The 144,179-nt window shown below is 41.7% G+C and overlaps 3 protein-coding genes, 2 non-coding genes and 1 pseudogene across 6 annotated transcripts; 3 read left to right on the top strand and 3 right to left on the bottom strand.

Annotated features, from left to right (window-relative positions):
* Positions 1-24,895: 24,895 nt before the first annotated feature.
* NDUFS1 (NADH:ubiquinone oxidoreductase core subunit S1) lies at positions 24,896-57,553 on the bottom strand. The gene is made up of 19 exons (XM_075529032.1): positions 57,400-57,553; positions 53,653-53,717; positions 53,029-53,120; positions 50,104-50,211; positions 47,307-47,383; positions 46,584-46,665; positions 46,361-46,491; positions 45,773-45,958; positions 40,892-41,026; positions 39,741-39,855; positions 38,801-38,946; positions 38,232-38,360; positions 35,548-35,677; positions 33,385-33,545; positions 30,899-31,053; positions 27,487-27,662; positions 26,703-26,837; positions 26,506-26,578; positions 24,896-25,201 (listed from the first exon to the last, which is right to left on the bottom strand). Exons 2-19 carry the CDS (start codon positions 53,711-53,713, stop codon positions 25,110-25,112), a joined length of 2,184 nt encoding a protein of 727 aa, XP_075385147.1. The 5' UTR covers positions 53,714-53,717; positions 57,400-57,553; the 3' UTR covers positions 24,896-25,109.
* Positions 57,554-58,001: 448 nt separating this feature from the next.
* Positions 58,002-61,133, top strand: EEF1B2 (eukaryotic translation elongation factor 1 beta 2). The gene is made up of 6 exons (XM_075529414.1): positions 58,002-58,159; positions 58,607-58,729; positions 59,550-59,676; positions 59,961-60,027; positions 60,408-60,533; positions 60,934-61,133. The coding sequence occupies exons 1-6, from the start codon at positions 58,080-58,082 to the stop codon at positions 61,086-61,088; spliced, it is 678 nt and encodes a 225-aa protein (XP_075385529.1). The 5' UTR covers positions 58,002-58,079; the 3' UTR covers positions 61,089-61,133.
* LOC142425190 (small nucleolar RNA SNORD51) lies at positions 59,809-59,887 on the top strand. The gene has a single exon (XR_012779547.1). It is a non-coding gene; the product is annotated as a small nucleolar RNA SNORD51 (small nucleolar RNA).
* LOC142425210 (small nucleolar RNA SNORA41) lies at positions 60,166-60,303 on the top strand. The gene has a single exon (XR_012779564.1). It is a non-coding gene; the product is annotated as a small nucleolar RNA SNORA41 (small nucleolar RNA).
* A 26,340-nt stretch (positions 61,134-87,473) lies between the features above and the next one.
* Positions 87,474-138,369, bottom strand: CMKLR2 (chemerin chemokine-like receptor 2). 2 transcript variants are annotated; one of them, XM_075529492.1, is made up of 2 exons: positions 138,055-138,369; positions 87,474-91,487 (listed from the first exon to the last, which is right to left on the bottom strand). In XM_075529492.1, exon 2 carries the CDS (start codon positions 91,457-91,459, stop codon positions 90,392-90,394), a length of 1,068 nt encoding a protein of 355 aa, XP_075385607.1. In that variant the 5' UTR covers positions 91,460-91,487; positions 138,055-138,369; the 3' UTR covers positions 87,474-90,391. The 2 variants fall into 2 exon arrangements, with proteins under 2 accessions (XP_075385607.1, XP_075385608.1); XM_075529493.1 differs by lacking the exon at positions 138,055-138,369 and adding an exon at positions 113,892-114,272.
* LOC142425001 (U1 spliceosomal RNA) lies at positions 132,549-132,694 on the bottom strand (annotated as a pseudogene).
* Positions 138,370-144,179: the final 5,810 nt, after the last annotated feature.

Raw genomic sequence — 144,179 nt, 5'->3', positions numbered from 1 at the left:
GGAGTGGGATTAAGTATTTTACTTTTTCTTTTCATTAATACATTATCACATTCTTTGTTGTTTAAAAAAAGTACTTCCAATGTATAATATTATTGGTTATCTTTTAATGATCATGTAGTTCAATATTAAAAATATTAGAGAATCAGAGTAAAGAACAAATATGTCAGAGGAAAAAAGACACGCTGTTCATTACAGCATTTTATATGGAAACTCGCTAGCATGTGTGAGCAAACACTATCCTGTATTCCCTTTCCCCATTTTATGAAACATTATCAATTATACTACCCATCTGCTCCTCTATGTCACTTGGCAGCTGTTCATTGACCAACGCTGCTCCCTGAATTTTGCTGTCACCATAGCTGGCTGAGATATAAGAACAAAAGACTTGTAAGAATAGCTTTGTTCACATACATTTCCTTTAAATTGTAGCATATGTGAGAAAAAAAATCAATATTGACCCACTGGAAGAGACTAAATAAATAATTATAGTCATAAATCATTTCACTTTTCACAGAGGTAATTACCATGTTTCGTATACCTGAAGGTTTTCAATGTATAACGAGCAATTAAGCAATTTGATACCAACAGAGTTTATACTTCCCACGGGGAAAGAACAGCCAGCTCAGTGTGTGGTAAGATGCACACATGCTTCCTGTTTGCCGGTCAAATGTTGTTCATCTTAACCGCAGAGGAGGCCATCAAGCCAACCGGATGCTAGATGGTAAGCACTAGCTTTCTCCCTATTGAGGAAAGAAGGAAAGAGGACCACAAAATGTAGGAGCAGGAAAATCTGAGTTCATACATTATCATTGACGCTGTGGTACATTATCATTCAATCTCAACAGAACAAGGAGGTACCCTCCCCCCCCCAAAAAAAAAATCCGGGAATGTGCTGGGCAGAGCAGAGCTTTCATAGCACATATTTTTCCCACTAGGCAAGCATCAAGCAACTCGCTCTGAGTTAGTGCGCCCAGTCTCCTGGGAAGGTTCTCTCTGGCCACAGTGATTTTTTTTTTGTAAAAGCAGTTTGGCTTGGACCTCATTTTTTGTGATGGCTGATTTAAGAGAACAGTGTGGAGCTGTGAAATGTTTTCTGCTCAGGACAAATGCCGCAGAAACTGTTGTGATGTTGGACACAGCTGACAAGGACAGCACTATAGGAAAAACTCAAGTGTACAAGTGGTTTTCTTGCTTTCAAAAAAGGTGAAATGTCGATTGATGACAAACCTCGTTCTGGACGTCTGTCAACTTCCTGAATGGATGAATATGTCAACTGGTAGTGCATTTGGAGTTCAGGACTTCATTCCCCCAGGTCTGACTGTTAATCAAGCTTCTATTTAGAGGTTCTGAAAAGATTGCATAATAGTGTGCAACCAAAAAAGCCTGATTTGTGGCAGATGGGGGCTTGGTTTTGCCAGCATGACAATGCACCTGCTCATGCAGCCATCTCGGTGCGCCGGTTTTTGGCAAAACACAACATGCCTCTCTTGCCCTAAGCACCTGACTCACCTGACATTACTATGTATACTTTTTTGTCTCGTCGAATGCAGAGGGACATGAAAGGACAGCGATTGGAGGATGGAGAAGAGGTGAAGGAAAAACGAGGGGGGTTCTGTCAGCCATCTAAACAGATGCATTTGAAAAATGTTTCCAAGAACAGAATCACAGATTTGACAAATGTATTAAGTGTAATGGAGAGTGCTTTGAAGGTGATAAGGTTGTTTTTGTAAAAGAAAATTTTAAATACATAGCTTTGGGTAGGGGTGGAGGGTGGCAGGATTCCGGTTAGTCTAGTTATTTTTGGGTACCCCTCGTGAGTGTCTTCTGCTCTGACAGGAAACTAAGAAAAATACGGTAGAAAATTACAAATGCAGATATTCAATGTAGCTCGGTTGTGGCACTTTGTCTCCTCAATTGGTGAAAGTTTTGAATTTCTCTGAATTCAACTCTTACGATAGCATATTAAAATCAGATCAAACTGCTTGGCCTTGAATAGATTTCCACTCATAATGGATGGTAAGCCAGGGACTTCCAAAAGTACATGGAAAATGGAATTAAAAGATATTAAGAGCTATTATCTTTGTGAGGATTTTGTTTCCTTGATAGTCATGTGTAATCTCTACTGAAACCTCCATTTTTACTGAAGTTATTGTTTGCTTTTCTCTGTATCTTGACTTGAGCTCTTTGAAGTTCTAGGTAGACTTCAGTAAAAACCTCCACAATGTACTTATATTGTCTAAATTTTTATTTTGGCATTACATCCATTAATAGTATTTTCTTTTATTAAACTATACTATTGCATCACAATCACTATGATGTTGAAGAAGACTAAGCATGTAAGAAAAATATAATTAAAATGACTAAAATGCAAATAATAAACAGCCAGGTTTAAACTGGGTTCTCTAAGGAGGCAAAACCAGTTGTACTTGTGTACAGTGATACCTCAGTTGTCAAACATAATTTGTTCCAAAATTGTGTTCGGGCATTGAAAAGTTCGAGAACTAAACATATTCTTCCCATAAGAAATAATGGAAAACCAACTAATTGGTTCTGAGGCCCCCAAATTACACTTATAAATTCATTTTTCCAGGACTTTCACACTAAGTTAACAGCCCTACATTGTGGAAATACCCCCTAAAATATCTAAACACAATAAATATAGTACATGAAATATAAAAACATAATATAGTAAATAAAATCACAATGTTTTGTACACGCACAACGACGTGTGTTAAAGCAATAACGCGAGCACTACAGTCTGAGTAGAGTGTCGCGGAGACTGACACGTCACCCGGTTCGGCAAGACTCACTGCATAACTTGCTTTCAACCTGTACAGATGTTTACAGTCAGATTTGCAGGTGACTATATAGCAAAATTATGAACACCAAACAGGTTTTTATTTTGGGTTTTTTTCGCCCAAATTTTGCTGTTTGAGTAGTGGACATTTTGAACTTGGGGAGCTGTTTGACAACAAAGTTCAAAATCACTGTATATGTAAATATACAAACAGAAATGTGTATCATTTGTAGAAGCAGGATAGTCTAGTCCCTGGGTAAGATTTTAAGCCGGCGGCTTCTGATTTGAATCACTTCAGGGACTAATGGACCCGAGGTCAGTAAGTAGACCGCTGGTTGGTGGCTGCAGAGGTGGATGAATCCAAAATCACCAGGTCAGACTTGTGACTGGAGAAGCAAATGAGCCCAACGGCAGCAAGTCTGATGGCAACTTGCTGATGGCTCGCATGACTGGCAGGCAGAGGCCAGTAAGCCAGCTGCAGGATCCAGTGTCAGCAAAAAGCAAGCAAGCTTTTCTACAATATCTACCTGTAATAGGAAGTAGGCCACGCCCCAGAGGAAGCTTCCTTTCAATTGCATCAGAGCTGTAACCTGCAGAATGGCATTGCAGGCCACCCTCATCTCCCCACTGGTGGGCCGCTCACTGCAGATCCTATTACAGAATTGATTACGTTAGGTCAGATTGTGGGGGATTACTAGGGCTTCACTGCCAAACCAAGTTGGCAAAAAACTAATTTCCACACAGTCCATACTATCTCATTTTAACTAACAACTGGGAAAAATAAGACGAAAAGATACAACATCAGAAAGTTAAATGTGCAAGACTGCCTAGACTAGTTCAGTTCTAGGAATAAATAATCTGCGGGGGGGGTGTGTTTTGATGTAATTTTGTTGTATTTAATTAAACTTTGTTCAGATTTCACTCATTTTCCCACTGTGCCCTTTTTCTGTTCCAGGACCTCACAATACATTCGGTTGTCAGGCTTCCTGGGTCTCTCCCTCTCTAGCACACTCGGCCTTGGTCTCTCGGGACCTCCGCATTTTCCATTTGGGTGCGTAGTGTGTTTGGGGCAATAAGGTTCCAGATGGTGTGTGTCCTTCATTTCCTTCGTCCATTTTAGCTACTCTTCACTCAAGAGCAAGTTTCAGAGTCTCTTCTGACAAGAGCAACTTTTAGAGTGTCTTTTGACCCGCATGTTGCTCTCATCTGTATTGTCCTGTGCAGCACCTTTGTTTTCTTCATGTATGGTGGCCTTGACCCCATCCCACAGCTCATCAGGACTTCAGCCTTCAGTGCATCAACTCTGCTCTAGAGACGGTCCCTAAACTCAAGTAGGGCACACTCATGGATGTGCTGAGGCTCTTGGACTGGTTTCAATTTCCTCCAGCGTCAATTTGACTTTACATATGAGTGAGTGATTGAAGTTGTGTTCCATAGTTGGCCCCTTAGGCTTCTCCATCATTTCTTTTCACAGGTGTCGTTGGTTCTTCTGTATTATATTTGGCAAGGGTCCATGTATAAATTCGCTATTTATGTTTTTGAAAATGGTATTCCAAGAAATATATTACTTGTTTTACAAAATTCTACCCAAAGATTTCTAGCATCATTTCTGTCACCAAGGCTATACTAGGTTTTCCAACTACAGATCTTTTTCGTTTCTAACTTTTACATTCCAATCTAGTAATTATCAATACATCCTGGTTGCAGGTTTGATCAGTTTGCTTCTGGAGAAGTTGATAAAAATATGTGTCTAGTTTCTCATTGTCAGCCTTAGTGGCCAATGGATAACTTGGAATAATAGCCATTCATTTTTCTTGGCAATGTATGGATGTTATGACTGACAGCACTGACTTCGGCAATGATCTAGAAATGCCCTTTTGACAATCAATATGACGCCGTTTCTCCTGCGTTTGTCATTCCTGGCATAGTAGACCACGTGAGTGCTCTGATTCAGAAAGGCCAACATCATTCCCTTTTAGCGATTTCAATTTCATTTTTGACAATCCTCAGTTTTCCTGTTCAGATTTTGTACATTCCATCTTCTAATTACTGAGGCCTATGTGCTACTATTCCCCCCCCACCCCCCTCATTTGGGAACTGAAGGTCCCAAAAGCCTTATTCCATCTATGTCACTAAGGTCAACTTTACTTGGGGAGGCAACTCTTCTCCAGTGATATTTTGAAGGCCTCCCAACCGGAAGGGCTCATCTTGCAGCATTAAAGCATACAGTGTTCCATTGTTATTCACTGTCTTTTTCTTTTCCAGAAGTAGATTTCCAGCTCCTCCTTCCTAGTCTACATCCAGGTAAGAGCTCATTGAAGCCTGCTGGCCCTGTGTGACCCTGCTGCCATTCCATCTGCTGGTGGCACAGCTTCCTGCATCACAGCACCAAGCAAGTCACCACAGTAAAGCCAAGTGACAGGCGGATGATCACACAAGAGTCTTGTAACCCAGGGGTTTCTCTGGGCAGGCTTATAACATAGAAGTAGGGGGTAGCTTTTACACTTCTAGCTGACACACTACTGTGTAATAGCAACACGGATTACTGGTTAAGATGTATCTGCGAGTTTCCGCATTACAACGTTGTGCTTTTATTTTTCATTTATAATAAACAAAAATACCTTTGAGGAGATCATTTGAGATTGTATATATTCTGTTTATCTTCAAACTTTAGTAATTTTACTTCAGTCTTAATCAATGGAACTATTTTTTCTTCCTCATGCTTCATATTGTATTTGGTGATTATGAACCAGTATTTCTATTATAATTTTAGCTCTGGCCATTGAGAGCCCTTTCAGGATGGCCTCTATGTCCTTTTCTGAGGTATGTATGTATATTTTACTTCCTGATACTTCAAAATGCTCCACATTAATTTTGCATTTTTCCTGCCCCAGCCCTAGAGTAAATCCACTTTTCAAGGATAACCCCTACTTTAAGAGAACTAGAAGTCCATTTCTTCTTGTATTAGCTACACTTCTGTGTCCCCAGCCCAGGTGCAGTTTAATAAATGTACCAGTTTCCAAAATATATTGTTTAACACTTTTGAAGGTCAGAAGTCCAAGTTGAGTTTTATTAGACTAAATTCAAGGTTTGGACAAGGCTGTGTTCATTCTGAAAAGTTTCTAGAAGGCATCTGCGTGCATTCCTTAGTTCATGCCTCTGCCTCTATGTTCTAAGGCAATAAAATAGTTTCCAGTGGGCTTTGACTCCAATCACCTCACTCCACTGGATCCTTACCTTATCCAAATAATCCAGGGTAGACTCCTGGTGTAATTCTTAATTACATCTGTGAAAATGTCTTTTGTCGACATGTACATGCAAATATATATATGAGGATGGGGAAATAGATCTATGTGTCTATATAGGTTTAGTATTAAGGTGGCGGAAGTACCTTGGGCCTCTACTGAAGCACTCCCTCAATGCATGAATACTTTCTTTTATTAAATTGGCACTCTACGATGCTCACCTTCCCGACACAACTGCTGAAGCTAAAGTGGGTGAACAAGTAAATGTGGTGAAGAAAGCTGATGGTGCCCGGCTATCAAAAGAGATAGTGTCTGGGGTCCTAAAGGCTTGAAGGTGAACAAGCGGCCATCTAGCTCAGAAGCAACAAAGCCCACATGGAAGAAGCACACCAGCCTGTGCAATCACGGGGTGCCAAAGGGACCAGGTATAAGGCATCATGCAAAAGAAAAAAAAAATATATATGTATATATACACACCATAGTGAATGAAGGGGGAAGTGCAGAGTGGAGACCCAAAGCCCATTTGTCAGCCACTGGAGATCCCCTCACAGAGGGGTTTAGGAGAGGAGATGGGTCAGTCAGGGTGTGATGTAGTACCAATGAAGAACACAGCTTTCCCCCAGATCCTGGATGCTTCCTCCCCCCAACTACCATGATCCGAATTCTACCTTGCAGGACTGGATAGGGCAGAGGTTGTACACTGGTGCATGTGGGAGCTGAAGGTACGGGGAGTCCGGGGTGGATGATACCTTCAGGACCAGGGGTGTGAGGGGCGATACTGGGAGAGTAGAGGGTGAGTGAGTTGGAAAGGGAACTGATTACAAGGATCCACATGTGACCTCCTCCCTGCGAGACGGACGGCAGAGAAGGGGGGGAAGGGAGGCTCCGGATAGGGCATGATATGACAAAATAATAATCTATAAATTATCAAGGACTCATGAGGGAGTGGGGAGTGGGGAGGAAGGGGAAAAAAGAGGACCTGATGCAAAGGGCTTAAGTGGAGAGCAAATGCTTTGAAAATGATTAGGGCAAAGAATGTACAGATGTGCTTTATACAATTGATGTATGTATATGTATGGATTGTGATAAGAGTTGTATGAACCCCTAATAAAATGTTAAAAAAAATATCTTTTGTCTTATAAAGTAATTTGGTCACAGATGCTGGGAACTGAAATGTGAACATTTGGTGGGGGGTGGTGGCTATTATTGCTATTTGCCAGATGAATATATTTGGACAAATGGAATAGTAAGAGTCCCTAGGCGGTGACATCATATTCCTTGGCTGCTGCTAGAGTGATTGGCAGTCCAAGTCCATAACCAGGCACCTTGAAAGGGAGGCCTGGCAATCTACTTCCCAAAAATCGGTGATTGAAGTCCCATGGAGCAGTCTATTCTGACACACCTGAGGTCTCCGTGAGTCAGCCAATACAATCACAATGGCTTTTTTAAAGTAAAATAATGTGTGCACAAGCAAATGTGGTGAAGAAAGCTGATGGTGCCTGGCTACCAAAAGATACAGTATCTGGGGTCTTAAAAGGCTTGAAATTAAACAAGCGGCCATCTAGCAGGAAAGCAGTAAGCCCACATGGAATAAGCACACCAGCCAGTGCCACCACGAGGTGTTGACAGGATCAGGTAACAGGCATCAGAAGATCCAAAACTAACAAATAAAAACGTATTGTTGACAACGAGGTAGGTCAGAGCAGAGACCCCAAACCTATCTGTAGACAATGCTACATCTCCTCACAGAAGGGCCAAAAGGAAGGGTTGAATCAACCATAGTACAGTAAAGCACTGATGAAACACACAATATTTCTCTGGTTCCTTGAGGCTTCCTCTCCTCCCACTGTCATGACTACAACCCTGCCTTTCACTGTGGGGTAGGCCAGCACGTGTACACAGGTATAGAGAAGAGCTCAGGACATACGGAATCCAGGTCAGATAAACCCCTTAGCAACAGATAAGGGAGTAGCCATACCGAGAGGATAAGGGTAAGGTGGGAAGAAGAATAGCAATAATTTATAATATATCAAGGGTCATGAGGATAGGAGGGGAGTAGGTAGGGTAAAACGAGGAGCTGATACCAAGGGCTCAATAGTAAATGTGTAGAGAATGATGGCAACTTAGGTACAAATATGCTTGATACAATTGATCTATGGATTGTTAAAAGAGCTGTAAGAGCCCCCAATACAATGATCTTTAAAAACAGTAAAAGTAGAATAGTCAGGTCTTGTAAGGCACCATAGTGGCGCAGTGGATTAAGTATTGGCCTGCTAAGCACAAGGTGATCCGTTTAAATACCTTAGGAGAAGATGGGCCTTGGCTCGGTTAAAGATTGAGTCTTGGCGCCCTACACAGCGGTTCTTGCCTGTTCAGCCGGGGGGTTAGGAATCGAAACTGATGCAGTAAAAGTGGTTTAGTGGGTCAGTTCATGTCAAGCAGGCAGAAGGAAAATATGTTTATTAAATTGCTTCAAAATAGCTCTAAAAAAACTGCAATATATTTGCTGATTTGTCTAAAACCTTCTTAAAAATACATGTGATTACTCTCCATTGCTTGTGACTTGCCCTCCATCAACAGTGAAGAACTCTTGTTGATCCATCTGTCCCCGTGCACTTGTTAGCAAGAGCACAGATTGTTCTAGGATCATATCCAGTTGGATAAGGTACATTTATAATATCCCATGATGCATTGCTCTGTTGTCCCGAGAACTGTTTATGTAATCTCCATATACACATAATTGAGAATTACCATGCCAGAATTAATGTAAAATATTAGATGTTCCCTGCATGTTCTTAGCCCATAATTGTATTCACTTTTAATTAAATATTTATTGAGCAAATGCTTTTTTAATATATTTGACTGTAAAAGATCTTTTTTTTTTAACTGTAAAATCTTGGTGACAAGCAGTAAGATATAATAAGTCATGATCCAAAATACATGGATATTAACATTGTATTTAATATCTCCACCTCAAGGGGCCATTCAAGTATCTGATAGTTATGTTCTTACGTTCTGTCTGCCTAGTTTCTGAAATTAAAAGTTTCCCCATTGCTGTTATTTTCAACTGGCCAGACAAAATTTTTGATGTACTGTATAGTGTGTAAAACAGTTTTCTGCTTTCTGTCCTTGTGCTAAAATCTAGATTTGGCTGCCTTCTCAAATGCAGGCTTCTAAATACCCACTCTCTTTTTTGAATGGTAAACTTTCTGGAAGAGTTTTGAGAGTTTAATGCAATAACAAGGAACTGTTTTAAAGCCCAGTGCAGTATTGTATTTATTAAATAAGTTCATCTCTGAACAGTTCTCTGGAGGCACATGATTCTGTTACTATCCTTACCTCGCAGATAAAAGCACTAGAGGTGACAGAGGGGGGATGGGATGGGACCAGGGTTTAGCTATAGGGAACTGATCCCACAGCTTTGTTCCTCTGAAACCCAAGTGGACTCCTGCCCAGTGGGACACAAGTAGAACTGCTCCTTCGTTTCAAGGTTGTCCATCTTTATGGAATGCGGCTGCCGCATCTTTCTTGCGTGGATCGAGTGTTAGATCAAAACATTGACCTTTCAGTTAGCAGCCAAGCCCTTAGCTCCTTGCCGCCCAAGGCCCCCTTTCCCCCTCGAGCACTATGCTCTTGAAATCAGTGTGGACGATATTGCTACTCAGTAAATGGTGTTGGATGGCATGGCCGTTACCAATCTTGCTCTTAACTTGGCTACTTTCCCTAATTTTGGAATATAGCTGAAAAACTGAAATCCCAATGGAGTATGAAATACACAGTGTACAGAAATAACAGCATTATCCCAGACACTGGGAAAATCAAAATCCCTGGGCCAGCATAGTCAATCTAAGGTCCTGTTAAATGCACTACATAACTCGAGCAGAGGCTATTGCCCATCTCAATTCACTGTTGCTACACCGGAGATCTTTCCCAACAGTTATTTGGAGTAAGGTGCAACCCTGTACAGGGATCTGTTTTGCCATCAGCAGCTACTTTTCGACCATTGAGAACTTCCCTTCATGTAGCTGTTACATTTCCAGTCCTTGCCAAGTGCTGGTGTTAGAAAATCCTGCCCTCCCTCACTATCGTCTAGCTGATTTAGAGTCCTAGCAACCCTGTAACCAACAGGTGGATTGAGACGGGAACACTCTACCAGAGCAGACAGCCTCTCTCTCACCGTGAAAACCCTTAGGTAAACAAACTTTGATTGTCTAGTGATAGATTCTAGAAACAGTTTCACACACACCTAGTCAGAAAGAAGAGTCTTCATCTTTGCTTTATTTCTGCATGTTTCTCCCATAAAAAAGTATATGCTTTGATTTTATGTCAATTTTAATTTGATAGGTGGAGTCCACCCTGTCAATCAGGGCACAGCCTGATCTATAGCCTTTTCTACAGGAGATATTGGGGAGTCTTCTCTTTCTCTGTACGTTTGCCTGTCTCCTTGCTCAGACTCTTGCCTGCCTCCAGGGGTGGCACCATAAGGACCACCCAACCCTGAGGGCTATCAACTCTCTACCATGTTTCCAATGACCTTGGGTCCACAAGACCTGGTCTGTGCTCACCTGCCGCTGATCTTCCTGCATCCAGCCTCACCTTTCTGCATCCTCGGTCTGCAGCCCTGTGAGCCTGCAGAGGGCTCCTCCAGCATCTGAGCCATAGACCTGGGTTGGACTGGGCTGAGAGGCCTTTGTTATATAAGATTCCTTCTTGCTATAAAGCTCTTATACTTCCTTGAGTGTCACTGCTTTTGTTTCTCTAGACAACCCAGCCGAACACACTCACATATATAGTTTCCTATCCAGGGACACTGAAGTCTAAATGTTTTCATGTTGAAATTCTTAAACGTTCTCTAATGCTATCTTTTAATCCATACAAATATAAATAAGAGGGAAAATATAATGGTTTTGGTTCTGGTCTTTAGGAAAGTTTTATTTCAGAGTAATTGAAATATATCTCTTGGCAAAGTGATAGTGTGTCTGAGATTGACTTCTGAGCGAAAGGGATGGTGGGAAAGGAGCTAGGAGACACAGACAGCGTAAGCTTGGCCACGGCTTGATGGGGACTGGAGCTCGGCTGTGGGTACACAGTGTTCATATTACTTTGCTTTTGTGGATGTTCAAAATTCTCCAGTTTTTTAAATGCTTGAAAATGATATAAATGTTCACCATTGTTTGGATGATTAACATATTCACTTGATTCACCTATCAAACATTTTTGGGGGAATTTATAATATGTTCATGTTAAATATTAAGTGAAAATTCAGAAAACAATGTTTAAACTAGATTAAATAAATGCACATATCTATATAAAAACAAAATTAAAAAATCGATGGAAGTGTTGGAAGATGAATTATTTTCCACATTTCTTTATTTTAAATTTATAGTCAGTTAGTCAACAGCCGACTTACTAGATGACTTCAGATTCTTTGCCTTGGGTGATTTGATTTCTGACTCGCCCTAAATAAAAATTTAATACTCTTATCTTTCCTTAAACACAATCATGTTTTCTTTTTCTTTCATTAACCTGATTTCTAAATGCATTTGTTTGTTGTTTTTCCCCCATAAAGGACAGATTTCAACCCTAATGTACAGTGACTGTGTAAACCTTTTCTTTTGGTGACAACCTGTAATCTTTAAAGTCTAGTAAACGTCTAGTCTTTTTGAAGGGTACGTGGCAGTAAGTCTACCAGAGGGGAATCCTGTTAAAAGTAGAACGACTAGTAATTTACTCATTGGTGGTGGTTGTATCCCTTTTCCCCTCCTGTGACCTATAATGGAATTGTTGTAGCCGTGCAAAATAAAGTCCTATCTATGAAGAAAAAATTTAAGACTCTAAAGGATCTTATTCACTACTATCTGCAGATGCCAACTCACAGTGACCTGCAGGGCAGGGGAGAATGGCCTATACCTTTTGAGGCTGTAACTCTTTGTAGGAGTAGGAAGTCCCTGCTTTTCTCTCAACGGGCGGCTGGTAGTTTTGAACTGGTAAACTTTTGATTAGCAGCCTAAATGATAAGTACTGTGCCGCCAGGGCATCAACTGTACCTCAGGAGAGAGGATGGGGTTTTCTACTTCCTTAAAAGTTTACCGTCTCAGAAACTCCAAATAGGGTCACCATGGCTCCCCGAAAGGAAGATTTAGAAAAAGTATTAAAATTTTTCTTTTCTTTTTTTTTATAGAACATTTGCCTTGAGTTTGGGACACAGATGACCAATCTTACAACTTTATTCCTTACCTTTATTCATCACTATAAAACATTTAGAGTGAGTTTACCTGCTGAAATGTCCTGAGTCTGATCCATGCGAGTTGCTGTAAAGTCCGTTCTGACTCATGATGCCCGTGTCTCTCACAGTAGACCTGCTCCACAGAATCTTCAAAGCCTGTCTTCCCAGACACCTCTGGGTGGTGCAAACCAGAGCGCTGCTAGGCATGACTGCCTCAGAGACAATAGTTTCTCCACCACCTCTAGTGTGTCACCCTGCTGAGTCAGAGTGTGAGTCAGCCCTGTCTGCCAGGGAAGTGCTCCCAAGGAGAAAAGAATGACCTCTTCATGGGCAACAGAGCCAATTTAGTAAAATTCCCTGCCCGATGCCCTAATTAGTATCTTGGTGCTAGGAAAGTGAACTGTTATCCTCTGGGGTGAGCAGTTGGCTCTCATCAACGGGGACTCACTCAGGATAATTTGAGCTGACGGGGATGTTCACAGTTAAGCGCATGCTGGGCTCAGCCCCGTGTATGAGATTGAGTAGGCATAATCCTTACCTACTAGCCTTAATTGTAAAGCTACTAGGGATAACAGCAGGGCCATGCATTCACGCTCCGGGCTGTTAATCATCTCTTTAATGGGTTGTCTAGCAGAAAGGTGTCTGCTCCCTTTAAGAGTGTTTCTTTTTTCATTTTCCTTTTGAAAATTGCTTTCCTTGCACATGTACTTATTGAATTAAACCCAAAGCATGAATGGAAGAACCTACTACAATAAAAAAAAGTTCACAGTGAAACAAGGCGTAGATTTTCAAGACTCAAAAATATTACTAGATATCCCCATGTTAAGAAATAGATACCCTTAGGTATACTTGAAGGAAACACTTCCTAGTTTCATTAAAAATTTGTTCATTTAAAAAATGATTAGGTATTCTTTTCTGTCAATCAACAGATTTATAAAATGGTACCAAAAAAATAAAATAAAATGGTACGAAAAAAAAGTACATTTTCCGAAAACTAGATCTCTTAAAAGGTATTGGTCCTAATATCCCAATGTTGGATGAGAAACTCATCCAGAGCTCTAGTGAAGGACACGTGAAACTCCGGGGCGCAGTTTAGCAATAATACATGATATCATAATCACAATGATGAACCCACAGAAAGCACACCCTGCAGACAATTAGAAATCATGTGAGAGAGAAATATCGGATAAGACTGTCTGAGGCCAACCTCTAGAGACTTTTTTAGAGGGCTACATGAGTAAGACGCCCATCCTGTCTCCAGTCATAAAAGGTTTGAAGAGATGGGTGCTCGATGGCTAGGCAGTGGAGGATAGATAGGCGAGGGGCTTAGGCCAGAGTCAGGACCCACTATTACCGCATAACCTAATTTCCCCAAGGGCATGTAACACCCATCTACTCCCTCAGGCCTGCAGATGTCAAACAAGCCCCATCCCAGGAAGGGGTGTGGCTGCTTAGTTCCTGTTACTGAGCAAACACATTTCCTCTCCACTTTATGAGAACTGTAGGTTGAGATCTAGAGGAAGATGTGTTGTTGTGTGCCATGGAATTCATTTTGACTCATACTGCCACTCTAGGATAAGGTAGAACTGCCCCATAGACATTCCAGGGCCAGGATGGAGAGGGCAATCCATTGTGGACTGGCAGAAGCAACTCTGTGTTGGAAGTACAGCCAGAATGCTCCTCAGGATTGACAAGTCTAGACTTTTTCTCCACACTGGACATGATATCGGGAGAGACCAATCTCTGGAAAAGGGCATCATGGGTAGTAAAGTCGAGGCAGGCCTTCATTGAGATGGGTTGACACTGGCTGCCATAATGGGCCACAACACAGCAACAATTCTGTCACATGTAAGGCCTCTACAAGTTGGAACTGACCCGACAGCACCTCACAGCATCTGTCCAGAAGCAGTGACACGTCTGTGTCTCATGGAGCAGTGTGTTTGAACTCCCCACCTTTGTGTTAGCAGCTAAGTTCCTACCTGTCACCAGGGCGCCTTACACAAAGGCCTATCTTCTCTGATTAAATAACCAGCCATATAACAACACATTTTGGATCAAGACCAGGTTGCTATCCGTTTTAAAAAGAAATAGAAACAGGTCAATGCTTATTTGGTCTTCATTCTGTGTGGTAGGAGAAACCGACTAGTGAAGGTAAGTCTTGCTTGACTGCTCTTTTTAGATGTCCAGCAGAGTCCCAGGGCTGGCCACAGCAAACAAGTGCTTCTGTGTGGACAGTCACCCTGCCCTCCCCTAGCAAAGGAGGAAAGGTGCTAAGGTCCCGTCAGCTCCTGTCTTACCTTGGCCTTGTGACTTGCCACTTTTTTTTCTCCCATTTCAGATGGTAAGTTGTATTAGTAACAAATGGTATGTTGTCTGTTCTTATACTGCTACTAAAGATGACTATAAAATGAAAATGGGACAGAAGAGACTGGCAAAGTACAGTTCGGGTTACTCAAACTGAGGCACACAGCTTCATCTGGACTAAAGACTTACCCAACCTGCAGCAAACTAGGGAGGACCATCTGTAAGCTACTTAATCACCTAATAATCATTTTCTCCCACAAGTACTCAGTCCCACAGAGTGTGGTTCAGTTGCATGTGCCCCAAGCTTCTTGGGCTATATTTAAAAGTTTGAGCCAAAGGGAAAGGGACCAACTTTATCGTCCAGAAGTCTTACCGACGGCACCGAGTACAAAAGTAGATTTGAGTATGTGGTTAAGTGATGAGAAAATAGTTATAAATTAATAAATGAATTTCATTTTACATTATGTTTATACTCTTTCCCCCCTCTTTATCTACCTTCTCTAAGTAGGATACATAGTATAGGGCTTATGGCAGGAGTGAATTGCCCCGGAATCTTTCCCCCTGTGGTGGCTTTAACTTCTCCCATCTGGAGGTGGACTAATGCCTTTCTCCTTGAATTTGAGTGGCCTCTGAGGCAGAGGGAATGCTGTATGACTTCGGAAGTGATGGCGTCAAAAACCAGGCATCTTCCTCCTGAATCTCTAAGAACACTCTTGCTTTTAGAGCCCGGGACCTTCCTCACCTGTAAGAAGCCCAGCTGCCCTGACACCTCCATGCTGTGTCGGTTACATGTCGGTAAGACTGTCTGGAAGGCAGTCCGCAACCGGGCGCTTTATTCTAGGCCAGGTACCAAACATGAATGAAGATGCCATCTGGGACTTCACTCCTCCAGCTGGAGCTGTTCCGATCCCCAGACTTCGTAGACATTTGAGGGATTCTGCTTAGGCCCCAGACTTTGTGGAATAGAGAACTGCCTATCTCTGCTGTGTCCTTTCTGCATCTCTGACTCACCAAATCTTGTGAACACACACAATAGTTGTTTTGTCCCACGAAATGTTGGAGTTGTTAAGCCACAGAAAGCCGGAACACCTCTCGGGCTGTTTGGTTGAGTGGCTTCCTAGAGTCCTCTCTTGCAGGTGGACTGTGGCTCTATGGCGTCTTGTTTATGGCAGTGATGCAATTTTTAAGTCTTGCCGGGGTCCTTTCCCTCCGGACTGAGAATAGTGACAACTAAAGGCAAAACAGAAACATAGGCCAAACCTGTTGCCCATTGAGTCAGTCTGTTCTGATTCACTGCAACTGCATAGGACAGAGTCGAATTGTACTCTGGGGTTTCTAAGGTTGTAATCTTTCTGAAAGCGGGCCGCCACATCTTTCCTCTGCGGCGCAGAAGGAAGGGTTCACAAGGCCACTGACCTTCCAGTTAGCACCTGAGCGCTTCGACTCTGACAACAGAAGCAGTTGCCCAGTACAATGGGCAACTTTCATTGACTGTTTTCCCAAGAATATGCCCTGATTGTAGTATGCAGAATGCTCATGAACGGGTGCCCTGGGGCCAGCACCTGTGTAGAGGAGGGCCACAAGCACAGGTGGGCAGAGAGGATCTCAGAGCCCCAGCCAACCTGAGACAGGGCTAGAACTGGTGCCAGGTGGGAAGATTATGTAGGCCACCCCTTAATGCATGTGCCTGCATCTGCAGTGATAGGGCCTTGGTTATCTACTACTGTGTAACAAAACAACTCAAAACTTTGCAGCTGAAAACAAATAATTCACAATTTTCAAGTATCAGGAACATCTTACTTGGGAACCTCTGGCTCTGGGTCTTTCACTGGGTGGCAGTTGACTAGAGCTAAGTCCATTGATTGGACAGTAGCTAAATGACTCCCTTCCAGGTCTCTCATGTTTGCTAGTAGGCATGGTGCTTACCACAAAGGTGTCTTCATATACTGTACTGCCCAAGTGTCCTCCTGACATGGCAGCTAATGACCTGAGAGTGAGAGCCCCAGACAGACATCAGTCTTTTTGTAATTGACTATCAGAATCTGCCCTGGTATTTCATTAGAAGTGAATCAATAGGCCCAGCCCACACTCAGTGAGATTGCAAAGGGCATGAACACCCTGGAGGCAGAGGTCAGCGTGGGTATCTTAGAGGCTACATACTAAACACAGAATGCAGTTTTATATCTGTTCCATGTGTTCATCAAATGTCCTTTAGAATTATAAAAGCAATATATCTCAGTTGGGAAAACTTTTAAGTGCTCAAATGATAGAGCAAGGTGCAAATCCATTTCCTTGTGCCATTCCCATTAGTTGAATGACCAGAGGTAACCATAATAAAGATTTTTCTGTATCTGTTAAACTACTTCACACACACATACACACACTGTGCAAATTACGCCATCCCCTTAATCAGTGTTGGGAGCTTTTTATAGCAACATGCTGAGATATAGCTCTTTCTCATAAACATTTGCATATCTCATGAGTACACTCCATTTCTTGGTTTCTTTTAAACCAGTACTTTCATTCCTACTACGGAGCCCTGGAGTAGTGGTTATATGTGCTGGGCTGCTAACCACCAAGTCCACAGCTGAATCGCTACCGTGAAGAAAGACGGGCGTTCAGCTTGAGTGAAGAATGCCTCCCAGTCCTGCCTTTTACTGCGAGCTAGACCGGAGCATGTGCACAGGCACAGATAGGAGATAGAGCTGAGGACACACGAATCTAGGAACAGGAATGAGTAGCAAGACCAGTAGGGTAGGGAGAAGGTGGGGAGACGAGACCAGGAAGGGGGAACTGATCACACTGATCGACAGATCACCCACCCCAACCCCCCAGGGGGACAAACAACAGACACTGTGGCGTCAGGAGGGTGGGAAGGGAGGGAAACATGAGGAGCTGACACTAAGGGTTCAATAGAAAGTAAATGTTTAGAAAATGATGGTAACATATGTACAAATATGATTGACACAATTGATGTATGGATTATTATAAGAGCTGTAAGATCCCCCAATAAAATGATCTTTTAACTCTAAAAAAATTAGTCTCGGAAACCCACAGGGGTGGTTCTCCCCAGTCCTCTAAGGTCACTGTGAGTTTGAATTGACAGTGAGTGAGTACTATTAAGGAAAAAATGAAAAAAAAGAAAAAGAAAAAAAAATTAAAAATAAAAAGAAAAAATGTTTTTAAATGACAGGAAATGCCCATGTCCAGTCTCAGCCACACACTTCTGAAAATGCATGTAGGTATGTCATTAGGGTATTCCCCTAGAATGGAATTGTTGGAACTAAGGAATACGCTTTCTTAAAAAAATGTGCACTTGATTGACATTGTACTGTGCATGACTGTGTGTTCCCCAGGTAAGGGGTAGACTGAATAGGAGTAACTTTTAAAGTGTCAGAGCTAGTCCCGGCCGTCCCTGTCCTATGTACATATCTTTATCAGAATGTGTGACATGGTAATCAAAATAAATGATGGAGATACACCCCCCCCCAGTAATGTACTATTAACTACTGAAGGGCATGGAATACTCTATATTTCTCTGTAATCTTAGAACATAGTACTTGACACAGTAATCGGCAAGCATTTTAAAATTAAAAACAAGAGTTCCAATGAAGACTTTGGGATGTCACAGAACAAATGCTACACCTGCCCCTCGGGGATCTTGCCTCTTTCCCTCGGCTTCTACTTCCTCAGTTACAAAGTGTATGCAACACAAGATTTTCTCTACGGTCCTTTTGGAGCCAAAATGATGATTCCAAAAATGGAATTTATTAATACAACTTACTAATCTTAGGATCTTTTTCAGTGCCTATTCAAATGAAGTAATATTAAATTGTGCACATGCCCTATTTTTCAATGCTAACTTTTCAGTATAAATGGTTTTTAAACTCTTGTATCAAAGATTCTGAATTCTGTACGTTTTACAAACGGAATGAATTTGATACAGATCTGCTGTTAGGGGACGGTACAGACAACAAAACGAGGCACTGCTGAGCCCTGCCCCATCCACCCAGCTGCTGCTGGGGCCACTGTGGCAGCCACTGAGGGTCTCCTGCCGTTTCCTTGACCCGGTAACACGGACTTCATCCATGCCTAAGTCGGTCTGCCAACTTCAAAACGTTCATAGTATAATCATGTAAAAATACTCAGCAGAGAATATGTGGTTCTGAGACTGTTGTCTTAATATAGGACCTGAGAGGATTAGTCACAGTTTTCTCATTAACATACTTCTCACTTGGGCTAAATTAAGTAAGCAAAACCAATTACAGTGCTAGGCAATTGTTAAGATATTTTAAAATAATGGTTATTAAACAGTATTGCAGAATTATATGACATCTTTATAGAAAAATACTCATGCATGTGACTATGGAGGAGCATCAAAAAGTTTATAGAAAAATTGCATATTTCACTTTCATTTTTTTCAAGAACTTTTGAAGGTCCCTTATATACAACTGTATGTTAATGAAGATAAAAATAATCTAGTCCAGTATGGCTTACGCCTCAACATTCAGAAAACAAATACCCTACACTTGGCTCAATAATCAGCATTATAAACAGAGAAAAGATGGAAGTTAAGGTTTTTTTATTGCATCTATAATCAGCATCCACGGAAGAAGCAGTCAAGAAATGAAATGACATAACGCAGCGGGCAGATCTGCACAAGACTTCTTTTAACTGTTAAAGAACCAAGACATTTTGAGGACTAAGATGCACTTTACCCAAAGTATTTTCAATCAGCTCATATGCCGTATGCATGTGAAAGCTAGATACTTTGCATGTTGTCCCTGGGAGAGACCGGTCCCCGGAAAAGGGCATCGTGCGTGGTACAGGAGGCCAGTGAACCGGGAAAGCCCTGGCTGAGATGGACTGACGCGGGCTGCATAGTAACTGTGGAAGGGGCAGGTCTGGGCTGCTGCGGATAGGGGTGCTGACTCAGGACTGACGCGATGGCACCCAGCAACAGATATTTATCCGATCCTTTTTACCCCCGTCTACATGTTTGTGAAAGTGAATCACAAGCATAAGGTCTTACAAAATGGTTTAAGACAGCTTGTCATACCCCTCAATTTCTGCTTGAACCCAATTTTTTCAGCTACATTGGGGCCTTTGGTGACCACACTTTGTAATGACGATGCGCGTGACATTTAACAGCATTCATGAAGGATGCTAACATTACCCCCCCCCCAAAATGCATATTACCACCGCTTTGGTTGCTAAGCTGTTTTTTAGTTTCCCTCTTAGTAACTTGAACAGTGATGGAGTAATTTGCTTGGTCAACAATAAATGGTTTGTAATAGCCAAAGGTTTATGTCGGGGAAGAATCCATCTTTTTCCATTTGGACCCATCAGTAGCTCTAATCGCGTGCCATTTGCTTATCACTAGGATGAGAAGGCTTCAGCAAGTTCATGGAAAGAACAAACTGGAAGATGGTATTTTTTCATGAACTTTTCCTGCTTGAATCCAATTTAGAGACAAGAATCCCATATATATAATTTTCCTCTTCTGAAAGTGATTTGGTAATATTTTCTAAGGGTTAGAAGCCAACCGAGGCAGTACATTTTACTACTATAGATAAGAATCCTGTCTGAAGTTCTATGTAATAAATTTACTTTCACAAATCTGTATTAGCATTTTGGTCAGATTGACCTTGGAACAGTAATTTAATACCTCTGAGCCTTAGCAGATGAAGTACATTTAAGAATGAAAAAAAAATACAAAAGCATTAGGACAGCCCTTAAAAACTCAGCTCCAAATTTTTATTACAAAACTTAAGAGCAATCTGACTCTCTTCTGACCTTTAAACCAGTTACTTTCAATCATATTAGTAATAAGGGAAAAGGATGAGGGCCTTTCATTTTGACCCCAAAACAAGTCTCCCTTTCCTTGCTCCATCAAAAACCATTTTCTTTTAACATATATGAAGGAGCCTGACATTATTACTGAAAAAATAGAATCAAAATATGGAATTTCTGATTGACATATAATCCCTCCCAGGGGGATGGACAACAGAAAAGTGGGAGAAGGTAGACAGCAGTCAGTGTAAGACATGAAAAAAATAATTTACAATTTAATTATCAAGGGTTCATGAGGGAGGGGGTGGGGGAGGGGGAAATGAGCTGATACCAAGTAGAAAGAAAATGTTTCGAAAATGATGGCAACATATGTACAAAGGTGCTTGACACAATAGATGGATGTATGGATTGTGATAAGAGCTGTAAGAGCCCCCAATAAATATATATAGAATTTCCCCATAACATTTTTTCTCTCCTACAACATTCTTGAAGCCCCCTTTTAATTTTTTGTGTTTACACAAAATGGGTCTATATTTGCCTCACCATTTTCTCACTGAAGAATACCTGTAGAAAGCCTTCTGAGGCAATTTTTACTTTTCGGTTTCAACCCAGTCATTTTTAATGAAAAATCCTTCCTAAACTTCTAAGTAAAATTGAAGAGGACTCAAAAATATTTGAGAGCGGGGGGTGGGGGGGTAGGGGGGGAAGGAAGCTGGTGTTCTGACACGTCTTCCCTTCATACTACGTGGAACTTAGTTTCCCCTGAATGCGAGTATGTAACTTTGAGATCGAACACTCACAGCGAGCTTTAGCTGGAAGCTTCTGGAACTGAAGCACCATCTTGAATGTGCATTTCTTGTAGTGGTGTTGGTCCTCATCATTTTATGCAGTAAGCATCTACTATGCATCAGGAATTAGGATTGGGAGTTTATAGGCTCATTCAATTCTCATGACAACCCCGTAATTTTCACTTTTACAGATGAAAAACCATCTTAGACAGTAACTTTTTGAAAGTTGAGTAATGAGAGAAACGGAGGAAAGGGAAGAGTGGATGCAGACAAATTCTTTACAGAAGGCTGGCAGGCCAGGCTGCCGCGTGGAGGAAGGCCTTCACAACTCGTGCCTTAGATGTGCGTCCCCATCACATTCTCACCACTAACACAGCTCCCAACCCTTCCCCGTAGTGCTACCTGAGCTCATGGCTGGTTGCCATCTGGCCGGCAGCTGTAACTCCAGCAGCACTTGTGGGATTGCTCTCCCTGCTCGGGGTAGTCACGCCCCTTTTCAAGCGCCCCAGCACTAGGGTTGGGCTACAGGCCCCACGCGTATATAAGATGCTGCTAAGAATACAATCTCTTTCTGTGCGGACCTGGTTCCTGAAGTCATGGCAGAGGTCGAGTACCCCCAAACTTTTGTCTGTCTCTTTTTCCCTCAATTACACAATCACCCTTTAGGAACCAGCCAGATGTCAGGCTGGATCTCACAAGCAAGATCTGTCTGTCCTGGCATGAAGTGTTTCAGCAAATGAGTCGTCATAATGTAAACATAGATGTTAAACTAGTTATTGATAAGAAAAGGAATACTATTTTATTAACAAATTCATTATAAGATACCCAACAAAATGCTGAGGGCATTTCCATATGGAGTACAGGTTCTAAGATTTTTGCTCTTGTGTCTATTAGACATTGCTTTGGCAACTGTCCAAACTATTTTCTCAGGTAGCATGAATAGTGCAAATACTACGAATGTCCAGACGTTCTTCCCCTTAGTTCCACACGTTATCTGACATTTTATAAAGATTACTCATAAAGGATTTAAAATTGTGAAGGCACACAATTATAAAGCCCTCAGTAAGTGATTTCCAGATATTGCCTTCTTCATCCATAGCTAGCGTTCTCATTGCTGACTTCGGTGATTTTATCAACTCGTGTGGCAGTTACATCATCTGTCAACTTGAGTGAACGGGTGAAGTCTAGCCTGTCAGTCAGGTCATAGCCAACGAGGCCTCTGTGGGCATGGCTTTTTCCTAAGGATTCTGGGAATTTCTGACTTCTGGCACCAGGAGACAGGACACACACTCTCCCTGTGAGACATACCTGTTGACAAGCCACATGGAGCTAAGCTGATGGAGCCAGAGCCCTGGAGCTGGAGGAGCCACAGGGAGACCCACGCCAACGCTGAGATGCCTCCACTGCCACTGGATCCACAAGACTTTCCACCCACTGGTCTGGGATCTTTCTGCATCCGGCGTCATTGCATGGTTGTGTGTCTGAAGAGGAATTTATAGACTGGTATTGGATATGTGGGCTAATATTGGACTTATGTACTTGATCTGGACTGAGTTGGGATGTTTTCTTAATATACAAGTACTCTTTTATATAAAACTCTTTTCTTGTACAAAGATGAGTGTCTATGAATTTCTCTAGTCAACCTGGACTAACACAACCAAGTTATTCTTTCTTCATAAAGTCTTTTTACTAGTGGGCATCTTTTATGTTTATGCTTATACTGGCCTTACTATATAGCATTACATAACAGGTGCCCTTGAGGCAGATTTCCATGTTTACATAGACTCCAACAGATTTTACTGAGCACTACTTACTCCATTGCTTACTATTGCTAAAAAGCCATTAGAGATAACGTACCAGCAAAGGGCGAATAGACCATGTGAACCCCAGCCACTAGTAGACTGAGAATGGAAATAGCTGGTGCCTTTCCGACATTACACGCTGCTGTGATGGAGATCCCAACAGGAGGTCCTCAAGAGTGAGAGAGAAAGATAGGGCACACCTACCACCTAGCACTCAAAGTTGACACTTTAAAGTCCTCCTCCCAGCCAGTTTAATACCTCACGGCCCCCACCACCCCAAGTGCTGTCGCGAATGTTTTTCAATATCTGCTGCCTTGGGATGGACAGGATTCTGAACTTGCTTAGTCTATAGATATGACACTACATCATTCATATTCCTTCACCAACAATCCTAGGAAGTACACACACATCTGTGTAAAATACAGAAGACCTGGGAGTGCACATGACTGGTCACATCCCACTCATCGCAGCCCTCCTCTGACCCGAGAGCGCTCCCCACGTCTCCGCGGCTGAGATCTGTGTGTGAGTAGACTGCCAGGTCTTTCCTCCCGCAGAGGATGGTGGTTTTGAACTGCTTTTCTGTTGGTTGCAGTTGAGCACTTTAACCATTGTGCCAACAGGGCTCCCTGACAGCACTAGAGAGGATAAAATACAATGTTCTAAACAAGTATTGTTATTTTTACACAAACAATGTCCATGACATCCTATGTTTGCAAACCACGCAGTCTCTTTCGGAGAAGCTCCCGATGCATATTACATGTGCGCACTTAACACGCACTCCAATTTCACAAGAGTCTTCAAATGAAAGCATTGGTGATAGAGCACTTTTCTAAAAAGAAGTGTTACATCAGGACAATGAAGTCCTAGAGTTGGGCTGTCTTTACAAGAAGATAGTTATAAGGATTATGAAAGCACGAGATTATTTGAAAAATATTTAATCTAGCTTTAAGATTTTCTCCTTTACTTCCTTTTTGTTCTGAAAATAGAAAATTATGAGAGCAGGTAATTTGTCTTCGATTACTAGAATAATTTAGCTGACTTAACATGACAGGTGGTGCCAATGAATATAAGAAAACAATGATATAAATCATATCTTTATGTCTGTCCCATTCCAAGGTTTTGCTAAATTGTAGCAGTTTCCCTCAATCCCTTGAAGGACTGAGGTTTATAAACAGATTGAGCAAACAGAAAAATCTGTTATCAAGTTTCTTTATATTAACTCTTAGAAGTAACTAACTACAGAATCATTATTAATGGGAGAAAATTACTTGTAGCAGTTAGGAAAAATACGGAGTCAAAGCAGGCTTGAGTCTAACTATTTAAAATACGTGGCCTTGGACCACAGATAGGAGTTGCTCTTTAGTAACTCCAGTGCGCTCGTTTCTATTTGTGCAATGAGATAACCCACCTGCGCCCAGTGTCTCCCACCCAGAGCACTGGCCGTGACCCACAGGCCCGAGTAGACTGCCTGTGTGGGTTTGTGAGACTTTAAATCATTACAGGAGCAGAAGTCTTACCTTTCTCCCTTGGCGCAACCACGGGTTTCTAACTGCTGGCCCTGTGGTGAGCAGCCCGACCCACCAGCCACTGCCCCACCCCAGTGGAGCACCCAGACAAAGCTAGTCATTAGCTGTTGTTAGTAAGAACTATGGTTAGCCAACATACATATACGAAGGAAATTAGAAAAGTTCATGGAATTAAAAGATAAATGGAATTTTCCATTCGTTTTTTGAAGTGCTCATGTCTAATTACATATTTTTTCTTTTTATTGAGCTTGACAGAATGCTAAAATATTTTCTTTAATATAAGAAGTAGGTCCTAATGAGAGCTCTTCCAGTGCATCCATTTTATAAAGTGAAACATGCAGGTAACGAAATACTCCTATTTTAAGGACTTTCTTTGTATCTGTCACAAAGATTGTCATTGCTCTTACACAAAAGAACGTCTGTGTGCATTTTTATTAACTGCTTAACAGTGTTAACACATAATACATGAATGTCGTTGAAACCTTAAAGTTCCTTACTAAATGCACTATTTTCATGGTGTAACCTTACTTATTACATCATTCAGATTTTTATTAAAGAGGTTAACCTCTAAGGGATCACTCCAACGTCACTGTCCATTGGCTAGAAATCTGGGTCCCTGGTGGCTGTTTCAACATATGGATGGCTCCTCTACAGCCTGGGCACCCTCCGTTACAGCTTTGACACACTTGGCCATCGTCTGCGAGGCTCTGCTGATAGAATCTGTAACAAAATGAAGAACATTAGCATTTTGTATAATAAAACATTTAAAAGCCAGCAAAATTTTAACGACGCGCATGTTCATGGGGGTGTGCATGTGTGCACACATACACAATTAGGGTTTAGGTACTTATATGTACATTTCATAAGGTTGACTAACAAATTCAGAAAATAAGCTCCCACTTGGCTAAATGCAGGAACGAAGCTCCATTGAATGTACATTCCTTAAAAATACCCCTAACACTGTACAGCTCACCGCTGTCTCATCTGCAATTCTCAGAAAGTCCTTCACAGGTGTTACAACTTAGAAAAACTCTCTAAAATCACTAAACAAATAGTACTTTTCCAAGGGGGTGAAGGGAGATGTCGGACAGGGAAAGATATGACAAAATAATAACATAAATTATCAAGGGCTCATGAGGGATGGAGCAGCAGGGAGGGAGGAGATTAAAAAAAAGAGGACCTGATGCCAAGGGCTTAAGTGGAGAGCAAATGTTTTGAGAATGATGAGGGCAAAGAATGTACAGATGCGCTTTATACAATTGATGTATGTATGGATTGTGATAAGAGTTGTGTGAGCCCTCAATAAAACGTTAAATAACCAAATAGTGCTTTTCCATTTAATAGTAAATATTTCATATTTAAAAGCTGTTAATAATGCATTATCAAATTTTGCTTATATTTCTATCGACTAGTTTCTAAACAAAATACTAAAAGTCTAAAAGTATCAAACACTACCAATCATGATTATAATTTATTAATCGTTTTATTGGGAGCTCTTACAGATATCGTAACACTCCATAGTTCAAGCACAGTGTTGTAGAATTGTTACCACAATTAGCTTCAGTGTATTTTCTTCCTTCTTGAACTCCCTGATACCTGCTCCCTTTTATCCCCTCCCTCCTCAGCATACTCCCCAGAAACCCTTATTTATTTTTTGCCTTATCGTACACATCCAATATACCCACTCGCATACAGTTCTGTTGTCCGACCCCTCGAGTGGGGTTAGCAGCCCTCAATGCTATCAGCTCCCCATTCCCCCTGTGGTTGGGATGAGAATGCTAAACTCGTCGTTGCTATGAGCGGATTCCAACTTGTGCCATCTGCCTGTGTGCAAGAGTGGCACTCTGCTCCCCTGGGTCTTCAGTGACTCTCCATTTCACCACCCAACGCCTTGTAGGCCAACCGGGGGGGGGGGTGGGTATTTCTTTCCACCTTCCATGGTTTGTAGTCATAGTGACAGAGTTAGGAATATTCATTAATGAGTTACTTAGATAAGAGAACTGGTGAGGACCACAGCTACATACCTGTCATGTAGAAGTCTTTTATTGTTAGCTGAGGTGGGATAAGTGGATCAGCAAGCAGCTGCTGATTCACAAGCTGCCACACACACATTTAAAAAAAAGAAGAAGAAATTAGTGATCAATGACAATGGTAAAAACTAGTGTTATTCCACTAATGGATACATCATTATGCAAAGTGTACACAGAGAAGTGCTTACTACCTTTGAGAGCTCATTTGATTGCTGAAAGTAGTTGGCTCCTTCAACATCATCGTATCGAACAAGATTAGGAGAGACTTCTTCCAGTCTGTTCCTCACTTGATCCAGAGTATCATATGGAAGAGTGATACCAGCAATCTGCAATATATGGAGTACCCCAAAATGACATAAAACTTGAATACTTACAAATTTCAAGTGACATACAGAGTCTACAGATGACAGTAATCTCATGACGCTTGTTTTGATACCAAAAGGAGCTTAAAAGGAACGTCTACTATTCCCACGAACCTTTATTTTGTTATGCATCATCGACACGGCGAGCACACAGCAGTTTAGTGGCGCTGGGTATATTCCTTACTGTGTGTGACCGTTCCCACTCTCTCTTCTGGGGCTGGTCCTCTCCTCAGCGTGGACTCTCTCGCTAAGGTTTCTAGCTAACCTTTCAATTTGCTGTTTTCAACCTGATTGTATGTAGGTACTTATTTAAAGAATGCAATGCTTAAGGCACACATTTTAAACTAGTTAAGCCATTACTAATTAACCTAACAATTATTCAGTTTTAAGATAGGGGATATTTCTGGCTTAAGATCTAAAAATTATCTCAGGGCACAAAAGGAACTTTTAAAGCAAAAGCCAAATCAGCTATTTTCTGAAAGTAGTTTCATGTCGAGATAATTTAAATCACTTCTTACATTTCAGACTGGCACCTTAACTTTAAAAATTATTTTAAAAACTAACGTATCAAAAACTCTGGTAGCACTAATAAGCAGTGCCTCAGAAGCAATACCTCAGAGAGGGCTCTTATAATCTTCCAGTCTTCTCTCGCCAAGCCAGGTGGCATCACAGCTATGTTAGTCTGCTGAGCTCTGCCCTCGGTGTTGACGTAAGTGGCAGACTTCTCCGTGTAAGCAGCTCCGGGGAGAATAACATCAGCCATAGGAGCTCCCACATCACCGTGATGGCCTTTGAGAAATGGAAAATGGCAAAGTACATTTTAAATAATGGGTAAGCGATTTTACAATAAAGACAGCATGACACTTTTTAAATCCACTTTTAAAAATTACCCAGGGAATTTAAAAAGGTACAACATCGTACTGAAGTATTTGGAGTAAAAATTAAAACCCATACCAGCCCTAATTCAGCTCCTTTCCCAAAGAGAAATACTGTTAAAGAGATGGTATATATCTTTCCTTTAACTACTTTATGCAACTACACGATGCTGTAAAGATGTGGCTAATGAACAATTAAGCATACAATTTTTCTTGATGTTTCCAAAGTAGAAATCCTCAAGATGTACCAGCTAGTGGAGTCTGATGACTGGGATGGTGGAAGAATGCACAGGGTAAAAGATGACTAAGACAATAAAAAACGGAAAAGGGCAGAGGCAGAAAAAGAAAGAAACAGTATTCTAAAAGACTGTCACCTATTAATTTAATAGAACTACTATAAGTTAAAAAAAAAGAAACAGAAAACTTTAAGAACGAGAGTCCAGTCAAGAGAGATTAAGTTAAAGAACAATTTATAAGGTGGCTGAAAATAGTCCTGGGGGAAATTCCATGATCTTTTCATTCAATTGTTCCTTGGACTTTTTGAGGCACCGGGGTATAAAGTTTGATCTCATTTGTGTACGCATGTCAAAGGTCTCAAGTACACACATCAAAACTGTTACCAGACATTTTCTCTGAAAAGCATTAGCAAGCAGGATTTGTTTATGCATTTTGGGGCAACCTTACCAAACTAAAGATACAAAATATTGTATAAATGCATTTTATGTGTCATGGCAATAAAACAACTATTATGAATTTTTGTGTATGTGAAATAAAGTAGTAAGTTACATAATACCTTTTTCTTTTAAAAATGTCAAACAAAAAGGCAAAGGAAGATGTATTATGATTAAATGTAACTTATTAAATGTTATGTGTACATAACAAAAGTGGTGCAGGCTGAAACGTTTAGAGTTCGATGGTTTCCACATTTTTTGTTGTTCAAAAACTGACATGCTAAAGAGACAAAGTTAAAATAGTCTTACTTATCTCTGACTTTTTCTCTTCGAAATTATTAAGTTGGATTTTGCTTTCTTAAATTCTGAATTTCCTCACTCAGAAATAATCTAATTTTCTTCTAGGACTCAAGTGGTTTTAAAATTTTTCGTGATGAATAGTGGAGCTAATAATGAGTATAAGCACAAAGAAAATGTTTAAAAAGTGATTGTGGTGATGATTGTACAACTCTTCTTGATATGCTTGAACTATTGAATTGTACGGTGTGTGAATTATATGCCAATAAAACTATTAACAATGTCGATGGAGTCAGGTAACAGGTAGCAGAAGACCCAAAACAACGAAAAATAGTTTATAATTGAGAACGATGGTGGGTAGAGCAGAGACCCAAAACCTGCCTGTGGACAACAGGATGCCCCCTCACTACAGGGTCACAAGGAAGGAAGGAAGGAGTCAACCAGGACACAGTACAGTGCAGATGAAACTATTAAGGTTCTTTAAGCCTTCCTCACCCCCCACTATCATGACCCCAGTCCTGCCTTTCAGTTCTGGTTAGACTGGCACATGTGCACCATGACCTCAGTTCTGGTTAGACCGGCACATGTGCACTGGTACAGATAAGAGCTCACAACATACGGAATCCAGGTCAGATTAACCCCTAAGGTCCAGAAATGGGAGTAGCATACCAGGAGGGTAGGGAGAAGGTTGGGGGGAAGGGGGAGGAAAGAGGATCTATCACAATGACTGACACATAACCTCTCCACCCCCAGGGGACGAACAACAGAAACATGGGTGAAGGGAGACAGCAGATATGAAAATAATAATAATTTATAATAATTTATCAAGGGGTCATGGGGGTAGGAGGGGGGAGGGAGGGAAAAAAGAGGAGCTGACATCAAGGGCCCAAATAAAAAGTAAATGTTTAGAAAATAATGATGGCGACATATGTAAAAATATGCTTGATACAACTGATGTATAGAATGTTATAAAAGCTTTAACAGCCCTGATAAAATGATTATGTTAGGTAAATGTGCTCCTGACTGTACTAACTCTAAGTGTTCAACATGAAACATTAAAAGGCAACATAAGGGAGGGGAAAAGAAAAGGAAATTGAGCTGATTCCTGGAACCCAAGTGGAAGGCGAATTTTGAGAATGACGAGGGCAACGAATGTATAAGGGTGCTTTACTCAATTGATGGATGTATGGATTGTGATAAGAATTGTATGAGCCCCAATAAAATGAAAAGGCAACATAAAAAGTTGATTTTTATTGTCTGTAAAATTAACTTTTACTGGGTACTTACACTGCTTTTAATTCTGCTATTAAATAACATCAAGTAATAGCTCTTAATAGTAATTATCAACTATATAAACTAATAAACCCTAATTAAAAAATCATTTTATTGAGGGCTCATACAACTCTTATCACAGTCCATACATCAACTGAATCAGGCATATTTGTCCATATGTTGCCCTCGTTCTTTTCTAGACATTTACTTTCTATTGAGCTCTCCACTCACCCCACCCCCGCCTACCTGCCCCTCCACCCTCATAACCCCGATAGATGGCACATTGTTATTATTTTCTCTCTCACACTGACTGCTGTCTCCCTTCCCCCATGTTTTCTGTTGTTCTTGCCCCTGTAGAGGGGTGTATGGTTATGTGTTGATCATTGCGATTGGTTCTCCCTTTCCCCTTCTGCTCCCCCCTACCTTTCTGGTATCACTGTTCCCACTCCTGTTGCTGGATTCTGTGTGTTTTGAGTTCCCATCTCTCTACACCTGTGTACATGTTCCAGTCTAGTCTGAATTGAGAAGCGGCACTGGGGTCAAGGGAGTTGGGGGTGAGGAAGCCTCAAGGAAATAATGTGCTTCAACGATGCTTTACTGCAACCTGGTGGCTCATAAAACCTAGAATTTGGTTTAAAATTTATATATTTATTTTTGGTGACGATCAAATGAAAAATATTCAGCCCTTTACATACACTGCATGGGGAAGAGTTGAGGGTGTCTGCTTCCATCAAGACCTACAGCCTTGGAAACCCATGGGGCAGGTCGACTCTGCCCTGTAAGTGTTGCTATCCATGAGCTGGAAGTCACTTGGTGACAATGAGTTTGGAGTGCAGAGGTATATTGCAAACCGTGTCCAATACATGGTGCACTGTCTTTTTCTGCTTCTGGTATTACAGACGGTACTCACCTTGGTAAATAATGAAACAATCTTTTGGCAAATCCTGTCGAGTAATACAACCACCGTCTGCTCCTAGGAGAAAGAGTACTTTGGGAGGGTTCTTTCGAATTGCTTCCACTCCAGGTTTATAGCCAAGGTCCAAAGCAGCTACTTGACTTGCAATCCTATACAACAATTAGGGATTTTAGTAGTCACAGGGCTTTCAGTATATTAAAAATACATGTAATTCTTAGAATGCTACCTCACTTGTTTGCATTCAATGTTCTCAAAGACCTGTACTTATGGATGTCAAAATAAGAAATTGTTCGGTGCTGAACTACAGCAACTCTGTGCACAACAGAAAGAAACACAGCCAGTCCAACACCGTCCTCACAGTAACTGCCATGTTTGGGCCACCTGTCATTCCACCTCATTCAGAGTTTTCGTCCTTATTGTCAACCCTCTACTTTACCCAGCCCAAGGTCCTTCTCCAAGGAATGATAACATATGCAAAGCATGTGACACAAAGTCTCACCAGCCATCTCCACTTGTACGGAGCATTCTGGCAACGATCTGTCATTGTTTGGAGAATGAACTTAAGAGACTATCATCTCGTCACATGGTTAATGGAATAACTCTGCAAACTTTCAGCCAACTGCAATTACCATTAAGAAAACGCTCTCAACTTAGTCCAACAAAAAGCACAATATTTATTACCAAAAAAAATCTGATTTTAAAAGTCCAAAGGGAGAAATATAAATAAAAATAATTCAAAAAAAGGCACAATTAGCACAGTGGTCTATGCTCTGACATATTTTTCTATAACTATAATTTTATTAGCAGAAAACAGTATTTTAAGGAAACAGGATAGCTATATTTTGGACTATATTTAAAAGTCTTTTTGTCTTGTCTGGTAAGTATTAACTTTTTAGTAAGTCATCATCATTCTAAGAGCTGACTGTGCTCAAACCTAGGTGGTCGTTTCCCTATTTAAGGTAGGAAAGCAGGTCAAGGCAACTCCTCATCCCTACTAGATGCTGCTGCTCTTTAAAACTCTCTAGGTCTCTCAAGGACACCTAGTAGAAAGGAGTGACTAGGCTGAATCACTCCTGCTGTGGTTTGTTTGACTTTAACACAAAGATTTTTTTCACTTTCCCCAACAACATATTGTCCTGATATGCGACCAACAGACGTATGGCTTAATAAAGGGAAGATAATGAGACAGCTTTCAAAGCTATCTTTTCTAGCATCCACTGACAGGATAAATCACTTTCCCCATAAGTAAGGACACTGACAATAATAAATAAACAAAAGATAGGGAGATTAGCAAATGGAGATAGAAGGGGAAAATGATTGCTTTTTATTAAGTATTCCTTATAATAAAGTCAACAATTATATGCTAACCAAGTTCTAATTATCCCAGGACTGTGGGGCTGGTTTAATATCTGAAAAATCGATGTGATATGCCACAATAATAAAATAAAGGATATAAAAAAACCAAACCCACAAGATCATTTCATTAGATCAGTGGTTCTCAACCTTCCTAGTGCCGCGACCCTCTAACAGTTCCTCATGTTGTGACGCCCCAACATTAAAATTATTTTCGTTGCTAATTCATAACTGTAATTTTGCTATTGTTATGAACTGGGCAACCCCTGTGACAGGGTTGTTCAATCTGCAAAGGGGTCATGACCCACAGGTTGAGAACCACTGTATTTGAGCCTGAAGTAGGGTCTCTCAAATCCCCCTGAGCTAATCCTTACTAAAGACTAACACCTTCCTCCTGAAGTCAGGAACAAGGCAAGGACGTCTATTCTTCCCACTTCTGTTCATACTGTATTCCATTTAACCATTAAAAAAAAGAAGAAAATGTTCTAAAATTGATTGTGGTAATGAGAGTACAATTCTTGATATGATTGCACTATGGAATGGTAGGTGGATTATTTGTCAAGAGGACTGTTAAAAATTCAAGAAGTATGAAGCATATACATTAGATACCAACCCCAAACCTACTGCCATCGAGTAGAGTCTCTTTTGACACTGTACCTCCAAGGTTTCCGGGGTTTTTTTGGGCGTGGCTGGGGGTGTGAACAGTGCACGTGGGGTACCATTCTAACCCTCAGCTGACAGCACCACTAGGGCGCCTTTCCAGACTAGAAAGCACCGGTAACGTTCGTTTATGACTGTTCCCAAGCCCTTTATGCCACCTGGTACACTACTATGATAAACGGTATTCTAAGTTTTCATTTTTTTTAACACTCACCGCTATTTCAGATAGTTCTAATGCTATTTATTATCTTGAGTTCTCACACAAAGAGCAAAATAGGTGTTTCACAACTGCAATTGGGGTGATATAACTTATAAATCCAAAAGCAACAGTAGAGTGAGAGCAGATACTAGGAGGGAATGTCAACAAGTTGTGGAAGAATGGAATTAAAAGGCAATGGTGTTTTTTCATGTACTAAATTACACAAGATGACCTGAATTTCAGTTAAAAAATAAATTACTCAACAAACCTGTGAAGAATATTCATAACTTTCCAATCACCAGCAACACCACTGTTTGTCCGCATTTTTTGTGCCATGCTGGAAACAGCTGCAAGAATTGCTGCTCCATCATTTCTTTGAAGTGCAGAACTGCCTAACACTACCATTGGTTTTTTAGCTTCCTTGAGTACCTATGTGAATTAAAAAAAAAAGGGGCGTGTGTGATTTTAAATTATAAGTAAAATAAGCCTAAAGAAATTTGTATTTATAGTATACCTCCAATTTTAAGTCTAACATGAATACATTTTTGATCTGTTAGTCAACAAATGGTCACACATGGTATCGGATCCAATATGATTTTAATAATTAAAAGGGAAAAGGAAATACTAGTCAAATATTCTTTGGTAGGAATAAACTACACAGGTCCCAGAGAAACTAAGGAATGTCCTTACAGATGGTGCTAATGGGGGGGGGGGTGTAGTACACTGCAGTAGCATGTTTACGCTCATCTATCTGCCTGCCACCCTCCAAACAGAGGAGGATACAGGGGAAGCAATGATCACTTCATCACAACGCGGGATGCTTTCAACCTTACGGGTTGTACTCCTAACTGTAGCACTTTCCTGAATGTCCAAAAGTGAGGGAGAGAGCATCTCAAAACCCAGCAGCGGGCAAGAAAACCTGGAGGGGAACGCACAGACGAGCTATCCTCTCTGTAAACAGCTGCCCCCAACACCAAACACGAATCTCAACACAAGAGAATCCGTCTGATGAATTATGCCTTGATAACTACAAAATAAAAGCAAAGGGAGAAAGAACGGAAGGATCTTTATAAAGGAAGACATCTGTTATAATAGAAATTTCACAAGGGAATGAGAAGAATGCAGCAAAGGTCTCTAAGAGCCTCAAAGAAAATGAAGATACACTTTAGAAAGAACAATAAAGGAAAAATGATTAGAAATGACACATAGACTGATATCAGATAGAGATATTAATGCAGAGAACCAAACTAATTGAACAAAAAGTATATTTAAATCTCTAATAGAAGAAAAATACTCCAAAGAATACTAAGTCCTTTGGGGACAGATGGAAACCAGAACGAAGGGAAGATTCTTCACTGAAAACCTTATACTTTCAGTCTCTTAATCATGGTGTTCACTTTCTATGCAAAACAGAAACAAAAGGGTTGAGCTGGGCACCTTGGTCCTTTTGGACCTCGTGCCTACAATGTAAGCTGTAAGCTCTAACTGAAGCTACTCCCTGGAACTCTCAGGAGGTGCGCACGCACGCACGCATGCACGCACGCACAAAAGCAAGTGCAGGCTAAGATGCTGAAACAGCAAAGGAGGCAGCTCGTCCTGGATATTCTTATAAGGTGAGAAACAGACATGCTCCCTTTCTGAAACAGCCACCCCCACTAAAACAGAACAAGAACCAAAGGTTTAATACCGAGATAACCTTCAATTTTGTACTGAACGGCCCATAAAAACACAATAAAACAAACTAGCACCAAATGTAAAGTTATTAGATTTCAACAATAAAGAAGCAAACAGTCAGGATGGGGTGGTGTGATCTCACTGTATGCTTTTCCACAGTAACTGAAATCTGCTAAGTTTAGAGGAAAGAGCTGACTAATATTTTATATCCTGCCACTGTCTCTTCAGAATTAAAACAAACATTTTAAAGCAAGTAAGATCTCAAGAAATAGAGGGCATATACAGCCTTCTTGAAAAATAAGTATAAATCTACAAACAATAAACTTCCAGGAAGCAACAAAGTGCATATGTAAACACAACTTGATCATGAAAACACCACGGAAAAACTTCTTTTAGGAATAGTTTTTGCAAGAGATTTGAAGTTTGAAGTTGTTTTTTCACTTTTAGCTCAATTTCCTTCTCGGCTAATGTCAAGTAAAATTCAGCCCTCATAAAGACAGTAGGTACAGTGTGAGCTTTTCTGTTTCTTTGCTTATCTCTTCATCCATCGTGCTCTACATGTGGACCAAGAGAGATAATTAAAAAGGTTTGTTTGGGGGCAGTGGGATCTGGGGTAAAAGTTTACCTCCTCCATATATTTTTGTATTGCTATCATTTTTAGCAATAATCATTTATCAGTATGGTTATTATAAAAATATGCAGATTAAAAATACTATCTAACAACCAACAAGAGTAGATACATTTAACTTGAAAGCACCTGACTGAATGGATGTCTGTCTGAAGCAATATCTTGAAGAACTTGAGGGGAGTCTCCCAGGTGGTCATAGCTGTATGTCAGATCCACAGGACTGCCTATAAGGGCCACTTTGAGGTCATTATGAAGCCAACTGAAATAAAAGCAACAACCTTAGCACAGTTATGGGTTTCATCAATACTAAATGCTACATTTATTTCCTATTAAAAATGTTAAAAGCACAAAACATTCATAAAAGAGCTGTCTTTATAGATTTGTTACTGGGTATCTTTCAAGATAACAACTAACTGACCAAATTCATTGTGGATTTTCAACACAGAGTTGGAATAATGTGTTGCAAAAACACAAGCCTAGGTAAGTTAGTGAATTAATCTGCTATGGAAATGCTAACTGCAAGTCAAACTATGAATGAGGACTTTAATTTTTGGTAATTGATTGTTTTTATCTTGCAATATTTATACAGCAGGCAAGTCAATATCTCTTAATTATCTAATAATGCCATTCAAATGAAGCTCCTAAAAATAAAGTATATCATATTTATTCTACAAATACGAGGGAGTTATGAATCCATCTCTTCCAAAGACAGTGATAAATCAGAGTAACTTAAAAAGTAGAGCTATAAAATCACAGAACCTTCATTAAAAGTGTGAAGCTACTATTATTTCTCATCTTTTCCTCCATTTCTGAAGGCAACATTTCTCTCTAAGTCTTGCCCCCCAAATTTTCTGCAATTCGATTTAAACCATTCCAAAAAGGCAGTTTTAGCAACTTTAAGAGACTCCAATTGTGGCTATAATTTTTAACATAGTCACATGTAGTTATTATAAAATGACCTTTTTAGATGTTCTTTGACTTTGGAGAACAACATCAAAACAGTCTAAAAGGACAAGATCAGAGCTGTGGATGGGATAAGGCTTCCCAATAAAATTCTCATAGGACAGTCCTTACTACTGTCCAAGAATGAGGAGGTATTACTGTTAGGAGGGAAAAATTTCTTCAGTGCAACTTTCCTGGTCTTTCTCCCTCCAATGCAGCTTTCGATTTTCCTAACACTTCTTCATTGCTTTCCTCCTCCTCCCTCTTGGTTCACACCTGGCTGCTGAGATCACGGCTGTCCGGAGAGCATCTCGGGCCACCAGCTTGACAGCCTGGTTTACGGCAACCAGGCAGGCACGCTACCTCGTGTGGGGCCCAGCTCAGAAGACTCCATGACTTACAACAGGAACCTGCGCTAGTCTTCATTTTCCAACTTGTGATTTTTAAAATGTGTCTATGCAAACTTCACCTCCTTGCCCCAAAGTATCGCTGGCAGTTTGTAATTAAATAATTTACAATAAATAACAAGATTAATTTATAGTAATATAATAAATCTGGAGAAGCCAAAAAAACACAAACACTTCTTCATAAACGCCCATGGTCATCCTGTGTCCTTAAAGAAAAACTCTCAAGATTACATCTTTGGAGCAGCAGAAACAGTCAACACAGGCTTCTGAGCTGACTGACATTTGTCTTGAATTTAACTGGCCCAATTAAAAGCCAGTTTTTGATCTGCTATCCCTTCTCACTTTTGCAGTCCTTCCCCTAGCCCGGTGGCACTAAAACAAATATATTCCTGAATGGGCTTCTCTGCAGGCACCCACATACCAGAGACATGTTTCAACACGTTTTCTGTGCAATAAATCTGTGCAATAATATGAGCTGGAACCCATAGTAGCAATATTTTTTTACTCATCCTTATCTGGGGCAGTGCTAGTTTACATCTAGTATCTTGAATAAATCTCCTTTCACTCTCAAGTGTGCAGTTTAGATAACAAATTGTGTGGCTATAAACCATTATAAGCCAGGGTATGTTATCATAAGCCATTAAGGTAAGAATAAAAAAAGACAGAGAAGCAATCTGCAAAATAATTGGCCTGGAGTCCTTCCCTCAATGAGATGGACTGACACAGCGGCTGCCAAGGACTTAAAGATAACCATTATGAGGATGCCATAGGACCTGGTCATGTGAGTCAGACCAACTGATGGCACCAACAAAATCCTTCCAAAAAGAAAGCCAAAAGAAAAATGGGGTAAACTCAGAGAATCAAGACACTGAATGCAATGAGTGAATCCAGGTAGGAAATTGGTGAAATCTGAATAAAAACTATGGGTTTAAAGAGATTCCAAGAATTTGTGGGAAAACTTTCATCATCTCTTAATTCCAATTTCCCACATACTTTTTTGGAATACACCCACATACTGTGTCAATACCCAATTTCTTGATTGTATCAGGGAATGCCCTAGTTCTCAGGGTGTCCATATTGAAGTATTGAGTTCACACTGATATTCTTGCGTAGTCCACACTGAAGGGGTATGTCTCCAGCTCACTCTCAACTTATTTGAAAAACTGCATCACACACAGAATAGCAGAGCAAATGTATCCAAATAACAAAGCACGTCTGCCAAAGCAAATGGCATTTTGTGGGAAGTGTATTCAAGCAATTCTTTGATCAGTTTTGGATTACTTCAGAATAAAAAGCTAACAAAATAAACAGATGGAAGGGGCTATTAGAAATTATTCACCAATAAATTTTGGTGTACGATTGCCATTAACTCTACTAAGACGCAGAACAATGCCATATTTCTTCTGTAAAACAAAAAATTTCTTTATATGATTAAAAAAAAAAACTATATGTTTAATTACTAACCTCTTTCGAATTCTAGCATTAAACAGTGGTGCCTCAAAACGTGGGTTTGTACCAATCAAAAGGACAAGATCTGCTTCTTCCACACCAGCAATTGTAGTATTGAGAAGATAATTGGAACGCAAATCTGTGCTAGAAATATATAATGCAATATATAAATATAATGCAACATAGAAATATATATATAGAATATATATTCTATATATAGAATATATAATGCAATATATATAGAGAGAAATATATAATGCAAATTTACTTTAAAACTAATACACATTGAAAATTAATGAAATATTCTCAAGTCATTCAGCCCAAGGTATTCCCCCAACAATAACAAAAAAAAAAAATCTGATTAAGTGCTATTAAATGAAAACAAACTATCAGATACTTATAGACAACTGGATTCTCCTATTTTCTTTCACTCCTGGTTTGATTTTGTACAGATGTGCGTGTACATTAGTGGGCATGATGGAGAATCTAAATTGTCACATGTAATCATTAGTGGTGAGTTAATCACAACTTGTCGCTAAAAGAAAAATAACAGAAAGCCCAGGTGTCAACTTCTCATTTCTCACCCAGCTCCTGCAGTGGGGAAGACTTCTTCAGTGCACAAGGTGTCCGAGTCCACTCTATTTAGCAGATCTTTGAGAGCCACCAGGGCTTCAGCATCCACAAAGCCCCCAGCAATTGCTGCCACATCCTTGCCGTGACAGCTCTGCAACTAGAAATGTGTGAAAAGCCTATCATCAATAAACCTGCGCTCAGTAGAATACAAGAACTGCTCAGAAAATAAAACAATTTTCAAGCACCAAAATAAAGAAAAAAACTTCTGACTAAAAACTTCTAAGCCAATTAGAAATCTAACTCTGAAAGGTGAGAAGCAGACATGTGAGGTCAAGGCCAATGGCATTAGCTTGGAGAGCAGTTCGTTTATGCTGAGGAACAAAGGGGGCTCAGAATGAAGGCTCGAGGATGAAGGCTATAGTGGAGTTCTCTTAATGCAATGTGTTCTCCAGCCTTTTGTACATATTTCTCTCAAAGGAAAGACATTCTCCTACTTCCGCTCTGGAGAGCTAGCATTCACTCTTAAGATTTTCTGTACGTACTCACTACCTCTAAAAAGGCATCCTTGGTAGCTGCGCCCAGTTAGGCGCCTTTCTTATACACTATTTCAAAACTCTCCCTGTACAACTCAGGGCAGCATAGTTATACATCCTTCTCTTCCAGAAGACTGTGTCTGTGTGCACACGCGCACGGTGGTAGCGGTGGGGAGGGAGGGGATTTTAATGGTCTTTATCTCTGCATCTAGAAAATGGATCTTATTAAATGAAAATTAAATTTAAAAAGTTAAAAAAAAACCAAATCATTTGCCACTAAGTCAGTGGTGACTCATGGTGCCCCATCTGTCCTCCCCTCACCACACACAAAAGAATAGAGACACACATCCTCATCCTTCACTGCAGAGATGTCCCTTAAGAAGCACAAATATTCTTTATTCCATATTTCAATATTTACCATTCCAGCTACACGAGAGAGAGCATCCTCCCAGGAGGTATACGTTAACAGCCCCTTTTTGTTTCTGACCATCGGCTCGGTAAGTCTTTGGCGTTTTAGCCCATCATAGGCAAATCTAGATAACAGAAATTTTACCATTTGTGGAATCTCTACAAAAAGGCAGCTATATTTTCAAGTTTAAAGTCTACAGAAGGGTTACTTAAATACAGCATTAAAGTGTAAGATAGAATTGTAAATATCTGCATATAAATAATTTATCCAGGTTTTTTGGGAGATGGACTAATAAAACAGATTATCTTATGAACATGACTTAAAGTGTGTTTTCCCCCAGTCCTGGCTAGTCTGGAACATGTACACTGGTACAAATAAGAGCTCCTGACTGACAGAATCCAGGTCAGATAAACCCTTCAGGAACAAAATTGGGAGTAGTACTACCAGGAGAGTACAGAGAAGGTAGGGAGAGGAAGGGGGTTCTGAACACAATTAGACGGGGGTGAAGGAAGACAGTGGTCAGTGTAAAATGTGAAAACAATAATAATTTATAATTTGCAAAGGGTTCACAAGGGTGGTGGGGGGTGGGGGAAAGGGCTCAAAGAGAAAGTAAATGTTTGAAAAATGATGGCAACATATGTACATTTATATGCTTGGAACAAATGATGTATGGAATGTTATAAGAGCTATAAGAGTCCCCAATAAAATGACTAAAACATTTTGATTTCGTGTTTGTTTTCAGAAAGTTGAACCATCTTAAAATCATGAAACACACAAAAAACCTTATAGCCAGAAAAGTAAAATCGTTTTTCTTTTTAAAACTTAAGTACTCTAGATACTGTACCAAATTATACTGTGCAAATACTAACTTACATTCCCCACTCCCCTTTTTTAGGCCGATGGACCAAGTGAAGTAGGCGAAGAAAATATCTTAATCTACACGTCAGTTTCTCCAACAGCCAGGAGAGTCTTTTTCAATGCTAACACAGAAAACCAGTGATAGATATAAGACAATTTTGTCCAATTTTCCATATAAAGTTTAAATTTTAATAGTCTGTGTTAACTAATTTACAAATATAAATAGTATTTTAAAATTAAAATGAGGATAAAACCATCTTTAAATGTATAGCGAAAGGCAGGAAAATCAATAAGGCACATGCCTGGTTTTATCAGAGATCCACTCTTCATTAATGTCCTCATGCATCCTTGGCAGAATCCGCATCACCTCGCCAGTCCTGGTGCTGACCACAATATTACTTCCAACTGCATCCATCACATCAATGGATTCCGTCTTTCTGAGAAAGTGGGGAGACACATATATTTACATTGATTCTGTTAAATACAAAGAAAATTTCTGCTACTTAACTTTAGAAATTATAGTAATAATTTCTTTTTCAGAAGTTCCACAACTAACAGGTTGTAGGAATTAGCAATTTTAAAAAGTGTATTTGCCTATTTGAAGGCATCAGACCCCTAACACAGAAATGAACCATTAAAAACTGCTACTAGATCCAGAAGTCAGTGAGTGGGAGACTTCACCTGGCCAAGTCAAGGGTAATCTGAGTATTAAAATAAGTAAGAGGGGCCGGAGTTCTGGCTCTAGCCAAGTAAGGAACTCTGCAAACCCTCTCTCCAAAAAGAAAAAGCTGGAAAAATCGACCAAAGTAATCACCCCAGTGCTCTAGGCATTTACCAAAGGCATAAAACAATCTAAGCAGCTTTTTTTTTTCCTGAGAAACTGGTGAGCGGTAATTAAGAATGGCGCAGGTCTGTTCTATTTTGGACCAAGGCTCCTCCTGTTGCCTTTGAACACCAGCTGAATCCACATTAAAGAAAGGAGGCTTTCCTGCTGCAGCTGAAGAGTCACTCGAGTAGCCCTCCCCTCAAACAAACTGTCCATGGACGTGATGTTCTGGGGATTGCTGAGCAGAGCTGAGGTCGTACTTGTAGTTGGGGTAAGCAGTCCTAGCTGAGGCTATGCAAATGCACAGCAGAGACCAGAGAGTCTATGTTATTTGTCCTTCCTAGAATACACAGACTCAAAGGGATCAGAAAGTAAAAACTGGACATGTTCAAAGTGATGGGGGTGGAAAGGATCTAAACTATCACCCAATAATTCAATATTCAACAAAATTATTCCTAAAAAACAAAACATAAATAAAACCCGTGAGAATGTTAATAGATTTGCCTTAAAACAAACAGTTTCAGGCTCAGAGAGAGGCTCTAATTCAAACCCACAGAAAGAAATTAAAATCACAAGAAATGGTACACAAGGGTTAAACTAAAAGCTTAGTAAATATACTTATGTGTACAACTGGATATATTATTTGTTTTGCCCAATAAAAAATTAAACAGTTTTCATGGTAAATTCAGAAGACTAAGTTGTTTCATAGTTTATGAGTAGGAGATGAGAAAGTTTTTATCCTTCCTAAAACTTATTAAAGCATAATTCTTTCAGGACAGCCAGTTTTTGGAGACAAAAATTATTTTTGTTATAAAATGTTATGTAAAATGGCTGGGGGGGGGCATCTTTCCATTGAAGCATATCAGTTATTACCGTATATACTCGAATATAAGCCAAGTTACCTAGTTACCTAATTATTACCTGGGAAACCAGAAAAACAGATTGACTTGAGTATAAGCCTAGAGTGGAAAATGCAGACGCTATTGGTGAGTTTCAAATAATAAAAACAAATGAAAATAAAATTACTAAAAATTGAGACATCAGGGGGGTAATGTATTTAAATATTTATTTTAAATAAAAAACATAAATAGTAGGACAACAAGTCATTTAACATTAACTAGCAGAGTAAGTGGAAAATAGGTTTAACAAAAACAGTAAGGTATCAACAATGATATCTTGAGTACTATTCCCTGAGCTCAATCAGCAACCAAGCTAAAATGGAAAGAGTTAACATCCTTCAAAACTGGATTCCTCATCATCATCCGTATCGCAATGCAGAGCTTCAGCTGGTGTGAGGTCATCATAGACGCTGTCCTCACTGAGATCACCGTCATCACCATCACTGCTGTCATTTTCATACAAAGCGCAGTCTTCACTGCCATCCACAGCATTACTAATACTACATTTCTGGAAGGCACGTCACACCATGTCTTCTGGAATGTCTTCCCATGCATCTCGAACGCACTTTGATATTAACTCTATGTCAGACTTCATGAGATTTCCTCCTTTTGTTAGTCGGGCTTGACCAGATGACATCCATTCATGCCACATCCTTCACACACGGTCTTTAAAAGGCTTATTCAAAGATACATCCAGAGGCTGCAGTACAGATAGTAAACCCACCTGGGATAACGGCTAAAGTAACTTTACTAGATTTTGCCAATTTTTTATGTCATTCGATAGGTGGGCTCTGAACATATCCCAAACAAGTAACGATGGCTTTTTCTTTAAGGTTGCTCCTGTTCGTCAGTTCCAAATTTCTTCCAGCTATTCCTTTGTTCCGTCTTCATCTATCCAGCCTTTAACATGTGCACACACACAGTAATTCTTGGTGAGAAATTGATCTTTTTAGGCAAGGACTTTATTTTAAAAATAATGACAGGACGCAGTTTAGTTCCATTTGCCAAACATAATAGAACAACTGTAAAGTGTTGGGTTTTTTTTCATTTCCTGTGGTTTTGAGAAAATGGTTTTTTCTTCTAAACTTGCCACAGTTCTGTTGCTTGGAAGATCAAAAGCCATGGCAGTTTCATCCATATTCCCAATAGCTGCCAGGTCATAATTATAAATCCTTCTTTGTTTTATAATAAATGGCTGGAATGACTATTTTTTCTTCAAGGTCTTGTGGCAATTTCTGGGAAATCTTTGTCCTTTGTCTCAAACATAGAAGGCCAAACCTATTCATGAAGCAGGTATACCCTCCTGCTGACGCAGCAAATTCTTCAATGCCTGGTGCTTTATATTTGTCATCCTTAGCCATTTGTAGAGCACGTATGCAGATTCCCATGCGTGTTACGCAGTAACCATTTTGACGATACTCCATAACCCATTTATGCAATTCACTCTCTAGAGCCCATAAAAAGGCGTTAAACCACAATGAGCTTTTTTAGCTTCTGGAATCTGTTTCAAGTCAGCCTTCATTTTCCGCCACTGCCTCACTTGCGTTTCGTCAACATAGAATTCCCTACTTGCAATACTGTTATTGCTCTCTTCTGCTCTTGACACAACCTGCATTTTGAAACCAGGCTAAAATGACAGCGTTTTTGTTTTGGTTCAAGAGTATTTATTTCTAATAGGATAAAAAAACAAGACTCTGAAAAAGAACTTTCATGGTAATGCCCCCTCCCCCGTGGCGTGTTAGTTGGGAAGGCGGGGTGGGGGGGAGTCTGTGTGGGCAGGGGATGCAGGATGTGAATTAACCCAGAGACCAGAGGGGAGAGATGGAGCACAGACACATCCTTACCAGTTCAGCTGCCGGCATAAGTGAATCACTTCGGGTGCTTCTGCGAATTGGAGCCGTCCACGTCATAGGACGGCTCTGATTGGTTAGATGTGAGTAAACAAACATTCAAAGTCCTGCAGTGTCATGTCAGCAGGGCTTTGAATGAACAGCGGAGAAATGGCAATCAACCATGAAATAACAGGCACTTGTCCGTTACCTGTGGGGGTGCAGGGGGTGGGAGGGGGACAGGAACCAGCGAGATGTTACACCTCGCTGGGGTACCACTGACCCATGTTTAAGCCGAACCACAGTTTTTCAGCACATTTTTGTGTGCTGAATACACAAGTATATACGGTACCCTCCTCCTTCAACCCACCCAATCCTACTTTTTTACTTCACACATCCAACCTTCACAAACTAAACCACAAATTCCACTGTCACTTCAATTCTGACTCATGGCTACCTGCTGTGTTGGGAGTCTCCTTGGTTGTGATCAGGCTTCTTCTACTACAGCACAAACCACCAAACTTTAGTTAGGAGTTGGGTGCAAACACACATATATGAATTATTTACAACTTGGGAGTTTGGGGAGAGTCTCACAAACTTTGGTGTGAGTTTAAAATCTTAAACACCAGGGAGGAACACATTCTCTAGACGAATCAATCAGTGAACAGGAGACCAAAGGGCAGCATTGCCCAGGGGTAAACGGATATGGTTAACACAAGAAAGAGTGAAAGGATGCTGGTACATGTAAGGATTGCAATCAATGGCACTGACCAAAACACTTATGAACGGTTGAGTGGAAACCAGAAGCTAACACAATAACAAGTAAAAAAAAGAGTACCTGTTTCATCTACCAATTGTATTTCTTGGTTGAATTGCAAGGAAGACTCAGATATATATATGAAGTCTTATAAATAGCAATGTTCATCACAGATTTTTAATGATTGAAAAAACAAGGAAGAAGCTAAATGTCCAACAATGGGGAATTGGTCAAATAATGTGCTCTATCTACTTGATTGAAATCAATATAGACTAAGAGAGAAGCCTATAAATTAAGAAATCAGGATTATTTTACTCCTTGAAAGACTATATAAATACATTGAAGGGACTGAAATAGATGAGTAAAAACAAAATGGAACTGTTGATATAAAACTGATTATCTGCTCTGTGAACCTCCACCTAAATTCTAATAAAATGTTAAAAAGAAAAAATATCAACAATAACAGGAATAAAATAATTGTCGGCTAAATACCAGAAAATGAACTTCTTAGAAAACTATAATTAACTTGCATAGTCTCACTTAGTCTAAATAATCTTCCAATTAAAGAATTATTTCCCAAGGCGGACAACACTGCCCCACTGATGGGCATTGGAACAATCCAAGAGGGCTGAAAGCACAAGTACCTACACTTTATTCTGGACCACAGTAAAAAAATTTTCATTTTCAGGGGTCGCTGGGAACCCATGCTTTAGAAGATTTTATATATAACAAACAAAACTTTGGCTAATTAAAACCGATTAGAATTCTGTAAGAAAATAACTCCCACCCCCACCTCACTCTCTGACCTTTTTTAAACAATAAAGAATTAAGGGCAAACAAGAAACTATTAAAAGATGCAAAGATGCACATACCTTGTTTCCCAAGGCCTTGCAGTAAAGGCATAGGGTTTGGAGGTCAGGGCACCTACAGGACAGATGTCAATGACATTCCCGGACAGCTCAGACATGAACATTTTCTCAATGTATGTGCCAACTTGCATATCGTTTCCTCTGCCTGTTGTTCCCAAATCATCTACTCCTGCAATCTCACTAGCAAACCTAGCAGATTAAAAAGACAATATCAATGGTAGAAGCTGTCAAAATGACCTTCCCTGTTTGTGATCATCTACAGTGATTTTCAAGACACAAAAATGACAACCGCTATTTTCAATGATGAACAGTTAGGAATAAAAAAATTTTTTTTAAATTAAGATATAAAACACACATTAAGTACACAAAGTATATACATACAGCTCACTAAGTCAACACAAAATGAATGTTTACAAATGATAACTTTTAAACCCAACTGACGTTGATAAAACTGAAGACAACTTTATTGGTTTCTGCAAAAAACAACATCCACTATTAAGTAAAACTTGTCATCTTTCCCACTGCTGCTTTTCCACCAATTTTTGTGAATAAGTGAAAAACTGATTCATCAGAAAAGAGAAAGAAACTCACCTGATGCACCGAGTACACTGAATACATCTTGTCATAATGGTCTTTACCAGGGGCCCAATGTTCTTGTCCTCCACAGCGCGCTTCCCCTCCAAAAATCGGCTCCTATCACTTCCAAACATCATGGACTGGTCCTTAAGTAGATTATGAAAGAGTCAACCTAATGCTCCTAGTGAAATTAAAACTTAGGACAATCAGAAAGAATTATAAAATTGAGACTGTGTACCTGCAGATCACATTCACCTCCTTGGTCACAAATAGGACAGTCCAGCGGGTGATTTGCTAATAAGAATTCCATCACCCCTTCTCTGAATGCAAAATAATAGGCAAAATAACATAAATTGCTGACAGTCAAACTGACTTACATATAGACTATTTAAAATTAACTGCACAGATATAGGCTCACTTAACATTTTTATCATTGAGCTTATGTTTATTATTATGAAAATTTTCAACATCACTATGATTGTGATAGTATTAACCACAATCTAAATATTGATAGGAATAGAGAATAAACACCATTAGAGAATCCAGAAAATTAAAACTTAAATGATACAAAATTACCAAAAATTTCATAGTGCTCTTCAGAAAAGATTCACATACATTAAAAAACAAAATAAACATATGAATGCAAAACGCAAGCAAGGAATGACAATCAATGAAATGGAGAAGTAAATCACTCTGTCCAGCACACCAAAACAAAATTTTGAGCGCAAAAAGTTCCAGACTCATTATTGTAAACTGAGCAAGTTGCTGAACAAAGGTTTTTCCTGCAGACCTCTGACTTGACCTCCTACACTGTCTGTACTAATTTCCACTGCTCCTAGGAGTCAAGTACACCAATTTCTGCACAGTTTGACAATTAATTCTAATCTCTGGGAAAAGCTAAATGCTGAGGTGTAAATTCTCAGGTCTAAGAAAGGCCATCAAATAAGTAATAAGAAAGTACCTGGCTTTCTTAGACTTCTCTGAATTGGTCAGGATATTCCAACCCTTCATTACCGGCATGGCACAAGCAGCTACCACCTGGAATTCCGATGGGAAAAATCAGTAAGTACTTGTATCCTTTTTTTAATTAAGCAACCCAATATATAAAAGCCTTGTTACAATTTCAATATAAGCAAACAATATAGCATTTTCAAGACAAATTAAATTTTCATTCATATTTATAACAGGACAATCTAGCACTTTACAGATCTTGTAAGAATAAACAATACTATTTCTTAAGTTTATTCTAATACTCTTTTATAAGAAGTTCTGATACAAAACTACAAATAACTGTTCTTTGACTTGCAGGCATTATCAAATTAAAATTTTCCCAACTAAAATAAAGTGAAGCATCAACAAAAAAAAAAAGCATTGACACAAAGTTACAGCAATTAAATATTGTGGTACTCATGTAAGAAAAGAACTGAGGGCACAATAATAATTTATAAATCATCAAGGGTTCATGAGGGAATGGGAAGCAGCAGAGAGGGAGGAAAAAAATGAGGAACTGATACCAACAGGTCAAGTAGAAAGCAAATGTTTTGAGAATGATGATGGCAACAAATGTACAAATGTGCTTGACACAATGGATAGATGTATGGATTGTGATAACAGTTGTATGAGCCCCCAATAAAATGATTAAATTTAAAAAATAGAAAGAAAAGAATTGAGAATCCAAATATATATATCTAAGGTCAATTCATTTTCAACAAAGGTGCTAAGATCATTAAACTGAGAAAGAACAGTCTCTTCAAATGAAGAATGAACTTGGATGTTTCATATAATGCTAACAAGAAAATTAATTCAATTACTAATCAAGGAGCCTAACCATAACTGAAACCACAAAACTTTTAGAAGCATAATAAAGCTTTAAGGTCATGTATTTGACAGTGAAATCTTAAATATAGCATCAAAAGCACAAGTAACAAATAAAAAATGAACAACGTGGATTTCCTAAAAATTGGGAATTTTTGTGCATCAAAGGCTTTACCAAAAAAGTAAAGAGAAACTCACGGAATGGCAGAAAACATTTGGTACCCATACACATATAGTAAGGGTTTAATATTTAGAATATATAAAGAACTCTTATAACTCAACAAAAAGCAAAAAAATTTTAAAAATGGGCAGAGAGCGTCACAGAAAGTCCTCCAAAGAAGCTGCACAAGTGGTCAATAAGCACAACACAAGAGGTTCCACACATCAACACATCAGTGACTAGGGAAACGCAAATCAAAATACAGTGAGAGACCACTTTACAGATACTGCAATGGCTAGCACCCCCCCAAAAAAAAGAAGTGTGTGTGTGTGTGTGTGTGTGTGTAGGGGGTGGGTGGGAGGACATTGGATGCTGGGCATACTGGAGTCCTCATGCACTGCTGAGACAGTAACCGTGGGAAACAGTTTAGTGTTTCTTCAAAAAGTTAAAAATAATACCCTGTATGATGCAGGCTGGACCTGATCTGGTTTCCAAAATATCCTGTACTTTCAATTTACATTGTTTTGCTAGTATGTTCATATTAGAATGTATCTCAGAGGTGTTATGTCATTGGCGCTCACCCTCTTGAAGGTGTTAAAAGTTTTTCCATTTTTTGGTATATGAAACCCAAGATCGATGAACCTATAGGGAAAGCAAGTAGAATAAGGGGTTCACAGGGAGGGGGTTACAGTGGGTGGTGGGGTAAATGTCAAGGAGTCCATGTAGAAAAGAATGCTTGGAAACTGATTGTGGTAGTAATTGTACAATTCTACCTGACGTGACTGAATATGCAAAAAGATGTATATGAAATTCCAACTAATTTTTAAAAAAGATTAAAAACAGAATTACCGTATATACTCGAGTATAAGCCAACCCAGTATCAGGCGAGGCACCCAATTTTACCACAAAAACTGGATTAAAAATGTGCTGAAACACTCGGCTTATACACAAGTATATATGGTACCTATGACTGAAACAATTCCACCATTATGTTATACCCAAATGAGTGGAAAGTAGGGTCACAACAGATACTTGCATAGTGCTTAGAACGGCATTATTTACAATAGCCAAAAGGTAAAAACAATGGAATACATGGAGCCATAAAAGGAATGCATTTCTGATACATGCCACAAGATAGATGAACCTAAAAGACATGCTACATGAAATGAGCCTGTATGAGATATCTAGACTATGCAAATAGAGGCAGAAAGGAGAGCTGGAGGTTATCAGGAACTATAGGAGGAGGACAGTGGGCAGTTATTGATTAAAGGATATAGAGCTTCTATTGGGGTTGATCAATCTGGAAACAGGTTAGTAATGAGGATTGCACAGGATAAATGTGTTGAACACCCTTGAATTGTACATTCTAAGTCAGTTAAAATGGTAAATAATTTTGTTATGTATATTTTGTAATGAAAAACCAACAGAAAAGAGAAAGCAAACCTCTTCCCTGCACCACTCTTGCTAGTAAAAATGGTGCAACAGAAGCACTTCTAAGATGCTGGCTGGCAACCCGCCACCTTGCTTGCTTGTTGTGTCATCAGTTGAGAACACTGACGGCTTTCAGAGGCCACTTTTAACTTTAAACTGTTATATGACACTTGCATTTATAAAGCCTTTTCACCAACGGGTTTTCAGTTTAGAAAGCATGTTAAACAAAAACTTCCTAAATTAAAACATGGTTACCATGTATCATGACAATACTGGTTCAAAATAAAGCTGGCTATAACACTTAAAAATGTCTCCCTTTTACAGCATGTTGTGCAATTTTAGGTAACAATACCTTAGGAGCTTTCTCAATTTCAACAAGGCACATCCTGCAGTTTCCAGCAACAGACAATCTTTCATGGTAACAGAATCGAGGGATCTGCATACCAACCTTTTCACAAGCCTAGAAGAAAAAAGTTTAAACCAATTAGCATTAGAACTATCCGACTCACTTCATCTTAGTTCTTGCCTAAAATGGGGGTGGGGGTGTCCGTCCCTACTTATTATTCCTATCAATATATACTTATAAATCTTCAGCTGCCCTTTTAAATAAAAAACAGGAAAAGAAAAAAGCATCTCTGGGATTGACTAAAGGATCGACTCCTTAGTCACTCTGAGCCACTGTTCACAAAGGCTCCCCCTTTAACTTTGTCTCCAGTGGGTTTTTACCTGGGTTTCTTCTTGGCCTGTGTCTTATTTTGGATTAATAGTCCATTTTATCTGGACTGGCTGTGATCCAGTTCTATCTTGAGAAACCATATCCTTGCCACCATATGCCTTGCTTAGGACTCACACTCTTAATGTAGCATACACTTTCCCCAGCTGTTTGCCTAGTGAGGGGGTGAGTGTATGCTGGAGGCTTGCTTCACCAATGATCACCTTTACCCTTTCCAATAAAAGGGGGTTCAAATACCCTCCAGAGCAGTGGTTCTCAACCTTCCTCATGCTGTGACCCTTTAACAGTTCCTCATGTGGTGGTGACCTCCCAACGATAAAATTATTTTCACTGCTACTTCATAATTGTCAGTTTGCTACCGTTATGAATTGGGCGACCCCCGTGAAAGGGTCGTTCGACCCCTCCAAATGTTGTGAACCACAGCTTTATAGTTTGTTCTGTCACTCTGAGCTCTCACTCTCAAATAATCTCATCAAACCCCAATGTTTTAATTATTTAGTTAGCAAAAATGAATTGGGAGCTTCCTATGGGTCATAGGGCTTGTCTGTTTTTGCGGGGGAGGGTACGTGCTAGGGGCAATGGGCATACACAGTAGTGCACTAGAAGGACACTGGCTCAGCTTTTCTACCAGCTCATCAGAAGCTTTCACAGTCTTCCACTTCTTAAAGCTTCTGACTCTTCTTATTAGGGAATTTGTATGTGTATGTGCTCCATGTTCTTGATGTTAGGTGCCTTCTACTGGGGTCCATACGCAGCTTAAATGGAACCCATTTATTTTCCTTTACTCCAGCCAGAATCAAGCCCATTGCCATAGCGTTGACTCTGGCTCACAGCAATCCTAGAAAGGGTTTCCAAGGCTTTATAAATATGTATGGGAATAGACAGGCTTACATTTTTCCCAGAAGGGCCAGTAGGTTTGACCCGCCAACCTTACAGTAAGCAGGTCAATACTTACCCAAAAGGGCTTCTATATAGGGCTCCTCTTTCCTATACTAAACTCTCTGCCATTGAGTCAGGTCTGACTCACAGCAACACTATGGACATAGAACTGCTATGGTTTCCAAGATCATAACTGTTTATGGGAGTAGAAACCGTCCTCTTTCTGCCTTAGAGAAGCAGGTGGTTTCGAACTGCTAACCTGGAAGTTAACAGTCCAGCACGTAATCTCCAAATATGCTAACAAAACCAGAAACCACAAGCAAACACAATTTCTTTTGCTCTTCATCAATCCCCCAAGTTGTATTCATATCTCATTCTCCCTTGATTCGATTCTTCTGTTTCTCTTATTGTTATACCTGTCTTAATTTAGGCTTTTCCTTTCTTGGTCTACTAATATCAGATGCTGTTTCTTTGTTTCTCACACTAGTGTTGCTATTTTCCAAATCACTATCCCCTATAATCACTGCCATCACTCTGCCATGCTCCTGCTTTGCTTAACAGCCACCAAAGCTTTCTATGGACCAAGCTCCAAGTTGAACAGCACGGCACATCCTGCCTCTCATGACTGAGCCTTCTTGACCTCATAACTTTCCACATCATCCTCTAGTTACGCTTGATGCTCTACCATTACTAAATGATTGGAAGCTTCCTAAACACATCAATTCAATGGCAGTGAGTTTTTGAGTAAACAGGCTATTTGCCTTAGCTAATTATTGTCCTTGTCTACATATAACACTCACTCATCCTTTAAAACTTTCTCAGGGACCATGTGAGACACCTCTAAAATCTCTTTCCACTGGATGCCACCAAATCAATTTTGACTCATGGCGATCCCATGTGTGTCAGAGTACACCTGTGTGCTCCTTAGGTTTTCAAGGACTGTTTTTTCTTAAGGGAATCAAGCATTTCTTCCGAGGTGCCACTGTGCGTACTCATTCGAATCATGAGCCTTGTGGCTAGCGGCCAAGAATATTAACTGTGTGCACCACCTAAAACACTGACCGCTACGCCTGAACATACTTTCGTTGTATGATATTTTATCCATTGTTTATATGTCTGTGCCTGGCTGCCAGTCTAGGAATCACTGCTGAAATGAGCAAATTTCTGTTGAAAATAGAACGAGGCCTAACTTTTCTATATCCAAGCTTGTTATTTCTGGAGGTACTGGGAGAAATTAGGGAATTAATTTTAAAAAGCACTACCTTCCATCTAATTGCTTTGAAGGGTACATGGGCAGAAATATTACTAAAAATTAAAAAGCAACACGAACATGAACGGCATTAAGCAGGCCCACAACAAAGGTTTATCCATTTTCCTTTTATGTACGGTAACTTCAAACTTAATAGGAATTCATACAGAAAGGAGAAGCAAAAGAACTGTCAAATTTCACTAAAGATGCAAGAAACAAATAAATCATCTTGCAATGTCAAGATTTAAAAATCATACTTGTTTTCACACAATTTTGCTACTTATAATTCTTTTACAAGCATTTACCAGTAATTCTTGAAAACTGAGAATAGTAAATACACAGTAAATAGCAAACATATCAGTATTAAAAACACAGCACACACCACAAGAAAGCAAAGAATTAGAACATATGCCTACTTGGAGGACAGTGGTCCCTGGTTCCACCATGACAGACTGACCATCCACAAACACTTCAATCAGGTTGCTTGCTGCTGTGGCAGATGTGCGAACTCACCATCAAAACAATTAAAGGGGGTAGGGGTGGATTAAGGTAGAAAATAAATGAAAAGTTTAATTTTTTTTACTGTATACCTTGAATACTATTTAACTGCTTAAAATTTACAAGCTTTATAATTTTACTTTCTACTATTCCCCTCTACTTCTTCAGAAGCAATCTTTTTAAAGTGTGAATTAAAAAAAACACAACTTTTCAAAACTAAGTAGCAAATAGAATATGGTTGCCTACTTTTAAAAGTTTTTGATTAATTTCAATACCACTCGATGGAAAGATTGGTTTTCAAAAGTAGAATGACCGTGCTTTTCCATTTTGGCACTGATGGACAATTCTTACTATTTTTCATTCCAAAATAATTTCTGTAAACTGCTTAATGTAAAGTTATATTTTTAAATTATCACATTTACTTTGGGTCTTTGCATTTTTATTTAAAACTAATTTTGACTTTTAAGAAGCATTCCAAAGGCCTAAGGATTTACAAAGCTACAATGTCATGGTCACAAATCTAAGTCTAAAAAATTACTCACCAGATCCTTTAGGAGACTTAGCAAGGCCTGCCAAGGCCCTTCTTGCAGTTATTCTTAACATATTGCTACAATCAAAGAAGAGTTTTATTATTATCGGGGGCTGGGGGAGGAAGAACACACCACCAACTTTTAGATAATTGTTTGTTTTTTAAAGTATTTTAAGCACTTCACCTATCTTATCACTGAATATTCATAGCCCTTGCTATTTTCCCTCAAATTCTGTGGATGAGGATCCACAGACTCAGATAATTGGAATGTACAAGGTCCACCCAGACATCCCTCCCGACACAGGCCTAGCGATGCTCCCGAAAGGCCACAGCCTTAGGAGTAGACCACTTCTGCACACATAGGTTGCACTTTGACGAAGCATTAACTCTGAGGGAAACAAACAGTAAGATACACTGCAAGACTAGCGATGAATTTATCCCTAACAGCTATGTAAAATGAAACCTTTAGCGATATGGGTACCAAGTCTACCAATGTACATTAAGTCACAGTTAGATGTCCCAAATGTTCCCGAGACATTCTGGGGCAACTGACACGCAGAGGCCTTTGAGGTTTCTTGAGCACCATTCTTGGTAGGATAGCTAAGTAAAACGTTTATCTTATAGATTTCTAATGATCTGTTTATGCCATCTACCTTTACTCTATTATGGACTCATGGAATTTTTCTATCTTCATTACCTATTCCCACACTTGACATGTAAGTTCTTGAATAGTGGTCCTCAACCAGGGACAATTGTGCCCCAGTCACAGTCGAGAGGAAGCTAGTGGATAGAGGCCAAAATGTTGCTAAACATCTTACAGCACACAGGCAACCTTCTCAACAATTACGCAGACAAAGCTGTCAAAAGAGCTGTTCTGTAAGTTTTTAATTGTCAGGAAGGTGCTGAGTAACTGAAATTATATGATTATTATGTGATACAAATAAACAAATTAAAACATTATCTGACCTTGGAAGGTATACTGTCACTTAGATTATATGGGTTAATTTTTTATTTGGAATTTATTGAAGGCATCAAAATGTAAATTATGTGATGACTAAAACATTGAAACATAAAGTACTTCAACAGTGAAGAGGGAAAAAAATAGTACCTAAGTTTAAAAACACAAAGCTTTGCTTTTCTACCACAACCAAACCCAAACCCAGGGCCATCAGTTGACTCCTACTCAGAGCAACCTGTAACACAGAATGTTTCATGAATTCAGACTTCATAAAGCCATCTATTTAATTAATTCAGAATGTGCAATACTAAATTTGTAGGCATTGAATATGCCATCTACTAGTAGGCGATCTTTGTCAAACCAGACTTCTTGCTTCTTCATCTCTAAAGCAAAAGGCAAATATTGTTTTCTAGGCATATAAGCTATCAAATCAAACTCACTGCCACAGAGTTGATTCCAAATCATTGCTTCCCAAAATGGGTGATACTGGGGCACTGGGATGATGGGAATCCAAAATCATTGCCATAGAGTCCTTGCTGACACGTAGTGACCCTACAGGCCAGGGTAGGACTCTGCCTCTGAGTTTCAGAGGCTGCAACTCTTTACAGGAGTAGAAAGCCTTCTTCTGAAGATAGGCTAGTGGTTTCAAACTTCTGATCTTGCAGATCTCAGCCCAACACTAATAAGCTCTATGCCATTAGGGCTCCTGGGATGATGGGCTACAAAAGCAGATGTTTATTCTTGATTGTGGGCTACAGCACAAAACTTTTTAATGGTCAGGAAGGCGCTGATTTCTGTCTTTTTTTCCTGAAAAGGGATACTAAGTGTGGGAGCCTGTGCTGTAAATCTTCACAGGAGCAGACCACCTCATCTTTCTCCCTCAGAGCTTGCCCTTAGCAGCCCAACACTGACTTGACAGCCCCATCCAGGGCTCTATGGGGTTCAAGCAATGTCAGTTAAAGCTAAATTCAATTTAGGCAGCACTGGTAATCAAAGATCAGTGTAAAGGTATTTGTCCTTTACACTCCTCTCTTTACTGCTAGATACAGCGCATACCTTTACTCATCTTTTTACTAAACTGTAGGCTAGTAATCCATTTAGTGGTTGCTGGACACCTCAAGCTCCTTGAAGACAACACACGTGCACTTTGGTCCTTTTATTCTGAAGACCTACCATAGTGTCAGGTTTCAGAATGAGCAGCACCTGGGCTACTGATCCCAAGCCATGACAATAAAAGCCAAACCTGAATATGTGCTGAGAATTAAAAGACTAACAGAAAAATGAGGAGCTGAAAATGTTTTGAGAATGACGAGGGCAACGAATGTACAAATGTGCTTGACACAATGAATGGATGAATGTATGGATTGAGATGAGTTGTACGAACCCCCAATAAAATGATTTTTAAAATATAAAATAAAGATAAAAGACTAACAGATTTGAAAGCAACATTCATCCCTTCATACAACACATTGCAATAGCTAGGAAATCAACCAGAGCCAGACTGCCTGAATGGAATGGAACACAACATGGCTCCAACGCAAGGAAAAAAGAGTTGCAGACGCCAATATTTGCTTTACACAAAAAGGATCTCTCATGTAGGAACTGAAATAACCACCTCTGCCATAGGAAAATATTACTGGGTGAAGTCAACTCTAAAAGGAGACTGCAGAAGCTTCCGTGTGGGAACAGGACGACACCATTCCCCGTCCCCCTAGGTGCATCTTGCATAGATGTACTCTTCCTCCACTGACCAACCCCTGGACTCGTCTGCTGCACGCTCGCCCCGCCGCCCTTGCCCTCTGCGGCTTGGCCCTGGCTTCTGAAATCGCCCCGCGGATCTTTCTGGGCCCTCATCCTTCATGTCTTGGCTTCAGAGTCCTTTCTTTGTTAGACTTTCCTTGACCCGACCGAACCCAATGCTACTCAATCTAAAGAAAACACTTCCGTTTTCTTCAGGGACTGCGTTCTGACGTGCAGCGGACGTTCCGTCACTGTTGAGTGAATGCACCTGAGTGAATGCATCTCCCGCCTCCGCCCGTCATCTGCAGACACAGTGGTTCGAACCCCCGTCTCTCCGCGGGAGAAAGATGGGCGGGGCGGGGAGTCAAAAGTGCCGCGACGGCCGAGGGTGGTTTTTGGCTGCCTCTCGGACAAGGGCAGGAGCGACTACAAACTCCCCACACACCGTTCTTTCGGGAGCAGCCGTGTCGCCTCGAAAGGCATGACCGTGCGTGCACTGGCACTCCACGGCGCGCTCGGAGCGACCCCAAACCACATGTTTAAAATGCCCTCCTCCTCAGCTACCCCGTCAGGGAAAGAGCATCCTGCCCAGCGCAACCAAGGGGCAAAACAAAGCATCGAGAGACGTGGCCAGTTGCTAAGGCGACGGTGGCCGAGCAACGAGGCATCCGGAGCGTGAATAATTCTGGGGGGAAGTCCATGCTTTCGGCCTAAGTCTCTGGACACTTGTCCTTTCCCAGTGAACAACACGACCTCCTCTCCCCGGAGAGGCGACTGTCCTGCGTGCCCCCGCCAGAGCAGAGGTCACCACAAGCCTGCATCCAGGCCAGGCTCTGCCGAGGGCCTCCTACAGTCTCTTCCTTGGTGCTCCAGCGGATCGGAGGTCACCGCTAACAGCTCCCACTGGCCCGCTCCCGGAGAGTCCCGAGGCGGAGGGGAGGGACGCGGTGCCCAGTCAAGGACGAGAGGAGAAAGAGGAGGCAGGGCCGAAGGGGACAGCCCCGACGAGAAACCCACCCGTGGCCAAAGCCCTGCAGCTGTTCCATGCACACACTCGCTCACCTGCTCTCGGGGGCCGCCGAGGCTGCTCTGCAGGATGCCTGGACCACACGGAACCCCCTCAGGAACTGGGTCACTTATTCAATATGGCGGCCTCCGGGACCTCGGTCAGCCGGGCCTGATGAACGGAAAGTCAGGAGGGACAAAAAGCCGTAATTCGACAAATTCCCAGTTCGTTGGTGCTCGGCAATTTCCGTCAAGAGACGGGAAGCGGGGTGGGCCGGAGGGGAGGGTGTAGGGCGTACCCGCAGGAAGGAGGCGGGAGCGCGGGGGCGGGGCTGGGGATCCGCATTTCCGCCGGAAGCGGCTGGGAGGTTCTAAAATCGGAGAGTGTTCGGTCATATCCGGCACCTCTAGTGGCGGTTCCCTGGTCTTCGGGAACCTAAGTACAGATTTAATATAAAGCCAGCCTTTTATTAAGTTTTTGCCAAGCGCGCGCACACACACACACAAAAAAATACCAAACCCGCGGATCATTTGTTATTTAATCCACAGCTCCAGATTTTACGTGGAGAAATGAGAGCGGTAAAGTGCTTTGACCTTTGACCTTTGGCCGGGCCAGGAGGAGGGAACCGCCTCCGTCTCTATATAAGGACTCTTCCGGCCCTTCGCGGCCCTTTTTGTCCCATCTCCTAGCGTTCTGCCTTTCCCTCCGCTGCCGCCCACCTGGTCCAGCCGGCGCCATGGGTTTCGGAGACTTGAAGAGCCCTGCCGGCCTTCAGGTGCTCAATGACTACCTGGCCGACAAGAGCTACATCGAGGGGTGAGCGAGGGAGCGGGCCGGGAGCGGCCGGCGCCACGTGGCTCCGGGCCGCTGCGGGGAAGGAGGCCGGCCGCGGGCCCTTGCCGCCGGGAGGGAGGCGCCGGCGTTAGGGGGAAGCCCAGCCTCGGGGGAAGGGATGGCGGCGCAGAGGCCGTCTAAAACGATGTTCTTTTCCCTGGAGACGCAGAGTTGTAGCGCGTTTCTGCATGCTCATTGAATGCCAGCTTGCAGGTCAAGCTGTCGTCAGAGTTTGTAGTCCTCGTTCCAGCGGCAGACACTTTGCCAGGATGTCGCAGTGACCCACAGATGTGGCTCCTGCCCTTGAGCTTAGGAAAGCATTTAAGTTGCTGAGGTAGCCCAGTAATAAAAGGAGTGTCCACTAATTAGTTTGTCAATTAGTTGCTGGCGTGCGTGGCTGCCCTTTTTAAGACGTGTCATTTTTGGCAGGTATGTGCCATCGCAAGCAGATGTGGCAGTGTTTGAAGCAATCTCCGGCCCTCCGCCCGCTGACTTGTATCATGCCCTACGTTGGTATAATCACATCAAGTCGTACGAAAAGGAAAAGGCCAGGTAAGATGTGATCTGAAGACTAGAGCTCTCTAAACTTTTAGGGTTCCCTCCCATCGCAAAACTGGACCCAGGCTGCTTGTTTGGTTGGGATGTTGTAACGTTAAATTTATTTGTGACTTGAGAAGGCCAAGAGACTGAAGCCCTCCATTTTTCCACAGAACAGGTAGAACGTGGACAACAGCAATTCAACTTTTCCCCTCCCTGCCCTGCCAGTGTGCCTGGATTCTGACCTAGGGGGGCCACCTCTGGGGTGAGAGGGTGGCTCATTCATTCGGTCCTTGGCCATTCTTCTGAAACTGCCAACAAGGGTGGAAGTTTGGGGAAGTGGACTTGTTCACTGAAGGGAACTGAGCATGCTTAATGAAATGTTCAGACTGAAAGAGTAAAGCCTAGTGAGTATTGACTAATGTCTCACATGGTACTAATGCTTGTTGGGTGAGGAGATTAAAAAGCCTAAAACTTTTCCTGGATGCGCTAAAGGGTAAATTTTTAAAGCAAAAGGGGTCTTGGTAAATAGTCGTGAAAACAAATTCTTGTGTATTGCCTAGAGCAGCAGTTCTCAACCTGTCAATCATGACCCCCTTTTCACAGGGGTCACATAATCTTGCAAATCAGATATTTACGATTCATAACAGTAGCAAACTTAGTTATGAAGTAGCGACAAAAATAATTTTATGGTTGGGGGGGTGGTCACCACAACATGAGGAACTGTATTAAAAGGTTGTGGCATTAGGAAGGTTGAGAACCACTGGCCTAGAGAAAGAAGTCCACTCTGATAGTTGAATATGATATCTGATTATCATTATTATTTTTAATCAAGTTTGCCAGGAGTAAAGAAAGCTTTGGGCAAGTATGGCCCTACTAATGTGGAAGACACCACAGGGAGTGGTGCTGCAGACAGTAAGGATGACGATGACATCGATCTCTTTGGATCTGATGATGAGGAGGTAGGACATCTTTATGTAAGCACACATTTGATAAGGCAGTAGTGTCTTGTACTTATGCACCGGCTCTTGTAGCCAGATTGTCTTGATTCAAGTTCTGGCTGCAGCACGTCCCTGCCTTGTAACAACTGTTAGCTGCTGACATGATGAATAAAATCAAATCACCATCTTTCGGCTGACCTCCTGATGGATTTGCTTTTTTCTGACACAGCTGGTGTGTTTTCTTGACTCCACCAGCTTTGAGCTGATGTACAATAGCTTATTGCTAACTACACGTTTTTTTGTAGGAAAGTGAAGAAGCAAAGAGGCTAAGAGAAGAACGCCTTGCACAGTATGAGTCAAAGAAAGCCAAGAGTAGGTCATTTTTAATTTGGGGTTATTTCACTTTTTTTGTTCATTTCACTTTTTCTGATGATTAGCCTTTGTCCCCACCAAAGCTTAAGTCTAAAAGAACTTCCTTTGCGTTCATTGACTGTTTATTGTATTTAAAACTTCCACAGCTACTGGTCTGCAGCTGTTTTTCTGGTAGCAGTTGTGGCATTCCTCTGTGGGAAAGAAAGTGTTACCCAGTGTAACATCCCTCTTTCCCGGCACAGTGGAAAGTTGGGTGTATATGTGTAACAGACACAGATAACTGGTTTGTCTTGGAAATGGTCCGTTTCAAAACAAATTGGTACTTCACTGCCACAGAAGAGTGGGAAAACATGTTTGAAAAATGTTTCTTGTGCTTCTAGAACCTGCACTTGTTGCCAAGTCCTCCATCTTACTAGATGTGAAACCGTGGGACGATGAGACCGATATGGCAAAATTGGAAGAGTGCGTCAGAAGCATTCAAGCAGACGGCTTGGTCTGGGGCTCATGTAAGTGTTTTCTTTTGCTTCGTGGCAGCTGGAATTTGCATACTTTTATTGATCAATAGCGTGAAAGTATGTGGTGAAAATTAGAACAAATGTTTGTCTGTTCAGCCACTTTTATATGTATAATTGTATATTATCTTGAAGATAGTTTTGTGTATCTGAAAGTGTTTCTACCTTTTCTAAGTATGAGGCCAAGTGTGATAAGGCAACATCTTACTAGACGGTAGATATGAACCATGCTTATTTAACTGCTACATTCGAGTCTGACTTAAAAACAGACTTAGAAGTGGGGCTCCTTCTTATGTGGGAGAGTCTATTTCATGTAAGCAAGATTATACAATGTTTGTCCTTTTGTGCCTGACTTCTTTCGCTCATCTATCATTTTAAAAATTTTCTTTTTTAGCCAAGCTCGTTCCGGTGGGGTATGGAATTAAAAAACTTCAAATACAGTGTGTAGTTGAAGATGACAAAGTTGGTACAGATATGCTGGAAGAACAGATAACTGCTTTTGAAGACTATGTGCAATCCATGGATGTGGCTGCTTTCAACAAGATCTAAACTCCCTCCTGGATGGTTGCACTTAAATAAATGACTAAAGGACAATCCGTGGCTCACGCGTCTGTTATGCGAGAGGACTGTAGACTATTTTCCTCTTGTTTATTTATTTTTAATTTGATATGTGAAGGGAGTTCCAAAAATTTTATGGGGAAATGTATTAGATCATTTTATTGGGTCTCTTACAACCCACACATCAATTGTAACAAACATTTGTACATATGTTGCCATTATTTTCTAGACATTTATTTTGAGCCCTTGGTTATCAGCGCCTCTCCCCTTCCACCCCCCTCGTGACCCCTTGATAAATTATAAATTATTTTCATATACCACTGTCTCCATTCCCTCATGGTTTCTGTCCATGTCCCCCCCATCCCAAGGGGGGTGTTATGTGTCCATCCTTGCAATTGGTAACCCATGTTCCCCCTACCCTCCAGATATCACAACTCCCATTGTTCCTGGATTCTGTGTGTTCTGAGCTCTTAACTGTACCTTCCTCTTATTTTTGAGGGAAGGCCATTATTGATGTAATTCAGCAATGATTGTAAGTTGGCTAAACATGACAAACGTGAACTAGGTGGAGATTGACAAAACAACCCAATAACTTGAAGAGTCCCTCCGCACTTGGATTTGCCCTGGTACACTAGCCCCGCCTTCCAAGCGTGTCCTCTAGCTTACTGATTCACCTAGGAGGACGCCTTCTTCAAAATCTGTTAGGAAAATCCTTTGCCTTGAGCTTTTTAATTGTGACTGGTCTCATATGCCCTCTCGTGATTGACTACATAATTTCACTCAGCATTTAATCTTCTGGTCTGTCCATGAATACACATTTCTGATGGAGTTGACCTTTATCACTTGCCCTCAGAAGTGCATGTTACAAGTTTTACTGCAATTTATATACTGTATATTTTGTTTTTAAAACGGTGTAAACTTTGTTAAATTATATGATAAAGGGTTACTGTCTTGTAGTTTGTAGCCTAGTGTTGAGGTTGGGATTAGTTCATTGGGAAATCCCGTAAGTGTTAAGTTCCATTTGATAGTTGGTGTACAATGACACACTCAGTGCAACTAGGGGACACTATTTTCCAGAGGATGGTGGTCAATTGCAGCTAGGCTTTCCAGGATTAGTCATGAACTTTAATCTTTTTAATCACAGGTTTTACAAATTGGAAATGCCACATCACTTAACAGTAGAATATGTTCTGATGGGCAAATTGAGAATATGAATACTGGGAATAGTGTGCACGGTAGGAAGTTACAGAACTCATTTCTAGGCCACGATACATATGGGTGTGGAGATACAAGATTCGAGACATTTTTATTCTATTTGAAGATCTGAATCCGTTTTTGGAGAAAGCATTTTGAGATGTACAGGTTGATTAAGACAAGGTCTTACCAAGTATAACATCAGCTGCCCCTCTGCTACACTTCTTAACTGGCTTTGATAACTAACTGCAATGACTACATGACACTCAAGACCTTACTTGATGCTATGGTTTATTATGAAAATTCGTAGGTTATGGTTAATTTAATATACAGTTCTTTGCTCAGGACAGCCTCTTAATTGCCCACAGACACACTTCTGTCTAGTCTTGCCTTTCAGCCTAGTCGTTCTGTGGCCCCTGTCAAGGAATGGATGTTGTGAAAGCCCAATGCTACAGATAAATCCCCAAAAGATACCCCATTCAGTCAAAAACCTTAGCTCTAGGGCGCTCCATTTTAGCTTTGGGGACTAGCAAATGAACATGACTGCTACCATTACTTTGCTGCTTCTCTGGTGCCATAGCTTTCTATTCCTGGATCACAGAGATTCAACGGGCAGGATATCCAGTCCAAAGGGCACCTCTGCTCCTGGCTCTTCTTTCTTACCATACTTAGTGTCATTGAGCCAAAACTACAGCAACTATAGATTTCTGAGGCTGTTTATGGGAGTAGAAAGCCCAGTCTTACCTGGAGATCCTGGTGGTGTCTACCTGCTGACCAAGGTGATCACAGCCCAGTGTAACCACTACACCACCAGGGCTCCTCTCCATTCCTTATGGTAGTGAAATCCCACTTTCTACTTCCGACATGGCTTATTACACTTACAAGGATAGCAAGATTGGCACGTCCCCAAGTTACAGTTCAAAGTTTGCATATACAATCAGCCCGATTAACAATCACATCTGAATCATGATCCTATCAGTGTCTCTCCTCATCTCTTACCTGGACACATCAGGAAAAGAGGAAATATACCCAATCTACCTGTCCCCCACTAGTCTGTCAAGTTTGTTGTACTGTGGTGGCTTGCGTGTTGCTGTGATGCTGGAAGCTACTTTACTGGTGTTTCAAACGCCTGCAGGATCACCCAAAGTGAACGGGTTTTGACTGAACTTCTAGCCCAGCGGTTCTCAACCTGTAGGTCACGACCCCTTTGGGGGTCAAATGACCTTTCACAGGGGTCGCCTAAGACCATTGGAAAACACATTTCCAATGGTCTTAAGAACCGAGGCACCGCTCCTCTGTCTCCAGGCGGGTCTGCCCACATGCAGATACGTCCACATACGAGTACCTGGTGTGATGACATCATTGCACCAAACCCATCACCTACACCCCATACAAATACAGTTGTATGTGACAGGGTTAGCGCCATGAAGTACTTATGCAGACCAGTCACACGTTTAGAGAGCAGCTACTGTATAGAAATCAGCTACTGTGTTCCAAAGACAGCTACTGTGTCGAAAGCAGCAGTATTGGAGGTAAAATGACACTTCATTAATTATAATTAATGGGTAAATATAAAATAATGTATTGTAAAATCATCAGCTACTGAAAAAAAAAAAATCTACCATGGGAACTTAATCTGGATACTGATGGCCCTTTTTGTCATTTGTGGTTGATGTGAATACTGCCCCCTTGTGATAGTAACAGGTATGAAACAAACCCCAAACAGAATGGTAAATCATAGGAAACTTTAATGAACTATATTGACTGAACAATGCCATGTATCATCTTTTGTCTTATTAACGTTATCGTGATATATTATTTTCATTAGCAAACCATCCCATGACAATTGTAGAGAAGAACGTTAAGAAAATATAGTGAGGATTTTTTTTAAACAATTTATTAGGGGCTCATACAACTCTTATCACAGTCCATACATATACACACATCAATTGTATAAAGCACATCTGTACATTCTTTGCCCTAATCATTTTCTTTTTTTTCTCCTCTTTTTTTTACATTTTATTAGGGACTCATACAACTCTTATCACAATCCATACATATACATACATCAATTGTATAAAGCACATCCATACATTCCCTGCCCCAATCATTCTCAAAGCATTTGCTCTCCACTTAAGCCCTTTGCATCAGGTCCTCTTTTTATTCCCCCTCCCTCCCCGCTCCCCCCCCCTCATGTACCCTTAGTAATTTATACATCGTTATTTTGTCATATCTTGCCCTATCCAGAGTCTTCCCCCCCCCCCCCTTCTCTGCCATCCCTCTCCCAGGGAGGAGGTCACATGTGGATCCTTATAATCAGTTCCCCCTTTCCAACCCACTCACCCTCCACTCTCCCAGCATCGCCCCTCACACCCTTGTTCCTGAAGGTACCATCCACCCTGGATTCCCTGTGCCTCCAGCCCTCATATGTACCAGTGTACAACCTCTGCCCCATCCAGCCCTGCAAGGTAGGTAGTTCGGATCATGGTCGTTGGGGGGAGGAAGCATCCAGGATCTGGGGGAAAGCTGTGTTCTTCATTGGTACTACCTCGCACCCTGATTGACCCATCTCCTCTCCTAAACCTCTCTATGAGGGGATCTCCATTGGCCGACACTTGGGCCTTGGGTCTCCACTCTGCACTTCCCCCTTCATTCAATATGGTATATACACACACACACACACACACATACATACACACATGTATATATACACATATATCTTTTTTTTTGCATGATGCCTTATACCTGGTCCCTTTGGCACCTCGTGATTAGTGAGGATTTTTTACAGTATGGTTTACTTCAATAAGTACAGCAGGAATTGAGAAACAGCATGTGTTATTTGTTGTGAGGTTCTATCAGCTGACTCAATGAAGCCTAACAAACTAAAACACCATTTTGATAGGAGGCATCTGAGCTTTGCCGTCAAGGAGACCAACTATTTTAGAAGCAAAGCTGTTGGACTCAAGAAAGCCAGACTTGACACTGGTGGCAAATACCACAAGCAAAACATCCCAGCTGTTGAAGCTTCATATTTGGGGACACTCAGAATAGGCAGAGCTATGGAACCTCACACCATTGCTGAGGATTTACTGTTGCCAGTGACCAAAGACATTGTTCAAGTTATGATCAGAGATGAATTTCTTAGGAAATCGAATGCAATTTCCTTATCTAATGACACTGGTCACAGAAGAATAGAGGTCATGCCTGCTGATTTTCTTGGTCAGGTAATCTAGGATATTAAATCTGCTCCACTTCCAATATTTAGCATCCAGCCTGATGAATCTACAGACATTGCAAACTGTTCAGTGATTGGTTTACATGAGGTATATTAATGATGGCAACTTTAAAGATGAGATTCTTTATCGCAAACCTCTTGAAACGACAACTACTGCACGTGATGTATTTGACAGAGTTGGTTCATTTTTGAAAGAGCATAAGATCTCTTGGGAAAAGGTTTGTGGTGTTTGCACAGATGGTGCTCCAGCTATGCTAGGATGTTGATCTGGATTTCAATGTTTGGTACTGAATAAATCACCAAAAGCCATGGGAATTCACTGTATGATTCATCGGCCAATATTAGCAACAACGCTGCCGCCATAAGACTTACAAGAAATAATGAAATGCGTCATAAGTTTGGTCAATTACATAAAGGCGAGCACTTGACAGTCGACTGTTTTTGCAACTGTGCAACAAATTTGATGCACGGAATAATGCTCTGCTATTTCACATTGAAGTGAGATGGTTGTAGAGTGGAAAAGTTTTAAAATATGTTTGCCTTTTAAAAATACTTTTATTGGGGGATCTTACATCTCTTATCACAAACCATACATTCCTCCAATGTGTCGAGTATATTGCCATATATTCTGCCATCATCATTTTCAGAGCATTCTCTTCCCACTTGAGCCCCTAATATCAGCTCCCTATTTCTTCCCCCTCTCTTCCCCACCCACCCTCCCTCACAAACCCTTGATAAGTTATAGATGATTTTTCCCATATCATCATCCATCACCCCTCACTCACTTTTCCGTTATTCATCCCCCTGGGAGGGGGTTCCAGATTGATCCTTGTGATTGATTCCCTCTTTCTCCCCCCACCCTCCCCTAATCCTCCTGGTATTTCTACTCTCCTTGTTGGCTCTGATAGGTTTATCTATCCTGGATTCCCCATGTTGCAGGTTCTTATCTGTAGCAGTGTGCATGTTCTGGTAGAATTGAGGTCATGATAGTGGGGCGAAGGAAGCACCAAAGAGCTAGAGGAAGGTTGTGTGTTTCATCGGTGCTACACTGCACTCTGACTGACTCATTTCTTCCCTGTGACCCCTCTGTGAGGGGATGTCTAATTGTCTACAGATGGGCATTGCATCTCCACTCCATATCCCCCCCTCATTCACATTGGATATGGTTTTATTCTGGGTCATAGATGCCTAATACCTGATCCCCATTGACACCTCATGATCACACAGGCTGGTGTGCTTCTTCCATGTGGGCTTTGTTGCTTTTGAGCTAGATGGTCACTTGTAAAACATATTTTTGAGCTTCTAATGAACTCAAAACGTTTTTCAATCAGAAAGCAAGGCCGCAGTTTGAATTACTTTTCAGTGATAAAAATGAACTGCAGAAAATAGCTTGCTTGGTTGACATCGTTGCTGCCTTGAATGAGTAAAATTGATCACTGCAAGGACCAAATGCAACATGCCTTGATTTGTCTGAAAAGATCCTATCATTCCAAATGAAACTTCAGCTTTGGCAAAGAACTTGGATGAAAATAAAATTTACCTGTTGCCTACCTTATCTGCTTTCTTTGAGGAACATGACATAGAACCAGACAAAAAGATTACGATGATAATTTCTGTGAGAGAACACTTGCACACGCTTGCAGGCGAAATTTCATCATACTTTCCAAATCTACCTGACACACATCCCATTTGCACTTGCCAGAAGTCCATCCACAAAGTTGAAGATATTCCTGAGACAGCACAGGAGGAGTTCATTGAACTTATTAACAGCAATGCAGCAAGAACTGATTTCTCTACAATGCCAGTTACAAATTTCTGGATCAAGTGTTTGCAGTCACATCCTGTTCTGCCTGAGACTGTGTTGCACCTTCTTCTTCCATTTCCAACAGCATATATTTGTGAAACAGGGTTTTCCAGCTTGGTTATCAAGTCTAAATACAGAAGTAGACTTGTTTTGGAAGATGATTTTCATTGTGATCTTGCAAAGACCGCCCAGGAATTTCTGATCTGGTGAGAAAGAAGCTATTCGCACTATAGCTATCTGCACTGAGCTTGGCTTTTTACGCAGACTGTTGCAAAACGAAGCAATGTAGTTTACTGTTGTTATATTATGAATATTGTCTATGCTACACCATTCCTCAAGACAAATTTTCATTTATTTGCAATTAGAAATAAATATTTCACAATATATATTTACATATTGTTTTTGTGATTAATCACTATGCTTTAATTATGTTCAATTTGTAACCATGAAAATACATCCTGCATGTCAGATATTTACATTACCATTATGATTCCCAACAGTAGCAAAATTACAGTTGTGAAGTAGCAACAGAAATAATGTTATGGTTGGGGATCACCACAACATGAGGAACTGTCTGAAAGGGTCTAGGCATTAGGAAGGTGGAGAACCACTGCTCTAGACTAAGACAATGAAGGAGTTGGCTGCCCACTCAGAGGAAAAAGCTGCTGAAAACCATATCCACAGCTTTGCGACATTGTCAGATACCAAAGGCCTAATGAATTCAAGCAGACATTGTCAGAGAGAGTGCCAGGGGATGGGCCCTCGGTCAGAGGCACTGGGATGTGACTGAGGGGATCTGGTTGCTTGGAGTAGAGGCCACCAAAGAGCCATGAATGGAGTAAAACCTGCGGAAGGAGGGCTTTGGGGATCTTCATTTGTTAATGGGGCACAACTCAAGGTACTCCAAATACCTGCTCATGATCAGAACTTGGAATGTGTGCAGTATGAGTCTAGGAAAATTGTAAGTCAACAAAAACAAAATAGAACAAATAAAGGTCTATATCCTCAGCATTAGCGAGCTGAAATGGACTGGAACTGGCTATTTTTTATCAGAAAATCATATGATTTACTATGCTGGGACTAACACGATGGCGATCATTGTCGAAGAAGACATTGCAAAATCCATCTTGAAGTACTATGCTGTCTGTGATAGGATTATTATATCTACCCCTCTTCAAGGAGCTCCAAGCAATACAACAATTAAATAAAATTAAGCACCCAACACAAAAACGAATGATGAAGAAATTGAAGAATTCTACCAACATCTTCAATTTGAAATTGATCAAGCATGCAATCAAGAAGCATTGATAATTATTGACGATTGGGATGCAAAAACTGGAAACAAAGAGGTAGGAACAGTAGTTGGAAAATATGGACTTGGTGGTAGAAACAGGGCTGGGGAGCATATGATTGAACTTTGCAAGACCAACAACTTGTTCATAGCAAATACCTTTTTTTTTTAACAACACAAAAGGCATTTATTCACAAGGACTGCTGCAGATGGGAAAAGCAGATATCAAATCGACTCATGTCTGTGGGAAGAGACCATGGGGAAATGCAATCTCAGCAGCTAAAACTAGGCTAGGGTCTGATTGTGGAATAGACCATCAATTGCTCATGTATAAGTTCAGAATAAAGCTTAAGAAAATGAAAACAAGTCCACAAAAGTCTAAATATGACCTGAGTCAATCCCACCTGAATTTTGAGACCATCTCAAAAACAGATTTTACACATTGAACACTAATGACAGAAGACTGATGAGGTGTGAGAGGAAAGCAAAAGGTCATAAAATAGACAACAAGAAGAAAAGATCTAAATGGAAATCAGAAGAGACTGTGAAATTTTCTCTTAAACAGAGTAGCTCAAGCAAATGGAAGATTCTGATGAAGTCAGAAAGCAAAACAGGAAAATTCAAAGGACAGCTCAAGAAGAAGAAGAAGACAAAGTCAAATATTATAATGTAATGTACAATGACCTAGAGTTAGAAAACAACAAAATGCAGAACACACTCAACATATCTTAAATTGAAAGAACTTGTGTTAGTCAGGGTTGACTAGAAAAACAAATCCAGAGACGCTCATATGTGCATAAGAAATAACTTTATATAAAAGAGCAATTGTATATTGAGAAAACATCCCAGCCCAGTCCAGATCAAGTCTATAAATCATATATTAGCCCATATATCTGATACCAGTCTATAACTTCCTCTTTAAACTCATGCAACACATGCAATGATGCCAAATGCAGGAAGATCACAGGTCAGTGGGTGGAAAGTATTCAGGATCCAGTGGTGGTGAAAGGATCTCAGCGCTGCCAGGGGTCTCCACATGACTCCTCCAGCTCCAGGACTCTGGCTCCACCAGCATATAAAGCTCCCTGTGGCTTGTCAACAGGAATGTATAACAGATAGTGTGTGTGGCCTCCAGTGAGCTATTTATCTCCAGCATGCCTCCAAATGAGATCATCAAACTGCGACCCGATTGACAGGCTAGACTTTACCCCTTTGAAAGTTAACAGGAGATTATGTAACTGCCATAGACTACCCCTTGTCAATTTGACATTCTCTCTTTTTGTTTTTGTTTTTAATTTTAAAAAATCATTTTACTGGAGACTCTTACAGCTCTTATCACAATCTATAGATACATCCATTGTGTTAAGCACATTTGTACATTTGCTGCCAATCTCATTTTCAAAACAGGGTATCAGCTCATTTCCCCTTCCCCCATATTCCCTCCCTCATTAACCCTTGATAATTTATAAAAAATGTTTTTTCATTCTTACACTGACCTCTGTTTCCCTTCACCCACTTTTCTGTTGTCCGTCCTCCTGGGAGGGAGTTATACGTTGATAATTGTAATAGGTTCTCCCTTTCTCTCCCCACCTTCCCTCTACCCTCCTGGTATTGCTACTTTCAGTATTAGGCAGGGTACCACTCCCTGTCCTGGATTCCCTGTGTTTCCAGCTCTTATCTGTACCAGTGTACATGCTTTGGTCTAGCCGGATTTGTAAGGTAGAATTGGGGTCATGATAGTGGTGGGGAGGACACATTAAAGAACTAGAGAAAAATTGTATGTTTTGTCGGTGCTATTCTACACCCAGATTGGCTCTTCTCTTCTTTGTGACTTCTGTGAGGGAATGCTCGATAGGCTACAGATGGGCATTGTGTGTCTACTCCACCCTTCCTCTCATTCACATTGATATAATATTTTTGCTCTGGGTTTTTGATGCATGATACCTGATCCCATCGACAATTCATGATCACAGAGGTTGGGTGCTTCTTCTATGTAAATAATTCCAGGAGAGGGAGAGAGGAACAAGACTTCAATCCGGCAGTGCCAAGACGCGAATGCAACATACAGGCATGAACCACGGAACCAATAGAAAGGTCAGTGGAACTGGCCCTCAATTCCAACTACTTGAGCGTTCCCCACCCCCAACCACAGAGGAATGTACTTCAGAGGACTGCACTGAAGCTGCAGCCTAGGAAGTGGGGTGCATCTGATCAAGAACAAACAAAGAGGGGAGAGAGTGGAATACACTACAGCCCATCAAGCCCTGAGCACAATATTCTGGCTCAGAGCAGCCAAGGCACAGAGAGGATCACAGGGCCAGCAGGACAATGTTCTTCACTGACACACAGCACTAAGGGGGACAGCACTGGGACATGGTGTAGGAGATCCGACCCCACCACACAGGAGTGAACACTAAGGGGGTACAGTGGAGCAGCATGGGGAGCAAAGCAAAGAAGTCCCTGAGGAATGCCAAAGGTGGACTTTGGGGCCAGGGCATGGCACCCCAGCAGACTCAACTGGAAAACACTCATAAAAGTCAGTGGACAGACCTGGAACTGCTTGAGGGCTTTTCTGTTTTTGCTGTTGTTTTTCTTTCTCTCTTTATTTATTTATTGTGTATTTATTTGTTTTGCTGTATTAGCTGTTGTTGATTTATTTATTGTCTTCTCTTTTGTAATGTATTGCTTTGCTTTGTTGTTGCATGTATTATTGTCTATGCATGTCTTCTGGACAAGATAGGTAGGATGAACAATCCAGAGGACAGAACAATGGGACTGACGGTTCTGGGGGACACAGGAGAGGAAGAGATGGGAAAAAGGAGGGGGGTGCCAACAAACCCAGGGACAAGGGAAGAATAAGTGATCTAAAATTGATGGCTAGGAGGGCATACGATGCTTGGCAGGGGGATGGAGGTGTGTGTGGCTCAATCAAGGGCAACATAGCTAAGAGGTTTTATCAAAACCTGAATGAAGGCCAAACATGATAGTGGTACTGTAGGAAAGTGAAAAGAAATAGAGGAAAGAACTGGGAGGCATAGGACAGTTACAGAGGTCTAAATACAGGCATGTATATGTGTAAGTACATTTATATATAATGATAGGGGAATTGAGCTATGTACATATATTTATTTATAAAGTATTATGGTAGCAGATAGACATTGGCCCTCCACTCAAATACTCCCCCAAACGCAAGAACAATTTGTTCTACTAACACAGCACTCCGTGATGTTCACCCTCTCTGACACCATTGCTGAAGACACAATGGATGTATAAGCAAATGTGGTGAAGAAAGCTGACGATGCCTGGCTATCAAAAGATATAGTATATGAGGTCTTAAAGGCATGAAGATAAACAAGCGGACATCTAGCTGAGAAGCAACAAAGCCTACATGGAAGAAGCACACACGCCTGTGTGATCATGAGGTGTGATGGGATCAGGTATTAGGTATCAAAGACCCAAAACAAAACAAACAAAAAGCATATCAATGGGAATGAGGGGGAGAGCAGAGCGGAGACTCAAAGCCCATCAGTAGTCAATTGGACACCCCACCTGTCAGACCATCCACAAGGAAGAGAAGAGCCAGTCAGGGTGCAGAGGGCACTGATGAAACACACAACCTCCTACTAGGTCTTTAATGCTTCAACTCCCCTTCCCCCACTACCATGACCTCAATTCTATCTAACCAATCTGGCCAGACCTCAGGACCAATAAGGGTAGCAGCAATACTAGGAGGGTAAGGAAAGGGGGAGTGGAGTAAGGGGGACCGATCACAATTATCAACATATGGTCCCCATCCCAGGGGGACAGACAGCAGAGAAGTGAGTGAAATGAGACAGCAGTCGGTGTAAGACATGAAAAGAAAAATTTATAAATTATCAGGGGACCTTGAGGGAGGGAGGGGGGGAGTGTGGAGCTGATCCCAGGGCTCAAATAGAAAGAAAGTGTTTTGAAAAAGATGATGACAACATATGTAAAGATGTGTTTGATAAAATGGATATGTGTATGGATTGTGATAAGAGCTGTAAGAGGCCCCAATAAAATAAAAATTAAAAAAGAAAGAAAGAAAACTCCGTGGGCTGTTAGAAGGACAAACCAATCTGTCTCGGAAGACGTGTGGTCAGAGTGCTCCTTAGAGGCAAGGATGATGAGTCTTCTCTTACATACTTTGGACGTGTTGTCAGGAGAGATCAGTCCCTGGAGAAGGACATCGTGCTTGCAAAGTGGAGAGGCAGCGGGAACCAGGAAGGGATCAGCAAGATGGATAGACATAGTGACAGCAACAATTGGAGTTACACCTAAAGATAACAACTAGCACCATTGTCTCATTCAGCCAGGAGGTGAAAGTTACAAAGATTATGGCTAGAAGAGTCCTATCAACTCAATCACGGTACCATATCAAGTGAAAATTAACTGTTACATCTTAAGTTAATTTGAGGTACTTGCAAATTTTCACTTTATTTTATTTCTTCTTTACAATATTTTGGGGAGAGAGACTGGGCTTTCTCGTTACTGTAAACAGTTACGGTCTCAGAAATCCACAGGGAGTCCCACTGTGAATCAGCATTGACCTGTTGGCAGTGAGCGGGCAGTTTTTTGGGACAGCAATTTCATTAAAAGAGCTTGGTAGTTACTAATGGTTTCTTCATGTTGTAGATATGGGCCAAGGAGATAAAATGATTAGTTTTAGGTCAACATTTTCTTTATTTTTCAGATCCTCTAGGAAATGAATATATTTATTGAATATTTACCACAGGCCAAATCAATCTGCCATTGAGTCCATTGAGGTCTGCTTTATTTTGTTTTTCCATTGGACTAATTGTTTTATTTTTAAAATTAGTTTTTCCACACTTGAGGAAGTCACTTTGGGTTTTTTGTTTTTGTTTTTAATGTATTTTCTTCCTCCTTCCAGCCTCCTTTTTCTCCCTCCCCCCAGCCTCCCATAGCCATTAAAGTTCACTTCTTTTAGTGAGAAAACCGCTTTTCTTTTATAATAGTGTTCTCTTAAGTATTTGTCTTTATGAGATTAATTAACTTTGCTAAGCATAATGTCTTCCAAATTCATTTGTGATGAGGTATTTTACAGTTTCATCACTGTTTTTGGGAGATGCACATTATTTCATTGTATGTATGTGTTAAGTTTTATTTGCTCATTTCTTCATAGATGGAGATTTTGATTGTGTCCATCATTTTACTATTGCAGATAATGCTCTGAGGAATGTAGGTGTCCATATATCATGCTTTTTTCCTGTATTTCATTGGGGGCATATACGAAGTAAAGAGTTTGCTGGGTTTAGGTCAACATTTTTCATACCAAAGCATTGTTGTTTCTTCCCTCTCAATCTGATTTTCCTTACTGTGCATTGTGGCTGCCTTAAGTGCAGTACTTTGTATAAATTTTAAAGGGGATTTATGTATTGAATTAGAACCATCTCAGCTAAGCAATATCCAGTCCAATAGTAGTTGTTAAGTGCCATCAAGTCGACCATTGTCACCCAATGTGCAGGCTGAGCCTGACCCATCCTCACTATGACTGAGTCTATTGGAAGAGCTATTGGATCAATCCAACATTTCATGAGGGTTTCCTCTTGGTCTCTCACCCTCTACTTTACCAATGTGTGTTCTTCTTCAGGGTCTGGCCCCTCTTGATGATGTGTCCAAAGGACACGAGCATAAATCTCACCATCTTTGCTTCTATGGAGTGTTCTGGCTTTTTCCAAGTCAGATGTGGCCATTTTGTTGGCAGAGTGTATATCCAGTGTTCTTTGCCATCATCCATCATAATTCAGAAGCACCTGTTCATCAGTCTTCATTATGGATTGTCCAGCTTTTGCATGCATATGAGGTGATTGAAAAATCCTAAGACCAGTGCACAATGTTCAGGTTGTCACTATCAGAAGAGCCAGTGGAGGGCAGTACTTTCACAGGAACCAGGGAATTTAGGAATACTGGAAATAGCAAGCTCCTTCTGCAGTGTGCTGTGTAAAGAGAGTCATCGTATCTAGTGCACAGATATAAAAACTAACAATAGTTAATATATTAAGGAAATTGAATACCAACTAGCATGACCAAAATGTTTTTTAAGTATGAATAAGAAACTAGGGGAGGGGCGAATGGGGGCAAAACTGAGGGCTTAACAGGGAAAAAATAAAATAAAAATTGCTCCATGGGCGTGAGGGGAGCCCTCCAGATTCCTTGCCGCTCAGATTGACATATAGATCGACATATTGGTCTGATGCACTAAACAAAGAGGACAAATAAAACAGAAGTGGACTTGGAGCCTTTTATGACTACAAGTTCCTTTCAAACATATGGGGAAAATGATGAAAAAACTAGTATTACAAAATTTGGTTTAAAAAACAGGCGTTCAAATCTTGTAACAGTCAAAACAAGCCACAGATGTCTTGGAAATCTTATCATGATCAATAATGATGCATACAATTGAAATCTTCATTGCACAGACTTGAACAATGTAGAATTCATTTAACCTCATTAAAAAAAACAGATAATACCAAGATAGTTGGAAATTCAAAAATGTTTAAAGTTTCTATTGGTCCCAAGCCTTCAGTTGATCTCAATGAAAGCAATTAGTGTTCCCAGTTCTTAGATATTTCCAGAAGTTCTCTGAGCATCTGCATAGACGAATAGCATGCAGCCCCACTATTCTACGCGTTGCATTTTTCAGTTTCTATCGAAATACAAAGGGAACCTTCGTAACTGGGTGAAGAGTTGGCTTGCTAACCAAAAGATCAGCAGTTTGGACTCACCAGCTGCTCCATGACAGAAAGCTGAGTTTTCCCATAATTTATTTAACTGATCCCTTACTGAGTGGGATCCCCTAGCCTGCTTTCAAATGCTGCCTCCTCTCCAATATGAACAATGCCGCAGGAAAAAATCTTAATGGTATGTCATTTGTATGTGACCCAGTATATTGGATGAGTTGGTTTTGACCCAAGTGACTCGGAAGATAAAAGTTTATCTATGTATTTATTTTTCTTGTTGGGTGTGGAATGAAAGGGAGGTAAAGATAGGAATATAAAAGAGCCCCTTTTATTTGGCATGTCCCATGAATGATTACCAAACCAAACCAAATTCACTGCCACCAGCCAAGGCAGACTCACAGGGACCCTCTGTGGGTTTTCGAGACTGTGACTGTTTACAGGAGTAGAAAACCCAGTCTTTCTCCCGTGGAGTTATTGGTGGTTTTGAACTGCTAACCCTGCAGATTGCAGCCAATCACATCAACACTATATCAGCAGGGGTCCCAGAAAGGATTACTGACTCTGGGATTTTATTTCTTTATATCTTTTTCAGTGAACTCAAGAGAACTCAAACAGATTGATTCAGTATCACCTTTTTAGATGCTTTGAAGGATATGAAAAAAGAGTTAGGAAAATAATTATAATAAGGCAGCTCAAATACCTAAAATGGTTGAGAATATCAAGTCACCGTGATTGAGCAAGTACACCCAGAGTATGAACAGATTTTTCGGCAGAATTGGGATCTTAATTCTCTCAAAAACGCACTGCCATCAATCGGATTCTACCCTGAAGTTTACAAGACTGTTTACAAGACTCTACTCCAGGAGCAGAGAGTCTCTTTTTTTTCTTCCAAGGAGCAGCTGATGGTTTTGAACTGTTGACTTTGTGGTTCATAGTTCAATGCTATGTTATCAGGGCTCATTGTACCTTATTTAATATCCTTATACAACTAAAGGATTATGGGAACACCCTGGTGGCATAGTGATTACCCATTGGGCTGCTAACCTTAAGGTCAACAGTTCAAAACCACCAGCAACTCAGCAGGAGAAAGATGGGACTTTCTACCCCTTGTAGAGGGTTGTCACCTCAGAAACTCCTAGGGCCAGGTCTACCCTGTCCCAGCGGGTTGCTATGAGTCTGCATTGACCATGGCAGTGAGTTTGGTTTTTGGTTTAAAAATATGGATAGTCCCAAGAGGGTGTGGAAGGCAGAATGACATAGGCAGGGATGAGCAGAGGATTTGGAGATGCAGCGAGGCCAGTTTGGCTGGATTTTAAGTGTTTGTTTGGGACTAGACTGGGTGAGGCCAGGTTGTGGAGGCATTTGAATTACAAACTGGCTCAGGAATTTGAACTTAATTCTGTGAGGACAATGGAGAGCTGGAGGTTTCCGAAGCAGAGCCCAACAAACTACAGACAGAGCTGCAGTCTGATGATGTGTGAAGAAGCAGGGAAAACCCGTTATAATCCTCAGTGACATACTTACGCATTTTATCTACGTATTTAAGACAGTAATTATGGAAACCATAGCAACGTTGAAAAATCTTGATTTTTCATGAATATGATTGGCTGTCTATGAAAAGATATACTTTTGACAGCAACACAAATATAGAAAGAATTTCATTATCATCACCATTTGTGGATGAGGTAACTGAACTCTACACAATGATTGAAGAAGGAACTCAAACCCAAGCTCTTAATTACAGACCCGATAAAACGCTGCCTGTCGAATGGAGACAGGGTCTTATTTTTGCTCGTAGAATCTTTTTCTACTCCATCAGTGTTACCCTCGCTCCATACTCCCATTTTGGGAGTAAATTTAAAATGGAAATCAAGACTGACAGATAGTCTCTCCAGTGTGTACATTCTTTTTTTCCCCACTATAAATTCTATAGGATATAATTGCTATATTCTGTAAAGAGCTCAGGTGAGGGTTTATCATTTAGAACATCATTGTCAACCTTTCCCTCCCTCCCTCATGAACTCTTGATTATTTATAAATTATCATTATTTCATGTCTTAGACTGACTGATGTTTCCCTTCACTCCCTTTTCTGTTGTCTGTCTCCTAGGGAGGGGGTAATATGTAGATCATTGTGATTGGTTCCCTCTTTCTCCCCACACCTTCCCCTTCCCTTCCTGGTATGGCTTGTTACTCTCAATATTGGTCCTGAGGGGTCTGGTCTAGCCGGATTTGTAAGGTAGAATCGGGGTCATGATAGTGGGGGGAGGAAGCATTAAGGAAGTAGATGTAAGTTTTATGTTTCATTGGTGCTATACTGCACCCTGATTGGCTTGTTTCTTCCTTGTGACCCTTCTGTAAGGGGATGTCCAATTGTCTATAGATGGGCTTTGGGCCTCCACTCTGCACACCCCCCCATTCACAATGATATGATTTTTCCTTCCATTTTCTTTTGATACTTCTTTTGTCATTTATTATTCTGCCCAGAGGATCTGTCAATATTGTCCTTTGAGGCTTGCATTTTTTTCCTTCAGTTGTTTCAGTTTGAGAAATACTGAGTTTTCCTCTTTTTAAAAATCTTTAAAATTAAAACTCTGGGTCTTTGGATATTTCATGATAATGCTTGACTTTGTCACTTGAAATATCTCACTTCTTTTACTCCATCATTCATCCTTTTGTTTTAGCTACTCTACATAAAACATCTCTTCCGATGTTTTATTTCTTTCCTGTCTTCTTAATGGCTCTTTTCTTTCTTCATATATGATGTCCTTGATAACACCCCACACATCCTTTGGTCTTTGGTCATCAGTGTTTAATGTGTCAAATCTGTTGATGAGATGGTCTCTAAATTCAAAAGTTTTATTTTGGCTCTTGTCGACTTGTACTCTTTTCAGTTTCAACTTGAATTTGCAGCTGAGAAATTTATGGTATATTCCACAGTTGGCCATTGGCCTTGTTCTGACTGATGCTATGACTGCCTCCATTGTCTCTTTCCACAGTTGTAATTAATCTGAATCCTATGTATTCCAACCAGCATGGCCCACATATAATCACCACCATTCATAGTCTTTAAAAAAGACATTTTCAATGAGTAAGTGGTTGGTCTTGCAAATGATAGCATGCTATTTCATATGCCATTTCTTTTACCATATTTTCCAGCTACCAATCTGTCTTTATTTCTAACCTTTTTATATATTTATATAAATCTTTTTTGGGGGGCTCTTACAGCTCTTATAATAATCCATGCCTCGATTGTGTCAAGCACATTTGTACGTATGTTGCCATGATCCTTTTCAAGACATTTTCTTTTTACTTGAGCCCTTGGTATCAGCTCCCCTGCCACCTGTACACCCTTGATAAATTATAAAGTCTTTTATTTTCATATCTTACATCACCCACTGTCTCCCTTTATCCACATTTCTATTTTTCATCCCCTTGGGGTGTGTGTGTTATACATCGATTATTGCAATCGGTCCCCCCTCCCACCTATCCCCCCACCTTCCCCTTCCCCTCCTGATATTGCTATTCTCATTATTGGTCCTGAGGGAGTTATCTGTCCTGGATTCCCTGTGTTTCCAGCTCTTATCTGTACTCATGAACATGCACTGGTCTAGTTGGATTTGTAAGGTAGAATTAGGGTCAAGATAGTGAGGTGGGGAGAGTATTAAAGAACTAGAGGAAAGTCATATGTTTCACTGGTGCTATACTGCACCCTGACTGGATCATCTCTTCCTTTTGACCCTTCTGTAAGGGGATGTCCAATTGTGTACAGATAGGCTTTGGACCTCCACTCCAACCTCCCTCGTTTCCATCGACATGGTTGTTTGCTTTGGGTCATCTGATGCCTGATACCTGATCCTGCCAACACCTTATGATCACACAGGTGTGCTTCTTCCATGTGGGCTTTGTTACTTCCCTGCTAAATAGTTGCTTGTTTAACTTCAAGCCTTTAAGATCCCAGATACTATATCTTTTGATAGCCGGGCACCATCAGCTTTCGTTACCACATTAGCTTATGCACCCATGTTGTCTTCAGCGATTGTGCCAGGAAGGGGAGCATCACTGAATGCCAGGTTATTAGAATAAAGTGTTCTTGAATTGAGGGATGACATAAGTAGAGACCCAATGTTTGTCTGCTACCTTAATACTTGACATAACATGTAAATATATGTACATAGGCCTCTATCCTTATCGTTATATATTATTATAGTTACATATGTACATGCCTATGTTTATACCTCTATAAATGTCTTTTGCCTCCTTATTCCTCTATTTCCTTTTACTTTCCTCCTGTCCCACTATCATGTTCGACCTTCATTAGGCTCTCAGTAGTTCCTCTCAGCTACACTGCTCTTGCTCAAACCACACCAGGCATTCTATGCCCTCCTCACCATTGATTTTAGATCTCTTGTTGTTCCCTTATTTCCAACCACTGTATTCCAATCTCCAGCAATTTTAAATTACCTTGATTGCACGTTTGATCAATTTCAGTAAAAATCTTCAGTTTCTTCATTTTTGCAATTATTTGTTAGTGTGTAAAGTTCAATACTTGTCATATTAACTTGTCTTTCCTGTAGACATATGGATATTATCACTGAGCACAGTGTACTTCAGCATAGATCTTGAAATGTTCTCTTTACCAGTGAGCACAGTGCTATTCTTCTTCTGTTTGTTATTTCGATCACAATAGGCTGTATTATTGTCTGAATCAAAATGGCCAATATCAATCTATTTAGACTGACTGAAGCCTTGGACACCTATCTTCAAGCTTTGCATTTCTTGACTTCATAGATTAATACTTTGTGCATTCCTTGTGCTGATTATGAATTAATATTTGCTACTCTCTCTTTTCATTTTGAGCTGTCTTAGTAATAGTTCTCTAATTCTTCCTGTGAGATTTTAGAGTCTCAAGATGGCATCCAGGTAGAATCACCCACCCGGTGCTCCCATTGTTTGGTCAGAAAATTAAGAGATGATATGATTTTATATATTGAGAACCCCAAAGGTTCCACAATAGGAGTGCTGGAACTGATAGAGATATATGGCAAAGTGGCAGGATACAAGATCAACAAGCAGAAGGTATGCTATATACAACTGATGGAATTACAAAAAAAAAAGATATCAAGAAGGTAGTACATTTAACAATATCCAAGCATAGATGAAAATATCTAGGGATATACCTAGTAACAACAAAGCCCCAAAAGATCTGTATGAGGAGAACTACAGAACATTATTATAGGAAACCAAAAGGGACATTCACAAATGAAAAAAATATCCCATGCTCGTGGATTGGTAGACTCAATATTGTAAAGATGCCAATCCTACCCTAAGGCACTATACAGGTTCAATGCAATCCCAACACAAATACCAGCATCATTTTTCAAAGAAATGGAAAAACTGATTACCAACTTCATATGGAAAGGGAAGAAACTCAGAATTGGCAAAGAACTCCTCAAGAAGACGAATAAAGTAGGCAGGCTTGTGTTCCCTGACTTTAAAACTTATTATATAGTCACAGTTGTCAAAATAGCATGGAACTGGTTTAATGGTAGATACTAAGACCAATGGATAAGAGCAGAAAATCCAGAAATAAAAACAGCGGAATACAGACAACTGATTTTTGATAAGGGCCCCCCAACCAAAAATATCAAATGGGAACCAGATGCCATTTTTAACAAATGATGATGGAAAAACTGGATATCAACTTGCAGAGGAATGAAGCAAGACCCTTACTTCACCCCATACATAAGGACAAATTCAAGGTGGATCACAGACCTCGAAGTAAAACCCAAAACTACCAGGATCATCAATGAAAAAAACTGGGACAAAGCTAAGAACCTTAGCACAGGGAATATATGAGCTATCAGTAATAATGAAGGACACACACCCAGAGGAAGATAAAATAGATGTGTGGGACATACTAAAGATAAAACACTGTGTGCATCAAAAGACTTCATCAAAAGAGTATGGTTGGGAAATAGATCTACGTGCATATATTTATAGGTTTAGTTTAAGACAGCAGATGGACATTGGCCTCAAGTACTTACTCAATGCAAGAATACTTCATTCTATTAAATTGGCATTCCATGATGCATACCTTCCCAACATGATCACTGAAAACAAATGGGTGCATAAACAAATGTGATGAAGAAAGCTGATAGTGCCCGGCTATCAAAAGATATAGCATCTGGGGTCTTAAAGGCTTGAAGATAAGTAAGCGGCCAACTAGCTCAGAAGCAACAAAGCCCACATGGAAGAAGCACATCAGCCTGTGTGACCACGAGGTGTTGAAGGGATCAGGTAACAGGCATCAAAGAACAAAAATCATATCATTGTAAATGAGGGGGAGTGCAGAGTGGAGACACAAAGCCCATCTGTAGGCAACTGGACACCCCCTTACAGCAGGCTAACAGGGAGGAGAGGAGCTAATCAGGGTGCAGTGTAGCAATGATGAAACCTACAACTTTCCTCTAGTTCTTAAATGCTCCCTCCCCCCGCCCCACCACACACTATCATGATCCCAATTCTACCTTACAAATCTAGCTAGACCAGAGGATGCACACTGGTACAGAAAGGGACTGGAAACACAGGGAATCTAGGAGCTGATGCCAGGGGCTCAAGTAGAAAGCAAATGTTTTGAGAATGATGATGGCAGCAACTCTTCAAATGTGCTTGACACAGTGGATTCTGGTAAGAGTGTATGAGCCCCCAATAAATGATTGGGGGAAAAAAGAGTAAAGAGAGAGCGCATAGATTGGGATAAGACATTTAGTAATACATATCAGACAAAGGTCTTATTACTAAAATCTACAGAACCCTGCCACTTACAACAAGGGAAAAACACCAAAGGAAGAGCCCACTGAGGAGGAGGGCAGAAAACTTGAACAGAAAATTCACAAAGGAAGAAACCCAAACGACCAATAAACATATGAGAAAATGTTCCTGATCATTAGCCATCTGCAAAATGCAGATCAAAATAACCATGAGATACTACCAAACAGCCACAAGGTTAGCCCAATTCTAAAACCCACAAAGCAACAAATGTTGAAGGGGGTGTGGTGAGATAGGAACTCTCATTCACTGCTGGTGATCTTTTACATACATGCAGCCACTGTGGAAAGTGATTTGGTGATGTCTAAAACAGATGGAAATCAAATTACTTTATGACCCAGCAATTCCATTGTTGGGAATATACCCAGAAGAAATAAGAAAAAGGCATGGTCGGACATCTGGCCTCCAATGTTCATTGCTGTGCAGTTCACAGTCACAAAGAATTGGAAACCACCTAAATTTCCATTAATAGATGAATGGATTAAAAAACTCTGGTATGTACACACAATGGAGTACTATGCATCCCTTAAAAACAGTGATGAAAAGATGAAGCACCTTGTCTCATGGTAAGAATTGGAGGATATGCTGAGTAAAGTTAGTCAAGCACAAAGAGACAAGTTCAACACGAGTCCACTGAAATAAGCTCAAATAGCAGAACTGTGCAATATGTACATTATGCCCTGTGCCGAGGACCAGCTACTCTTGCAAGAGCCAGACCAAATGCAATGATGCATACATCATCAAAAAAAGAAAAGAAAAAGAAGAAAGAAGCATATAATGTCTGTGCTGAAAGCCCCCCCCCCCCCCGACCATATGCCCTTAAGGCCCACAGAGGGGTGTGGGAAGGAAAAAGATGGCAATGAGGAGCCACTAATCCATCCAACGGGAGGGTATTGTTTATGTCTCCGCAGGAAAAGGAGAGAATAGACTTCATTCTGGTGTGCCAAATCTTGAGCTTGGCCATGGAGAGGCCTACAAGACCAGTCTCAGCTAGAGACATGCCGTCCCCTCCCTAAAGGAGAGTGTTCCAGCAGAGAGCACTGCAGATACAGTTCGGGGAGTGCAGCTGGTCTGACCTGCCCATATGGGGGCAAACCAAGAGGGGAGTGGAACAAACCAGCATTGCTAGCAAAGCCAAGATGTCCCTGCCAAATGCCGCCGCCCCCACCCCCACTCCCCATCTGAGCTGGTTGGGGAATATTCACAAGAGGCCACATTGAAAGTCTAAAGGTGTAATGGGGTGGAGGGGGCCACTAGACCACTCCATCCTTGACTGTAGGAAGAGCAATGGGGTCTTGTAGAAGGGAGCACCTCTTGGTCATGAATGCTGAGGACGAAAGGGTATAAGAGCTGTTAGGTACGGGAGTCCTGGGATGTTGAACTCTGGAAAAAAAGGTGATTTGACTGACGGATTATAACAGCACCTTTTTGTTATTTAATAGAGAGATAATCATCTCTCTCAGTCAGGACAACAGTTAGACTTGGAATTCTTTGTATGGTCTCTCTTATTTGTTTTCTTCTTTTTCTTTTGGTGTCTATCTATATAAGATGGGCAGGATAAACAGTCCCAAAGAGACAGCAGTGGGACTGATGGTTTGCAGCAGCCATGGGAGAGGAGCAGTGAGCCAATAATGACGGGAGAGGCGAATAGCAAGAGATTTAAAGTTGGCGGAGAGGAGGGTGTAGCATTACCGGTCATGTTTGATCAATTGAAGTGCATCTGAGAGGAATTACTGAGAGGTAAATGATGGGTAAGCATGTAGTCTGGCTGGAGGAAAGAAAAGAGGAAAGAAAAAGAAAGTAAAAATTCTATAAATAGGTATAAATGTATACACAATGTATATACTCGAGTATAAGCCGACCCGAATATCAGTCAAGGGACCTAATTTTACCATAAATTCAGCTTATACACAAGTAGATATGGTATGTATATATGTAAATATATGTGTATTTGTCTATTTATAATACAATAAGGGAGAAGATGGACTTTGACCTCTACTTAAATCTTACCTCAGTACAAAAACAGTTTGTTCTAATAATGTGGCAATGTATGATACTCACCTTACTGACACAATCACTGAGGACAAAATGGATGCATAAGCAAATGTGGTGAAGAAAGCTGATGGTGCCTGGCTATTAAAAGATATAGCATCTGTGGTCTTAAAGGCTTGAAGTTAAACAATTGGCCAGCTAGCAGGGAAACAACAAAGCTCACATGGAAAAAGCACACCAGCCTATGTGATCATGAGGTTTTGATGGGAATATGTATCAGACATTCAAAAATAAGTAATCAAATTGACATGAAGGAGCATAGACAAAGTGGAGACCCCAAACCCACCTGTAAGATAATTGGGCAGTCCCTCACAGAAGGTCACATGGAAGACGTGATATAGCTAGGGTGAAATATAGCACTGATAAAACACATCTATTCTCCAATTCTTTAATATTTCCTCCCTTTACTATTATGGTCTTAGTTTTACTTCATTAATCTTGTTAGACCTGAATATGTTCATTTGTATAATTAAGATCATTGGATGCAAAAAATCCAAGATAGATAAACACTTCAGAAATAGTAATGGGAGTAATGATTTCCTGAGGGTACAGGAAGGAGGGGGGAGTGGGAACCAACATCAATGGTGACCATATAACCCCACTCAAGGGGAATGAATAACAGAATTGTAGGTGAACAGATACATTGGATGGTGTAAGATACAGCAACAAATAAATAAATAATATAATAATAAGAGTTCCTGAGGGGTAGTGTGGGGAAGGGAGGGGATAAAAGGGACCTGATATCGAAGAGTTCAAGAAGAAAGAAAATGTTTCAAAAAGGATGGTGGCAGCAATTGTACAATTATGCTTGATCTAATTGAATTGTGGACTGTTGTAATATCTGTAAGAGTTCCCAATAAAATGATTTAAAAAAAAATAAAAAGACACAAAGCATAAACTAAAAAGAAGAAGAAGGAGGAGGAAGAGGAGGAGGAGGAGGAGGAGGAGGAGGAGGAGGAGGGATCTAGCATTGACTGAACAATGGCTTTGTCAGGCCATGGCAGACATTGCACTGAATGAGTACGGTACTAAGTGCGGTCACCAGCTATTTGTACTAATGCGTATGGTACTAAGTGCGGTCACCAGCTATGTACTGCACTACGTGCTTTGTATGCTTTGTTGTTCGTTGCTGCAGAGCCAACTTGGGCTCATGGAGACCCATCTGTGTTGAGGAGAGTTGCCTCATATCACTTTCAGGGGTGTGACTTTTCAGACGCAGATCTTCAAGCCCGTCTGTTGAGGTGGGTTCCAATAGGGAGTGAGGTTCTATGGTCCACCTCCTCACCTCTGCTCCTAGCTCCCCCAGGCTCACCTCTCTACTGGGCGCTGCAGAACCTCGCGCTCTCCACCTGCCCCTGGCTGTCCCAGTGTGAGTGTGAGCGCCCGGCAATGAGGGCTGGGCGTCTTCTAGGTGTCTCTGCTCAGCCGTTAACTGCAAAGATCCTCAGTGATGGGAGCAGGACCGATGTCCCAGATGCTTTGTTCACATGGTGCCTCGAGCCAGGAGTGTGGTCCATAGTCATGAGAACTTATCAGTGGCCCGTGCTTCAATTCAAGTCCCTGCTCCCAGCATTCACGTAAAGACTGGGTGACCCTCATGACAACCTCGTGGCTAGAATGGGAGCTGGCATGGGTATTTGGTGGCTGCAGCTATACAAGGAAGTACAGAATTGTGTAACCACAGTTCTAAGAACACATGCACATGCTAGCATGCATTCAGTATTAAAGAACTTCACCACCTGCCTCAGCTAAGGACTCCCTTACATGCCTAACTCATTCAGTTTTCACAAGAGCACCATATGGTGTTGTTATCCCATTTTGCAGATGAGTGAAACTGAGGTCTAGAATGTAGAATTAACTTACCCAAGGATGAGTTAGAGCTATGAGTCACATTGATATCCTGGCACTATTGCTCAGAGTCTGACTTCCTCTGACTTCAGGAGGGGAAAGGCAAATCAAGATCAACAGTCACAGGCTGATTTCATTGAGGTGGGGTTCAAACATAACTCCATTCTCCATCCTCATTACCAATTCTGACCCCACTGGTCCCTCCCATGGCATTCTCTACTTCTATGCTGGATTTGACAATTCATTGCAATGACCACATGGAACTCAAAGACAATATTTAGGATTATGAAGTTTATTAGGGAGGTAGTAGGTTAAGAGTTCAGGATTAAGAGGGACTTGGGATAGTTCTTCTGTCAAGACAATTTCTTGGTCATGGCCATGCCAAATCTCTTCTTTGGTCCATAAGACTGGCCTCTGCCCTGCCTGGGTAAGTGTTACAAAGTTCTTTAGCTCTGCTGACAAGTGTCCAGAGGCATCTCACTCCACCAGAAAGGCTCCTGCTCAAAGATACTCAGCTTTCCCACTGGGTTGTAAGCACTTTGTTCTATGGACTTGGAAGCCCATCATGCTATCCTGCCCTGGTTTCCTCCACTACTTCTCACTGTATCACATCATGTCTAGTCTCACAGCTCTCTCTCTCTCTCTCTCTCTCTCTCTCTCTCTCTCTCTCTCTCTCTCTCTCTCTCTCTCTCTCTCTCTCTCTCCTGGATTTAGGAGGGTCTCAACAACACAGGGACTACAGGACTAAAGGATGTGTTCTACTCCCAGATCTTCTTTTTGAATGACTCACCTTAAGTTTAACTGGATTGCAAAACTGAACAATCCCCTTGTTAGGGGTTCACACACCTTATCAGCATGGTCCCAACCCCACAGGTGTACCTTTTTGTGTTATTAGCATTCTTATTAGTAAGCTGCATAATCCCTTTGGTAGGTCAAAAGCACCTTAATTGCACAGCCCACTGAGTCATTTTGTGGGAGGTATAAATCTATGGCTAGAAAGGTCATAGAAAAGCAAACTGTGACTCACCAATCTTCCCCCGCAAAACCATGAAATGACTGAAATGCTATTGTGTTTGGTGTTCTGGAGGAGGATACTGATGCAAAGTAAATGACTCAAAGTTGGTGAAGCAGAAATTCAAACCCCCATCGCATCAACTAAGCTGAGATGATTCTGGATATGCAATCTTCCTGGAAGGGTGGCATTTTTGCACCTTTGCATTTTCTATAGCATCCTGCATAGAGTCTTGTGCACAGTAGAGGATAAAGAATGATTTTATATGTAGGAAAGAGAAAACAAATGAACAAACTGATTCTGCATTGGCTGTGCTGTAGTTTATGAACTGGACACTCTTAAAGCACAAGTTAATTTCAGAGAAAAATTTTTTAAAAATTTATTGTAGGAACATGAAGCAATGAAAATATAAAAAATAAACACACTTTCATTTTGTTGTCCACAGATAATTACTGTTAACACTTAGCTGTATCTTAATCCTGCCTTTAAACACAGGAATAGGGGGTGAGTAGGGGGTGGTGGTGGTTGTGGCTTTTGATTCTATGTGACCCCAGAGCAACTTTCCTTGGTAGATGCTTGACAGCCTATTTTGTAGTAGACACTCTTATTCTTTTTTTATAAGAATCTAATTTGTGGCTGAAAAGTAAATGATATTTGAATGTCAGCTAATTCTCACAAGTAGAAAGCGTCTTACATTTTAATGGGAAGAATTTAAACGACATTATTTTGTGGAAGCTCTAGGACAGCACTGTCTTCGTCTTTAGAGGAATGCTGAGAGCTCTTTTTCAGATGTCTCAACATAGTTACGACAGGAGTGGCATCTAGGGAGCGTAGCTAGCTCTAAGATATATGCAAAGCATTTGACAAAAGGAAAGAAGGTAGACAGCTAAGACAACCAGTGTCTCTAAACTTCACACTGTAACTAAATTCACTTTGTGAGAAACAATTTGCTTTCTGAATTGTCCCCAGTATTAAAGATATTTTAAGACCTGGGAAATAATAAAAACCAGAAATGTCAAATCAGAAACAGGCATATATGAATCTAAAATATAATGTATAATGTTCTTCAGTTAAGATTTGGAGTCATGACGTCGAATGTTCATTGGCACTCGGGCCCTTTTAGACATCTCTCTGCATGAAGTTGATCCTGAATGAAGTATTGCCCGCATTCCTGATTTCTTCGTACTGTCTGAAAGTGTCTGTGACACTTCACACTAATATTAACAAGAAGGTCCCTGCTGGTTACATCCATTTTGTCTTCAGCTTATTCTCTTGGAACTTTAAAAAAAAGAAGAAGCCAAATTCAAAGTGTTTATATAGATAGTTGGAATTTATATCTTTTTCTTCTGGGTCTCCAACAAACAAGGCATTTCTCTCACTAGCATAGATATTGGAGAAGGTGTTCTAACATTTCTCTTTCCCTTTGTGCTTACAATTGGTGTTTAGAAAGGCAACGTAAGAATGGTAGACCACGAGCACTCCCAGAGTGCTCACAATTTTCTCAACCACTGAGTAATGATTAGTTTGCTAGGCTGTGGTAACAGGAGCCCTGGTGGCACAGTGGTTACACATTGGGCTGCTAACCACAAGGTAGCACTTCAAACTACAGACAAGCATTGCTCTTTCCGTAAAAGGGTAAGAGTCTCAGAAACCCACAGGAGCAGTTCTACCCCGTCCTATTGCTGTGAGTTGGAATCAACTCAGGGCAGTGAGTTTGGTTTGGTTTGAGAGGGCTGTGGCCACCAAGCACCACAAACGGAATGGCTCAGAGGACACAAATACATTGCGTCCTAGCTCTGAAAGATAGGAGTGGGAAACCAGGCTGTTGACTTCTGAGGTTTCTGAGCATGTTTTGTGTTGCTCTCCTAGCTTCTGGCGACAGCCACAGATCCTTGGCCTACAGGTTTGTTGTCATGAAGCCAGTGCCTTTCTGAACCTTCTTCCTTTGGAAAGATAAAGACACCAGTCACATAGGGTTAAGATCCACCCTGTTCCGTTGTGACGGCATCTAACTGCTAATCTAACTGATTGCGAAACTTTATTTCCCAAAATGGTCACATTCACAGGCATGGGGATTAGAACTTAAAAACACCCTTTTGGGGCGCTGGGCACAGTTCAGTCTGTAAAGATCATCAGTCCTCCTTCCCAAACTCACAGCTATTGAGCCAATTTGGAATCCTAGTGTCCCGAGAGGACAGAGTCAACTTTACGGTTCCTGAGACTGTAAGTCTTTATGGCAGTGATTGATTAGCATCCCAGTGCTTACCCCACTATGCCTCTGAGGCTCCTCTCTCATTTTAAAATAGTGGAAAAGTAGCCCAGAGTCAAGAACACAGTCCACTCCAGGTCTTCTGGATCCAGGTCTAGCATTTCAGTGGCAGAGGTGTTTTCAGTGGAACTTTAAGGATCTCAATCACAGTATCTATGTGCTATGATTTCATATAACGGTCCAAATACTATTATAGTCTACAATTCAATGAGTTTACAAATTGACTATCTAAAAGGCAACAAGTCATTGACAATGGTATGCATTGGAAATACTGCCAAGTCCCGAGATAGATATGTCATAAAATACAAAGGGGAAGGAGACTCAGACAAGGAAAGAGAACTGCTCAGTCAGTTCCCAGCTGTTCCAAACCACATCCCAGTCCAGGTGAGGCTCCAGAAAGAAACAGAGAGATGAGCTTCCCCTCTGTATAGTACTTGAATTCCTGACCCACAGAATTGTGAGATAAAATAACGCATTTTTGGATTTAAATCACTAGACCTTGGGACAGTTGCTTCTACATCAATAGAGAACTGGAAGTGAGGCTTTAAAAGAATATAACCAATTCTAACTTTAATTCATAAATGTATAAACAGATTACATAGACTAAAGAAATGAAGTACATGTGACATTTTAAGAAGATGTCTAATAGGCTGCTTGTGCAAAATTAAAATGATGTTAAGCAAGCATATATCGCATTTTTGAAATGAGTTGATCATATCTTTAATGTTCAGGTCTATGGCTTTTACAAAGTTATTAAGATGAAGAAGTTAGTAACCGATATTGCGTCAACTGACCCATTATGGTATAATTGGCAATATTGACACAGATCATTTGCACACACAAACACCACCCTCCTCAAACAATTGCAAAGACCCTTTCTAAGTTTTATGTCCTTACAAAACTGTGATGCCAACAAACTGCCAAACTGCAGGGCAACAACAACATGCTGACTCTGTATATTGGAACAGAATTTAATCCAAAAGCATGTGTTAGGGTGCTCGCCAGAAGAGCCTTGTGCTGAGTTGTGGAAAAAGCATAACTCACTGGGCTGTTTCCATGAGACACGGGTTCTTGGTTTCAGAGTTCCTGAGCTGTTCACTCACTGTGCCGGAACAGCTGACTTCCCACAGCGTATGCTTTAGTATCTCTGCCACTGAGGCACGGACGTGAACCTGGAACTTTTTGCTAATCAGGACATATAGAATGGGGTTCAAACAACTATTGAGGCATGCCAGGCTGATGGAGAGGGGGATGCCAGACAGTAACATCTGGGAGAAGTAGCTATTGTGATGAACCATGAGCTCCCAGATGCTAAACAGGTGATACGGGGTCCAACAAATTAAAAAGGCGGTGACCACTGCCAGGACTGTCCAGAAATGCTTATTGGAGATCACGATGCTTCGCCTTTTCACCTGGAAGATGAGACACGAGTAGCAAATGATCATTGTTGTCAAAGGGATGAGGTATCCAACAATGAATTTCACCCAAGTGAGAGCATGGTACCTCATCAGTCTGAGGTGAGCATCATTGTAATGGAAATTGTTATAGCAGACAGTGTGGTTATTTAACACCACAGTGTCCCGGAAGTATAGGGCAGGTCCGCCAAGCAGAGAAGCCAAAATCCAGACAAATATGATAACAAGAAGGGTGTTTTTCTGGGTGTGGTGTCGATGAGCTAAGACAGGATGGACCAAGTGGACATAGCGGTCTAGGCTGATGACAGTCAAGAAGAAAACACTGGCAAACATGTTCAACTGAGCGATGAAGGAGTTGACTTTGCACAGCCAAATGCCAAAGGGCCAGTGGAAGCTCATGGCCATGTAGGAGATGTACAGGGGCAGAAAGAGCACAAAGATGAAGTCCGCGATGGCCAGATTGAGAAACCAGAGAGTTGCAACTGTCTTCTTCCACTTGAACCCAGTGAACCAAATGACCAGGGCATTTCCGGGAACACCCAGAACAAATGCTAAGCAGCATAACCCCATGGAGATCCAGTGAACAACTCCCAGGGGGGCTTTCTCATCCGTCTCCGACTCCAGAAGATAATCCTCCACGGGGTAGGAATAGTTCTCAAATTCTTCAAATAGCATTTCTTCGAGATCTTCCATGATCTTGCTATGTCAAGAATGAGGAAATCTATAACAGCAGATTTTAAAAAGAAAGAAGAAAAACATTTAAAATAATATAAGTTCAGTGAAATATAAGGCACACGAGGATTTCATTTTATGAAATGGTAAAAGCATACTGAAAAACAAAAACAAAATAAACATAAACTCAGCACCATTGAGTTGATTCCAACTCCTAGAGATCCTGTAGGACAGAGTGGAACCCCCCTGTGGATTTCTGAGACTGGCAGGCTTTTCAGAAGTAAAAAGACACATCTGTCTTCCGCAGAGAGGCTGGTGGTTTCAAATGGCTGACTTTGTGGTTAACAGACAAACATGCAACCCACTAAAATGCCCAGGCTCCCTAATATGCCTGGCCAAAAAATACCCGAGTATAAACTGCTCCAAGGATTATAAATGATGTAATTCAAATCTGAAGGAGGGAATCGTGTCAGAGCTTAAATTCTGAGCACCCTGCTTGCAGAAGGCCGTGCATGACAGCGGAAGCCCAGCGTCCACCGGCAGGGTCCCTCACACAGACTAAGCCACTTCTCACTGTTCAGCCCCTCTGACCACAGTCGAGGGATGGCAACAGTTTTCTTATCCGACAGCGTGCATTGCGAAGTCAATCGGGGCAGGTGTAATTAGGTTAAAATGTAATACCTTGTCATTTGATCTCCCTTTTGATCCATTCTAAAGTTGTTTCCATCTTTATTATTTTCTTCTTTCTTTTTGATTGAGGTTTTTCTGTGCTTTGTCTAATCACTGATGCTGATTTGTTGTTGTTATTGTTTGTTGGCTTCCTGCCAGTGTGTATGATTTTCTGGATATGAAATCCAGTGTAGGTGAATCTATAGAGATGCCAAGGGGCACAGCAGGGGAGGATTGGGGGAAATTGGTATCTCGCAATAATGAGTAAGAGAAGGTGATCATCTGAAATTGATTGCATAACTCTTCTTAAAATGGTTGAGCAATTAAATTGTACAATATGCGAATACAACATAATCACATTATATTAAAGGAAGAAGACGAGAAATTACAGGGTACAGGGCAAGCTATTGGAAACTTAATAAGTAGAGTAAGTTGTTGAATGCAATATTGATCAGAGTGTAGCCCCTCCACCCACCTAATTCAGAATAAAAATTAATTTTAAAAATGGAATTGAAAAATAATGGGAGTTTCCCAAGGATTCTTTGAAGCCCCCGGGTATATCTTGGTTAGACTTATGATCATATTACAAATGTCCAAGTCTTACGGAGGCTGAGTTTCTTTCTGATGACCACCTTCACTGCTGTGAGAACGCATTTTGGAAAGGTGCTCAGTAATTACTAAGGTGTAATGGTTAACTTGATAGGTGCCACTTCTCCGTTCACAATGCCTGAAGGGCAGGCTAGAAAGGGTAATATTTAACAAACATTTGCTGGGTCTTTATTTAATATGATTATTTCCATGAAGGACGCAAAGAAAATGCTTTCTCTGCTTGAGCCCGCAACCAAGTGCAGGTTAATATTTACGCGGTGAGGACTTCAAAATCCGCTTTTTTAAAAGCCCTGGTCTCCTGAGTGCTAGACATAGAGTTCCAACAGTTTTCTAAGCCCATCTACTTGCACGACACAGCACCCAACAATTTTTTGATTCTATGTTTATGGATATAAATATTTAATTACAATTATATCAATATGATGGGTTTTTCTTCAAAAAGGTATCTTTTGTGGCCTTTCTCCCCCACTCCATCCCACCCCACCACACGAGGCCAGTTTTCTAGGTTAGTAAGAGTTGAATGTCAGTCTTTCAGTGGAAACAGCAATGTTGCTAGGTGTGCTGTGGGCTGCATCAATTCTATGTTATTAATGTAACATAAGCTAATATTTTAGGGAAATTATTGCTGGAGGTAGTATTCAAAATCCGGTAGAAAAAAGAGAGTTTTGTTCCTTTCATGGAGCTATGTAATTGGTGGGACAAAATGCGCGAAGGGGGAAAGAGAGTGAGCTAGTAGTACTCGTTCTGGAGACTGGTGCACCAAGCCTTGAGGGAGACATTCCTGCTTGAAACAGTTCACAAAGAAGTCTGCAGGGCTGGCCCCAGCTCCAGGCATGATGTCCCCGCCCTACATCACAGCGCTACAGAGGACAGCACTGCAGAGCCAATGCAGGGAGTGTGGCCAGCCTGCCTGCCCCACAGACAGGCAAAGCAAGAGGGGGGTTCAACAGATCACCAATGGGAGCCAAGAAGTCCCCAGGGAATCTCGAAAATAGACGTCTGACATAGGGGCAGCGCTTGGCACCTCATCTGAACTGTTTGGGGGATATTCACAAAGATCAGTAGTTAAACCAGGAACTATGTATATGGCCCCCCCCTTTCCTTTTTGATGTCTATCTATATAAGATAGGCAGGATAAGCAATCCCAAGGAGACAGCAACAGGACCTACGGTTCCAAGGGAGGGAGGGGCTTGGGAGAAGTGAGCCAATAACATCAGGAACAGGGGAATAGCAAGGGACCTAAACTTGATGGTGAGGAGGGCCAGTGTTCCTGGTGGTGTTTTGACCAATTGTAATGTATCTGAGAGGAATTTCTGAGAGGCAAATGATGGGTGAGCATGATAGTGGAGCAGGAGGAAAGAACTAGGAAATAAAAATTATATATGGGTATAAATATCGATATGTATATATGTAAATTATAAAGATGTGTGTATTTGTTAGTATATAAAAATATATATGTAAATACAATAGGGAAGTAGATGGACTCTGGGCCTCCACTTAAATCTTACCTCAGAACAAGAACAATTTGTTCTAATATTGTGGCAAGGTATGATATTCACTTCCGCGACATGATCACTGAAGACAAAATGGGTGCATAAGTAAATGTGGGGAATATAGCTGATGGTGCCTGGCTATTAAAAGATATAGCATCTGGGGTCTTAAAGGCTTGACGTTAAATAAGCCACCATCTATCAGGGAAACAACAAAGCCCACATGGAAGCACACGAGCCTGTGTGATCATGACGTGTCTATGGGAAAAGGTATCATAATTTAAAAAACAAGCAACCAAATTGATGCGAAGGAGAATGGAGAAAGTGCAGACCCAAAATTCACCTATAAGAGAATTGTGCAGTCCCTCACAGAGGGGTCACATGAAAGGGATGATACAGCCAGGGTGCAGTAGAGCACTGATGAAACACATAACTATCCTCTAGTTCTTTAATATTTCCTCCCCTTACTATTATGGCTTTAGTTCTGCCTTACTAATCTTGCCAGATCTGCATATGTACACTTGTGCAATCCAGATCTTGCGATGCACAAAATGTAAGATAAACCCCTCAGAAAGAGTAATGGGAGTGACAATTCCCTGAGGGGATCGGAAGAGAGGCGGGCAGGGGCAGGGGGATTTCTTGTGTTAAGGAAGTACTTGAGTCGAGGCCCAATGTCCATCTGCAACCTAATTCTTAACATATAGATATGAGTACATAGTTCTATTCCCCTCTCGTTATATATGTATTTACATATGTACATGCCGGTATTTAGGCCTCTATAAATGTCTTTTGCCTCCTGCTTCTTTCCTCTATTTCTTTTTTACTTTCCTCTTGTCCTACCATCATGTTCGGCCTTCATTCGGGTTTAGGAACTCCTCGCTGCTACATTGCCCTTAAATAAGCCCCACTAGGCATCTTGCACCCTTCTCTTTTCAATACATACTTCTGCTGTGGCACCAACAACACTACATTGTCGTTGCTTGTTTGTTTTTAGTTTCTTTACTACCAAACTGTGAACTTCTTAAGTTCAATGACTGTTATGTCTGTACCCCTAGTAAAAAGTATAATCCATTAAAAAAATTTTAAATTTTATGCTGTTGTTATTGTTGAAAATACATACAACAAAGCACATATGATTCTTCTGTTTCTACATGTTCAATTCCGTTATGTTGATTATACCCTTCCAGTTGAGCAGCTTTTCCTACATACTCATGTCACCCATGAATATAAACTCACTCTCTTCTAAGGTCCCTATTTAATTTTTTGAGTGGTGTTGACACTTTAATCCCAAAGAGATTGTTCTGAAAAGAGGCAGACATTTTTTCATGAAGTTCAAGAATTGTTTGGTTTTAAGATTATTTCAGGGATATTTTAGTTTAAGGATTATTTGTTAAATCATTTTATTGGGGGCTCATACAACTCTTATCACAATCCATACATACATCAATTGTGTAAAGCACACTTATACATTCGTTGCCCTCATCATTCTCAAAGTTTGCTTTCCACTTGGGTTCTTATAATCAGCTTCTCATTTTCTGTTTTTCCCTCCCCCTTCCCCCCTCCTCCCTCCCTAATGAACCCTTAATGATTTATAAATTATTATTTTATCTTATCTTACACTGCCCGGTGTCTCCCTTCACCCACCTTTCTGTTGTCCATCCCCAGAAACTCAAACATTTTATTAGCCCACTGACAGGGAGAGCCCATGTAACCATTACCCTAAACCTCCAAACCCAGGAAACACATGCCATCAGGTTTTGGGTTGTATATAAAGAATCTCAGTAGTTACTTTTCTGTTGTTGCTGCGGTTATATTTGTCGCACTACTTTCGCCAGTTCAACTTTTTACAGATGTACAGCTCATTGGCAGAAATTATAATAATCCGTTACGCGATATTACTCTTTGTCAATGTATTTTAAAGAATCACCACCCACCTCTCCCAACCTCTTTTCTTCTCCTTGTAACCACTAATAGACTTTTTCCTATACATTTACCTCTTTTCTTGTATAAGTGAGATCGTATAATGCCCTAGTACATATACATATCACAGGTGCTTAACACATGCTTAATAAATAATTGGCTTGGCTAAAATTTATTCAAAACCAAAATGTAATTTTAAAAGCCTCAGGTTACAGGTTGTGAAGTTACTTCTAAGTCAGTGTTACTGCCAGACTCTCTCTGACCTTGACCGGTAGTTCTATCTCTGGGATCTGCCCTTGTTTCTTGACACCCCACACCCTTACATGAGCATGTCCCGTCTACTGAGCCAGGATTGACTCCTCTTGTTCTGTCCTATTCTTTCAGGCGTGGGACCTTCCTCTGCTCGCCTCACTCTTGGTGGCTGACCCTTGAAGTGTAAAACACTTTCCAGTCTAGTCTCCCATACCCTGTCTGTTCTTACTTCATCTGTTTTCCTTATGTGCCACTCTTTTAGCTATTAGTAAGTTGGAAGCAAACGGGTCCAGGTGGCTATTTGAATCACTTTGAAAGCACGAAGCAGTAAGAAAAAGGAATCTTATTCCCCAAATGCAAAAAAAAGAAAAAAAAACCCTTAAAAGGTGTTGAATTGTTTAAAATCATCATCCACACCAAAAGTCAGGAATCTCCTTGCTTCTATCCCTAGGCCAGTATGATTACACAGCCCTCCACTCCAACCTCCACTCTCTCATAATCTTGGAGGTCAACGTTGATGATAAACAATTGGCTAGAACAGAATCCCTTCAAAGCACAAGTCCTCTGCTGGAGAGATGCCTAGTCTTTAACAAACGTGCACAGTAGTATATTAGACAGGAGGGCTAGTTCAAAGAAACGTTGAAACAATCTCTTCAAGAGGAGATGCATGGTTCTCAGCTAAATATTCAATGGGAAATATAATGGAGAAATCCCCCCTCTGAGTTAGAACAGATGTTCGTAAGTGTGATAGTGAAGGGTGGGGGTGGAGAATCAAAGATGCAAACAGAATTCAGCAACTCCCCTACAGAATTCTTTAGCAAATAGAGATAACCCCGGGGGGCATGTTCTTGTCTAATTATTATACTTTGTTTGTATAGTATGTTGCAGCTTACAGGTGCTTTCAGATCTAATTAAATTTTTCAACCTCATTCAGATCTCACCAGGTATCTAGGGATTGACCCAGAGCTGGCAACCACCATCTCTCAATCCCGATCATTCATTCATTCAGTAATTATTAACTGCCTATATTTATCAGGCACAATTCTTGCTGATTAGGATTCTTCATAAGTGAGATAAAGATGGTTTTCCTTGTGGGTCTTATATCAGGGCAGGAGGAGAGAGATCATAAACAGCAAAGAGAATTTTAAAATTTACATAATTCATTCACAGGTGGTAAATGTTCTAGAAAAAGGAAAACAGAACAGACAGGGCAAGGAGTGTTGGCAGGTGTCTGCAAGTCCCAGCAAGATGCCAGGGAGGACTCATTAAGAAGGGGACCATTGCAACAGCGTGAAGGAGCTAAGGGGATGAACCCTGAGGCCGTCCATGGAAGCGCATCCCCGATGAGGGAACAGGCTGTGCAGAGGCCAGGGGGCAGGAGTGTGTCTGAGTTATTTGAGAACAGCAAAGATGCCAGTATTTATCTATAATATACGAGGGAAGAATATAGGGGCGACGCTCAATAACATTGTGGGAGGTCAGATCATGTAGACCTTTGAAGGTCCTTGAAGAACCTTGGAATTTATCCTAAGGGGGTTGGTGGAGGCCATTGAAGGATTTTTGAATGAGAAACAAAAACGAATTCTGATTTATTTTATGGAAAAATCTCTCTGTCTGCTATGTTAATAGACTGTTGCATGGGAGGGAGGTTATTGAAGCAGGGAGGCCTGAGAAGTGATCCCGGTCAGAGGTGAGTGCGGCGTGGAGCAGGGAGGCGATGAAACACGTTTGCATTCTAGTTCTACTTTGAAGATATAACCAACAGCCTTCTCAGTTTTCTGGATGGACCAGATGTGATGGATCAATCTTTGAGGCCTTGTGAAGCAGAGTCCAGACCCTGCCCTACATCTTTCCCCACTTGCTCACTGGCTAGACTATAGAAGCAGCTACAAGCCATCTTGGACTACATGGGTGCAGAAAACAGAGTATTTCCACATTGACAGCAGACACCTGGGCTCCTTACGAGCCCCTGGAACAGTGCTTCCTTGCAGGCTCTGGTCTAACACTTCCTGAGTTATTAAGCCATAAAGTATTTTCCCCGCGGACCTTTGAGATCTTTGTTAAAGTAGCTGAACCTGTTTCCTAACTAGTCTGTCTAGGGCCTGTCTTTAAGCTCTAAGGCAGAACCTTGGCGGTGCCTACTTCCTGTGAAGTCCTTGAGATAGGAACTACAGCTAACAACCATCATGGATTCCAGAATATTCCTGAGAAGGAAAGAGGTACCTTTCCTTAGGGAAGAAGCTGGCCTGGTGTGGGTAAATGGCCTTAATCCCGCCAAGAAGGATGAGCCCTTGTGGGGATATCCTTTCATCGTGGATTCTGAATATGAGGGAGTTTTCGCACGGGCTACTGGGGAGATGGAAGAGGTGCTGCTGATAAGACTAGAGTTTGTGTTTTGTTTTTATGTTTTTAAAGAACTAGAGGAATCTTTGAGTTGTGATGGCATTTAGCCCATTCTGGTTTGGTCAGAGATTAAACTTACTTTGATCTTCCTCCTACAATTCATTTATTTTATTTTTCTCTTATAATTTAAATACAAGCGATAAGACCTGTCGTGGGTGAAGCAGTCAGATTGGGGAGGCAATGGGAGTTGAGTGAACCTCATAGCATCAGATTTGTTTTCAGCCGACAAGGGCTACTCAACCCTGGCCAAACGTTCCTACATGGAAAGTAAAGATTTAGTGCCGCCAGAGGTTCCAGTTTCTGAAGGACAGATGGATATCTATATTTTTAAGGGGGGGAAATGTCCAACTTTTAAAAATATCGTTTTAAAATAAAACAGCTGTGGGCCACACAGTGCAGCTGCCCCTGGGAGAGGCAGGCTTGTAACATCTTGAACGAATCAACAGAGCAGGAGGAAACTGTACATTAAATGGACACAGGAACTCTGAGTTGACCTTTCCCTCCCAGAATAGTGAGTGGTTGGCTCCTGCTTGTTCTCAGGGAAACAATCCCAAGATTTAATGTTAGTCACAGGTCTCTCCAGGGGCCCTGACTTCAACCTTCTCCTGAGGGCACAAGGGAAAGTGGCTAAAACAGAATTAGGTCATGGTCTACTAGTACTCCAGAAGAGAATGCCATGGGCAGGTCTCTGCCTTAATTGGGTTTCTTATTGAAGTTACAAGGAGCCTGGTGGCACAACTCATTTTGCTGTGAGTCAGAATGGACTGGACAGCAAGAGATTTATCTTTATTTTTTATGAGAGCTACCCAATAGCAGACCCAGACCCAAACTGCTCTCTGCAGCTGTGACAAACCCCTCACCCTAACGGACCTCATCCTGCTTTCTACCATCCCTACCTTGAAGACCTACCTCTGTGTCTCCACATCGGCATCACTCTAACCCCCACCATCGAAGCCTTTCAAGTCCCCCCTGTAAACCATATAAATTCAACTTGGACTCAGCCATGTTCCTAATTCAAAGAATCACTTGGCAGTCATCGTGGCCCATTTCTACTTCATTCTCTGATCCGGGTGAACTGGCTTGGTGCCTTGCTCTTAGATCCCGTCTTAGGTTTCTATGCCTCCGGTTCTTTGCATATTCCTCTGGAGGTGCCTGAGCTCCGTGACAACGTCTCCACGCCTCTGCTCACGTGCTCGCTCCCAGCCGCCATGTTTCTGAGCTCCCACCTTGGTCAGACCCCTAACCAGGAGATATTATTATGACCCCGGTTCCCATTCCTTGTTACCACCATAACCTTCACTTCGATGAGTCGAAACCTAGGGCCGTGTTCCCTCTCAGGGAAATGCCTGAAGACAAGGTCAATTGCCACAGCTGGAAGAGCGGGGGTTACTGAGATCTAATGGGGGTGAGTGTAGAGTTACTACTCAGCACCCTACCATGTACAGGACAGCTCCTCATCACAAAAGAGTATCCAATCAAAATGTCAACGGTGCCAACATTTGAAAAACTCTCATCGACACATAGTGACTTTTAGCTGCGTTCCTCTCTTCCATCTCTTCTGGCAACCCCATCGTTTCCCAGTGAGTCTGCTTATCCTGGACTCCTGGCTCCGTCTGGTTTGCTCTATCCCATTACCAACCAACTGTGATGTACAGAGGTTGGAAACTGTTGGCCTGTAATGTTTAATTTGGCTGAAAAAGAGTCCCAAGGGCTTGATGCAGACACGAAAACTTAAAAATCGGGAGAGTTTACACACTCTAAGTTTCAGCTTCATTTGATGATTTACATTCTCCGTTAAATATGAGTCTGCATTTCCTACTTGTGTTCCTCTTCAGACAGGATAGATACACTCCTGCTACAGTCCCCACCAGCCCCAAGTCACCCTTTATGAGTCTTGCTAGGATGCCGTTGAGGTTTGCAACCCTTGCTAACACTGTGACTTGCACATGGTAAGAAATAAAATTATTGAACAAATAAAGACCATCTGTATGAGAGACGAAACAAACTAGGTGTGTGATCATGCAAGTGTGAAGAACTATTTGCAGTCTCAAAGTACCAATATGCCCTGCAAAGAAAGTTTACTATTTTTTGAATTTCTGCCATTTAAATACAAGAGCTCAAAATTATTGTGATGCTGTGTCATCAATTGTGTGATACTGTATCTGTTCATTCTTGATGGGATTGACAAGAAAGGGCAACAATAATAGCAAGATATGGAAGGAAAATATGGAGAAGCTTATTCCTAGTTTGAGCATGTAGACACACACACATATGGATATGTTTCTTTAATTTTTTGAGAGGTGATGAAAGCCTTTGAGTAAAGACTCAAAGGAGTCTAGGCAATGGAACGAAGCCTTTTTGGGCAGTAGCAGAAATAAAGAGAGAATCAGAAGTTTCGGTCTCTTATCTCAGATTTAAAGGCAATCTTGCCATTTATTAAATAGGCTGGCTGAGGTCACTGTTGGCTGGAGTCACAATGTTACTTTTCATGGAGATGTTCCTATGGGTTTCTCCCTTTGTAAGTGCATGGAAGGGTCCAATAACAGTGCCAGAAGGTGGAGCTTGATCTTGCATGAAAAGAGAAGAAAAGCTACTGTATTTGTCTCGAGCCACATGTGCTGTTGAAAGGCAAATAATTACGATAGAAATAATGACAGCTACAGCTCTACAGGATCATAAAATATTTGAGGGGTTGCTTATGTCAGTGCCAAGCATGTTGTGTGGCAATGAACACATGTAGGTCCACTTCAGTCTCTTAGCAATGTATGAAAAATATTTGACTTCGAGCAACGTTCGGGGATCATCCATGAGGCTAGTGGGTTGGATCCTAAAGAATGTAAAGTGGCATATTTACTATGAGAATTCAACTGATATGAAAACCCAAGTTATCTTCCTGGGCTACATTTGTGTAAATAACCAAATGATAAATGTCTAGTTCTGAAACAAAGGATTACTTATTATATTAAACAAATTGGTTTCTGATCAATTTGGATGTCAACATATGGGAAAGCCGAAACTCCTTTCTGAATAAGTCCATTTCACTGCAAGAGTCCTGGCAGAAAGTGAACTAACAAACAGTCTATAAAATCCAGATGTGTTAGAGGAAGGACATCTGCTAGAAATATGTACCATTAAAATATTAAACGATATTTGCCTATTGAGGGAAAAACTTTGTTTCTCGACCTTAGCGAAAATACAAAGATTCCTTCTGGCAGAACATGTGGTGAATGAAGAGAGGCTTAATTTCATTCCCTGATGCTGAGCTAGATGGGCTCTCTTGAGCTATTGCAAAACTACGCACCTTACAAAATATTAAGAAAGTAGAGAGTGTAGCCTACAGTGAACAGAGGAAAGAATCAGAAGTTCCTGACCTTTGTCTATGTGGATTGACTGAGTAGTTTCCCATAGAATCCAAACCAAACCAAACCAAGCTAGTTGCTCTCTAGTTGATTCCAATTCATGGTCACCCCAGTCTCACAGTAGAACTTTGTCCCATAGATCCCCAGGATGCTTCTATTAAAGTGCATCTGGCTAATTAAAAACAGCAGCCTTCCCAATAGTAGCCAAATACTTAGCACCACCCGGAACCTTCAGGGTTTCCTAATAACCAACCTGCTATTATCAGTTCAATTCTGACCTACTCATGAAAAGACCTTAAATGGTAAACACGTTTCCTGTGAAATCCAAGGGCTGTCCTGGAGCAACATGTATTTTGCCTTTTGATTGGATGACAGGAATGAATAAAAAGAATCAGTGGACACGGGACAGAAACTGTGGTGAAAACATCGATCTGTGATCCAGCTAACATATAAGGTCAGCAATCTTTGCTTTGCAAGGGCTGGCTAACTCCCTAGGAAAGACGGACCGACCAACTGTGTGTGTGTGCGTGCGCTTAATTAGGCACAGTTTCCACACACATACACCCCTGCTAACTTTCAAACATAAATTGTATACCCCACCCAAGAATGTGTTCAAGATGTTTGGCACCAGAATATTTTGCTGCCCTTTGGATGAACGATTTCCTTTTGGAAGGTGTTGAGACATAGTAATGCTTTATAAATCCTGTTTATTCACCAAAGGGGTGTGAATGGAGTTTAAATAGAAACTAATGTTGGAAAGCAATGGTGACAGCTCCTGCTGGTTGAGAGATGGCACCCTAGGAGGGAGTGTTGATGGTTCGACTGAACCCTCTCATTCCAAATCTTGGAATAGTCCTATCCTTGATAGAGAATGCACCTCGTGTGTCTGTAATTCCCGTATCCACTAACGCCAACACTGAGACAAATGAATAGATGTGTTTTGGTTTGACTAGAGAAGAAGCAATATAACAGGGAGTGGCTGAGTGATAAAGACTTGAATGTCATACTCAGGGGCTTAGATTTTATTCCGTTCCCTGTTGGGAGCAAGTAATACTGGCTGCAGTGGGAAGTGACATGATCAAAACCTTATTTTTGTAAAAGTCACTCAGTAGTAGTATGGGAGATAGGTTGGGAGAGATAAAAATGGAAGCAAGGAAACTATTGCCACCTTTGATTGCCAAAGATGTAAAGTTCTTAGACAGGGAGAGAGTTAAGATGGAGAGGTACGATTTGAGGAACAATCATCTAGGAAATTAATAGACGCTTTTAAGAAGGTTAGCTGAACTGAGCAAAACCTTTACTATAACTTCTTTAATAGGTCACCAATGCAGAACCTACCTTGGACAAATTGCTGGCTAATTTTATCACAAAACACAATGAAAACAATTCACAGCATTGAGCTGATTCCAAATCATAGCAACCTTAATTTTAGGCATACACATATTTTATTCAGTTTCAAAGGCAATATGAATGAGCAACATTTCCCACTGTCTAAACAAACAAACAAACAAAGCAATCAAATCAAGTGCAGATGACATTATACCCAGTTTCACAATACCGGGATCTCTCTCTTTTCATAAAAGGCATTTGTAAGCTGGTCTACAAGTCTGCTCTACATACTCCACTTGGACAATCTGCGAAGGAAGATGTCTTTGTGGAAAGTCAGTGCCTACTGATCTACCAATTGTTTTGCTGCTCCATCCAGAAATTAGTGTCCTCGTCGGTGCAATATGGGTTACTGGGAGCCAACATGGGGAATGATTCATCTTAGGTCAAGTAGAGACTGTCAAGTTTAAGTCTTTTACAAACCTTAGAACAGTTCACGGATAGATTTAAGTTAAATATCAGACAATCTAGGAGAGTGGCCAACCGATTCTGGAATTGGTCTGCTGACGTCAAATTCCAGTCCTATGTCCTCTCCTGGCTGTGTGGGCTTGAGTAATTTACTTACTGCCTTGAAGCCTTTGTAGCCTCACATGAAAAATGGAGACAGTAATACATAGTGCTTAACTCAGATTTGCTCAGAAAAATGGAGAGAGCAATACATAGTGCTCAACACATGAGAAATCCCTAAAGCCATTATCTCAGGGTTGGTGGTACACGGTGAAAGGCCAATATACTCAGCTTTGATCATTATCAGTGTTGTACCAAAAAATAGTAGAACCTGAAGTGGGGTGCAAGGGGAAGGCAGAAAAAGAGTGCAGTTGTTTTGAATTCCTTCTAAACAAGGGTAAGGATACTGTAAGTCGAGATTGAACAACATGCTTTATTTGTGAACTTCCTATTTTTAAAAATATTGGAACTCATATGGAGTTCACACAATGTTATTTTCCCGACTTTGGGAGGCATCTGAGTCGAGATTTTAGAGATATTATGGCAGACCTTAATGTCTAGCTCCTAAATGTCAAGTTTATCTCCATATCTGTCTCACAGTGGTGAGAAAATAGAATACTGTACAGCACAGTATTTCCTTTATTGCTCTTTTTAAAACAGGCTTCTTATTCACATTTGATTAAAAGAAATAGCCTCGGCCTTTATCACACTTCTCTCTCAATTTTATTTGGCGCACGGGAAAGAATTACCACCCCCAGTAATGTAATGTTTTGAGGCCTGGGTCAGAGCAGAGAGACATTCCCAAGTCATTCGTTATTTTGCTGAAAAGGATTTTCCAGCTCTGGCAGCATGAGGGAGTGTTTGAAAGGCTGGCGACCCACGGAAAGGCCAGCGGCTTCAACCCACAACCTGCTCTGCAGGAGAAAGGCACGGCAGTTTGTTCCCAGAAAGATTATCGCCTGGGAAACCCGATGGGGCAATTATAATCTACTAAATGAAGTTGAATCAATCCAATGGCAGAACTCATTTTGGTCATAGGGATACAGAGTATCCCTAAGTGCTTGTTGTTGTTGTTGTTGTTGTAAGGAACGCTGGAGTCAGCTCCAACACCTAGCAGAACACAATACTGACTCACAATGGCTATGTTTGAGCCCGTTGTTGTAGCCACTGAGTCGATCTATCTGCTTGAGGATCTTGTTCTTTCTTGCTGACCGTTTACTTTGCCAAAACGGATGTGCCTTTCCAGCGGCTAGTGTCTCCTGATAACAAGTTCACAGCACCTGAGATGAAGTCTTACCACCTGTGTTTCAAAGGAGCATTCTGGCTGTAATTTTTCCAAGACAGTTCCTCTGGCAACCTACTATATTTTCAATATTCTGCATCAACGCCATAATTCAAGTGCCTCGTTTTTCCTGCGGTCTTCCTTATTCACTGTCAGCTTTCACATGCATATAAGAAATTAGAAATACCATGGCGTGGGTCGAGTCAGGGACACCTCAATTCTCAAAGTGACATCTTTGCTCCTCAGTACTTTAAAGGAGGCTTTTGCAGTAGATTTCTCCAGTGCAACACATGACTTGCAATTAAATCCCGTTGTGGTGCGGGTGGTTAATGCAATCGACCAGTTGTCTAGTGATGTAATCTGGTCGTTATGTAATGATGGCCCATAATGTGACCTGACGGGGTCAGTCAGCCTGTTGAATAGGGTGGGAGGCCACCCTCGTCACCAAGCTGAACCCTTGATCCTTAGAATGTGGACATCACAATCTCTAGCCTCTATGAGATGAAAGAAGAGAGAAGCACGCAAAGAGGGACCTAGTACTACCAAGAAAGACGAGCCGGGAATTCAGCTGCCATTGAGATCGGGGGTCCCCATGCTGGGAACCTCCTAGAACCAGGACACATCCAGACAGAAATCCTAGACAGAAGTCTTCCTGTAGAGTAGAGCTAGCACCCTGAATTTGGACTTCTAGCTTTCTATGCTGTGCGATAACAAATTCCTGTTTGTTATAACCATCCATGGGTGATATTTCTGTTACAGCAGCACTAGATAACTAAGATATCTATGTGAAAGGGCTTTACGATTTTCATGAAAACATTTCGTTATCTTTGCATTCTATTTTCCAGTGAGCTTTTGGAAGCCCCTTTTGTGCAGTGTCTTTCTGGACTATTATTTCCATGGATTGCTAACATCTGTCCTGTGCCAGCACGGCTGTTTTGTAGCAAGTTTTGAGATCGGGAAGTGAGAGTGCTTCTACCTTGTTCTTCATTTTTGAGATTGTTTTAGCTCTTTTGGGTCCCTTGAAATGCCATAGGGCTTTAAAATCTGCTTGTCAATTTCCATCAAGAAGCCACTTAAGATTCTGATAGGGATTGTATTTAATCTATAAGCCAGTTTGTGAATGTTGCCATTTTATCAATATTTAACCTTCTAACTCATAAAAATTACAATTCTCCCACTTACTTAGATTTTTAATCCACTTACAAGTGACTTTTGACCAGGGAGAATGTGGGCATTGGATTTGGAAACTGTGATGGCATAAGATTTCTGAAACTTTACTTTTGGAGCACATGTGACTGGAGATCTGAATTGTAAAATTTATATTGTGGATATGTGTGTTCATCTATATAAACAGTCAAAGTTAAAGGTTAAATCTTTTTTAGTGTCTTCTCGGGGAATGCTATGCCTAGTGAAGAACTAATTTTGGAAACAACATTCACAGCAGGGCACCTAACAGATTATAAAACTTTTCATAAATAGATACCGCCCATGGTTTAAACAATGAAAAGGGCTAAACATGGCTATATTTGTCTGAGTCTAAAATATTTAGCCCTGACCTGAAAAGTCTGCAGACAGAGCTGCACTTCAGAACACTAACGGCAAACAGTGGAAAGTTTGCTCCTATCTTAGAGAACCTTTGCTTTCCAGTTCATCATAGTTTGACACGACAGATGTTTTGGTGATTAATCGCATTTTGAATGAAACCGAGCTGGCAGCCACTAGTTTTAATTTTAAGTGATATCGGGGTATTTACTCTTTTAAAGATAGAGAAGGCTATTCTCTTGAAAGCGAAAGAACAGCAGTCAGAGGAATTGCAGAATATATTGAGGTTGCAGGCACTTTGCAAAACAAAAAGGTAATAAGTGCATTTGGTGACAGCAGTAATGCTTCTTCAGTGCAGCAGCAGCAGCAACAATAAAAAAAAGTGGAGGAAAAGGAGGACAATGATTTTAGAACTTCTCACTCACACAGCGTTATACTTGAAAATATTATTACCATTTCCCCCCTAAGAGGAGATAGGAGAGAGGATGGGGTAACATGGACAATGAAATGTAGCCGCGAAAGGTAAACCGGAGCACATATGGAAAGATTCACTCGTTGATAGTAACCAAACAATTTGGATGGCAGAAAATGATGGGTGCTCAGAGACATTCATGATGCACACCCAGTTCTTTTGGGGTACGGAAAGCAAAGCGGGCAATCCCAGAACTCTGTTTTGTCATGGTCAAGCTGCATGATGAGCAACTTCTTGAGCTCTGAAGCACTGGGAAAGAAGAGAGGTGGGAGGGTAAGGGGACTTGAAATGACGGCCTTGTTGGCATGGCTGATGAACCAGTAGGAAAGGAAGACTCAAGGAGTTTGATAATTGTGCTCCGACCATTGAAGACATGAGGAAAAAGGGCTACCTTTATTCTGTGGCTCTAATTCTAGAGTGTGGGGACCATTCTTCACAACTGAGTGGGTCCAAGGAGGAGGTTGTATAACTGAAGGGCAAATTAAAGAGGCATGAGACCAGCAGGCAAGGAGTCACCTTGTCCATGATGACCGAGCCAGAATGAAGGAGTACCGTATTCGATCACGAGCTTATATAATCTCGGGCACGCAAGATATGATAAACACATACGTGCTTACATGAAGGGGTCATATTAGAAGCATACATGTGACAGAAAGGCACAGAAGTAACAAGATGGGAGGCTCTAGAGTCAAGATGGCAGCCTAACTTTTGTTGTCTCAGAGCTGGCTTGACCTCAAGTGTCTTTGAACTCTTCTGCAGAAGAATAATCTATAGTACTTATCAGAAGGCAGTGGGCCCCAGTTAGGGTGAGACAGACCATTGCTTTTGATGACAGTCAACCTTTAGGCAGACAGCCTTCACACAGTTGACCTTCAAGCGTATATAGTAGGAGCCATGTGCGGGCGGACACTGTGGGAAATAACTTTTACTTAGGAGAATGTGAGTGGGATGTAGCTCCAATCCATGAACACAACAGTTCCCTCCACAGGAGCCCCGACGTCCCAGACTCCTTAGCGTAAGAATGTTGAGAGTTGATCCACATAAAGTCTCTTCTTAGTTCTGTTTCCCACACTAGAGTGAGAGCGGAATATGTTGACAGGACAGCCAAGAAACCTTTGGCTTAATAGAAGCAAGACCAACTTAATTTGTTCAAATAGAGTGAGTCAAGGGCAAGCAATCGACATATCAGACATACCAAATGTTGGGTGGGCAGTCATCTGGATGGCTGCTGGATAGGGATCGAAGGCATCGCTACATAGCTGAGTAGGCTCTGAATATCATCCTTTAAGGCCAGGCATGTATGCTAGGAGAGACATTTGTCTGAGGACTCTCTTTTTAGATTGAGAAACTGAAGATGAGGAAAGTGAAAGTGCTTCCAAACACCGTCAAGCTAGTAAATTGGCATGATTAGATTTGGATCCAAATTGGTAAATACTTTAAGTTCTTTACCACTAGGTCTTGGGGTGTAAGAGTTGTTTGTGCTTTTTAAGATTATTTAAAGGATACTGAATTGAGAGAGTAGTCCTGCTTTCCTTTACCAGAACTGTACCTGGGCTTATTCCAAAGCAAAATAAAACAAAAGGAAACCTCTCTTTCCTGCAAACGAGCTGGCTGGATGCGAGACAGCTTAGAATGGCACACAGACCAGAGAGCGGTTGTGGTTATTTCACAGCTCCTTTTTCATTTTGAGCCCCTGTTGTGACTGCGGGTCCTGGGGACTACTTCCGAGTAGGGTGTGCACTTTCCCAGAATCAGTTCTATTCCAGAGGCTGTTGCTGACTTTACCGTTCAAGTCCTTGCAAGATGTAAAAAAAAAAAAAAAAAAAAAAATCAGTAACCAGTTTGACAGATCAGGAACCTAAGCCACCTCCGATCAAGAGCACGGCAGCTGGTTTCTGAGAAACAAATGAAGAGAGGCTGCCTGGGTAAAGGCATGTTCTTCACTGCTCCACAGTGCACTAAGTCACTACGCCCCTTTTGGCCCTCCAGGTGGAACGGACAACATGTAAGCCGGAAGTGTGTCATTTACTCAGGAGCTCCACCTTTCTCAAGCTCTCCACCTGATATCCCGTTGGCCTTCTAAGGGGAGGGATATTCTCCAAGGTTGTATATGCATGTCCCGGCTTAGCACTTCATGAACAGGGCGTATGTAAAAAAGAACAAACCCAAAAAGAGTAAGAAAACTTTCCATCTCTTTTCTTGCTTTGCTCAATTCCACGGTGGGGCTCTGAGATCTTCAGTTTGTCCTCTACCACAGATGGTCCCTTGAAGGGAACCCAGTTCATGAGTGGAGCAGCGCCCCCTGGAGGGTGGTGTAACCCACTCCCACATCTCTGGTTTCCCCCTTAGGTGCTTCTGTTATTTGCTTATTAAAATTGTGGGCAGCTGTTTTATCTCGATACATTACTGTGGATAAAGTTACGTGGTCCACATGAGACCATGGTATGAGGAGCCAGGAGAGGTGGTTCTAAGCCTTAGGTCTATATGTCACGAGCTACATGACTCCGGACGAGTCATTTTCTCACTCATGACATTAGGCACCTGATATGGAAAATGCAGGCGACATCTAGTTCTGAAGACTTATGATTCTGCCCTTGTATTTCTCTAACTGGCTTATAATTTTAAAGATGGCAGGACTATACATTCTAGTTGTTTTACTATAAATTTTGTCTCCCAGCACCACACAATCCAGGGCTGCATACCAAGTGGTCACTCAACAAATGTCCTCCAGTAAATGCTATTTTTTTTTTTGGCACAATGGAACAAAAACAGGGACCAAGGCTCCAGACAAGAAGATGATGCAAATTAAAAACATTCTGCAAACGAAATCTCTCAAAACAACAGTACTATCCCCCCCCCCCCAATCCTCCCAGAGACAAGAATGAGATTGAAATCGCACGTCTTTCGGATTCAGTAAGTGTGGCAAAATCTCGTTGCCTATTTTTTTTTCCAGGAAATATTCTATTCAAATATTTCAGGTTTTCAGTGAGGCAGAATTGGGGAATCACCCAGTCCTCAGGGATTTCTTCCATCTAGTACCACCCTAATGAGTCACATTTCATAAAATGTAACATCTGTGCGAAACGATGATAAACATGCAGCGGTGCCCCAACCGGGGAGAACTGCAGGAGAAACAGCTAATTCCCCATCTCTAAGTTTGCATAATTAGAAAAGAGAGAGAACATTTGTGCAAATACTCCAACCTCCCCTTTTCTTTTCTCGGCTTCTCTCCTTGAGAAAAACAGATTCCTGGGTCAATGATAAAATATGACTGATGTATTTTAAGAGCTCTTTTCTTTATGATCAGCTAATCTTGCACTTCAACACTAAGTTAATACTGTAACTGAATGCATCTAATGAACTCTAAGTGGATGCAACACTGGAAGTTCATCCTGGTCGAGGCCAAGAAATTGAAAAGACAGGTATCAGGTCAACTGATTGGAAGAAATCCGTAGGTGTGCCCAATCCAAAGAAATCCGACCCAGTAGAATGAGGAGATTATTGAACAATATCATTAATATCACACGCAAATAAAACTTTGCTGAAGATAATTTAAAATCAGTTGCACTGTTACAGGGAGCTGCCAGAAATCCTATGTGTTTAGGAGATGGGGATTAAAGGATATCATTGCTGATGTCAGATGGATCTTAGTTCAAAAAAGACAATACCACAAAGATGTTCACCTGGGTGTTTGTTTTAGTCTATGCAAAAGCATTCAACTGTGTGGATCATAACAAGTGATGGGCGAGATGGAGAGGAAGGAGTTCCAGGATGCTTCACTGTGGTCCTGTGTGATCTGACATAGACTCAGAGACAGTCGTTTGGGCAGAACAAGGGAATATTGGGTGTTTTCAGTCATGAAGAGTTCGCGTCAGGGTTGTCTCCTTCACCATACCTGCCCGGTATTCAACCTGAATGCCACGCCAATAACTCAAGAAGTCGGACTCTGGGAAGAAGAATGTGGCATCAGGATTGGAGAAAGGGCCCCTTAAAACCTGCAGTATGCAAATGACACGACCTAGTTTGCTGAAAATGAAAAGAGCAAAGCCCTCACTGGTGAAGGTCGAAGACTCGAAACTTCCGTCTGGGTTACACCAGCACCGAAAGAAAAGAAGATCCCTCACAGCAGGACCAAGGCACAAGGCTATGACAAATGAAGGAAAGATGGGAGTTGCCCAGGATTTCATTTTACTTGGAGCCACTGTCAGTGCTCAGAGAAGCAGCAGGCAGGGCACCAAACGGATGTAACTGCACTGGGGAAATGTGATCTGCTGAAAAAGGGTTAAACACCTGATGCCACTTTCAGCATGACGGAGTATGTGGCCCCAACTCCAGATACTAAGTGAAAGGGTCAGAAAAACGAAATTCGAGTCTACGGCTTCCATGCACGGTGTTGGCAAAGAATAACGACAAGATCGTGGGTTGAGCGAAGAATGAACAGCTCTGTGTGGGAAGAAGTGCAGCCAGAAGAGAAGGTGGCAAGCCTCTGTCTCATGAACTTTGGACATGTTGTCAGGAGGGACCAGTCCCTGGAGAAGCACATCTGCTTGCCCAGGTAGAGGAAGGCGCTCAGTGTGGTGGATGGACACAGGGCCTGTAGCAGCAGGCCCCCAAATAGTAATGGTGGTGCGTGGGCATGAGTCAGGGCTGGGTAGTAGTTTGTTCCGGTAGAAGGACAGTCCGAACGTTTGCAGGGACCAAGGAAAGAAGACCAGCAGCGTTTTCTGAGACCACTTCTGAGGCTTCCTGATTATTATTTGGCAAATTGTCGCTGGACACACACACACACACACACACACACAATTCTATCATCAACTGTGGAGTAAATAATTTTAACTTATTCAAGATATGTTTTCATATGAGTCCTAGTAGTATAGGAGTTATGCACTGGACTGCAAACCCCAAGGTCAGCAGTTTGAAACCGCTCAGGTGAAAGATGGGGCTTCCTTGTCCTGTAGGGAGTGACAGTCTCGAGAACCCACAGGGACGGTTCTCCCCTGTCCTGTAGGGTCACTATGAGTCAGAATGGATTCTATGGCAGTGAGAAGGTATTTTTCCATATTTGGTATCAATTGCTGTGTCCCAGAAAGACATGTCTAACGCCTGAAGGAATGACATGGACCGCCTAGAGCAGTGGTTCTCCACCTTCCTGATGCCAAGACCCTTTCATACGGTTCCTCATGTTGCGGTGACCCCCAACCATACAATTATTTTCATTACTATTTTGAAACTGTAATTTTGCTACTGTTATGAGTTGTCATATAAGTATCTGATATGCTGGATGTATTTTCTTTTCTTTTAAAAAAATCATTTTATTGGGGGCTCATGCAACTCTTATCACAATCCATACATACATCAATTGTGAAAAGCACATTTGTACATTCGTTGCCCTCATCATTCTCAAAACATTTGCTTTCCACTTAAGCCCCTGGCATCAGTTCCTCAATTTTCCCCCTCTCTCCCCACTCCCTGCTCCCTCATGAAACCTTGATAATTTATAAATTATTATTTTGTCATATCTTACACTGTCCAATGTCTCCCTTCACCCAGGGAGGAGGTTATATGTAGATCCCTGTAATCGGTTCCCCCTTTTCACCCCACCCTCTCTCCTCCCTCCCGGTATTGCCACTCTCACCACTGGTCCTGAAGGATTCATCTGTTCTGGATTCCCTGTGTTTCCAGTTCCTATTTGTACAGGCTGATGTATTTTCATTGTTACAAATCGAACATAATTAAAGCATAGGGATTAATCACAAAACAATATGTAATTATATATTGTGAAATACTTATTTCTAAGGACAAATAAATGAAATTTTGTCTTGAAGCATGGTGTAGCATGGGCATTCAGATGTGGGCATATCTGCATATGGGCAGACCCGCCTAGAGGCAGGTAGAGGAGCGCTGTCTCCTAAGACCATTGGAAAACACATATTTCTGACAGTCTTAGGCAAACCCTGTTAAAGGGTCGCTTGACCATCCCCTCCCCCCAAAAGGGGTCGCAAGCTGCAGGTTGAGAACCGCTGCTCTAGAGGTCATTAAGTGGGATGGTTGATGAGCGAGAATGCACATGGGCATATGCCTGCACTCTCTGGGGGTTTCAGTACTTGGAATAACTGAAAGAAAAGACACGCGCTTCTCCAGGTACTCAAGGTGAAGAAACAGAAAGTGCTGCAATACACCTTCACGGAAACATAATGCAAAGCACTTGATTTCCTAACAAGGAGCTTGGAAGGAACGCAGTATCAAACCACAGGACACAGTGCAATTTCTTTTTCCGAGGTCTGCTTTTACAATAGCTCCTATATCTTTCCTGCTCATCCCAGCTTTTCTCTGACAAAGCAGTCAGACAAGTCCTCTGAAACCGGATTCCCTGGAATCTTGTTTAATCCTTTGTGCAACTATTCAGGACAAGCAAAAAAAAAAAAACCAAAAAAACCACACACACAACAAAAAAGTCCTGGTCATTTTAAGTTCATCTTTTAAAAACACCGAAGAATAAATAGCCATATTTCCTCTCATCCAAGATAGCAGTTTTGACGGTCTTCTCGTGAGAAATTTAGAGTGGCCATTCTATTAATTAATTCTAAGACGAGAAAACAAAAGCAAATCCCACCATACTAACCTGGAAAATGGGACTGAAAGGGAGTGTCCAGAGTCTTCTGAACTTCCCCGTCTTCTTTTACCGCAGAAATCTTTGGCTTAGGAACACTTGCAGTGAGCTTTAAGCCAGGGAGAGCACATGGTGAACGATCTCTTCTGACAGGCTCTTCTGGCTGATAATCTGCTTGCACAGCATTACTTGCTTGGGGCGATTCCCAAGATTAGGCGAGTCTACAGTGAAGCGCTTTGTAATATTAGCCAATTGCTTATTCAGTACAGTTTCCACGTCTCCAACTTGCATTTACAACACCATGCGCATCATTCACTAATATCAGTGCCTGTTTTGTCATTCATACCTGCTAAATGTCTGCCCCAGCAAACTTTATCTTTGGCCGTGACCTCAGGGTAAGTCAACAACAGAACGTGACTATTAAAAAAAGTAACAATAACAGTAGAGAAGAACGTCCCCATGAGGCTGTGCGAATAGAAGTGGGGAGTGTTTGTGCAAGATGACTTGAGCTGGTCAGATGTGTGTACCTAGGAGTATTGCGTTCCTTTCTGGGAATTACCCTTTAAGGGGAACAAGAGCCAACTGGAGTTTGTCCAGAAGGGAGGGAACTGGCTGGAGAGAATGCTTAAAGCTACTTATCCTGGAAAAGAAAGCAGGGTAACATTTTCCAAATGTTTCAAACCCAGTGTTCAGAAGAGGGGATTATTTTATTCAGTCATATAGTCAAACTAGGACTATGAAGGCAGCAGGGTGTTACCGTAGTTCACTTTAAAATAGAACTTTCTGAGGGCCTTCCTCACCATTGACAAATAGCATGTATCTGTTTAATACACACGTACTGAGCACCTGCAATGTGGTCTCGTTTCTGGAAAAATGAGGGAACCAGACAAAGTCACTGGCTTCATGGTGCTCTCCTCCTAGTGCTGTGTGGAAGATGTGCCTTTTTTATTCTTGGAGAGAGTTAAGGAAGCGTCCTTCCATTGCGCACTTTGAGGCGGGACATCGGAACTAGGTGGGACTGGACTCAGGGGAGTCTAAAGTTCTGCCAAGCCTGCAACTCTTTGGTTCAGCTGCTCGAATGCTTGACTCGGTACAGTCTGAGGGTTCAAGCCACGCAGTTCTGATACCATGACTTACCCAAACCTCTTTCTATCGGCAACAAATAGGCAAGTCAGTATGGCTACAACAATCATAGAAACCTTTATTAAACAAAACTCTCAAAAATATGATGCTATCATTTCTCAACATGTCATCCATCTAGACCTACACACTTCTGAAGGCCGTAATCCTTCTCGGGACAAGTCTGGGCTCTTTGATTGACACCACGTCAAGGTGGCATTTTGGGCATCCTTGAGGGATTGGAATCATGTTCCTTTAATATATGTAATTAGTTTGGAGAAACAAATAAGTCGGAAGGGTCTGGAGGGTGGCTCGGGTAAGATTTCCCAGTGCTCTTCCTGGAGCGAAGCTTCAAAGAATAAGCAGGCACGTAGCTGTGGAGAAAACAATTCCTCCGAGCAATTTCCTTGACCTTTTCCTCTCTAATACCATTTTCAATTTTCTTAAAACTTTCTCTGATTAAGCCTCCTGATCATCTCGTCACCTTCAAGGAAATCTATCAGGATTATCTCTGGAATCCTTCCTCAAATATCGTGAGAACCTTCTGAACTGACCTCTGTGCTTTGACATTGAGTGGCCCAGCAGACTCTCAGGAAGCCGCTGGTTTTGATTGGATTTTTAATTTTTTCCTTGAAGGTATGCCAGAGAGACTAAGGCCAATGTTTTACCAAAATGACTTGTCTGTAGCCACCCACTGATCACACAGGTGTTTTTAAACACGCTTTGTTTGAAATAAACCTGCGTATAGCTGAACTGGAAAAAAAGTATGTATGAAAAAGTAGCAATATTTTTTCACATACCCTGGTGTATACAGTGCTGCCCCTGCAAAGACTTTGGGAAGGATCAGGTGACACAAAGCGTAAAGAGAGATGGCAGTATTAAAAACTATATCCTTTCTCCCCCGAGAAACATAGCCTCGACAGGTGGCACAAATTCAAGTGTATGATTGTGTGTGCTAGCGAATGTCATGAACGGAGAAAGTAACCGATTGTCTTACGTGCAATCTTCACTGCCAAAGATACATCCTTTCTGTTATGTTCCTCTTTTAAATTGTTTTTATTTGTTAGGGGATGGGCATTCTTTCACAAAACAATTTCTTACTCTTGCATCTCTTAGAAAAGCTTTGAAGTCAATGTCGTGAGTTAAATCACAGCACCATAGCCAGTTTCAGTTGGAAGGGATTCATACAGCTTTTTCCATTTCCTTCATCATTTATACATGAGGAAATGGGATTTCACAGAACACGAAAAGAGGCTTGATTAGTAAAGACAGAAGCACCACTAACTAATAAGACTTTTGGAAAGAACCTATTTTGGAGCAGGAAACTATTATACAGGTTCTTCTAGAATCTAGAAATTACAACGATGATATTAACATGTAGTTAATAGAAGAGGTGTGAAATAACGTAGACCTAGTGGGACAGAGAATGTAAAGGAAAGGATGTCTTTGGAGATATCATCCAAAATGTAGCCCAGAGTGACCAAGAGCTGGAAAATATGAAGGAAAGTTTGGGAAGGAATAGAAGCAAAGAGAGAAATTATGGAAGTCCAACACGCATCAGACAGAAGCTGACCAAGGGGATAACCAAGGGGCTAACCATGAATGTGCAATGCAGATCTAGTTGAGACTTGGGTATTGGGACTATATTATAATAGAGGATTGTAATATAATGCTCATACTATTTCTGTTTCAGCTCAGAAGTTGGGTGGTTCTCAGAGGTGCCAACTCTTCTCCATAGAGGAGAGGGAGAACTACGGCTCTGCCCTGATAGCACCCAGGCTTGACTGCATCTTTAGTTTGGGAAGAGGGATAATCTTTGACAACAAGGTACCCATGGTCTTCATCCACATACGGAGAAGGCTCATCATAGAATAACATTAGGAAACCCCATCTTTGAGGAAATCAGGGCCCTTACTGTGAAAGCTTCTATAAAATTCAAGAACCTTTATAATTTTTTTATGTTGGTCCTGTTTCTGCTGTCTTCTGTTTTCCTGCGTGATGAATAGTAAAAGCTTTCATTTAAAACTAAATCTTCTGCCAGGGGTTTAAGTGGAGAGCAAATGTTTTGAGAATGATGAGGGTACCAAATGTACAAATGTGCTTTACACAATTGACGTATGTACGGATGGTGATAAGAGCTGTATGAGCCTCCAATAAAATGATTTTTAAAAAGATGTATAAAGCCTTTTCACGAAGATGGCGCCGAAGGCAAAGAAGGAAGCTCCTGCCCCTCCCAAAACGGAAGCCAAAGCAAAGGCTTTAAAAGCCAAGAAGGCCATGCTGAAAGGCGTCCACAGCCACAAAAAAAAGAAGATCCGCACGTCACCCACCTTCCGGCGGCCCAAGACCTTGAGACTAAGAAGGCAGCCCAAATACCCTTGGAAGAGCGCCCCCAGGAGAAATAAGCTGGACCATTATGCAATCATCAAGTTCCCCTTGACTACAGAGTCTGCCATGAAGAAGATCGAAGATAACAACACACTTGTGTTCATTGTGGATGTCAAAGCCAACAAACACCAGATCAAACAGGCTGTGAAGAAGCTCTATGACATTGACGTAGCCAAGGTCAACACCTTGATCAGGCCTGACGGGGAGAAGAAGGCATATGTTTGACTGGCTCCTGACTATGACGCTTTAGATGTTGCCAACAAAATTGGAATCATCTAAAGTGAGCCCAGCTGGCTAATGCTAAATATATACTTTTTCAATATAAAAAAAAGATGTATAAAAACAATAATAAAATAAAATTTAAAAAATCTTCTGGAATCGATCACAATGATCTACAAATAATCCCCTCCCAGGGGGACAGAAACAGAAAATAGGTGAAGGGAGACAGTGGTCCGTGTAAGACATGAAAAAAAAATTTATCAAGGGTTCATGAAGGAGGGTGGGGGAGAGAAGAACTGAGCTTATACCAAGGGCTCAAGTGGAACAAAAATGCTTTGAAAATGATGATGGCAACATATGTACAAATGTGCTCGACACAATGGATGGACAGATGGATTGTGATAAGACATGTAAGAGCTCCAATAAAGTGATTTAAAAATGAATCTTCAATGAGGGGCTTCAAAAAGTTCATGGAAACATGAGAATGAAAAGATATTGGGACTTTCCCCCAACTTTGGGGAGCATCTTTGTACAGCAAAGAATAGAAGGGCCATGTGTCACGAAAGTAGAAAGTGCCAGCCGCGGGCAAGGGCAGGGTCTGAATTCCTGCCACTCCATGAGCCAGAACAGAGCAAAACACGGAGGGTTGAACGTAGTTCTGTGGCTGATGGGCAGTGGGGAAAACTCTCCAACACGCATGATCCCTCATACAGCCTGCCGTCTCCTCCGTCTGCTCAGCCACGAAATGACAGTACAGGACAGATGCTTCCTGACACCGGGAATGCAACGGCTCAAAGCTAGCAATTCCTTATTCTAGATACTCTTTTAAAGCGTGTCACAACAGGAATAAACACCAAAGTCATCTTTTAAATATTTGGCTGAACTGAGAAGAAAGTAAGAAAAATGCGAACTGAAATGGGAGCAGGAAGCCAGAGACACCACATCTGCCCGGTAGCTATCAGCCAGTCCAGGTGGTCTTGCATTTCTGTTCCTATCCCCGTACAAAACCCCCTAGTTCCAGTACGACCACCACCACTACTGCTATCACTTACTACCAGGACTACAGCGACGACTACGACACTCCTCCTCCTCACTGCCATCGAGCCAATCCTGACTTGGCAACTTTACAGCAAAGGGCTGCCCTGTCCTCGTGGGGGAAGACCGAACAAGAATCGATGCATTTGAACTAAGGTATTGGCAAAGCATATTGAAAGTACCATGAACCAACAAAAGAGCAAACTAATCTATCTTGAAAGAAGAGCAGCCAGAATGCTCCTTAGAGGCAAGCATGGCAAGACCTGGTCTCACTACATTGGACGTGTTGTCAGGAGAGACCAGTCCCTGGAGAAGGGCATCGTGCTTGGTAAAGTAGCCGGGCAGCGAAACAGAGGCAATGGATTGACCCAGTGGCTGCACCGACAGGCTCAAACCTAAGAATAATTCTGAGCATGGCACAGGACAGGGTGGTGTTTTGTTCTGTTGTGCATAGGGTTGCAATGAGTGAGATTGGGCTCAACTGGCACCTAACAACAACAGTAAATTTTTACAGGTGTAGACAGGTTCACCTTCTTCTCACAGAGTGGCTATGGTTCTGAACTGCTGACCTGCATTGAGCAGTCAATGTGCCATTCACTCTGCCACCAGGGCTCCACACAAAAGTGAGAAGATGAAATGCAGGACCTTGGCTAGTCGTGCGGTAGGACGAGGGAGCCCCACATAAAGTGGACACCTTCAGTTTTAGGAGAAAGTCAATGAAAGAAGAGGTGTGGCCTGCCAAGGGAAGCAGACAGCAGATGTGTCTGTGTTAATCTTTGTGCTGGTTAAAAAAATAAGAAAATGTCTCCCTTGAAAATGTATACCGATCGACCTGCACGCTTTCCAATTAATGGCTACTCAAAAGACTCTAAACCGAGAGCTTAGTTTAAAGTAATGCTGAATTGCCAGTGCCCTGGGACCTGCCAAGAAAGCAAAACAAATGATTTCAACCCAGGCTTCAAATCTTTGGATGAGGTTCAAATGAACATAAGCTCATGATTAAAAATAACTGCAAAATTACCTAAGAAAATATGACATCATTAGTGAGAGTGAATGAAAATAACTAATAATGAATCAGGTTTGCAAAGATTTCATATGCTGGAATTATCAAATAAAATATTTAGTAACTATGCTTAAACTTAAAAATAAAACTTTAAAGGGCTAATAACTAAGAAGAGGCTCTCTCAAATGACCACTGATTCTTTTTAATAAAGACTCAAATAGAAGTAGTAAAATTGACAAAGCTGCTTTAAAGGTCTTTTCATATCCATTCTTCAATAAAAATGTACTACTTAAAAAAAAGAAAAGAAAGAAATGCAAGCGAAATTTTATATACTCACCATTTATCCTGTCACTAATTAGTTTGAGAATATTTTTATAGTTTGGATGTAGAGCGGCATTTTCTATTTATACAAGACCAATGGTAAATTTTACGTCTCTTTGCTGATCTCTAGAATTTAATTTCATTTTCTTGCCTTATTTCACAGGCTAGTATCCCCAGCATGATGTTAAGTAAAATTAGGTAACTAATTAACAAAAATTTACAAAGATGATACTTGGAATTACTCTAGAATATTTCAGAAAAAAATCTATACACACACATTCCCAGAGAGACTGAGAAACCAAATGGGACAGATTGTAACTGGTGAAGCTCTGTAGAGGATATATGAGAGGACTCTTTACATTTGTATTGCAACTCTTCTATAAGTTTGAAATTATTTCCAAATCAGAGAATTTTGAATGCACCTGTGAGGAGGTTCCAACAACTTCACGGAAAAATGAAATGAAAAGATTAGGAAAACTTCCCACTTTTTGAAGCCTCCTTGTGCAGACCAGTAAGCATTACAGACCAATCAGAGAGCGCCAACTAGAAACCCTTGATCTACATCTGGGTAGTTGCTCGCTCAACTACTTTTTCCGCTTCTCTGCAGAACAAGTTTCGGGGAGGAGGCAATGGGCTGGGATGTTGGCTAACACTTCACCGAGTTGATGTTGCTGCTGGTAGGTGCTACCGAGTTGGTTCCCATTCACAGAGACCCTAAGCACAACCAGTAAAACCCAGCCAGATCCGCACCACCCTTACGACTGTTCATGTGTGTGAGCCCATTGCCGTAGCCACTGCATCAATACATCTGGTCAAAAGCCTTCCTCCTTTTCACTGCCCCCTCACCCTCCCAAGCATGATGTCCTTCTCCAGGGATGATCTCGCCTGACAACACATCCAAAGTGCATGATGCAAAGTTTCACCATCCTTTTTCTCTAAGGAAAATTCTGGCTGTACTTCTTCGGTTGGTTCTTTGGCAGTCCAGGGTACTTTCAATATTCGTCACTACTAACACCATAGTTCAGAGGTATGGATTTTTCCTTGGTCTTCCTTATTCAATGTCCAACTTTCACATGCATATGAGTAACATCCTCAAAGTAACCTCCTTGCTTCCCAGCATGTTCAGACTTACCGAATAGGAGGTGTCATTTGAGCTCTTGACTGCTGCTTCCATGAGCATTGATTGCAGATCCAAGCAAGATGACATTCTCGACCACTGAACTCTTCTTCTAAGTTTATCATGACACACATTGGCTCAGTATTGACATTTTTTACACAGAGTTGCAAATCTTACTATTCTTGTAGAGCTGATTCTTTTGAAATACTGCCTCTAGTTTGCTGCCATCACTCTGTAGTCACCTAACCCGTGATAACTGAGACAACACTCCGTCCCATGGCAATTTGACTCTACTTACTTACTTTGAAAAAACGTGTAAGGGGTCTGTCTGAATAGGACAGTCTGGATGAACTATCTGGAGAAAACACAACGGGACTGACAGTTCCGGGGGGACTTGGGGTGGGGAAGGGGTAGGAGGGGTAAGGAAGTGGTGTTAACAAACACAGGGACAAGGGAACAACATGGGACCCAAAATGGTAGTGAGGGGGGAGTGGCAGGCCTGGTGGGGAATGATCAAGGGTAAGGTTGCGTAGAGAAGAGGTATAGCTGTAACCCAGGTGGGGACGGAGCATGGTAGTGGGGCAGGAGGAAAGTCAAGGGAGATGGAGGAAGGAGCTGGGAGTCAAGGGGCATTTATGGAGGTCTAGACAAAGACATGTACATGCAAATATATATATGAGGATGGGGAAATAGATCTATGTGTCTATATTTATAGGTTTAGTATTAAGGTGGCGGAAGGACCTTGGGCCTCTACTCAAGCACTCCCTCAATGCATGAATACTTTTATTAAATTTGCACTCTATGATGCTCACTCTCCCGACACAACTGCTGAAGCCAAAGCGTGTGAACAAGTAAATGTGGTGAAGAAAGCTGATGGTGCCCGGCTATCAAAAGAGATAGTGACTGGGGTCTTAAAGGCTTGAAGATAAACAAGCGGCCATCTAGCTCAGAAGCAACAAAGCCCACATGGAAGAACACATCAGGCTGTGTTATCGCGTGGTCCCAAAGGGATCAGTTATCAGGCATCAAAGAAAAAAAAAATCATATCATTGGCTGCACACCTCCATGATACGATTGCCGAAGACAAATGGGTGCATAAGCAAATGTGGCGAAGAAAGCTGATAGTGCCTGGCTATCGAAAGAGATAGTGTCTGGGGTCTTAAAGACTTGAAGGTGAACAAGCGGCCATCTAGCTCAGAAGCAATAAAGCCCACATGGAAGAAGCACACCAGCCGGTGCGATCACGAGGTGCCAAAGGGACCAGGTATAAGGCATCGTGCAAAAAAAAAAAAGAATATATATGTATATGTGATATATATATATATATATATATATATATATATATATATATATATATATATATATATATATAATAGTTAATGAAGGGGGAAGTGCAGAGTGGAGACCCGAGGCCCAAGAGTCGACCACTGGAGATCCCCTCATAGAGGGGTTTAGGAGAGGAGACGGGTCAGTCAGTGTGCGATGTAGTGCCGATGGAGAACACAGCTTTCCCCCAGATCCTGGATGCTTCCTCCCCGCAACTACCATGATCTGAATTCTACCTTGAAGGACTGGATAGAGCAGAGGCTGTACACTGGTACATATGAGGGCTGGAGGCACAGGGAATCCAGAGTGGACGATACCTTCAGGACCAAGGGTGTAAGGGGTGATGCTGGGAGAGTGGAGGGTGAGTGGGTTGGAAAGGGGGAACTGATTACAAGGATCCACATGTGACCTCCTCCCTGGGAGATGGACGGCAGAGAAGGGGGGGGGGAGGGAGACTCCGGATAGGGCAGGATATGACAAAATGACAATCTGTGGATTGTCAAGGGCTCGTGGGGGAGGGGGGAGCGGGGAGGGAGGGGAAAAAAAAAGAGGACCTGATGCAGAGGGCTTAAGTGGAGAGCAAATGCTTTGAGAGTGATTAGGGCAAAGAATGTACAGATGTGCTTTATACAATTGATGTATGTATATGTGTGGATTGTGATAAGAGTTGTATGAGCCCCTAATAAATTGTTAAAAAAGAAAAGAAAAAATGTATAAGGATATAAGTGAGCCTTCATTTACAGCTTAAACTTTGTCTACAGAGCTTACTGCTATATCCATCTTTGATAGAACAAGTCCTAGAACAATATGATCTATATGCATTCAAAGAAAAAGTGAGGAGGATTTAAAGGAAATGTAATCTATGTAAAAACAAAACACAAAACAAAAAAGAAACAAAAAAAAAACCCAAAACATAGTCACTCCATCGAGTCGACTCCAACTCATAGTGACCCTGCAGGACAGGGTAGAACTTCCCCTGCGGGTTTCTCAAACTGTAACTCTTTACAGGAAGAGAAAACCTCATCTTTCTCCTGCAAAGCGGCTGGTGGGTTCCAACTGCTGACCTTGAGGTTAGCGATCCAATGCGTAAACCCCGCACCAACAGGACTCCTTAATCTAGGTTCAGGTTAATAATTTTGCTCACCCAAAATCAATTCCTATTTTAATGGACATCAATAAATTTTATTTTACTGCTATTCTTTTGTAATTTTTCTTACTGCAAGTTAGGAGATGCCCCATATAAGAATTCTTTCATTAATTTCTGATATAAATTCTGACCGGGACTGAGGAAGCAGTGCGAGTTAGTGTTCCTGTATTCCTGCAGGGGGCAGCAGAGGGCCTTTTGAGTCAAACCCATGGAGGTGCTCACGTGGGTGCAGGAGCCCAGAACTCACCGCCCTGGACCAGGCGACTTGAGAAACATCTGACCTTCAATGTGGCCTTCAGCTTGCCAAATTTACCTTCCTGTTCAGGATCCACCTCATCTTCTAATGTGTAGAGTTGTTTGTTTTGTTGGCATTTTCAAAGTCAATGCATAATTGAAAGTCTTTTCATTGAATAATAAATTTAAAAATATCCTTTTAGTAAGCAGACCCAACAAATATATGACGTTGTTTTCAAGGTTCAAGAGGGGCTACCCTCTTTGACCTCTCAGCACATTTGAAGCCGAGCATTAGAAGGATGAGCAACACAGTGTTTTTTGTTTGTTTGTTCGTTCTAGCACACAGGCTCCCTGTTTGATGATATGTCGAAACCCTGAAAAATATGACTTCGGGTTGGTTTTTATCCCAGATGTGTTAGTCGTTGACAGTGACAGTGTGATGGCTCCTCCCTCCCTTTTCCCATTCTCTTTGTTGTGTTAGGAAACAGTTAGACATCGTCCGAGGCAAAGGTTGGCCTCTCAGTGGGCTTTCCTTAAAGATGGCACCAGTGTGGCCAAGAACTAAGTTTTCCTTCAGGGATGGATGCCGGAAGCCAGGCCCTAACAATGACTGGAAAGAAGAGAAACCAATAAGCACGATGAATAGTATCAACTATGCACAGCTTTCTTCATATCTCTTTTTATTTTGATTTTGGCAACAAGACTGACACCACATCACTCCCAGGTGCAGCTAGCTAATCTACAGGGTCAGGAGTCAGGACAAATAACTGGTGAGGTGTGGTGCTTTGCCCGGTCAACTCTGTCCTTTGAGAACACAGAATGCTTTCCTCTCCTGGGGAGATGTCTTCGGTGTCATCAAATGAAGACATAGTCCCATCAGCCACCCCCATCCCCCCGCCGACTCCCCCCGCCCCAGAGGTTCTTGTTTTATCTAATCTGCAACAGTTTTTGCCTCAACTCTCCCTTGGGCTATTAAAGAATATTTTGAGTTTTTATGAGCTCGTTTCCTCCTCTCCCAGCCGCCCCTCCCACCTCCTGCTACATTCCTTTGAGTTTTCCATGTCTGTCTCCTTCTCCTTATCATCCTAGTTTCCAGTTCTTCAACTTCCTTCTTTCCTACAGTGGCATGCGCCCCCAAGGGCCTCTGTGTAATTCTTCAAAAATCATAAACATTTCTGAGCAATGCTCTATGGCGGTGACGATCTAGGCGATAGAGAGCGAGGGGAAGAGAGAGGAGCATATACCAAGGGCTCAAGCAGAAAATGTTTTGGAAATGTTGATGGCAGCGTATGTACAAATATGCTTGATACAATGGATGTATGGAATGTTATAAGAGCTGTAAGAGCCCCCAATAAAATGATAATATATATAAACATTATTGTGAATGCTATATTCTGCTAGAAATTGTAGTACTTCTAAAAAAGCTATTATATATGTTTCTGAGTGCTTGTTTTAGAAATAAGCATAAGAAAATACTTGTGTTCCAATAAAAAAAGATCTAGGTGAAGGGCTCACATAGCTCATGATCTTTGTGATCTGGGGCTGGTGGTGTTAGTGACATGCCTGTTTTTTTAATTTGTAATACAGGACTAATGAAGAAGACCTTCAAAAGGGAACTGGGGAAATGAAACAAGGCCACTGAATAAAACTCATAAGACAGTGTGGCACAGAACAATCCATTACTCTTACAATAGTCTTCTCTCTTGAACCTCGGACCCCTCCTCTCTCCCGGGTCCCCTCTCTTCATCGTCTCTGCATGGCCTTTATGGTGAAGGGGTTGACTCCCAAGCCCAATGTTGGAGATTCAAATCCACCCAGATGCACCACAAATGAAAGACCAGACCACCTGCTTCTTAATAATGTTCTACGTGGCAACACATAAGGTAACCACACTTCAGAATCAACTTACTTCACAGCAACTGGTTTCATTTCTGTGTTCTGTGCCCTTGAATGCAGGTACAAACACACTTTCTTCCCCACCCACTGCCTTAATATAGATACCAGACCCAAGTGCATGCATCAGAAGAAGGCATGGCATACCCCATGGGGTTTGATCAAGGACAGTGTAGCCAGAAGTACTGAGGGTCTAACTAAGGTTGAATATGATAGTGGGACAGGAGGAAAGTAAAAAGAAATAGAGGAAAAAACTAGGGGGAAAAAGATATTTATAGAAGTATAAATATAGGCATGCACATATATAAATATATTAAGATATAATGATAGAGATATAGGTCTGTGTACATATATTTAAATGTTAAGTATTAAGGTAGCAGATGGACATTGGGTTTCTACATGAGTACTCCCTCAACACAAGAACATTTTGCTCTAATAACCTGGTGTTTAGTGATGCTCACGTTCCTAACCTGATCACTGAAGTCAAAATGGATGCATAAGCAAATATAGTGACAAAAGCTGATGGTGCCCAGCTGTTAAAAAATATAGCTGACACCAAGGGCTTAAGTAGAAAGACTATGTTTTTATAATGATGATGGCAACAAATGTACAAATGTGCCTGACACAGTGGATATATGTATGGATTGTGCTAAGAGTTGTATGAGCCCCCAATAAAATGACTTTAAAAAGAGAGAGAGAGAGAAAGAGTAGAGAGAGAGAGAGAGAGAGAGAGAGAGAGAGAGAGAGAGAGAGAGAGAGAGAGAGAGAGAGAGAGAAACCAGTCCCTGGAAAAAAAGAGGTAATGCTTGGTAAATCCTACGGGCAGCAAAAAAGAGGAAGACCTCCAATGAGGAAAAAAAAAAGATATGAAATCTGGGGTCTTAAAACTTTGAAGTTAAGTAAGTGGCCATGTAGCAAGGAAGGAACAATGTCCACTTGGAAGAATCACACCAGCCTGTGTGATCATGAGGTGTTGATGGGATCAGGTATCAGAAGACCCTAAACAAACAAATATATTGATGCAAATAAAGGGGGTCAGAGAGGAGACCCAAAGCCCAACTGTAGACAATTGGACAGTCCTCACAGAAAGGTCACAGGAAAGAATGAGACGGTCAGAACGCAGCACAGCACCCAGGGACACACAGCATTCCTCTAGTTCTTTAACGCCCTCCTCCCACTGTCAGGCCCCAGTTCTCCCTTACAAATCCGGCTAGACCGGAGCATGTACCCGGGTACAGATAAGAGCTCTCAACCCACAGGAATCCAACACACAGACCCCTCCGGACCAGTAATGGGAGTGGAGATGCCATGAGGGTAGGGGGAAGGTAGGGGGAGAAGGGGGGATATTGGGGAACCATCTATAATGATCAACATATAACACCCCCCGCCACCCAGGGAGATAAACAACAGAAATGTGGGCAAAGGGAGACAGTGGACGGTGTAAGACATAAAAATAATAATAATTTATAATTTATCAAGGGTTCACGAGGGTGGGAGGGTAGGGAAGGGAGGGAAAAAAGAGGAGCTGATACCAAGGGCTCAAGCAGAAAGAAAATGTTGCGAAAACGATGATGGCAAAATATGGACAAATGTATCTGGTATAATTGATGTATGGATTGTTATAAGAGCTGTAAGATCCCCCAATAAAATTATTTACTAATAAAAAGAAAGACAGACATTGTCTTGTGTGCCTGGCACAAGAAGAGGTGCTATACCTAGTGCTAAACGGGCTGTTAAAGCCAATTTCAACTTCTGGCGACCCCAGGTATGCAGAAAAGAGCAATGCACTGGAGGGTCTTTCCAGCTACGACCTTGCAGAAGTAACTCGCCAGGCCTGTCTTTGAAGGTATCTCTGAGTGGTCCAGAACTACCAAACTTTTTGGTTAGTAAAGCCAAAATGTATCACACACCAAATGCAAACTCAGTGATATCAAGCTGATTCTGACTCACAGTGACTTCATAGGGCAGAGAACTGACCCTGTGGATTTCTGAGACACATTCTTTATGGAAGTAGAAGTCCTTGTCTTTCTTCTGGAGAGAAGCTAGCTGGTGGTTTTGAACTGCTAACCTTGGGATTCAGCCCAATGCGGAACCACAGTGCCACCAGGGACCCTCACACAGATCCAGTTTCTCCATTTTCATCCAGGTAGAAGCCCAGCAGTGAGCCACGTCAAGGTTGCTCTGAGCCGGAATTGAACTGATGGCAGTGAATTTGGAGTTGAATAGGCTCATACCTAATAACGGGTTGAGGTGGTGGATAGATGTGAGATGTGCTGTGATCTTACTTTGCTAATCATTTTTTGGGTGCATTTTGAAATGATTCCTATAACTTCCACAGCTCTGTTGAAAAGTAGCACATTCTTGAACTCCCAGCTAATTTAATGATCAGTGGGTCTAATCAGAAAGCCCAGTTAATGACATCATTTGTGGTTAGGGTAGATAGCATTTGGAGTCATGCTTAATCCTAAATGAAAACATCGGTTGAAAGATACCACTGTAAGCATCAAAATAACGATTTCCTGATGTTATAGTCAAGCTACATTGTGCTCACGCCTTCCTTTCCCAAGTAGGACATTCTGATCCTGTGATCATGTTCTGCTGAAGAGTTTATTTATTTTGCACCAAATGACTCGTGTAGATGAGTTCATTTCTTGTTCAGAATATTGGTGCGGCATAACTGGCTTCTTGCTGTAATCTCACTGACTTGCTTGTATTCCAATTGGCTACAGAACAGATACATTACTGGCCTCAGCAAAGGGGGAAAAATAACAACTAAAAAACCCAGTGTTTCCAAAGACATTCTGTTTGTTCTTAAGTTTTAATGGATAAGTTACTGACATAGTGTTTTAGAAAAATGTAAAAAAAGGAAAAAGTGGTCAATGTTTAGAGGATTACTGAAGACCGCCCCATGGATTTGCACAATTCTATTCGCTCCAGCTAGAAAAGCATTTAAAAAATTTTTAATATATGTATATTTAAAAATAGCATGCAACATTCTTTAAAAACCATTTTATTAGGGGCTCATACAACTCATCACAATCCATACATACATCGATTGTGTAAAGCACATCTGTACACTCTTTGCCCTCATCATTTTCAAAGCATTTGCTCTCCACTTAAGCCCTTGGCATCAGGTCCTCTTTTTTTCCCCCTCCCTCCCCGCTCCCCACTCCTTCATGAGCCCTTGATAATTTATAAATTATTATTTTGTCATAATGTCTTGCTGTTTCGGGCTGAATTAAGTGAGTGCCAATAGTCTTGTAAATATTCCAATGGCTCATCATAATGCAGCATTTTTATAGCTATATGTGATATGCGGCAGGGTTTGGCCTGAGGTGAGCCAGCATTACATGGAGCAGTTACAGTGAGATTCAAGCAAAGCAGAGCACCCTGGAAAGCTACCCCGATTACCTTTTTAAGAATTGTTTCACTTCAATGGAAGTGACATTTTATTTTTTTAAACATTTTATTAGGGGCTCATACAACTCTTATCACAATCCATACATACATCAATTGTATAAAGCACATCTGAACATTCATTGCCCTCATCATTTTCAAAGCATTTGCTCTCCACTTAAGCCCTTGGCATCAGGTCCTCTTTTTCCCCCCTCCCTCCCCACTTCCCCCTCCCTCATGAGCCCTTGATAATTTATAAATTATTATTTTGTATCTTGCCCTGTCCGACATCTCCCTTTACCCACTTTTCTGTTGTCCATCCCCCCAGGGAGGAGGTCACATGTAGATCCTTGTAATCGGTTCCCTCTTTCTAACCTCCTCTCCCTCTACCCTCCCAGTATCGCCACTCACACCCCTGGCCCTGAAGGGATCATCTGCCCTGGATTCCCTGTGCCTCCAGCTCCTACCTGCACCAGTGTACATCCTCTGGTCTAGCCAGACTTGCAAGGTAGAATTTGGATCATGATAGTGGGGGGAGGAAGTGACATTTTTATTGAGGGCCCAGGGCTATATATGGATGGGGCTCAGGAAAACCCCACCAGCAGGAGGCAGGGGAGTCAGCAGAGAGAGACCCTAATTCAATCTTGTTGGGACACAGGTCATTGGTGTGGCCTCACTTCTTGGGGCAGTTAACCACACGGAGGTGAAGGTGGATGCGACACTTCGGGCACGTCATCTCATGTTGCACTTGTACTTCGACATGGAGATGCAAGGTGGCCTCTTTGTGGACGTGTGGTCTGAGAGACTCCAGCAGCCCTCCTACAGCTGTCTAGCAGGAAAAACCAGAGGTTGCTGGTTAGGCACAGGACAGGGGGCCCTCCTTGGATCTGGGCACTGATATTCTCGATGGTGCCACTGGCTCCACCTCCAGCGTTAAAGATCTTGCCCATCAGGGTCTTCACAGCGATGGGCACCTCTGTGTCTGTCACTCAGTCCCTTGCTGAAGAGACCCCATTCCGGCGTATCACCAGTGTTTTGGAAACTACAGTCCATTTTGGAGAAGATCTGATCACACTGATTTTAGATATGGTTTGGTGTATTATAATCCTAACTTGAAAACAACTATTTTGGAGGGTGTGCTGAAATTCCCATTCCCCACTGACCCTGTTAGAATAGGAGAGGTAAATCATGGAGACATACCATGCTTCTACATGGAGTGTCTTTCCAGAGCGAAACATCCCGCACAGGAAGGCACAAAGAATTTTCCTGCAGTTACTTTCTATCATGGAATCAATTCCCAACTTCTTGACTAGGGCATGTGAAGAACTGTAAATTAAGAAGACGTTCATAGGTGACCGTGCGTGTGTTAATTATGATAAAATCACTCCAGTGGTGAATGTTTGACGCTGAGTATAGTTAATAAAATAAAAGTCCTGTGGAACAGACTGTCCTCATATGCGTGTGCAAGCTGGGCAGTAAATTAAGAAAACCAAAGAATCAATGCCTTTGGGGTATGGTACTGGCAAAGAATATCAAATATACCACGGACTGACAAAAGAAGAACTGCGCCTTAGGGTTTCTGAGATTGTAGCTTTATGGATATGCAGACAGCCTCATCTTTTTCCTGATGTGTGGATGATGGGTTTGAACCACTGGCTTGGTAGCCACGTGCACAGGTTAGCAGTCCAGGGGTTAGTCACAGCACTACCAGACTGCTGACGAAAGCCCAGGAGTACTTGGCAGATAGTAGTTGTTAGGTGCCGTCAGGTTGGTTCTGACGCATGGTGACCCCATACTCAGCAGAATGAAATCCTGTCTGGGCTCATGGCAACCCCACAACTGTTATATTTGAGTCCATTGTTGCAGTCACTGTGTCAATCCATTTCCTTGAGGGGCGTCTCCTTCTTTACTGATCCACCACTTTCCCAAGCATGATGTCCTTCTCCAGGGTCTGATCCCTCCTGATAACACGCCCAATTCTGGCTGAGACGAACATTGCCTAAATTTAAACCACATGGTATTTTCTTATTCTATTCCATTGATTGCCTCTTGATCTATGTAAAGTTTAAATATGAACACAATTACTTGCTGGAAATTCTTCTCACTGTTATCCATAGTTTTTTTTATGATCCGACAGTTGAATGTTTTTGAGTAGTTGATAAAAGACGAAGATCTTTTTGATACACTCTGTCTCAGCAAAGATCCACCTGACATGAGCAATGATACGCCTCATTCCATGTGCTCTTCTGAATCTAGCTTGAATGTCTGCCAGCTCCTTGTTTATGCATCACAGCGACTGTTTTTGAATGATCTTCAGCAACAATTTACTTGCATGTGAGATTAATGATAATTTCTGCATTCTACTGGGTCATATTTCTTTGGAATGGACACAAATATGGATCTCTTTCTATTGGTTAGCCAGCTAGCTGTCTTGCAAATGGCTTGGCATAGACTTTTGAGTGCTTCGTGTGCTGCGTCAATTTGTTAAAACAATCTTGTTTTTCACTAATTGTTTCAATTCTTTCTTCAGATAGTTGGGCTCAAGAAATATTTCTTGAATGCCGTAGATCCAAGAGGCTATTATTCACCGAGTTAAGATTTAAACATCACCCATGCCCATGGGCATAACTAATTTCCTTTTTTGTTTGTTTGGTCTGAGAAGACAAGGGTGAATTTGAGAAGGGAATTTAGGTTGTTAATTATCATCATGGCCATTAGTTCCTGTTTTCAGTTGTCTTATTAAAGGTGTTAAAAGAATGTTGAGTGCCTTGGAAAGCTACCCCATTCTTGAGAAATGTGCTAAATTTGTTCAGTCACTTAATTAGATCAGGACATTTAATAGACAGCAGGTCTCATTTCTGGGCAAAAAGGTTGAGATTCTTCTCCAAATTATTATCCATATCAAACAAATTCACTACAAACTGTTATGGTTTTCTAATCATTTGTTGACTATAATTAAAACCAGTTACCTAACTACATTTAAAAGGTAGCAAATACCAACCCATCTAATTACATAAGTAGAACTGAACACATTAAGGTATCTGCAAACATTTCCTGAGGGCTTGTTAAGTACAATACAATGCCAAGCACCTCTACAGGCTTTTCCCAGTGAATTCTCACAACAATCTTGGGAAATATTATTTTTAGAGGCTAAGACCAGGCTTTCTATTTCTGTAAAGAGTTAATCTCTCTCGGAAATTGACAGCGGTAGTTTGACTCTATCCTGTAGATTCAATTTGAGTTGGAATTCACTCAGTGGAAGCGAGGCTTTTTTGGCTGTTTGTATTTGACTTGCTGGCAGTGTTTTGAATGTGAGTGTGTGTCTGTGCATTTTAAAGAGAGGTTGGGGATTTTGTAAAAAGTTGGGGAGCCCGAACTAGCCCTGTGTTGTGTTTAGCAGCAGGGCCTTTCTTCTTAATCCATGCTTAATTTTCTGGAGTCGTTATTTTATTTATTATAATATTTTTAACACAGTCCCCCACTCCCACAAAGGATGCAGTCGAGTTTCCCCCATCTGGGGAAATCGCAGGGGTCAGCACATCCGGAGTGCAATGGGTGAGCCTCGCCCTGGGAAAACCACCTTCGTGATCATGGTGTCTCCCCCGCCAGGTTAGTATGTAGTAATTTGTTAATAGGTTCACGGCCTACCATAAAGCGCGAGAACTTCAAGAACAAGAACTATGGTTCACTTAGCCTTGTAGCATCTCAAGCACAGAGCAGAAATTAATACTCACTGCCATCAAGTCAATGACGACTCATAGTGACTCAGTAGGGCAGGGTAGACCTGCCCCTGCGAGTGTCTCAGACTGAAGTGTTTGATGGTTTCAAAAGGCTGCTCTGCGGTTAGCATTCTTTTTCCTTTTTCCCCTTCCCCACCCTTTCCTGCAGTTAGCCTTCTAATGTGTAACCACTACAGCACCAGGGCTCCTTTTGAAATATAATAGGTGCTCAATAAATATTCAGTGAGCAAAAGAGTAACTGTAATCTCAGTCATCAAACTATACTGTTTTAGTATAATTTACACACATGATTTGACAAATTGATATTAACTATACATTATGAATTTACTAGACAAATAAAAATGGTTCTATAAAATCATATGCCTATAAACGTCTTCCTATTTTTATCGCATACCCATATTTTATGTGGAAGCACAAAAAAATAGTCACTTTATAGATCAATAGTCCCATCATTGCCTCAGTCCACGTGGACCCACAGTGACTCTGCAGGACAGGGTAGAACTGCCCCTTTCGGTTTTGCGGGACTTTAAATCTTAAAGAAAGCCGGCAGCTTCATCTTTCGTCTGAAGAGTGCCATGCGGGTTTGAACCACTGACCTTGAAGTTAGCAAGCAGCTCAATGGGTAACTTATTATGTCACCAAACCCAACCAAGCTGACGGTCATTGATTCCATGCGGACTCATCTCCACCTTATGGACACGGTCGGGCTCAAACTGCTGACCTTGCCGTTAGCAACCCAAAGTGTAAGCCACTATGCCACCAGGGCTTCTACTATGTCACCTTAAATAGTGGCTCCTTAAATAATGGCATGGTCTGTCTGACTAAGAAAATCTACCAGCTCTTAGTTATAGTTAGTTAAGTAGAAAGCTCCATTACCAGATGTTCCCAGCGCAGTGAGCTTTATCATTAGAAGCCACTAAGTTGAAACTTTCATGAGAAATTAAGGATGACATATCTATACACATGTCTTCTGGGCTTAATGATCTAACTTTAAATTAAAATTATTTTTCATGCCATTATCGACAATCGTATTCTCATGAAAATGCAAGCTGGCACCCTCTTACTTGGCACGCATTCTGTCTTTTCTGAGCTGCCACGCTACATGCCTCCTTTCCAAGTCTGTCTCCGTGAAGTCCTCCTTGTTCCATATCCATTCTGCCTTTCTCCTTTCTCTTAACCCTGCCTACTGGTTCTAAAGTACTTTTGTGATGATTATATTACCCATGCCGTGATCCTGTTTGCTTGACTATTGGCCCCTACTGTGTGTGATGATGTCAGCTATTTGACACGGAGGGAAGATACCCCGCTTATTCAGTTATTGTAGTAGATGGCTGACTGGCTGACACCAGCCTCTTCTTTAATAAATAACGTAGCTCTGTGGTAAAGAATTAACCTTGCCCAAAGAGGGAGGGTCTGGCCTTTGCCTTCATCTCCTGGGAAGTGATTTCCAGGGAGAGCGTCTTTGTCCAGATAATCTAACACTGTGACTTATAATGTGTGCTTTGGGCTGTCCTGTATCAGCCCTGAACCTGAGGAGCTGGAGCTTCGAGGTGCTAGCTGGACTTTCCAAGGGAGTGCACGGTCCACCTGACACCTGGATGAAGCCCCAGTAGAAACTCTGAATATTAAGGTTCAGGTGAGCTTTCCTATTTGCCACTAGTCTCTGCAAATTATCATCGTTTCCATGGAACTGGTGCTGCTCCTGAGTCCACTGGGAGATGCCAACTAGAGGCTTAGTCTTGGATAGAATCTGCCTCCTGTATCTCTTCCCTTGGTTGATTTGAATCTGCATTCTTCCTCTGTGACCTCAGCTATGCTAGTTCTCAGTGCATCCTGCCTGCCAGCAGAAGGAGCATTTGTCGAAGGGTGGCTTTGGGGGCGCTCAAGCCTGTCCTTGGTGTCAGAAGGGAAGGTGGCCTTTTAAGCAGTGACTGCTCACTAACTCCGAAGTAACGTTGGAGGTCATTTCCAGCACATATGAGATCTGATTTGCTTCCGTATGATTCCTGAGAGGAGGTGATGGCCTTTTCTTTTGAACACTGTACGAAACATTATGAAATGTGTCTCTGGTTTTATCTACCTGGTGCCTGACGAAGCTGCTGCGTGAAAGCTCAGCATTGAGGGATTGGCAGCCAGAAGACCTCCTCTGATGGGAATGCCAAGAATGCCTACTTTCTCTTCTGCCTTAAATTTTGCTTGAATATCTGTCTAGCCACTCTATTTCTTTACTTTTTTAAAAATTAAATGTTAATTGTTCTAATTCTTTTCTTCCTCTGTTTCAGCCTTCATTTGAACAGCTCCATGCATAATAAGTCCAGTGGGACTTTTCCCGATCCTAGTTGAGTTAGCTGACTTTGGAGCGCAGTTGTCTCATCTCACTGTCCCATTCTCAATTCCTGTGTCTAGCTCTGCACCCCCGGCGCTGCATGCATTGAGGACTTGGGCAAGCGTGCCGACTGCACAGTGACACTGCTGAGAAGAGCACCACGCAGACTTACTCTGACCCCTGGGCAGCACAATTCGGAGCTGACCGAGGGCTAGAATCTTCCACCACAATCCTGTGTCTCCTCCCCCCACCTCGGCCAAGGGTTAAGTCATATTTGCTTGCCTGCGAGTGACACCCGCAGATGGCTTCTCTTAATCAATGATAAACTACAACCGAAAGCAAAATAGCAAACAAGTACCAGAGTGTCTAATGACTTTCCTGCTTTGCTTGCACGTGGTGGTAAACATTGAGAGCAAAACACAACAAACATTAAACCCCTCCAGAGCACCAACTTACTCTTATTTATGAGGTTTGAGGAATTCTTTGATTGCAAATGACGTCTTTATCTGCACTTGTCCCCTAGAGATGGTGGCACGGATAGTTTCACACACTCCCGTTTACATGGGACAATAGCTTTATTTGCAGAGCAAGCAGCCAGTGGACAGAGGCTGGACGGGAGCTCCAGGGAGGCAGTGGTCTCTCCCCTGGGCTAGTGTGCGTCACAGGGAACACTGGCTTTCCCCAGCCCCAGCCCCAGCCCCAGCCCCCGCCTTCCAATCACTCGTTTCATCGCTAATGTTTAATCAAATGCCCTCTAATCAATCAGCTGCCAATCTACGGGCTGAACTGAAGGAAAGAGTGGACACAGTCCAGCACAGAGTCCATGCCTGTTCCTGCTGACACCATGTTCTCAAACCACGAAGAGCCTTTTCATTGTTTCGCTTCCTTGTTTGACTAGCAAGTGAATGACCCAAAGTGAATACGACAATTGATGCATATGAAGAAATAAAGCCCAGGCAACTTTCTATTTCTGCTTCTATTTTTTTTAACCAAGTGCTTGCTGTGTGTCCTAGGCCACCATTACAATGCCATAATGAAAATGACTTAATAAGCAGAGTTCCCCAAATGAAGAGAGGAACGGAACCTACCTCCTCAGGCTGAGATTGAAGGAAGGAGAACTGAGGTCCCTGGAGTTTGCTCTGCCTCGGGTTATGCAACAAGTTCCACGCAGAGCTGGGATTTCTCAATTCTCCAGTGGGATTGCTCCGAATCAAAAACTGTCTGAAAGCCGCCTCAGAAACCACAGTCCCACCAGATGAAAGATTTAGGTTTGTGGGGGTTGTATACAAATTGGGGTGAGTTGTCAATTTTATAAAGTTTTAAAATTGCATTGGTAATATAGCATTGTAGAAAATACGAGGAAGGCTAGAGAGAAAGATCATGCATAAGCTCACCATTAGCCTAATATGACTAATCTTATTTTGAAGATTTTAAATTTTCATCTGCATTTACTTAAGTATTTTTCCTCTTAAATTATGATTTAGGTAGGGAGAGCCCACCTTTTCATTCCAGTGAAGGAATGAAAAATTTACCTGCCTAGCACTCTGTAACCCAAGCATGTCTTTGGAATTAGGATTTTCTAATGAGTGCAAACTTGATATATAATTAGTTCTTTAGCTGTTCTTTGAACATAAAGCCTTCCTGCTGTTAAATTTCCTTCTGTAGATTACTTTCACAAAAAGGGGGATTGCTGGGTCAAAGAAAAGAAATATATTGCCCTATACACACTGCCAAATTGCTTTCCAAATTAATTACTCCAAAGTGGGGTGGTGTTTGAAAAGGAATCTTGGGTTAAACATCTACCTCAGGCAGATGACAATTAGTAGAAAATGTACTTCGATAAATGAAATGACTTAACGCTGACATACAATCACGAGAAACTTAAAAAAACCGCTTAGTACTTGATGATGTGCAAACATGAGAATTATTCAGTCAGAAGAATTACTTGTACTAGGTCATTTAAGGCTCAGAGAAAGGTCTTTGGGCCTTCTTTACAAAATAAACCCCAAAAATGAGTGGATTAAGCTAGCAATGGGCTTGTAGATGCTCGAGCAAATGAGTTTGTCCCAAGTGAAAAGGGCCGAGATAAGAGAGTAATTGCTGATGAAAATTCTTTATTTGTTTTTCATTATGCCCTTTTCTATCCATTAGCTTTCATTTGGAAGAAAGGGGAAGCCAACAGACACAGGGCAATTGGTGTCCCTGTTGTCTGATTACAAAAGAAACAATCCACTGGCAGAACCTTTGCTTCTCAGCTCCCTCCATACACTTAGCTGCTGGCCCTCATTAGGAAAGCCCAGGTACCAATTATTCCAACAGGCAGTCGATGACGAGGTTTTAAAATGCCTCAACAGTAAGGACATGGGAGGGTGTTTCAAAAGGAACACTAAGCTTTCATCTTTGAAAGAGAAAAAAAAAACCCAAAGCAAAAACAAACCTCTATTACCATGCACCATTATTTTTCCTACCTCGCAAGGGAAGGCGGCCACTATCAATTTTCATCACAGAGTCCCCCTTTCTCTTGCTAGTTTTCTCCACAACCGGCTTTCTTTCCAGAAAGGGTCTTTGACTGTCTGGATCACAACCACTTCAGATCCAAGGTTATGGACTGCAATTATCTAGGTAAAAGCTGACATAATGACTGAATGGGCTTCCTTGTTCCTTCCCTCCCCCACCGTCCTCACTCTCCGTGGCTTTTAGTTCTGTGATCCCGAAACACTTTTGACAGGACCGAAAATATGAATCTGCAGATAGAGCTTTTTGCAAACTGTCAGGAGTCCTTGTTCTTCTCTAGGCCAGCTGGTTGTTAGTGGAACTGCTGCTGTCTGGTAAGGAAACCATCTGCAGGCACCACCGGCAGGTCAGCAGCGGCGACGTGTCACTTTCAGGAAAACAACAGGAAAGCACTTACCAGCCAGTTTTCAGTGAGGAGAGAAGCGATGGATGCTGATGCCGCCCGCCCGGGCTACCACCCGCCCAGCGCCGGGGAAGCACTGGAGGGTGCTTCTCTGCAAGACTCTGACACCCGCGTTTCCCAGCCTCCTCCGTGGGCTTTTATTTGGTTTTGGAAATGACTCTGTGGAGGGGAATGTATGGGGCTGGGTTTTGAATGTGGTTCTTCCCTTCCTCTGTGGCCCTCCCTACAAACCCGTCATGTGTTCCACAAGGAAAGCAGCAGTGAACATACTGTACAGATTAGTTGTGGGTTTTTTTTTCTGCTTAGCGTGTGTGTGTGTGTGTGTGTGTGTGTGTGTGCGTGTGTGTACGCATGTAACGGAGGGCTGCTTTCTGAATGGAAATCCTTACTGGGCGCTGCCTGCTGCAAGCTGAGAAGCCATGAGTGGGAAAGGCGGCACCCATTCTTCCCCTGCCTGGACGGGCTTTTGCTTGTGAAAAGTCAGCTGAGCAGTGGTGGAAATGAAAAGATGCTTTAAGATGTCTGCAAGAAGCTCTTCAAAGGCACACAGACTATAGGATTCATGAGGAGAAAGCTTTTATTCTCTATTCCGGGTTACCTTGGAGTCATTTCAAAGCCAGGCAGCCAAACAACCCCGTGTTTCAGACGGTGACTAAACCAGCGAAATAAAGGCATCTACTTTCAAGCCACAGCCCGGCTGTCTGTGCATTCTCCTGGTGGAGGAGTAGAATGATATCTTAGTTAGGCACAGGGTTTAGTTTTTAGTTCTTGGCTTGCCTAGGTGGACAGAAAACTTTCAAGGCTCAGAGGAAACAAAAGCGTTCGGTTTTGCCCCCCTGCAGCCCTGGCAGATGTGGGCACACTTGTGTAGCTCAGGCAGGACCCAGAAACCAGAAACTCAAGGTCTGAGAAGTGTGGAGGCTGAAGGTACATACGCCCTGGTGTGGTTAGTCTCTCCCTGCGTGTTTCTATGTCATCAAAGGTCAGCTCTCCCAAAGCACAATGCTTTGCATTCTAATTGTCATTCATTGTTGCTCTGAGACACAAACCCAAGGAAACCTAAATCCATTTTTTTCATTGGTGGGGAGTGAGCAGGAAGGCTTTTTTTGTAGGAATAACTCTGGGGAGTTGAGTGGGTATGCTTTTGGTATTTCCTTCTTTTTTTTAACTTAAAAAAACTCCCTGTTTTATTGGCACTTAATCACGTACCATGCAATTCAATATTTCAATCATATCAAGAATCATATACAATCACCAACATCAATTTTAGAATATTTTCTCACCCACTCCACCACCATGTTTTGTTTTTAACTTGTGCAAGTTGGTTTTCCATCCAACAATTCAAATATAGGATTCTGGCTGTACTTTTTCCACGATAGGTTTGTTTGTTTTTCTGGCAGTACACAGTACTTCCAACATTCTTCACCAACACCATAATTCAAGTGCATCAGTTCTTCTTCTTCACTGCCTTGCTTTCACATACATAGGAGGCCACTGAAAATCCCAGGGCTTGAGTCAGGTGCCCCTTAGGCCTCAAAGTGACAGCTTTGCTCTTTAGCCCGGTCAAGGGGGCTTGTGCAGCAGATTTGTCAAATGCTGTTCATCATCTAATTTCTAGATACTGCATGAGCATTGATTGTGGAGCCACGCAAAATGAAATCCTTTCAGGCTGACCCATATTTGGCCAAAAGTAGACCCACGGGGGAGGTCGGTTCCAGGCCTAAAGGGTGACTAAGGGCCATGGTCTCAAGGGCTCCGTCATTTGTGGGGTAATTATGATTATTATTTTTATCTCAGGACTGTGACTACGTGAACAATGCTCTTCACCATTGTTGCCTCTAACTCTTGTCTTCTCCCAGAGTCTTCCTTTGCCTTCATCGTTTTGTGCTGATTGTGTATTGCCTTCCCTGCATCTATGTTCATACTGTCTACCCTTTCATTGGTGGAGAATCCTAAAAGAGCCAGGGACTTCCAGAGGCAACAGTGCACTTTGAATATGCTGTTAGGAGAGACCTCTCTATTTTCTACTGCCCTCAAGTTGATTCTGACTCATAAAGACCCCGTTGAACAGTGAGTTTCTGAGACTGTAAATCTTCATAGAAGTGTAAAGCTTCATCTTTTTCCCATGGAGCATCCGGGGGTTTTGACCTGCTGACTTTGTGGGTAATAGCCCAGTGAGTAACCCACTATGCCACCAGAACTCTTTTAGGAGAGCCCAGTCTCTGGAAAATGACACCAGGCAGGGTAAAGCAGACTCACTGCCTTCGAGTCTATTCTGACCCATGAAGACCCGACAGGGCAGGGTAGGCCTGATCCTGTGGGTTTCGGAGACTGAGTCTTTGTGGGAGTAGAATGCCTCCTCCTTTTCCCTCAGAGCAGCTGGTGGTTTTGAACCGCTGACCTTATGGTTAGCAGGCCAAAACATAAGCACTACAGCACTGGGGCTTGTTGGTAAAGGGCCAGTCAAAACAGGAAGACTTCAAAAAGATGGCTTGACACAGTAACTGATAAAAAATAGTATAACAGCGATTGTGAGGACAGTGTTGAAACCAAGCGCTGTTTGGCTCTGTTGTACAGTTTCTTACAAAGTACAGGTGTGGCCAGTGAAGCAGGAGTAATAGAGCTCTCTGCCAGAGACCCATACTTGCCTGCTCACCTGTCCTGTTTTGGGCATGGAAGGGTTAATATTTACCATGGAAGCACAATAGAATTTCTGACATGTTTTATTATTATTATCTGTCGTTGTGAGTTCAGTGAAGCTTGTGGTTAATATTTCTGGTTCCAGTGGGTCCCTCAAGAAGGACCTGCACTTGTGAGCATATGTGGAGGGTCAGCTTAGCAAGAAGGGGAAGACCCCCCAGGGCCTCTATCATACTTTCAGGGACCAGCTCTGCCTTTCAGGGAACAGCCTCTCCCTAGCTTTTATCCCCCAATGCTTGAAATCTCACTTTAGAGAATTGTCCTTTTGAAGGCATCATATTTTAAGAGATAATTTTATTAAATTAATGAAGAATGCATTGGGGGATTACATCACCCCCTCTCCCTACCTTACTCTCAAAAACAAACACGCAAACACAAACCCTTGGGGTCAACAACTTGTTTTCCCATCTTTGGTTATCATGCAAGCCAACCCCTCAGCCCCCTGCTCAAACTCACTGCCGTCCGGTTGAGTCTGCGCCTGACGACCCCACGCGTTGCAGAACAGACCTCAACGCCGTAGGAGTTCATTCTTTTTATTTTCTTGACTGCACCCTTTACAAAAGCAGATGGCTAGAACTTCCCGCCATGATGCCTCTAGGTGGGTTTGAATCACTCACCTGTGGGCGAGTGGGTGAGTGCTAACTGTTTATGCCACCCAGGGACCCGTGGGTTGATCAAGAGTATCATTATTACTTCTTATTTGATGTTAGAATAGTGCACCCCTGCATACCAGACCCTTCAAGACTCTGATCTCAAGGGCATTTCAGAAAGAGAAATTTGGGAGGGCTCAGTCAGGTTACCGTGATCTGTAAGGGTCAGGCCTGTTCCTTTCTGCACGTGATAAATCAAAGCTCCAGCTCGGGAAGAACTCAACCACCGGCAGAGACGCAATAGACAAACGGGCATTTTCTCAGCAAAGAAGCTGGTTTGGGAAAAACTAAGAGACACACACTAGGCATTCCGCAACCCCACCCCCACCCTGCTCCGCCGCCCCTCTTTTCTTCCAGGGAGAGGACTGTCTCCTTGGTAAGGGCCCTTCTGGAGATTAGTCTTGGGGCCTTTATTTGGTTGAACTGTGCGGCTGGACCCTTGTCCGGCTTTTCCCAGGGACTGAAATGGACCCGCAGTCGCAGTATTCAGAGGGGACACAAGAAAGGAGCCATGCCAATCTGCACTGCAGGGATGGGAGTGTTTGTGCCACTTGAACGAGAGAATTCTGAAAGGCCATGGAGCCTCCTCCAAATTCTTGCTTTTGATTCTCCATTGTCCCCACAGGAGCTGAGCCTGGAGGGATGTCTGCCAGTGGACTTAGCTCGATTTCTTCTTTTCCTCTGGGATACACAAAGCTCTCATTACCTGTGGAAATGTGCAGAGCAGCTACCAGGTCATGTGAAATCAATGTTTCTTGTCTCTGGGAGCTCAGGTTTTATTTTTTCTACGTATAGATGCACATGCTGTGGGAAGCTTCTCGGGGCAAAGCAAACACTCACCTGCCAGCAAGGGGCTCCCTGGTTGCAGGAAGGGAGGAGGCAAAATCCTCATCCTTCCAGGCTCTGATTCTTCTTTAGTGATTTCTCGGGGAGAGCTGGTCACAGCTACCTGGAGGATAGGAAGAAGTATTTCCTCTCTTTGTAAGCAAGGGAGGTAAATAATCTTTTCACTTCCTACCCTGGAAAAGGAAGTGTGGTTTGCCAAGGGTTAAATCAATCTGTGTGTGTCACTTAGTCCACAGGCATCTGAGCGACACCGTCCTTGGCCCTGGATCAAGAGAGAGGACTGCTGTGGGAGTTAAGCCCACTCCCAACTACCGAATCTAATTATGCTCATTTTGTTGCTAAACTACCAAAAATTATGGATATGATGTAAGTTTATCTGGGTTTTTTAAGTCATATTTTAGGATTGGAAAAGGACTGGAGAATGATCTCTTGAACCTGGTTGCGTTCCTCACTAGGAAATGCAGCCCAGGAGTCAATGCAGCCCAGGAGTCAATGCAGCCCAGGAGTCAATGCAGCCCAGGAGTCAATGCAGCCCAGGAGTCAATGCAGCCCAGGAGTCAATGCAGCCTGCAGATGTGTGTTTTCTGGAGTTTGAATTCATTTCCAACATTTGAAAATTGTGAGAAACGGAAGGATTTCTCCCAAGTTGTCTCCCCCAAATATATGCCAAACTTAATTGCTTGCAAATGACTATCCACTTGGAGGTCATCAGAAGTAGACCAGAGGCTATACTCCCTAAGAGTTATGAGCCATCAGGAGCAAGCAGTCACTGCTGTTTATTCCACAAGTAGGACCCACTCCCTTCTGATAAGGATAGTAATTGTCTGTTAACTTGTAGACAACCCCAGAGAGGTCAAGCCCACCCAAGGGTGACCAAGGTCAGGCCACCATTATGGATTTAGGGTCCATCCATCTTGTCACATGTATACACCTAGTCCTTCCCATTCCTATGGGCACACCCCTAGCTCATCCCCTTCCTGTCATCTTATGCCTATCGTACATCCCCTTCCTATGATGTGTATGCCTATTGTACTGCTCCTTCCTGTGCCGTGTGGCTACCTGTAATCATGCCCCCCCAAAGTTATATCCCTTGGTTAGCGATAAAGTAGGGCTCTCCTGCTCTCGCTCCTGGGGCTCTCCCCATGAGGACTACCAAGTGGGGCTGAGGTGAGCATGCTACTGTGAGTTGTGTGTGACCCCATTACTTCCTTCTCTCTTCTATCTCTCATGCTCTTGATGACTTTACTATAATATTTATATATCTCAACCATTCAATTTTGCTTCCTGAACCCATGATTAGTGGTGGGGGACTGGCATCCCCTCCAACCACAGAAAATCAGATCGTAAGTCATCCAGGTCCCCAGCTCTTCACGAGATAACAGCAGACCTGGGCAGCACATGGGGCCAGCGACCCTACAAAGGTCTATTTGGAAGAGGCCCTGTAGTGGCTGCCCACCTTGGACAGTTCCATGTTTCCTCACTTGCCAGCTTCATGCCTTTCCCCTCTGGCTTCCCACTCATCCCGAAGGAGCTCTCAGGAATTTGCACGTCTGACCCTTGAGTCCCTTTCTCATCCTTGTCCTTTTGAGTTTTTTCTTTTTTCCAAATGATTTGGCCTGCTGAATTTCAATTGAAGGAGAAAAAAAAAAAAGCGAATACACAGAAAGATAAGTCAGTGAGTGGTGATTTTTATTACAAAAATAAGTATTTATTTGCTTGTTACAAATGCATGGATTCCTTAAATATTCCTAGAAAAATTTGAATGCATCATAACATATGATTCAATGAACAAAAGCAACTTTAACCAGTGTAGCTACAAAATAGCAGTGCACCCAAGGAGGTGCTTGGGAGTGAGCTGCTCCGAGGGAAGGTAACAAGGAATGAGCTCTCTGTTGTTGTCAGGCATCATTGAGTCGATTCTGA

This window comes from Tenrec ecaudatus, chromosome 13, assembly GCF_050624435.1.
Source record: "Tenrec ecaudatus isolate mTenEca1 chromosome 13, mTenEca1.hap1, whole genome shotgun sequence".
NCBI classification, from domain to species: Eukaryota; Metazoa; Chordata; class Mammalia; order Afrosoricida; family Tenrecidae; genus Tenrec; species Tenrec ecaudatus.
This window is presented reverse-complemented; position numbering and strand designations above follow the sequence as displayed.

Bases quoted from the DNA above. Each gene is read 5' to 3' on its own strand.
- CMKLR2 (XM_075529492.1), bottom strand. From the start codon at position 91,459: ATGGAAGATCTCGAAGAAATGCTATTTGAAGAATTTGAGAACTATTCC.
- NDUFS1 (XM_075529032.1), bottom strand. From the start codon at position 53,713: ATGTTAAGAATAACTGCAAGAAGGGCCTTGGCAGGCCTTGCTAAGTCT. The intron at 33,546-35,547 runs GTGCTTTCAAGT...TAATTCACATAG, and splicing joins ACAGACATCCATTCAGTCAG to GTACTCAAGGAAGCTAAAAA. The intron at 26,579-26,702 runs GTAGTAAGCACT...TGTGTGTGGCAG, and splicing joins AATCAAATGAGCTCTCAAAG to CTTGTGAATCAGCAGCTGCT.
- EEF1B2 (XM_075529414.1), top strand. From the start codon at position 58,080: ATGGGTTTCGGAGACTTGAAGAGCCCTGCCGGCCTTCAGGTGCTCAAT. The intron at 58,730-59,549 runs GTAAGATGTGAT...TTTTTAATCAAG, and splicing joins TACGAAAAGGAAAAGGCCAG to TTTGCCAGGAGTAAAGAAAG. The intron at 60,534-60,933 runs GTAAGTGTTTTC...TTTCTTTTTTAG, and splicing joins CGGCTTGGTCTGGGGCTCAT to CCAAGCTCGTTCCGGTGGGG.